The sequence below is a fragment of the Drosophila innubila genome (genome assembly GCF_004354385.1).
Source record: "Drosophila innubila isolate TH190305 chromosome 2R unlocalized genomic scaffold, UK_Dinn_1.0 1_C_2R, whole genome shotgun sequence".
In the NCBI taxonomy this organism is placed as follows: Eukaryota; Metazoa; Arthropoda; class Insecta; order Diptera; family Drosophilidae; genus Drosophila; species Drosophila innubila.
Genome location: NW_022995374.1, coordinates 480,837 through 619,282, shown reverse-complemented (window position 1 = coordinate 619,282; position 138,446 = coordinate 480,837). Strand labels below are relative to the sequence as shown.

Sequence of the window (138,446 nt, the reverse complement as noted above, 5' to 3'; positions counted from 1 at the left end):
AACGCAACATAAATAAACTAAAGCGATGATGAATTGGCCTGGCCAGCTGGCGTGAGAACAGTGGTCTAAATACACATTTTTTCTCCTATAGATCTGCATGTCGATTTTCATGCTAAGGGTCCCCCCTTTGATATTTTGAAAATTAAAATTTGAATTCAATCAATTTTAATCAACTTGATAAGATTATTAAACTGTGCATAAATGGAGACAGCAGCGAAGCTGACGTCGGAAATGTGCGTTAATCCAATTAAATGCGCAATTTGCATGTGCAACAACAACAACAATGAAAAATGTTATTAATTAAAATTGGAAGCGCGGATGGTAATTAACAATTAACATTAATTTAATCAAATAATAATTAGAGCCCAGGCATTGCACTTGGAAATGCGATTGTTAATTGCCAATTGGTGGCCATTAGGCAGCTGCAAGTGCAACTTGCCACATGCCACATGCCACTCGCATTTGTTTAGCCCAAAACTCTCGTGTTGCCGCCTCGCGAATTTGGGGCAATGTCCTGCGAGAGTCAGCGAAGTTTGTTTTGGCTATTTGGCTGCCTGTTTATTCTGTTGTTTGTTTGTTTAGTTGTTTTGTTTGTCTGTTTAGACTGTTGTTTAGGTTGTTCAACCCGCTCTGCGTTCTCTTGTAGGTAGTTGCCACTGTGGCACAGTCTTCCTGCTGTCCTCGGGCCACGACGTCCAGCAGCCATTTAAAAGCCATTTAAGCCGTTTTTCTCCTGTCAAACAGAACTGTAGAAATCAAAGCCAACTGCGTTTTCAGTGGCGCCACGTGCCGACCGATGATAACATGCGAAATCCTTCCGAAATAAAGTGCAGTGTAATGTGCCCATTCAACATGCTCACTCTGCACTGAGAGAAAATTTATTCCTCTTACATATTCAATATTCACTCTTAAATTGGTTACATAAAAAAAGATGATCCTCGATAGTTATTATTTATAGCCAGCAAAATTTGTGGAAAGTATGAAGCAGACACAAGGAGGAGTGACAGGACCTTGACAGGACCTTACAAAGTAAATATATTCTTCAATAGCATTAATATACGCTTTGATCGTTTATCCTAATGAATAAATAACTTGAAATTATTTCCGAAATAATCTTGCATTACTCGACTCAGGCTATTTATCTTACTTGGCTGTAATAAATTTCTCTCTGTGTATGCACACATGCTCGTAAAACACACAGCAGTGTCTCAGTTCCCCGGGGAGCGATTTCGAACAGCAACAAGGTCCAAAACATAACATGAGCCATCATTTGGGCTCTCTAACAGGCAAGGGGAGGGGATGAGAGAAAAACAGAGTAAGAGACAGATAGAGAGGAAGAGAGAGAGATAGATATCATTTAAAAATTTTTAGCTTGCTCAATTTGCATGAAGCCGCAAGTAAAAGTAAAAACGATACTTTTGGCTCAAACAACAACAGCTTTGGCCATAAAGCAGCAGCAACAACAACAAACAAACAAACAGACAAAACACATGCCACAAGCGGTGGCAACAACGACAAAATGAGAAGAAGGAGACGGAGCAGGAGAAGAAGAAGAGCAACAACAATGCGAATAAAGGAATAATAAGCACGCGTCCTTTGTCCTGTATACGACACATATTCGGGGAAATGTTGTGTTTGTTGTTGTAGTTGTTGTCTAAGCTGGCAACAATGCTAACAGACACGGACACGTGCAACACCCACCCCAATGTGGCAAGTTGGAAGCGGCAAGAAGGGGGGATGTGTTTGCATGTGTTAATGATGGATTGTTTACAAGAATTTGAATCCTTTGCAAACGGTTTCTAATAGCCACTGAATGTCCAACTACCTCTCTCCATCTCTCTTTCTCTTTCTCTCTCTATTCTCTTTCCATGGAGGGAGTATTTTTTTTCTCTTTTTCTCACTTTCTGCCATGTTGCAAGGCTTCTTTCAGTGGCAACACTCTTTGCAGCTGCAAACAGTGTTGACAAAATTTTAAGGGCTAAAAAAAAGAGCTAAAAAGTTAAGTTGAAAGACCTACAATCTAAGAGATTCGAAAATAACATTGAAAAGTTGTTATTTTTCATCAGAAACGACATTTTAAATCAGAAGCATTTTTTAATTTGTCAGATTCTATATTAATTTTGTATAATTCTTAGCTTTATTCCTATATATATATGTTTCTTGACTGAGTTACAGGTCGAATATTCCAAAGAGTCGCCTTATTCAAATCAAATTGTCTCAACTACGCTGTTTAAAATTTTCAGCTTTCTACGTCCTACGGTTTGGTTATCACAATGAGTCAGTGGGTCAGTCAGTGAGTCAGGACAAAAAGTTTTTTATATATAGATATTATAAATTAAATTGGCATATAAATGCCTCAAGTGAGTTGCTAATCTAGCTATCTTAAAGCTAAAATGACAGCACTAACTGCTAAATTTGCATAAACAAGTAGCCGTGTACCGAGTGTATTCATTTTTCGTACTCGTATTCGCACTCGCACTCGCACTCGATAACTCTGTCCCCATTCACACTCATACTCACACTCACACTCAAATTCACATTTACCTTCAGTTCGAATATGGCCATTTCCGCCATTTAACCAGATATTGTCGGCTGTGGCTTTTGGGGTCGTTTTGGCCACGTGATTTCATTGCGACAATTAATTTTGTGCAGCTCATTAAACAAATTTTCAAAAAGTTGGAAAAGGGGAGAAAAAGGCAAAGGATGGCTGTCAAAAAGGGAGGTTACTTTAAGGATATTTCTGATACGCAATACGAGTATTCTAAAATATCCATTTTGCCATTTTATGTGGCAACAAATTGAAGTTAATGGTTTGGGTATTCAATGGCTTTTTGGGCCCGCCTCAGTTGGGCTTTATAAAAGTTAATGGTCTCGCCAGATAGCTAATATGCATGTAGGTATAGGCCATGGCCCAAAACCCTCTGCACGGTTGGGGTTAAAACGCTTTAGGCCAGGTTCAGCACTTAACTACGCAGATATTCAAAATTTCAGCAAATGCTGTTTACAGTGTACTTAAAATATGTTTTGTTATAAGCAGGTGAGTTGATTACAAACTATAAACAAAACTAACTCGTATTTGGTAGATCCTAACCCAAGATATTACCTAGAGCAAATGCCTGAGGGCATTTGTCAAACTATAATACTGTTTCTCGGATTGTTTTAATAGGTGTCTGAAACTATTTCGTTATCTTTATTTACCCATTCAACCTTTTTAACTTATTTTCTCAATAGTTTTAGTTTAACTTAATATTGTATTTAAATCCTCAGCCAATTCTTTATTCATTATTTTTGTTATGTTTTCTGTGATATTTATTCTTCTTTTATAGAACGCAAAAAAATTAAATAATATAAAGGACACATTTTTATAATACTCTCAGACTTATTTGGCATTTTAAATTTTTAAAACTTTTAGTTTTAATTCTAACAAATATAGAATTTTTTATATTGTTAATAAAAAAAATCTTTTCTCAACTTGACTTTAATTTTTGAAAAAATTCGACTTAGTTTAGAAAAACAGACTGTAGAAAAACTGAAATAACTTTTTACTTTAGTTTCGAAGAGTTTTCTTTTCCGCTTTGCAACACTGGTCAACTGTCAAACAAATCGAAATGTAACACTGTTATTATCAAAAAAGTTTCCATTCCAAAAGAATTTTCTAGAGCGTGAATCTGATTGTGTTTCTAAAAAAGAGAGAAAGTAGAAATGGAAGTGGATCAGATAAAGGAGGATGTTGAGATTGAGAAACCTGACAATGAGGTGGAGGCAGTTTCATCCTCGTCCAACGAGGACAGCGACGAGGACGCAGATGCCGATGCGGACATGGAGGAGAGTCCTCGGGGACGCAAGAGTGTTAGCTCTATAATCGCTGAGATGGCCATAAAGAACGAACAGGAGATGGCCACCAGCAACAGCAAGGCCAAGACTCAAAAGGAGGACGAACAGAAGAGATTGGGTAAATTAATCAAAGTCAATTTCAAAAGTAACAAGAAAAGTATAAAATACTTATACCAGGAATTGATTAGGAAATACAAATTAGTAACCAAAATACAACAAGAATTACTCTTTATTTTTGCAAATTTCCAGAAATATTCAAAAAAAAAAAATGTATAAAAATTTAAAGCAAATTTTTCTTTTATATAATGAAAATGTTATCATTTTTTTCATTCATCTTTCTTTTACAGAACTCAGTTGTCTTTCTCCTGGAGCTATGGCTGTCTATATAAGAGAACTGGAATCGGAACTCTACGAGTTGAGTCAACGTGAGGCAAGAGAATTATCGCGCAGCAAACACTTGAGAATCTTTGGCAACAATCGACGACGTTCCAGCAAATAAAAGGGAGAAAGGGAGGAAAAAAGAGAGAGAGAGATGACATGTAAATCTGCTTAGTTTGTGTCCATTGATGGCTTGAATGATATCAAATAAATGACCATCAATGAAAGTGAATACGAGTATAAAAACTCCAAAGAGTCTAAGTAGCAAATCCGCTTAGAGGGCTTAATTTCCTGGCTTGGACATTTGTCTATTTGGCCAAACGGACATTACACATCCGCCTACAATAACAACAACAACAACTACAACTCGGAGTCGAGTCTTATTTAATGGTTAAGAGTCATGTGTCGGCATTTGGTAAGTCCATTTGGCCAAAAGGGAGACGCATTGTCCCCATTGCACTATGGCGCATTTCGGGAAATTAAAGGGCATAAATCAGTTACTTTTGTACCCGGTATCCGAAATTTGAAAAGCTCCACACGCCACATAAACTTTGCTAAAAAAATATACTCTTTTCATTAATTACTAGAAACAATTCTTGATCAAACCACATTAAAATTATTTTGTTTTTTTGCCACGAATTTTTGAAAAGTGAGCCATAGTACGTTGCATGCTTTGACTTATTTGCTGTGTGCTTTGTCTTTGTCTTCCCGTTTTGTTCATTCCAATCCCTATTCCAAACTATCTATCCCAAGCATTCCATTCCATTAGTAACTCAATTCAACGCAAATACTAGCAGCAACTTTATGACATGGATTTGTGCTAATTTTCTATTTCCTGATAACGCATTTTTCTCCCTTTTCCCCCTCCTGCTTCTCTGAAGTCACAGGGGAGTTGCGATGTGTTGTTAAGTTGATTAAATTTCACGCGATTTGATTCGATTTTCAACGATGTGAAACCACAACTCTAAATGCATTAGCTCCATTATTCTAAATAAATAAATACGTATTTTTCACTTTTCCGTATCATTTATCAGTTCCCCAAAAAATAAAGGGAGTACTCTAGAATGAACTAGATTTGGGGTTGTCCTGTTTGTCTGTCTGTCTGTCTGACTGTCTGCTTTCTTCCTAACCCTTTATTTGACTGAATGCAGATTTAGGAGTGGTTGTCAACTCCTCTCTAAAATAAGCAAGAATGCGGCCAGTGATGGTGATCGACCTTTAGATGCCCAGTACTCAAACAATGGAAGCCTTTCGATAATGACCCTAAAAGAAATGCAAGTTATATATACTCGTACTAAAAGAACAAACAAAACTAAGTATAACATTTGTTGTTGTTGGAAATAAAGAAAATGTAATGAATAATAAAAAGTGAAGGAAATAATTAAAATATTATCAGCAAATTTGGTTGCTCTAGCTCCTATAGTATCTGAAATCTAATTTTTTTTCTTTCCCATATTTATTTTCTGATTTTTGTGTTCCAATAACAGAACTCCTTATATTGGATTCCGTATATTATATTCATATCTTCGTATTCTGAGAAATATTTTTTCATATTGGTATAAAGAATTCTGAAATCTAGGTATAAGTACCAAAATAACAAACACTCTTTGTTCCCCTTTTAGATGCTGGGCTAAAAAGGTGGGTGGTTGTCATCTTCAAAAGGATTCCTCATCATCCTCATTCCTCATCTCATCTCATCGCCATCGTCATCGTCATCAGTTTTGGTTATTTGGGGTTTGTCAAAACATGGCATTACCCCGACTCCATCAACTGTCTGTCTGTCTCGCTGTCTGACTGTTTTTGAATGCAACATGTGTCCAGGATTTGCGTTTCGTTAATTTTCACAACGCAATGTCAACCCTCGAGAAAAAAGACGTCTAAGGGTAAGTTGGCCACGTTAAGTTAAGGGTAACTTTATGTTACCTAATATGTAGAATATGCTCATTATGCGAGATCCCAGAGCTGCCCCACAACTTGAGTGTGTTTCAATGTTCGAGTGCATAACTCAAACTAAATGATTATAAATGAATTCATAATCTAAACATTGTATATGACGCCAACAAAAAATATTCAAATCAGAGTCGTGCAAAGGATTTAATTTACTTAAGTGCTCGCTTTTTCCTTCCCCTTTTTTTTCTCCTTCCCGTTCCAGTTCCGGATTTGTGTCTTCAGCTGCGGTCACCAAAAATAAACTTTTAGCTTGACTTGGAATGAGATTTCAACGTGAAGTTGGAGTTCTGAATATACGCAGTTTTTTGCGCCCAGCGATTGTATTGTACTTAGATACATGACTTATTTTAAAACATTATTGGTTTACAACTAGTTTCTTCCATTTTAAACCCGTGAGAAGCCTTTGAGGAAAGCTTTAGATAGACTATGGAATAACCGAAACTCCAATTAGTTATTAGTTTCTGAAGAAAATCTTTTTTAAAGGTTATTAAAAAAAAGTATTTTAATTAAAAGGTATGGAGTCTTTTTTTAAAATAAAGCATGCTTCCGGAAATAAAAACTTATTACAATTCATTAATTAATTATTACAATTCATCAATTCATTAATTCATTAATTTTTGGAAAAATATTGGTTGCTTTCGATATCTGTGGAACCCTTAAAAGGCTTAAAAAAAAAAAACCAGAGAATATAAGACTTTGCCATTATTATAAAGTTTTGTTAGCATGATTAAAGTGGCCTTACTAATTGTCTTTTGATGACGCTGGATTTTCCCCCTATAAGGCAAAAATATTTATACTTGGAGCCTTATTATATATGAGAATGTGTGTGTGTGTCAGAGTGTGTGTGTGTAATTAATTTGTGTAGTTTATTTTGTAGACTCTGCATGGGAGTTAGTTTTGGCAGCTGCTTCAGGTGCACTTTTCATCAGCATTTAATTACCAGGCAAAGACAGAGGGAAAGAGGCAAAGAGAAAGAAAGATAAAGAGAAAGAGAGAGCAGATGCCAGAAGATACCTAATTATAGTCAATTCAAACTGCCGCACATTGTATGTTAATTTATTTATGTGCAATTTATGCAAATTTTGACATAACGAATAGGAATTTTCACTTGCAACTTGCAACTAATTGCCACTTGCAACACTCGCTATCTTATGTTGTTGCACATTCATACATTTAATGATGAAACTGTTAAGGTTGATTTTGTTTAATGTGCCACATAAATGGCAAGTTCATTGCCTGAATGTTGCGTTCTTTAAGAGCTGCGGACATCGCGTTGATTCAAACGGATTGCAAACATTGTGCCCCATTGTCTGCCACAAAACAGGGCAGACACAAAGAACAAGCCAAGCGTCTGGGTCTTCGACTCCAACAGCGAATGTGACACCGACTCCGACTCCGACAACGACTCCGACCGAAGTTCGGGTTCGCTAAACTCCAAAAACTAAACCAAGTTGTTGGCAAACGAGCAACAATAGCAACAAAAACAATAAGGACAACAAAGACAACAACACTGGAGACAAGACACCCACGCACAGTGTCCAAATTGGCCATTTTTAATGACTTTATTTTATTCAATTGCAGAAATAATTTTTTTTAATGTGATTTTCCAATACAAACCTCTTTACGAGGTAAAAGTCTAGTGATGAAACTCTTGTCATGCCCAAAAACTTCTGATATTGAATTTTGTGACGAACAATACTAAATTTAGTACATACCTAAAAAAAAACAAAAAAAAATGCTTGCAACAACACATGTTTTGAAATTGAAAACTTGTAATTTTTATGTATGATTGGAAAATTATCCCACTGTGTCACGCTGCAGGATAAAGTCTTTTGCATCCTTTCATCTGTTTATCATAAGCTCTTCCTCTCTCTCCCTCTTTGTCTCTCTATCCGTTGAGTTATTCTGACAAAGGTGTAAGCAAGTTCAGGATTGTTAATGTTGTTGTTTTTGTTGTTGTTGACATTTTATTATGGTCCTTTAGTTATTTCAAGTTGCGATTAAACGGCACACTTGGGCGCGATTAAGGGACACCTTAACGCACATTGCGCATACGCCAAGTAAGCCCAATTTTTGAGTGGGCGTCGAATTGTTTTGCAGGTTAAAAAACTCATTAGTATTTTCTCCACGCAGAGCGGAAATTAAACGAAATCCTATTAGACGCTCTATTTGCTGCACAGTTTCCACTTTCCACACTTAATTTATGGGTGCGCATTTTCTATGCCGAGTCAAAATCCGTGGAGAGTCGCGTCAGCACATTTGTTCAGCCCAAAAATGAATTCTAATTATGATAGATAGTCGTGTGGCAAGTCATGTGGCATGCCACAGACTGTGGCAGAGTCGACATGCAGGTGCATTCCGTCACTTGGCCGGCTGTCGACTCCGAAATCGCTTAATAAAGCAGTCGACACACAAAAATAGCCTCAAACTAGTGGAAAAGACTGCAGACGAGCCAACTCGACTGTGAGAGACCCTGCTGGTATTTTGTAGCAAAGAAAATAGTGGTAAAAATCAAACAAAAGCAAGTATGCATAGGAATAGATACAGGATTTCAGTCCATCTAGCTCTTATAGAGAACTCAACTGCTAGAGACCTAAGACCCTATTGTGTATAAAAGTAAATTATATAAAAAATGTAATAGTGTAAAGTATAAAAATGAATTCATATAATATTTTGGTACATCTAGTTCTTATGGAGCTGCAGTTAAGCGTACATGACTGTGAGAGACTCTGCACTTATTGTGTAAACAAGAAAGTTATGGTTAATCCAAAAAATGCAATTCATTGGAATTCAAATAGTATTCCAATGTCTCTAGTTCATATAGAACATTTTGGAATGTTTATCGTTTGGCTTACACTTCTGGTACAACCCTGAGAATATACTATTACTTATTTCTTAAGTTATTACGTATAATATATATAATGTCAGGATAACATATGAACGGATATATTATTCTCGAGTTTCTTAGAACCGTTCCAGAAACAGAACGGTAGAACAAAAACAGACCAGCACCGGACCACCGGCTTTTGTGAAACTTAATATACCCTTTGAAGTTTTTTATGGTACAGGGTCTCAGCAATAATCTTCTAGTTTCTAGTTCTGTCTCTGTGAGGGCGGCAGTTGATCTTTTAGCACATTTGCTGATCAAAAGGAGACGAGAAAGCTTTGATTTAGCCACATTTTGTTTTGGCTTAGCTGGCAGACCAAGTTTACTTCCGTGTTGGGGCATCAACACTTGCCACACTTCCTGTCGCACTGCTGGAGAAAAGATTTTTGGCAAACAAATACAACTACAAATACAAATACAACTGTGAGTAGGAGTTTGAGTATTGAAATTTCAGCAGTGCCAACAATTTGGTAAATGTTAACTTTGCTAATTTGCATAAACCGCAACAACCGCCGTGGCTGAAAGTTAAGCGGCCCAAACCATTAAAATCCTCTCAAAAAAACGTTAGAAAATTGCTGGCAAATGCAACTTTCAAATATAAGATGAGACAAAGGGGGAAAGCAACACGCAAAAGGTTCCACGTGAAAAATACCCTTACTCAAAGTGAAAAAAATAGACAGTTAAAAAATTTAGTTTTCCAGTTTTGATGCAGAATTAAAAAAGGGGTCAAATAATGATAAAATTTATATGCCGCAAGAAAATCGGTTATGACAGTTTGAAATTGGTGAAAGTGACAAGGAAAGAGTATGGAGAAAATGGACAGTGATCGAAAGTATGGAATAATTGACAGTGAAGGATGAAAAAATGAGTTTTCCAATTTTGATGCAGAATGAAAATAGGGACCAAATAATGATAAAATTGATATTCCGCAAGAAAATCGGTTTATATTTGACAAAGTTATGAAAGTTTGAAGTTGGTGAAAAGTGTCAAGGAGTAAGTATGGAGAAAATGGACAGTGATCGAAAATATGGAAAAATTGACAGTGAAGGATGAAAAAATGAGTTTTCCAATTTTGATGCAGAATGAAAATAGGGACCAAATAATGATAAAATTGATATTCCGCAAGAAAATCGGTTTATATTTGACAAAGTTATGAAAGTTTGAAGTTGGTGAAAAGTGTCAAGGAGTAAGTATGGAGAAAATGGACAGTGATCGAAAATATGGAAAAATTTACAGTGAAGGATGAAAAAATGAGTTTTCCAATTTTGATGCAGAATGAAAATAGGGACCAAATAATGATAAAATTGATATTCCGCAAGAAAATCGGTTTATATTTGACAAAGTTATGAAAGTTTGAAGTTGGTGAAAAGTGTCAAGGAGTAAGTATGGAGAAAATGGACAGTGATCGAAAATATGGAAAAATTGACAGTGAAGGATGAAAAAATGAGTTTTCCAATTTTGATGCAGAATGAAAATAGGGACCAAATAATGATAAAATTGATATTCCGCAAGAAAATCGGTTTATATTTGAAAAAGTTATGAAAGTTTGAAGTTGGTGAAAAGTGTCAAGGAAAGAGTATGGAGATTATGGACAGTGATCGAAAATATGCAAAAAATTGACAATCAAGGAAGAAAAATTGACTTTTCCAATTTTGATGCAGAATGAAAATAGGGACCAAATAATGATAAAATTGATATTCCGCAAGAAAATCGGTTTATATTTGACAAAGTTATGAAAGTTTGAAGTTGGTGAAAGTGTCAAGGAAAGAGTATGGAGAAAATGGACAGTGATCGAAAATATGGAATAATTGACAGTGAAGGATGAAAAAATGAGTTTTCCAATTTTGATGCAGAATGAAAATAGGGACCAAATAATGATAAAATTGATATTCCGCAAGAAAATCGGTTTATATTTGACAAAGTTATGAAAGTTTGAAGTTGGTGAAAAGTGTCAAGGAGTAAGTATGGAGAAAATGGACAGTGATCGAAAATATGGAAAAATTGACAGTGAAGGATGAAAAAATGAGTTTTCCAATTTTGATGCAGAATAAATATTGGGACCAAATAATGATAAAATTGATATTCCGCAAGAAAATCGGTTTATATTTGACAAAGTTATGAAAGTTTGAAGTTGGTGAAAAGTGTCAAGGAGTAAGTATGGAGAAAATGGACAGTGATCGAAAATATGGAAAAATTGACAGTGAAGGATGAAAAAATGAGTTTTCCAATTTTGATGCAGAATGAAAATAGGGACCAAATAATGATAAAATTGATATTCCGCAAGAAAATCGGTTTATATTTGAAAAAGTTATGAAAGTTTGAAGTTGGTGAAAAGTGTCAAGGAAAGAGTATGGAGATTATGGACAGTGATCGAAAATATGCAAAAAATTGACAATCAAGGAAGAAAAATTGAATTTTCCAATTTTGATGCAGAATGAAAATAGGACCAAATAATGATAAAATTGATATTCCGCAAGAAAATCATTTATATTTGACAAAGTTATGAAAGTTTGAAGTTGGTGAAAAGTGTCAAGGAAAGAGTATGGAGAATATGGACAGTGCTCGAAAATATGGAAAAAATTGACAATGAAGGAAGAAAAATTGAATTTTCCAATTTTGATGCAGAATGAAAATAGGGACCAAATAATGATAAAATTGATATTCCGCAAGAAAATCGGCTTATATTTGACAAAGTTATGAAAGTTTGAAGTTGGTGAAAAGTGTCAAGGAAAGAGTATGGAGAATATGGACAGTGATCGAAAATATGGAAAAAATTGACAATGAAGGAAGAAAAATTTAATTTTCCAATTTGAATGCAGAATGAAAATAGGGACCAAATAATGATAAAATTGATATTCCGCAAGAAAATCGGTTTATATTTGACAAAGTTATGGAAGTTTGAAGTTGGTGAAAAGTGTCAAGGGAAGAGTATGGAGAATATGGACAGTGATCGAAAATATGGAAAAAATTGACAATGAAGGAAGAAAAATTGAATTTTTCAATTTTAATGCAGAATGAAAATAGGGACCAAATAATGATAAAATTGATATTCCGCAAGAAAATCGGCTTATATTTGACAAAGTTATAAACGTTTAAAATTGGTGATAAGTGTCAAGGGAAGAGTATGGAGAATATGGACAGTGATCGAAAATATGGAAAAAATTGACAATGAAGGAAGAAAAATTGAATTTTCCAATTTTAATGCAGAATGAAAATAGGGACCAAATAATGATAAAATTGATATTCCACAAGGAAATCGGCTTAGATTTGACAAAGTTATGAAAGTTTGAAGTGAAAAGGAGCTATAAGTCGACAGATCAGCGACTATACTTTATCTATATATATATTTTTAAGCCGCAAGAAACAGATACTATTGTAGCTTTCAATCTGTATGACCGGACTACTTTACAAATAGTTGATATATCCTGTCTTGTATTTAATGCCGGGTATCAAACCCACGACGACCAACTGACTGAGTCAGAATACCCGTCTGCCAGTCAAGCGGACGGACAGCACAGTTTATGCGGTATATATTCTTACGCTTCTACGCTCACTCACTTTCAGTTTCGCAGCGTGGCGTCCATTTTCCTTCGTCCTTCGTCCTTTGGCCAACTGTTCTAGCTGTTCTAGCCAGTTGGTAACTTGGTAAGTTAGTAATCCCCAACAAACGCCGTCAGACACGTGCGCCACGTAGCAATTTGTGTGTCCTTGTGTGAGTCCACTGTGCAGACAGGGGCAGAGTACACTGAGAAGTAGAGGTTGGAGGGGAGACAGCAGCCACAAATTGTAATGCAATGTTGGCACTCCCTCGCTACATTATTTCTCTCTTCCCTGTTCCTTGTTCCTTGTTGCTGCGTTTCCTGCGCCGGAAGTCTATGCGATAATGATGGATTGTTTACAACAATGCAAAGGTTTTTTTTTGCAGTGCAGCAAGACCATAAAAACTTGGCCCAGGTCACATGGGATGAAAATCAGACTTTTTTAAATAAACTCTTAATATGTAATTGTGATTTGAAGGTAAATTAAATATTAAGTTTGTATGTATTAAAATATATTATATTATTCATGGCTAATGGATTGAATATTGAATTTAAAAAGTAGGTACTTTGACTCCAGACAATCTATTGATTTTTGCAAAAATATATCTAATTTATTTATTTATTTAAATATCAACTTATATTATTGACCTAGAGTTTTCTTTTAAATTTAAATTAAAATGATGAAAAATAGCTTTTTGTTAAAAATAAAACTAAAGAGATTAAAAAATGAACATATTAACTTATAAATAAAAAATTGGTTTATAACAAGAGAATTGTTTCTTAAAATTTAAATATACCCTAAACACAAGCTCATGTTTGTGGTCTTAAAAAGAACATATGAAGAATTAAAAACTAAAATGAAAATAAAATAAATTTTAAACTAGGAAAGCAAGTAATCAACAGAGACTTAGTATTAATTGCCATTGACTGCGTTACTTATACGCACACAAATAAAGCAGCAACAACACTAACTAAGCGCGACTCTCATTCCGTCTTATACGCACGGCAATGACTCTCATACGACCCACCACCACTGCAAATGCAGCAGCAGCTGCTGTAAAAAAGCCGGCAACAACAAACAACTCACAGCTGTTTAGCTATGCGGCGAATTGAACACAGACGAAACGCTGTTAACTGCGTATAAGAGTTGCTTGGTTAGCAGTGCGCGCGCATATAAGAGCTGCTGTTAACATGCGTCTGTTAACAGTCGCAGCATAAGCGGTGTTAACAGTTCGCATTATGCAGTGCATTTAGTTTCTGTTGAGAGTTCGCCGCGTGCGGTTCTGTTTGTTCTGCTCCCTCGTCTTTTATACGCTGTTGTCTACGCATCAAGTTGACGCTCGCGAGTGTGTGTGTGTGTGTGCCTAAGTGAGTGTGTGTGCGTGTATGCACCAGTTAATTTGCTGCAGTTGCAACTCTGCCGCTGCATTACAATTATGCGATAATTTCGCTGCTTTACGCTTAAAACTGCAGTCGTCTTCGTTGCAGTCGCAGCTGACGTCGCCGCCGCAGTCGCCGCTCGCGTTGTGTTGACAGCTGCCGCCTCAACAGCTTTTTTTTGCCGTCGTCTTCTTTCACTTCTTCTTCTTCTTGGCTGCTGTGAACGTTGCACAAAAGCCACAGACAAATAAACAACATAAACAAAGACAAAAGACAAAAACAACACAGCAAACAACAACAAACAACACAGCAAACACACCTGCTGCCGTCTGTCTGTGTGTGTGTGTCTCTTTCTTTGTGTGAGTGTGTGTGTTTTTGCACTCATTCTGTTTTTTTTTTGCCGGTTTCGCGAACATATTCAATAATTACAGAGAGGAAAAAAAGTGTGAGACTTCAATTCAACTAAACAGCGAGTAAAGAAAACACTTAAAACGTAAGTTCAGAGGTCAACAGCACAATGGAAATTATTTAATTATTAGTTATTAAATTATTTAAAATAAGAGTATTTATTTATTGTCAGTATAAATAAATATACATTTTAGCAAAAACTCAGTTAAAAAAAGTTTGGTGGTCAACAATACAGTGGGAAATATTTATTTATTAGTCAATAAATTATTTAAAATTTGAATACTTATTTATTGTCAGCATAAATTTAAAACCAAGTGAATTAAATACAAATTTCAATTTAAACTAAGTTTAAACATTTTCAGAGGTCAACAACGCAGTGGGAATTGGTTATTTCTGGGACCAAAACTAATTTTTCAATTTTGGTAAATCGGAATGCCAATATTTCGAAATTGAAACATGAAAGAACGGAAACTGAAAACAACAGCGATAAACACAGATTTTTCGTAACCGAAAAGCAATATGCGAAGATAACCGAAACCGTAACCAAAACCGATTCGATTTGAGACCCTGACTTTAATACATTTTTAATAAGGGATAGAAGAGATCATAGTAAAATTTCGACAATAATGTAGCAAGTTCATTGACTTGGGGCATCAGACCGAAAAAACTAATGGGTTGTAGCCACCTGATAACCTGATAAGAAAGACAGCCAGGCGACAAAAGCGCCCATTTACATCTAATTATCTGGTCGCTTTGACTTTTAATATGTTAATTTGACAACATTATCAGTCAACGGCAGCTGCCACATTATAATGTGTGTTACTGTATGTGTGTGTGTGTGTGTGTAAGTGTTGTGTGCGTATCTTCAACAAATTCCAATTTGACTGCAGGGTGTCCAAGGCGTTTGTTGGACAGTCTCAGTCTTATAGAGAGTTCGCAGTTCCCAAATGAACTTGTCAATTGCTCAATGATTGCTGTCGCTTTGCTTTGCTGATGATGATTATGTTGTTATTGTTGCTCAGATACCCTGTAAAATTATTTGTAAAGGGTATATAAATGCAACTTTAAACAAATAAACAAAAAAAAAAACGTTGATTGATATTTAAATGTTAGTAAATGCAATTTAAATTACAAACTGAAATATAATATTTATTTTAAGCAATATGAGATTTAATTGAATGAAAACCCTTTGACTTGAGGGACTGACTGAGCATTGTACAGGCCAAATTGTTGGACGTGCGACCTTGAAATTTTGACACAATATAGCTAATATAAATTAATTGTGAGATACCAACTCGTTTTGGAAAATTCGATCTGCAACAATTTAAATTTGAAAACTAAACTTCAATTGATAAAATTCAATTATATTCACATTCAAATAGTTTGTCTTAAGCAAATTTAATTGCATTTATAGGGCATTCCCATAGTTGAGCAGCAATTTTCCATTTGTTGTTGTTATTTTTGGACGCAAGGCGGCGCCTGTGTGTGGAGTGAGTGCTTGGCGACTGTTATGAGTGTCGCGTCGCGTCGTCATCGCTATCAGGGCTTCTTATCAGCGCAATCGACATCGACGTAGTTGCTTCCGATACCAATTGCTGATAATGTTTAAGCAATGGCAACAGTTGAACCTTTTCCCTTCCTCCTTATAATGCCACCACCAGGTGCAGGCTTTTGTTGCACATCGAGTTAAGAACAACAAAATAATTGGACAAATTCACTGGACACTCATAGTTCAAATATTAAAGCACTCAAACAGAAAGTACAGTGAAATGAAAGCGGAAATAGATAAAGATAGTAAATGATTTAAAATGGGATAATAAATAAAAGCAACTACTTGATAATGCACTGCAAAAATATATTATAAAATCTGTTTGTAAAACATGTAGCTATTTTTTTTTTAAATAACTCATTAAAATTATTAAATAACATTTTGAAAAATATTTTGTCAGTTTCTTTAAAATAATTTCACTTCTAATTCAAGTGTACACAAAATTTCTAATTGACTAATTTCTTAATGGTCTATTTAATTATGAAAAATATTTAAGTATCTATATAAACTCATTTTATATCGAGTTATTTTTAAAGTGTACTCAAACTTTTATTGTCGCGTCGCTATTAATAATTGTTTTGGGCTTGTTGTATATTGCGGAATGCCTCAATTTGTTTGCTTTCCCCTCGAAGCTTGCACAATTTCCCTTAGGGGTCGTCCACTCGTCGTATGGATAATAATATTGCGCATACGCCACATGGCGCCGTGCTGATAACTCGATTTTGGAATAGGTTTCTTTGTTTTTGTGTGTTGTACTTTATTTTGTCATTGATTCAATTAATAACACATGCACACAATGCAATGGCTCTTCGACTGCCGCTTTCATACCCATTCTCCAGTCCCATTCTCCATTATCCGTTTCCCATTCCCCATTTCTTATTCCGATTTCCCCATTTGGCATTTCGCAATTCCAGCGTCATGAGTAATGGTAATTGAAATGGTTCAGAGGCCCAGGGTCCAAGCGCATTTCTGATAAGATTATACGTTCATTAGATTTACTAGAAATTATTAATGAATTCTGTGCAATCATGAAAAAAATGTTACGTATTTGATGGTTCATTTCATTTCCCGCATAAATGAAATTTCGATTGGAGGTCGTCAAATTTACTAAGAAATACGTAAATTCCTTGCAAGTTTTTGATAAGCGACTCTGACAAACAATTCTCAATATATCAAAATTTGGAAACAAAATAAATCAGAGGAACACAAAACAAAGAAACATGTTATTTTAAAACTCAATTAGGGGTCCAAGATTAAGAACAATTTTATCAAAAATACTTTTGACTTCGAGTTTATGTACACTTTTTTCTACAACTGTTTAATATTTTGAAAGCCAACAAAAAACTAATTTTTGTAAGAGTATTTTCTTTTTTGTTACACTCTGAATATTTTTAAAAATTGAGTTTCCTAATTTATTTGTCCCAATTTTTCATCCTTATATTTTATTCTAATTGTCCTAACTGTAATTCCAATTAATATCTTCAGAGTTCTCTTGTGTTTTCTGTACTGGGAATTCTTTAGGTATTCAGCCTCTTTATGGCTTTTCCTTAGCTTAATAACTCTCTTTATTGTTTGTTGCCTTGGCACTTACACTTTCCATCATTACAGTCATGCCAAACATAATGTCACGGCTATCGGGTGTCGCTGTCGTATACGTAATTATGCAATCTTCGCCTCGATTTCCACCAGTGAAATAAAAAACTCAAACAACGACGACATAGAACACCGTCTACTTCGACTGTAATTTCCAGCATTTTGGCGTTTAATTATGGTTGCCACAACAATCACAATGGTTCCCCTTTCCCCCTTTATAAATAGGGAATATAAAGGAAAGAGGGGAGAGAGGGAGGGCGACAGACTTTGACGCACGTGCTGCGACACGGCTGGAAAATATGAACATTAGCAATGAAAATGCCAAATGCGTCTAGAATACGAATGTAAACAAATAACAGAGCTAAATTAATAAGAGTCTGCACAACTTAAATATACCCATACCTTACCAGAAGCAAAATTAATTCAGAAAATATTTTATTTACTTATTTTTACAGAAAGGAATTTCATATAGAAAATGTTTTTTTTAAATCTACACAAATTTTAAATCTCACAGATATTTAGCTAAAAAATATATCAAAAATGTAAGATTTAAATCTTATTGCACGACTGTAATATACTTAAACTTTATTTAATTATGAAAAGTTTTATGAATAGCAAAAATATTTTAGATTTCTTGTAATATTAAAGTTTTGCCAAATATTCCCGCTTAACTAGCTGGTTAGGGTATATAAACAACAAAACGTTGTTACAATTGACAAAACAAAAAGTGACCGGAAGAAAGGTGCGCCTCGCTGAGCGTCGACAGCGACGCCGACGGTGACAGCGACTGCGACAGCGACGTCAACGTTGACTGCGTGCGTGCGACACAAAGTGAACATTAAAATGTTGCTACATATGAAATTTGTATGAAATTTGCATAATAAATAATGCTGTAAACACAAAAACCTAATTAAAAGGCAGCCAAAATCAAATTAAACGCCGGACATTGTGGGAACTTTTAAGCCAATTAACGGCTTGCCAAGAACTTGCAACCAAAAACGAGGCAAAAGTTTTCATGACTCTCAACAGCAGCAGCAACAAACACAATCTGTCTTAACTACAGTCGGATCTGGGGAACAACAACTGACGAACTATTTCAACTCAAATATAGATGTAGAGAGGTCAGAGAGTAAAGGAAGAGTGGGTGGGGGAGGGGAGGGGGAACTTGTAATCAGGGCACAAAAACTTCTCGTGTCGCTGGCAAATAAATAAATTCACAGCTAGGTCTGTTCCACATAACAACAATCAAGTTCATATTCACATTGACATACACCCGTATACATACACTCAAAAAAATATTAATAATCTCATTTTGGAAATAATCCCATTAAGAAGAAATACCCAATCGTCTGAAATATTTAGCTTGATTTTCTAATAAATTGAAAAACTCATTCACTTCTAGTTGCTATAGAAGACCGAGATATATGCCAAATTTATGTATGCAATATTATTATATTTTCTTATTAAAAAAAAATATAATCATTTAGTTTATTTAAAAATAATTTTCAGAAAGATATTTATATTTGTTTTTTTTTTTGAGTGTAACATCTCGTATTTGCATAGGCCCAAAACACAGAACGAGGCTCCATTCTATGATTATCCCAGTCTTATGAATGTCTAAGTGAATGTCTTCTTGCGAGTGTGAGTGTGTGTGTGTGTGTTGCGTGTGAGTGTGTGTTTGTGTTTTAGTTGACAATATAAACACATCAGCCATAACCATATCTCATAGGGCTGCTCGTAAATTCTGTAGACCTCCCCTTAACTCCATAAAGAGCTCAACTCTCTTCCCGCTCCCCCTCTCTCTCTCTCTCTCTCTCTCTTTCTCTCCTCTGTTGTTGTTTGTCTGTCTGTTTGTCCGTCTGTCTGTTTGTCTGTCTGTCTTTTGGCCCAAACCCATTTAGAGGCACGCACTAATTTTGATATTCAAAGCCACAAAGTCAGTGTGCGAGTTTTTGGTTAGTTGGCCAACAGTTTTTGGCTTTTGTTCTTGTTGTTGTTGTTGTTGTCAGCGAGCACGTTTCGCATTTTATGGTAATTTCTTTACATTTTATTCATTTAAATTTAAGCATAGCGCCAGCGTCACAAGGTTACTTTGACACCTTTTTTTATAGAGCAAACTAGAGATATTCAAACCCAAACCCAAGTCGGGGGTCTTGACTTCGTAATTTGCCGCCTATTTTACGGCTCACAATTGAAATCAACACTTCTTTGTTGGCAGGCAGCAAACTCACAGGCTAACTATATCTATTTATCTATATACGCATACACTGCTAGAAAATGCACTGGGATTTGAATATTTACACTTTGGTTTTGAATTAATGTGGTTAAGCTGTGGTATTTTTGGTTAAGCTGTTCAACTTAATACATTTTCTAATTAAATCTAACATAAAATATGAGATACAGTTGTCTGTTCTTTTTTTCTATCAGTGTATGTATCTATACGTAGGTGTTGTTGTGCGTAATTTAAGCAAATAAATAAACAACAAACAACTTGCTGAACTGGTTTTCAAAATAAAACGCCAAATACTCGTATCATAAATACAAGAAACACCAACAACATCATCATCAACATCTCCAACATCATCATGATGATAATTCAGCATGTTTTTCAGCTGTTAATTTTGAATTTTTGTTGTGTATGAAATGATTTTTGCCAAGAACATTTGTCGCCTTCAGTTTCAGTTTTGGCCCAAAAGCTGCTCGACTGCTTAACTGATTTGGCCATTGATATATGTGTTAAGACTTCTCTTTTTGGCCAGCTTGTCTATCACTGTGTGTGTGTGTGAGTGTGTAGTGCCATTCAATGGCGTTTTCTTGTCAATTTCGGCATCTCGGATCACTTTTTGGACAGACACTTCCGCCTGTAATTCGATGCGGGTATCAATATGGCCTATAGGACTAAGACTAAGAGGTATCTTATTGCTGTCAGAATGTACACATTTATCTGTTTGTCGCTTTGGCTATTTAATTAGCACACATTAGACACATGTTATGGAGTAATATGATTATTATATTAATATAGCTTAAGAAACCTTTATAAGTTGCCTTTAAATAACTTACTTTAAGCCTGTATTGCATAAGTATTTCTTCCATACATTTTTAACAATGTATTTTTGTAATCCACATTTTTGTTTCCTAAATCTACTTAGTACATTTTTAATATTATTTAATTAAACTTGTAAAAATGTTGTAAAAGATTAAACCAAAATCTCGAATCTAAATGAGAAAATGAGAAAATGAAAAGACTTTAGCTTAAGTTTTATCCCAAGTTCATGCCATTGACCCAACATTCGCATTATTCGCATTTTTCCCATTTTCCAAATCCCTTTCAATTAGCTGGGGATATTGCAAAGAAATCCGATTTAAATTGTCGACTAGTCTGCAACTGATTTAATTACAATTAATTCGCAGTCTTTGTTCAGTGCAGTTCAGTTTAGCAGACACTGTAAAACCTCGTGCAGATGTCGAGCAAATCAAACGGGAAAAATGAAAAACGAGCCAAGAAAATGCGACGCACAAATGTGAGAAATACGAAAATTCATAACGTGAAATTAGCGCAAATAACTTGAATGCAAATGCAATTTAGGCACGTCGAAGCAGCAGCCAGATACGAGTATATATACTTAAATATATACACATATGTATACAGTGGCTACCAAGGTATTTGTGCCACTGATTTTTTAAATTACTTAGTAAAAATGCATTTATTTTGTGAAGATTTTAATAAAAGATAAGCGCAAATGTTTTTAATAATGTTGGAACTTCAGCAAAATAAAATAATTATATGCTTTCTCAGCTATGTTGTGTAAAAATTTCAGCCTTCTAGGTCTTATGGTTTGGGCTGTGCAGGAATCAATGAGTCATTGAGTCTGAAAAGTATGAAAGTTATTATTATAATTTAACCACAGATTTGTTATTTAATGCTAAAACTTAAGCAAATTAATTTAATTTAAGGTTTTTTTCTGTACATATAATCTGCAAAAAATACTTTATTATTTAGTGGGTCTAATAAGCTGTGAGACACTCTATTTGTGTATTTGTATCTGATGAATAGGGCTGGCCATAAATGAAGCAGCTGCTTGCTTTTGGTTTCGGCAGTTTGAACTCAGACCGAGAATATCAGAAAAAAGTATCTGAGAATATATGAAAAGTATCTGGGGGCCAATGTAGCGCCCGCTTGTCTCAGACGTCTTCTTTTGCTCGCTACTCGAGTTTATAATTAAATATAAACGCACTCACGCACTCATTTATGATTTTTGCCAATAAGAAGAGACGAATGCGAGTGCGGGTACTCATAGTATTCACCACACATTCACTGCAGTTATTAAAAGTTCCAGCTGCCGATGCAGTTTAAATGCTGCTGACAGCATATTTTAAATGCGAATACAAATACGATTGTGAGTGTGAGTGTGAGTGCACTCACACACTCAACTGCTGTGAATGTGTCGCCAAGACGCGCGTCGTCTAGTAAACAAACCGCTGCCCGATGTTGCATGCCCCTTTTGCTCATTTCAATCTGCAAAAGTCAACAAGTTAGAAAGCTGTGGTGAGTCAACTCGACTTGAAAATACCCGCTTCTAATGCTTAAATCTTAATAAATGCGATTTAATCTTTCTTTTGTGACTTATACTCCGTTGTGGTTAACATGACTCAGAACTTTAACAAATAATACAAAAATTGGTATTTGAATAACAGAGAAAGAAATAAATTGTAGTTTAAGTTGTGACAACTTTTAAGCATACATTTTTTATATTTTGTCGACCCTTTCATTTAGAATCATATAAAATCATTCCCTCACAATGAAATAAAAATTAAAAAAAATATTAAGCGGCATTAAAAAAATCATTTCTGAATTTTCTAAGTATTGATTTCTTTAAATTAACAGTTTACTTTATCGCTAACTATTACAGTAAATTTTCATGTGATATTATTGTGTATACCCTATACTTTCTATCTTCGCCGGGTATGCAAGCGAATGCAGCGAATATTGAAAATGAGAACGCAAAATAAACAAATCATAAATCTGGGAAATATGCGCGTTCTTCTGACGACCACCCAAAAGATCTTTTCAGTCCCGATTGCATCATTGATCTTAGTGTGTGTGTGTGTGTGTGTGTGTGTGTACTGCACTCTTATGTGTTCATTTTTTTCATTTTTTATTTTTTTTTTGTCAGTTGTCGGGCCATCAAAAAACCGCAAAAGTTGTCAGCGCTTTATTTGAAGTGCCATTTAGTTTAATTTTGTCGCAAGATGCTCAGGCAAAAGTCGGAGATTTAATGTACATGTTTATGATGTGTCCAATTAGAGAACTGGGCAGGTGTGTCCCAATACACACACCTCAAAAGTTGTGTTGTGTTTGCTTTAGACTTTAGCTCTTAATCGAGTGTTCAACTTTCATATTTCCATATGGGATATGAAAAACTTTGGCTGCAACTGCAATCAAATTACCATTCAACCCGAAAATAACAAGGAAACTTTTGCGCCAGAAAGAACAGCCAATAAAATGGCGTGTTAAACTATAAACTAAAACTCAATTTAAACTTTATGATGTCAAGTTTCAATCGAACTGAAAATCCACTCGAGAAAACGACAGGTGAATGGAGCAGGTACACTGATAAATAAATGTTTAAAAAATCAAGAAGTTTGGTTCAAAAATTGCGCCGATAATATACAATTTATATATTTTATTTCAAATGAGAACAAGTTCCTAATAAAAAGATCCAAAATTTATATTTTTCAAGATTAAAAATATAAGTACACGAGTAAATGTTCTTAAATACTCAAGACAATAAATTCAAAATAATAATTAGCCAAGTATAAGATTTATAATATGTTTATTGTACTTTGATATATATTTCATATCTTTCGGGCTAGGTATTTTTAAAAATGTGCCTTTAATACCTTTTTTATTTTAAGAACAAACTATGCAAGATAAATTTTCTTGAAATACATTTTCTTGAGGCTGGTTTTTTTATCAGTGTAGCAGCTGGCAAGGTGTTTTCAGCCTCTGTATCAATGACATGAGTCTATTTACTCCGCAGGGAATTTAATTGTTTGTCCCTAATCCTGCTCTGATTGTTGTTTGCCGAAGGCAAATTTGTTGACTGTGACATCGTAAGTGGCATATTAGCAAATTCAGCTTGCAACTTGCCACACACACACACACTACACTCCCTCCAAAAAAAAAAGAGAGAGCATTATTCTTATTGCTATAAATCAGTCTAGTCTTATCTTAAAGTAAATGGTTTTTTACATTTGTCGATAAAATGCGTCAGTCAAGTCGAAAGAGAAAGAAACTATGCCAATGCAAAGAGACTTTGAGATACCACAATCTACCCATGAAGATTGCCAGATAACGAGTCACAAAACAGAGCCCGGGAGCCAAATGCTTTTGGCCAATTGGATTAGCATTGAAATCCGTATTCCACTTTATTTGCGAGCCATAAAATTTCGATGCTAACGCTAATGTGGATGATGTTTTTGTCCCACAGTTTGTTAAAGTAATTAGCGTGAATAAGGGACCATAAACTGGCTCAGACTGAGACTCTGAACCAGAACCAGACTCAGACTCTATTTAAATAAAATAGCTATAAAACTGAAGATGGAATAGTAAATTATGAGCTTAGATAAAGAGGCAAATATTCTCATAGAGAATTGTATCTAAGAGATGCCGCTTTTGATTATAAAACTTAAGCTTCAGCATTCGATAATAAAATTGCAACATTTATTTTAAAAAGTAGAAGTATGTTAGATTGATGAATAGAAAATTAATTAATAGTTTCTATGAAAATTAAAAAGATCTAGAATGACAAACTAGATGCTCAAATAGATAAAGTATCTGAGAGATACATTTTTTTGGATATATACCTAAATAGACAATTGCTAAACTAAGTAAATTTGGTACCTTTTATGTATTTTGAATTTCTCAGTTGAATAAAATAACCTGGTGTAATCTTAAGCAGTTTATTGCAAAATTGAATAAAATTTAAAAAATAAATTGAAGAATATTTCTGCAGAATCAGATATGATGAATGAATGGGAGTTAAGTAATCAAAGTATTAAATTCTCAGCAATTCATGCTTCTATTGTGCTCATTGTGTGTGGGATGAAGTTAAGATTGTCAGTCCGTCTGTCTGACTGTCTGTCATACACACAGAAGTAATATCAACAAATCCAGTTGTGAATTTCATTTGCCATTTTGCTATTTGAGTGTATTGTGCTCTAATCTTGCAACTTGCCACGTTGCACAATTGACGCCTTTATAGCTGCGTTGTTTTCTTATTCAATTGTCCGCTGGGTGGGCGTCAAAATGGGGCAACTTACAACTTGCAACTTGCAAGTCTGGCACTTGTTAGCCCCCCAAAAAAAAGGAATAGAAAAGATACTTGACGAGAATTTACGTCAAGAGAACATTTGTATCTTTCGCTTGGCCGAAGTTATTGTACTTAATATATTTTTTTGTTCTGAATATTTTGTTTTTGTTCATATTTTAAAATAATATGCCACTATTTTTGGCCGTGCCACTTGAATTTCACTTTGTCAGACTTATGAGCTGCATCCCTCTTTCTCCATTCTCCATTCTCCATCCCCGCATCTGAACTTCTCAATTCCTCTCACATTTCTATGCTGTATTATTTTGCGGTGGTAATTGCACGCGCACTGAGGCATATCGTATGTTGCAGGTTTCCGTTGGAAAAGCGGGAGAAACGACCTAAAATAGCGGCACAACCAAATGCGGAACATGAACCATAACACGATGGTAAAAGCAAGGGGTAAATGCCGCAGCAGAAAGATGGGGGAACTTACACAGAGAGAAATGGGTCATACTAAAATTAATTACAAAGGATTTCGATTTGATTAGTTGAGATTCTTACAACTCAAAATTGATATTAATATCAAGTACGCAAAATAAGCATACAAATTTCATTAATCAAGTACAACAACATTTATGTATAAGACAAAAAAAATATCAATAGAATAAAAAATCTAAAACAAATTTAGAATATTTCTGTGAGAATTCCATAATGAAAAACTTAGGGGTTATACTCAAATGACTTTTGTAAGAAATACAAAATGAAAAGTTAGGGATTATATTAAAATAGTGTGAAATACGGTTTGGAAAAAAATTTTTGGTAACTTTTTTTGTTAATTTACATTTTCTAAAACAATATTTCAGGATTGCAAAATGTAGAATTCAAATTACATTCATTTAAGTGTTATTTTTCTAATTGTTGGCTCAGTATTTTTAGTATTATTTTTTAACAATTCATATTGGAAATTATCAAAATAGGCTTAGCATACAAAATACTTGTTTTTTTTGCACAGTGTGTAGGCTTCGTCAATATTGCCAGCGACAGCTTTTTGTATGCACGAATTGTACGTGTTGCAATCTACAATTCTAGATACAACAACAACAACAGCAACGAGAACAGATACAAATGTTGCAACAACGTGTGCGTGAGTTTTGTGCGTTTAATGTTGCTGCTGCTTCTTCTTCCTCTGCTTCTTCTTGTTCACGCTGGCTGCACCGACTCGGACTCCAACTCGGATTCGGATTGTGAATCCAGAACTGATTCTCTCATGTAAAAACATGTTCTTTGTCATGCTTGGCATGCCACTCTTGTATCTGTAACTCTCAATGGGTATCTGTATCTCAATATAGCTGTATTTGTAGCTGTTGCTTTTGCCGCAAATGTATCTGTATTTGTGCATGTATCTGTATCTGTATCTGTATCTGTGCATGTAAATGTATCTGTATCTGAGCCAAGTGCATGCCCTTTGGCCCATTTCAGCCAACGAAATGCGTCATTAGGGCGCACCGTGCATAATTACAAATGTATCTGTATCTATAGTCGGTGCTGTATTTGTATCTGAGTGCTGCGCCCCTTTTTTCTTGTTTTTTTTTTTTTTGGTTACTTTCGTCTCTAATTACACGCGCTTTGATTGATGTTCTTTTTTTGTTGCTTTGTGTCTTTTGTAGAGTTTCCCAATTCCGCTGTGGCATGTGGCAAGCTGCATGTGACATCCTCTCTCGCTGTTGCACCTTTCACAATGCATTCCTTAACATTGAATGCCACAAGCAGCTGCATCGACAAAAATTCGCTTACTTTACTTACATCACATTTAAAGCTCATAAATCTTGCTGCATTTTTCACACACACACACACACATGCACATACACACAACCACTTGCCACTTGCCACAAGCATGCAGCGAATTGTCGACACATTTTAATTTGTCACTCGACACGTCAATTATATAAATCGCTTATTTGCTGCATGACACGTAAGAACCAACGAAAAGATGCTTATTATAGACAAGCCGACAGCTCAATACGCTAACCAATGCACAATCATCCAATTAACAAAAATGACAGCAGATAAAATAAAAAATGAGATGAAACTCAGAACAAAAATTAGCTAATATTAAATAAAGTGTTTTTAAAAGAATATATTATATGGTAGTCCGATGTTAACAATTGGTCAGGGTGTAACAGATAGCGCCAAATACACAATCTGTAAGTTTGGATAAGATGTCTTAAGAAACTAAAAAATTTTCATACTAAAGGTTAGATTGAACCCGATTGCTCCTATGACAGCTATATGATATAGTTATCTGATCTTAAACATATTTAGTCAGCGTGTCACAAAGGGTAATAAAGACACAATCTGTAAGTTCGGTTGAGATAGTTCAAAAAGAACAAACTTTTTTATGCTTTGCAATTCAATGAAAGTGTTAACTTTGACCCCAAATTACACCGACTTGCAGGTCAAGTTTTTCAAAATGCCGCTTTTTGTTATTTTTAAACTAGATAAAAATTTAAACTTTAAAATTTATGCAAATTCAAAGACCAATATTTGTAACTTTTAGGTTAATAAGATCTAAGGCGTTACATACTGCTTGCTTTTTTTGTATAAGCTTTTTGTTTGTTAGATTATTGGATGATATTTATTATACAAGCAGCATATTTTGTTTAGTCTTCCCCTTTTAACAATAAAATGATGCACATCAAATAAATTTGTAAATAATGTGTGAATTTCTCTTTGCCTCATTTCAGTGTCATCAACAACAACAACAACAAAATAACAACAAAGTGAAAGAAGACAAATTGTCAACGGGGCAAGTGAATGTATCTTCTCCATCCAAAGAAAAGTATTCGTGTGAGAAATATGAAATAAATAAAAAAGACCGAAAAGAGCCAGCTGAGCAGTGAAAAATTGGGAATGAGGCAGATTATTGATTTCGTCAACTGGATAAATATATATAAAATAGTCTGGTGATTGCACAATTTGGAAAAAGCGTTAGAAAAGCATACAAAAAACAAACATGAAACTCAACTTGCCACTGGATACCGTTATAATTGCTGTTATTGTTGTTGCAGCTACTTTGGTTAATTGATTTCAGTTGCTGCTTTTCTCGCGTTTCTTGCCTTTCTTACTTTGGCTTTGTCTTGGGCCAATGCCAATGCAATGAGGCCTAAAAAAGCTGCCAATAACAATAACAACAACAGCAACAACCGTAACAACAATTTACCAATACCAAGTAACAACTGCAAACAGCAGCAAAAACAACAACATTCGGCGACAATTGCGTGCGCGTTTCGGCCGCGTTTTTTTCCTGCTGTTTGAATCGCACGCGCGTTTTTTAATTAATTTTAAGAGTTTTTCTTGTTGTTGCTTTGCACTTTTTTCGTGACTGTGCGTGTGTGCGTGTGTGCGTGTGTACGTGTGTGTGTCCAGCCGGAAATCAGCAATTTAATTTACAACAAGACGATTTAAAGGAACCCCCAAAAAAGTGGAGCAAAACACATAAAAAAAGAGAGAAACAAAAACAGATCCAGAAATTAAGCAGGCAATAAGGAATAACGAACGCATCGAGAATCGAGGAACAGTCAAAATGTTCGCGGGCATAAGAAAGCGACTGGCACGCAAGTGAGTAAAGTCTTTCCTTCCTTTCAGACCCCAATCTCTTAAGATTACGTTATCCAGTCTTTTGTTAACCATTTGACCCGTTGCTGCGTTTTATTTTTATCAATGATGTCCCTCGTTTGATACCCTTTCTAAACCTCCATTTTGACGAGAGTCTTCGATTTCTCGTGCTTGACTCAAATTTCATATTTTTCGACCACCAAGTTATCTATAACCCAATTTTCCATACATTTCCATAACTTTAATCTCTCATAACTTGGCTAAAACTTAACCGATTTTAAACCGGAATGTCATTTTGATCATGATTTTTCCTGTTCATTCGTTCTGCATTTAAAATTTGTATATTTAGAAAAATTTATTTTATTCGAATATAGCCATGGTTTGATGGTAAGGGTCCCCCCTTTGATATTTTGAAAATTTTAAATTTAAAATCTCAAGTTTTCAATTTTAATCAACTCCTTATATTGTAATTAGTAAAAAACAAGACTTTAAATTTGATTCTGAGAACTTTCATTTTCTTGTAAAAAATCATGTGAAATCTGTATAAAATTTGACTTTTAAAGTGACTAGATCAAAAGTGTGATTAACTTCGAACTGTCATAACTTAATTAAAACTCAACCGATTTTCAAGCGGAATGCCATTTTGATCATGATTTGGCCATCAAATTCATTCTACATCTAAATTTCATTCATTTGCACAGTTCAAAAATGTTCGATAAAATCCATATCTCCCCAATTTTTGAAGGTGCGAATTAGCTTAGAGTATTCCAGCTTCGTTAACAAAATATTCTTATACTTTATTTCCTGTTGTCCCTTCGCTTTCATGGCCCAATTCCGTCTTTAATGACCCTCGCGATAAGGTTCAGTTGGGAGCCAAAATGCTGGGCGCTTTTCAATTTACGAAATGTCCCAAATCGCGGACAATGTTCCCGAAAAATTGCTGCTCTGAGCTGCTTCTATTTCTATTTATCTAATTAATTTTGTAGCACAGCTTGAACTGAGACAAAGTTGGGAACTGGGGAGAATCAGCTCATTTGCAAAGCTAAAAATAAATGAGGAGACACCTTCGTCTCCATTAATGACAGTCAGCATCATTTGACATTGGAGCTCATGAATTTGCTGATTTGTTAAAATGCTACACGTTTCGACAGCGATCATTATTCATCGTCTTCATCGACATCGTCATCGTCATCATCATAATTGCAAAGTCTGCTCGTAATGATTTTTTTAGTTTTTTATTATTATTATTTTTGAATTGCTAAATGAGCCAATTAGTTTAAAATCTTTATTATTAGCCTATTGCTGACCGCATAAACCGGTTTTTTTTGTTTTCTGTTTTGTTTATCCATAAACATAAATTGAATTATACCACAAATTGACTCTTAACTGCTTCGCGGACGCGTGTTTTAGCCCGCAGCCCCAAAAATCAAAATCTACAAGTGATTTCTAGCCTCTTTGGAGAGCCGAAATTAACTCCTCGCAATCAAAACATCATCTGCCAAATAATATTCGTCATTATGCCTATCCAGCTATCGAGTGCTATTCGTGGGAAACTCGTGAAAGACGAAAGACAAGAGATGAATGACTTGGAAAGCATTTCGACTAGAGAATAGGCCTCTAATTGCATTGAAGCGTGTAGAAAACTGAAATATCATTATATAGACTCACATATCTTATTCGAATTAAGGTGCTTTCCTCTCCAAAATTTCATAAGAGTCTTTAGAATTGCCTCCAAGGTCTTATGGTTTGCGCTGTACAATGATCAGTCAGTCAGTGAGTGAAACAGGACAAAGTTTTGTGAAAATGATTTAAATTAATCTAATCAAACAGATTTCAAATCTAGTTTAAAATTGTAATGCAATACTAATATTTTAAAGATGTTATTTCCATGTCTCTAACATTTTTAACGAACTGACATAAAATATAATATCGCATCTTTTACCTGTTTTATTTTTTTTTTGTTTCTGCTCTACTCTACAAAAGACCATCACATGCTCCAATATTGTCTCTTGTCTTCTACATAATTTACACCCACTCAGAAAGCTAAAAGCCTTGGATATATGACAAACAAGAGTGTCGAGAGAAGGGAAGAGAGAGGGTAGACTGAGTTTTATTAGTAGCCGCTGTTTACAAGTCATGATGTGCTAATTATTACAGAAAAGTGCAGGCAAATGCCTTTTAGCACTTAACGTTGACAGTCCCCGGGGAAAAACTAAACTGTACTAAACAAATGCCCCCGAAACACAACAACAACATCAACAACATACTCTGAGGCCAGGTGCTAAAAGAACACCTGTGCAAATAGAAATCGAAACTCGTACCCAAAACTCAACCCAGAGCCAAACTGAGGCCTAACACAGTTTGTAGGTGGCGTTCTCATCTGCATAGTGTGGCAAGTTGTATGTTGCATGCATACACTTGGAAAAAATGCAGTCATATTTGAAAGCTTATTAAAATTAAATACAATAATTTAAAAATTAATTAAATTAAATATGTTGCAACTTTGTATTTAAAATAAAATGTACTAAAATTATGTTAATTCATATTTACCATACATTGTACATAGTATTTTTTACATCATATTTAAAATATAATCGCATTTTTCTCAGAGTGTATAAGATGCACAATGCTGAACCATGTAGACAGCATGTTGTGGCTTAAAATCTTAAAGGCCCACACACAAATTTCGTTGGAATTAAACGCTTAGAAACGCCTGCGATGCTGCTTCATTCCCCCTCTCCTCTCCCCCCTTCTCACTTCACTCGTCGGTGGGGGCACGGCACGTAAAATGTGGCAATCAAGCGCGACTAAAGCTAAAAATAATTACACGAAAGACATAACACACTTTATTAAACATTAAACATTTTATGTGGGCACAAGCATTAAAACTCCCCAATCTTAAACTGAAGTCAAAGTTTGCCACAATTTGTGAGATCCATCGTAGCACAATAAACACTCTGAAAACCTTCCGAAACTCAGAAAAACAGTCAAAATATGATAAATTCTCACGCATATCAAAACAAGTGCTTAGTATGATCATTTAAAAAGACGGGAAACTGAGAAGAAATAAAGCTCAAACCGGTCAGAAAATGATGCTCTGACTTTGTGCATCCATAAGATACAATTATTTTCATTCAAGTATCTTAAGAACTTGCATTTACTGTGCGTCTAATTATGATTGATACGGGAGAAATAATGATGCTTAGCCAAGTGGAATAACTGACTTTGAGATACCCTATTGATGATTTAACACATTTTAAACAAAAATTTTGTGATTTAAATATTGTTGAATTTTTTCGCAAATAAATAAATTTCAAACTAAAATAAACAAGTAATTTAATAATTTATTTTTAAAATTTTACTTTACATAAATAGTGAAAATAAAAGAGAGATACTTCATAAATAAAGTTCGCCACTGAAGCATACCCTGTAAATAAGTAATTTTGTTGTTGTTTGCTGCAAGTTCTGTTACTTCGTGTTGCCTTTTGTATACCCTACCAAAATACCCTACGGTTACGGATATGGGAACAGCAACTACAACAACAAAGAGAACGTCAGTTTAGCGCCATTGTTGTTTGTTTTGCTTTGGCTTTTTGGTTCTAGTTTTAGTTTTAGTTTAGCCCCCATGGCGTTTTCCTTTTTGTGCTCATTTCGCCTTGGTCTCATTGTTCTTACCTCATTGTGGACTTATCAAATGTATCTTCTGTTCTTTATATTTTGTGTTCAACTGACAACTTGTGACGCTGCGCATGTGCCACTTACATACGAGGTACACTGAGAAAAAGAACGAACTTCTAAAATTAAGAACATATTTTGTTCTTTAAAAAAGACAATTTTTAGACCAAATTATTAATATTAAGAGTATAAGTATATAAACAAAAATCTTAAATTGTTAGGAAAATATAACAATTTTATATTTTCATGGCAATAAATGGTATTAACCGTGGCGCTCTGGTTAGAGTCAAGAAAAAACATATTAAAGAGAAATATTTATAAAAATATTATAAAGTTCACTTGTTTTTTAATTTGCTGTGTTAAGTATTTAAGAACTTTTTATAATTATTTTATTTGTGGTCTTTGAATAAAAGACATTTTATTCTTATTAATAAGAACTTGAACTTATTTGAAATGTTCTTAAAAACAAGATTTGTTTACTAACTTTGAGAATTTTTAAGTTGTTAGTTCTTATTACGAAATTTTTTTTTCTTCAGTGTACGAGGTATGAGATACGAATTGCCTTATGGGTTAAAAGGAAGTGGGATGCAACAAAGCGTGAGGCGGTGGGAAAAAACTCTTCGCAGTTACTGTTACACGACACTCAGTGTACTACTTAAGCGTATGTAATAGGCGTGTATCTGTATTCGTATCTTGCAGTTGTATCTGTATCTGTATACTTGTATTTGTCGTTGTAGTTGTAGTTGATAGCCTCGCGCTAATTTCGAGCTTAGATTACAATACCCTTAGGAAACTGGGGCTGCTTGCTGCAATTACCGGATATGCGCAGTTGTTGATTAACTTATCGAGTATTTGACAATTAACAATTACAACAGAAGTATATACATGTTTTTGGTTCATTTTTTTTGGTTTAATTACTTCGTTAATGGGTCGTAAAGCAAACGATAAGACTGAGTCTTTAATTTTTTATTTATTTTGATTATAGGTAAACATTCCTATATCTAAGGCACTATTCACTTACGTAATTATTTATATTATCATCAGGTCACTTCAAAAAAAGAATTGACCTATTCTAAAATTTATACTTAACTTATTTTGTTGGGAGCATTTCTTATTTAATTTAATTTTTAATCATACGTTGATCTAATGAACTTTTGTTTACTTCACTCAATTATTTTATGCTGAAGCTTCTACTGAAGTTCCAATCGAAAATGTGTCGTTTAAATCGGGCTTAAATTACTTGAAAGCTGATTCTACATATGTTTTCATTGCCATGATTGTGTCGCATTTAAGTCTGTCTTTAGTTTAATGTAATTCTAAACAAATACTTCGTTTGTTCGTGTTTATAGGGCGTGTGCCAGCCCTGGCACTTGATCGATAGATATGTAGATAGAGCACACACTCCATCATATGCACAGAGACCCCAGGAGCTGCTTCTTCTTCTGTTTCTTTCTTCTTTCTTCTCTCTTAGTTTTTTGTTCGACACCCTCTTGTATTCATTGCCAGACTGTCTGACTGTCATAAATGCGCCATTAGAGCTAACAACACATTTTCAACTTCACTTCCACCCACAATAGTACTCCCCTCTGTACCCACTACCCCCCTTACCACCCAGCTCTTCAATCCCCTTTCCATTCACGCTTCGACGCATAAAAGAAATGCCATTTTATGCATTTCAAGTGCGTCGTCTGTGCACTATCTCACATCTATGTCTCTGTATCTGTATCTGAGTGTGAATTTGTATTTGTGTTTGTATATTTTTATTTGTATCTGTGAATGTATCTGTATCTGTGTCCATCCCGCGCATCGCCTGTCACAGCAACTGAAGTGTCAATTCCATCATATGCCAAAGTGGCGCACATATCGCATAACGTTGCACACAAAAGGGGAGACACAAAGACAGACAGACAGAGAGACAGGCCGAATCAAAAGAAAATTATTGAACAATTTCTCAAAAAGAAAACGAAACTACAACTCTAAGTTAAACGCATCAAGACGAATTTCAAATGCACTTACAGATTGACAAAGCTAACAGTTTAAAAAACTCTTCTTGTTTTTAATAATTATTTAATAAAAATATCCGTTAGACCATACTATTTTTAAATATATTCAAACTTCAAAAAATTAATTTAATATAGGTTAAGTGCCGCAAAAAAGTGTATTCGAAATAAGTACAATGAAAGGAAAGAAGTAGGCGTCTGTCTTCTCAGTCTTTTGACAGCAAACACACTGCAAAGAGAGTCTTCTACAGCAACAGCTTCAATTCCAAAGATGCAGATACAAAGATACAACGGACACAAATACAGATTCAATTTGGGTGTGACAATTGCAGTCACATCGCATCCCAAGTCACTATATGTTATACATAATGATGAATACCTTTTTAATGAGCAGCTGACATATGAATATGTACGCCTATAGCGCAAATGTCAGCCAAGCGATTTATTATCGCTGTCTGAGCCGGAGGACGCCAAATAAGGCGGGTTTTTGTTAGGGACCACAAGTTTCAATCATAAATTTCCAGCTTTAATGCGTGGAATGACCCTAACCTACCCAAATAGTTAGTTGCTCAGTTTTGTTATGTTTATTGAAGTCAAACATGCAAAGTATATTTTTTTTTTCTTTTTCAAAGGCAATGAACGCGTGTTTCATCTAACATACTCATGTCCATATTTATACAAAAATATTTCTCTCTTTTTTTATATGTATGTAGTATATAGAATTTCTTCCTTTTTTTTGCAGCAGTTTGTACTTGTTTTCTAATTAAAAGTTTGCCCTTAACGTTTGCTTTAAACGCAAACCTGTTTCTAAATAAATGCAGGGGAGGTTGACTACACATCAGTGTTGCCAAAACAGCAGTTTTTATGCCAAAACTGACCTTTTTAAAAATCTATTTGTTAGATGAAAACAAAAATGTCGGGAATTCTGATTTGTTTTAAATTAATTCTTGATAAAACTTGATAAATTAATAATATTGATTTAAATGTCAAAGAGTTTACAACTTTTCCACTATAAAACTATTTGAAATTTTAGTAAATTGATCACATTTGGCATTTATAAAAATAAAACTCTTTATCCTGACTGACTGACTGAGTGATTGATCATTGTACAGGCCAAACCGTTATTTTTAAATATTTATAGCTTTCTTTCAACCTTTTTCCCGCTAAAAACAGCTTCTTTGCTTTCCATACATCTAAAACACGCCCAGTTTCCGACATCGACCCACTGAGAGACCCCACAATACCACAATTTTGGGGCGTCGACGCGTTTTACAACCGCTCAGAGGCAGCTCCAACTATTGTTGTTGTTTGTTTGATAAATAAAATAGATATACGTGTATGTATACATTTGTTTATGACTGTGTGTGTCACAGGTGGATGACAGACAACAATGGGGAGAGTGCGTTATCTATTCCATAACTGCGGAAATGGCATATTGAGCTTGTGTTTATAGGTCATTAGGGTGCTGGCCAGGTTAACTTAGCCACAAAAACACATTTGCAGTCCCAGTCCCCAAATAATTAGCATGCCATTGTCCTTGAAGGCAGCTGATAAATGATAGCTGATAACTGGTAACTAAAAATGTTGCCAATGTGGAAATCAGCATTCAAGTCTCGACGGCGCAATGTGGCATGCAAATAACTTTCTAAACTGATGGCTGCACCTTGACGGCTTCCTTTATGTTCAGAAATGCGCACAAGCTTCAGATTCAAACTCGTGTGTACATACACTGAGCAAAAAAACTTTTAAACTTTATTTCTTCTCAAAGTTTTAATTATCTTACTTACTTACCGATTACTTAAATAATAATCAGTAATAATACCAAGTATTGTCTCAGCTAAGTTGTGAGCAAATTTCTGACTTCTAGGGTTATGGCTTGGACTTTAAATTATCAGTGAGTCAGGACAAAGAGTCTTATATATATAGATGAATTACAAGATTATGCAAATATTTAATTCGAGGGCATACAGCTTTTTTGTCTCTGTGTACAGATACTCTCTATATTTGTTTAGCGATGAGAACCAGGAGGAGGGTGGGGGCTAAAGACTTGGCTTCGAACGTCAATCAGTTGACATTTGAAGTGTTTGACCAGGTAAACACAAAGTGTCCACTTGACTTCCGTTTTGCGATTGCTTCGCTCGATTCCCGGAATCGCAGCTCGCAAACACAAAGCGTGACATGTTGGCAATAGTTTCTCTCTCTATTTCTATTTTTCTGTGGTTTAATTCGTTGCATTTGCATAGGCATTTTCATTCCCTGTTCCCCTTTCTTCCCTGTTGTAGTGGTATTTACATTTCTTTGTTTGTATTTGCATAAATATTTACAAATGTGAACAGCAATCGGGCCATTTGAAGTTGGCGCCCTATTTGAGTGTCAATTGATCGGATTCAGTTGCCAGACAGTTTGCCACCCCATTAAAGTTCAAATGACATTTGCAATGATTTATCGGTATCGATAATATGTACAATAAACCACTTTTTTCTTGAACTTGTCACATTCGAAAGTCTGTCCAACTTCAGCCTGTCATAACTCTGGAAAAACTTAACCGATTTTCAAGCGGAATGTCATTTTGATCATGATTTGGCCTCTTAATTCATTCTGCATTTACATTTTTTTCATCTAGATAATTTGATATTTTTCGACTACCAAACCATTTTTTATACAATTTTCCATACATACCCCTTGACGTTTTTTCGAAAACTTTGATCTCTCATAACTTCATCAAAAATGATCAGATTTTCAAGCGGATTGTCATTTTGATCATCATTTGGCCTCTTAATTAATTCTGCATTTAAATTTTGATGATCTATATAATTTGATATTTTTTCGATCCTAAGCCATCTATCATCCAATTTTCCATACATACCCCTTGACATTTTTTTAAAAACTTTGATCTCTCATAACTTCTTCAAAAATTATCCGATTTTCAAGCGGAATGTCATTTTGATCATGATTAGGCCTCTTAATTCATTCTGCATTTAAATTTGTATCATCCAGAAAATTTGATATTTTTTCGATTCTAAGCCATCTATCATCCAATTTTCCATACATACCCCTTGACATTTTTTTAAAAACTTTGATCTCTCATAACTTCTTCAAAAATTATCCGATTTTCAAGCGGAATGTCATTTTGATCATGATTAGGCCTCTTAATTCATTCTGCATTTAAATTTGTATCATCCAGAAAATTTGATATTTTTTCGATTCTAAGCCATCTATCATCCAATTTTCCATACATACCCCTTGACGTTTTTTCGAAAACTTTGATCTCTCATAACTTCATTAAAAATGATCAGATTTTCAAGCGGATTGTCATTTTGATCATGATTTGGCCTCTTAATTCATTCTGCATTTAAATTTGTATCATCTAGAAAATTTGATATTTTTTCGATTCTAAGCCATCTATCATCCAATTTTCCATACATACCCCTTGACGTTTTTTCGAAAATTTTTATCTCTCATAACTTTGCTAAAACTTAACCCTTTTTCAAGCAGAATGTCACTTTGATCATGATTTAGCCTCTCAAATGATTATGCATTTAAATTTTGTTGACCTAGAAAATATGATATTTGTTCGAACATCATCATCCACTTGATTCTGAATTTAAACTTTGTAAAATTCGTTTAAGAAATTTTATTTGTATAGATCTCTGTTGTAATATTAATTAAATTTAATCAGTGATTGGTACAACAAAAATCAAACCACAGTGCAGCAAACTTTAAGTTTTCATACCTTGTTTTCTTGATTGTAGTTTCTTTCCGTCTTTGTTTTGTTTTATACTTGGTTGCCACAATTACATTTGTGGCAGAGATCTTATTACAACGATGCGATCACTCAATTATTTTGATGTAGAGTTGTATGTAGATGATTTCCTGCTTTCAGTCAATCGCCACAAAACCGCAGCACAATTATATGATGGTTATCGCATCAGTTTTTTACCCGTATACCGTGTGTACCAATAATAAATCTTACACAGATACTTTTTTCTTCGTGTCATGTCGTCAAATTATGCAAATTTCAAGTGTGGGCTTAAAATCAGTTAAACTCGCAAGCGGAAGGGCGCCCAAAGAGATGCCCAAAAAACAAAGATTTGGGTCATTGATACACTCTTCAAAACATATGTGTGTGTGCGTGTGTGTGTGTGTGTGTGTGTATGTGTGTTCGACAAGATTGTCAACAGTCAACACATTGTCAGCGAGTACAAGGAGTGTTGAAATGAGATGCATGCACCATGCACCACCTAATGGCAAAAACAACAACTCAAATTTCACATTACATTAATCACACCCACTCACAGTGGGCGAAGTCGCTCATCTAGCGCAAGACAATTTGTTTATTTTAGAAATAATAATTAGACTCGAATCACAGAAGTTTCACTTGAGCACAGTCTAATATTTCTTACACTTCTTAAGAGTCCTAAAAAATCTAAGGACGACATAAATTTCAAGCAAAAACTAAATAAATAAATATTTGATTTAATCTAAATTTATTTAAGAAAACTGATTGTCCTGAACGACTCTCTGATCACTGTGTAGTCCAAACCGTAAGACCTAGGAAGCTGTAATTTTCAGACAACATAGCTGATTCAAATGAGTCGAGCAATAAGACGGTTGTTGTTTTTTTTAAATATGTCAACAATTTCTCCCACTGTGCCACAGACTTATGGAGGCTGAGGCACAAACAATGCGAAAGAGGAGTGTGTGGAAGGGGGGGGGAATGGGTTGCATCTTCTAATCTAACTGCAACGTAAATGCATCCTTTTTGGCTGACACGCTGTTTGCCACTTTGTTCGCTTGTTTGACTTTGCTTCACACTTTTTGCACTTTTGCAATGCACACGAAGAATGAAATGAGAAGAGAAGAAAGAAGAGAAGAGAGAAGAAGACCCCATTTGAATTGTAAACAGACTTGGACACGCCTATTTGGGTTATGCTGCTGCTGCATGGATGGATGGTTGAGTACCCGTCATGAGTACGAGTACGAGTACGAATACTCGTATACTATATGTGAATGTATTTGGGTTTTGTTTCACATTTCTGCAAAATGGGTTACAACTGAAACTTCAACTAAAACAGAACTGAACTGAATTGGCGGCCCTTTAGAATGTGCAACGAAGCGTGCAACACGAGGATTTACGAGTATAACGGAAGCTTAGCCCGTTTCAGTTGGCTCATGAATAAATTAACAATTGCCTCGGATTTGCATACACTTCATACTAAATACACTCGCATCTACAGTTGCTCAATTAATTGTTTTGACAAAAAAAAACTTACATAGCTTACATATATTAAATAAAAATAAAAAATTTTCGGTTTTCCTTTTTATTTTTTTATTTATTTATAGAAACTTATGGTACTTAGAGGTTAACTTAACTAATTTTAAATATAGAAACCAACCGAAACATTGTTTTTATTTATAAACAAAACATATATAGAGATTTTTTTTACTTTGTCCACATAATTACATGGCTTACTGTAAGTGTATGTGTATATGTGTGTGTGTGTGTGGTGTGTTTGGGGCATTGTTCAGCGCGCTTTTGTCAATTACCATAAAAGGCCAATACGCCACCACCATTAATCGATCTTTAGTCGCATAAATTATGCAATTTACAAATCAAAATTCCTCTGGCGGCAGACAGTAGCCCCAACTCAACTCCGGCTGCATTTTCTTGGAAAACTGTTGTGCCCCGAGGATGCTGGCTTTAAATCTCTTTCTCTCCAATGTGGCGTGTCTCAGACGGAATATACACTGATAAAAAACTTGGTAAAATTATTGGATCTAAGAGTTTTGGTCAAAAAAAAGAGATCTAAAATCATATTATTTTTAAAGTTAGAACACACAAAATGATTTTAAGAAAAATTGTTAAGAGAACCAAGTTTTTTGTAATAAGATCAAGAATTCTTTAATTTTTAAGAGCAAATATGATCTCAAATACTCAAGATAACTAAGTTAGGGCTTAATTTCTTAATATTTTTGTTGCAGTTTTAATACATATACATGTTTTTGGCTTGGAATTTTTATAAATACTCTTTTAATAAGTGTGTTCATCCTTGGCAAGATCGGGACTCGAACCCCAACATTATTGGTTTTACTTGAAATATATGAAAAAATTTTAAAAGCTGCGATTTTTTAGAAAGAGGAACAGTAATTTGATGATTTGATATGTAATATGCATGTTCTTGATTTTAGAAGGTAACCTTTTCTTTAAGTGTATGTCTCTGTATCTGTCTCCATCTGCATCTGCATCTGCATTTGCGTGTGGTCAGTGACCATTGGGCGGCGCCCACGCCCCAATAAAGCGACTTGGGCACCCACAACCACGAGACACAACCACAAGAAACCACTAGACAGAACCACAAGCAAAGCAAACAGAGAGCTGCATACTAGACTTAACTTGACAGTTGGACAGTTGGGCGTTATTTTCAGATTTCAGTTTTCAGAGTTTTCAACTTCGACTTCGATTTTCAATGCGACGAGCGGGGGCGGTGGCAGCTTTCGAATTGTAAATTGTGAATTGCAGTCAAAAATTATTGCAGAACTGTAAATTATTTGCACTGTCGACCTCGTTGTCAGCGCTTTAAAACTTAAACACACACATCTACACACATTTACAGTCGCTTGTAGCATTTTTGACTCAATATTCATTCATATTTTTAATTTAAATTTCATTTTTATGAATTGTTTCTATGGCAGCTATATGATATAGCCTCCCGACTTAGACCAAACTTGGTCAAGATGTAAAATATACTAAAACATCTACAATCTAAAAGTAAAATAAAAAATAATGTTTTTCATACTAAGCAATTTTTATAATGTGTATAAATCGTCTTAGCTATGTTGTTTGCAAATTTCAGCCCCCTACGTCTTGTGGTTTGGGATGTGCAATGTTCAGTAAGTCAGTGAGTGAGTGAATTAGGACAAAAAGTTTTATTTATATAGAATTATAACATTTATTCTTAATCGAAATAATATTTGTAAGGAATATTTAAGCACATCAACTCAATGAATTATAATTTTATTATTATTATTATTTAAAGCATATCATGGTCAAATATGTGGTGTGTTAAAATAGCTGAACGCGACTGTAGATACACACACTCACACAAACAAATAGTTGTCAGATATATTTGGGCGCTTTGGGATTTTCGTGTCTGTCGAATTAATTCAACGCGTTTTATGCAAATTTCGCATTTTGTATTGGAACAGTAGGTGTAAACGCTCTATAATAGCCAGTAATTATATGACTGTGTGTGTTTGTGATGGTACTTAACTCAAATTGTGTATGAATGCCAGTCAAGAGGTTGCTTTTAATTAATTTTTAGCTGCAATCAAGTTGTAAATGCAAATTCGGTAATTAGTCAAGAATTTAGTTAAATCAAAAATATACAAAATTTCAACAGTTGATTTTCCCACTTAAAAGTCTCTTAGTATTTATTTATCTTTTAATTCGCAAAAATGAAGAGGCTATAATTAAACAGAGTACAATCTAGAGCACATTCAGAGCTTATCTGCTCAGTGGTCAACCCTCAATTACAGCACATCAAATAAGAACCAAAAAGTTACATACGAAACATAATTACTTTCCATAAATCGCTCTTAAGTGTCGGATCCGTTCAGTTTCAGGGATCGAAATGGGGACTCCTTATTGGGGACTTTCGTTGTGGCTGCTATACAACAAAAATAAAGAAGGAAATTGCCAGATTCTACTTATTTTTTTATGCGCAATATTTATGTATGCCAACTGCAACTGCCCATTGATAAGCACTGAGTGTTCAGGAAAGAGGGGGTAGAGGGAAAGGAGAGGGGTGGGGGAGGGGGTAGGCGGAACAGGGGAAAAAGGGCGGAGTTGGCGAAACGACAGCGGAAATTTATGGTCGTCACATAAAACGCATAATCAGTAAACGAATGCGGCACAAAGAGTGAGGGATTAACCGAATGACCAAATGAACGGACGGACAGTCGGATGGACTGCTCTTGCTCCATCTCTCTCCCTCTCTCTCTCTTCCTCACTGCCACTGCCACTCACACTCTTCTCTCCTTCCGCTGTTGACGAATGTGCAACATTCACGTTGTACGCGTTATCACAGGAAAATATATAAATATATTTTTTCATGTGGCACCTTTACCATGTTGACTTTTTGTGGCATATTAGTTAAGCTTATGCCCATGTTATGTAAGAACTAAACTTTAAGAAATAAGTAAGTTCTATTATATATATTTACATATAAATTTTGAGCCATTTAAGCTCTTAATATTTTAACTGTTTATAGTTAACTCTAAAGTAAATACGGGTATGTAGTAATCAGGCATTTATATTTATCCATAAATAAATGTTCGAAGAGTATTAATATAACAAATTTTTGTATTAACAAACAAATCAATCGATTGAATAAGCATCTACACAAATAACTCTTAACTAAGAAAGGGTATTTAAAAGTCAGGGTAAAAACAACAAATCGAATTGTTGCCCATTCATAACATTGTATTTAATAACTACTACTCAACTTCTTAGCTAAGTACGGGTATTTTGTAGTCAGTTATTGCATTTTTTTCTATTCAAATGTAAGTTTAACTTACGTATATTACATTTAAAACATATATTTATACTCGATGAATATATTAGTTTCTTTACTATAAATTAAATTATTTACTCGGTACTTTGTAATCAGGTATTGTATGTTTTCTATAGAAATGTTTAAACTTACATATATTATATTCATTATATATTTGTATAATCGATGAATATATTAGTTTCTTAAGTATACATTAAATTCTTTACCAAGTTCGGGTATTTGCTAGTCGTGTATATTCTTTAAAGCTTCTGTTGTGTATGCAGTCCATGCATATTTGCATTCTTTATGGTTTATGTGCCAACGGAAGCCAGAAGTTGATGGGGGCATGCAAATGTTGTGGCTGTTGCAAGTGGCAAGTTGCATTGCCTGTCTGATTGTCACTGGGCTTGGCGTGGTGTCCACCTTAAAAGGAACGCTTTGGGGGAATGAGAATGAGAATGAGTCACTCATCGTGCCCGGTGCTAAATTAGATTCCCAAAGTGCAATGTCTGCACTTTGCACCTTGCAGCACGATGCATGCATTATTTCACTGTCAATTGATTGAATAGAGCAGTGAAGGGAGCAGTGAAATCAGCGGTGAAAGAACAGTGAAAACGCAGGGAATTGCAAAATGGAGAGAATGACAATGACAATGAGAGAATGTTGGCTGTTAATTAAGGCTCTGTAATGTCATTAGTTGGTCTTTTGACTTGCCATCGATGCCTCGCTAATTAAGGTTGCATCTAATCGAATGGAGGCATGACTCACGTGCAACACGCAACACAGAAAGAGCGGGCAAGAGGGGAAGGGATAGAGACGGAGAGTCTTTAGTACGCACAACCAGTTGCCATTTGGCGAGCTTGATAACAGTTAAATTGATTTTGATTGCTTTATTTGATGATCATAAATCAAAGGCGCATAGAAATTCTACTAAAGCACGTGGGCCGCATTGAAAAGCAAAGTGAAATAGTACGAACACGACAGACCACAGAGAACCCGACTATGAGAGACCCTGTATTTAATTTCAAACAACTTAGAATGCTGCTCTCGAGGCTCTCAAGGCTATAACTTCAAAATCTCTCTTGTTATTTGATATATTGAATCTATTATAGTTATTGATGCAGATCAAGAATTTATATACTTTTTGCAGTCTTCAACAAATTTCAACAAACTTAATAACCCTTTTGAATTTATTAGGTACAGGGTCTAAAAACTTGCCACAAATGTCTGCAGATGCAAACGCATGAAATCCGAATCTGTCTTTGACTCTGAGTATTCAGAGTTAACGTTTTGGCCACTGCCCACTTGGCTGGTGTCAACGTCAACTCCAACTCCAAGCTGCAACTGCAACCGCAACAAGAGGGAAAAAAAGAGAGTAGCGGGAGAAGAGAGGAGAGAAGAGGGAGACTACGACTGAGACAACATCAAACATGAAACGAAACATTTTGTGCGATTAGCTTGTTAGATTGTTTTTCAGCTTTGTCCGTCCATTTATTTGAGTCTAGTTAGGAGAGCGAGTTGACTGAGTTGACCAAACTGAAACTGGATTGTCAGTTGGCTGAATGGACTGGACGACTGGCATTTTGGCCAGTGTTTGCAGTTGTAGCTGACGTCTTGGCTCTTTGGTGTTTGCCCACTCGAATGCCTCCAAGTGCCAATTTTATCAAATTATTTGCACTTAACTCGCAAATTCAATTTGAAAAAATAACGAGTAAATTGTTGAAGTTGTTGTAGCTGTTGTTGTTAGCAATCGGGTTATGGTCGACATGTGTGCACGCTATCCGTTCACATTCAATATGACATGCAAACTAGAGAGTCCAATGATTCCCATCCTCACCTTGTCTTAACTCCGCCTGCTCCTGTTTCTACAATTATTCATACTTCTCTTCGAATACAGGTGCAATAATCGATATGCTTCCCAGCCATATTGGGTCAATTCAATAATAGCGTATCAATTGTCACAGAACATTTTTTGACATTTTTTAATAAACTTTGATCTCTTATAAGTTTGCTAAAACCTAACCGATTTTCAATCGGAATGTCATTTTGATCATTATTTGTCGTCTAAATTCATTCTGCATTTAAATTTGGTTTATTTTGAAAATTTTATATTTTTTGATTATAGCCATGGTTTGGTGGTAAGGGTCCCCCCTTTGATATTTTGAAAATTAAAAATTTGAAATCTCAAGTTTTCACAACACATTAAACTTGATTCTGAGACCTTTCATTTTTCTGTAAAAATTCATGTGAAATCGGACAAAAATTTTGACTTGTAAAGTAGCTGGATTAAAAGTGTAACCAACTTAAAACTGACATAACTTTATCAAAACTGAACCGATTTGCATGCAGAATGTCATTTTATTCATGGCTTACGCTCTTATAACATTCTGCATTGAAATTTTATTAAATTCGTTAAAAAAAAATTTCCCCTTTTTAATCTGGCTGTTGATTTTGATGCTAAGAGTCGCCCGCTCGGTTTTACACAATAGTTTTATTTTATTACAAATACATTTTTAATATTTTCGAAATATTTATATTCATCTTTTTGATCTGACATTTTGTTGAGTAGATTTTTTTTATAAATTGCGCTATACTCTTTGTTCTGAACTTCTTTAAAATTCTGCTATAGGATTAGGTATTTATTTTTATCAATTGTTATTCGATTTCCTATTTTACCTATTGCCTATTTTTACCATATCAAATCAGTGTGTAGTGGATTTTGATTGCATTACTAAAGGCAGTGTAGTGTGTAGTGGTGTGTGTGTGTGTGTGTGTGTGTGTGCTCATTGAGGCACTTGGAGATTTGTGTGTTGCAACATTCGAGTTCCAGATTATCGGCCAGCTGCCTGGGCCAACACAATAATTTTGACACTTCTTAGGGGTGCGAGGCCCCGATTATGGGCCGGATTGGGAAACATTTCAGCTATGCAGCAATGTGCGATACGATCTCCGTTTTCACTCGACTCCACAAGACCGTACCGAACGCCCACTGTCGTACAGTGGTGAAGTGTGATATGAAACTGGTCGAGCAAGTTTTCGCCACAGACTTGGCGGCTGCAGTGTTAAGAAATATATATCCAATGTTGAAGGCTGTCAGTTTGTATTAATCTTGTGCTCTATTTTCTCTCTCCCTCTCTATTACTCGCAGGCAAAACGAGAAAGATTGCGATGAAGATGACAAGGACGATGTGCATGATATAATGCCACCTCCCAACTACATACAAATTTCGCAGGGAAAGATTCAGTTGGTGCATCAACCGAGATCTCTGGAACACGAGGAACACCGAGTCTCTGGTCAGCGAAGTCCCGCAGCATTGACCTTGGAACGTGGCGATAAGGTGAGTCTTTGTAATTAACTGAACACCTTCCCTTGGTGCTGGTCGCTTTGGGTTAATAGTAAAAAATGGTAAATGGTTGATGTAGTGCTTTGGTAGCAAACCCCATCAATTATAAACAATTTAAACCAGTCCCACACTCAGAAAAATAGTTTACTCTCATTTTAGAAGTTTGTCTTTGTTTCTAAATCGGCAAATTTTATCAAAATCTGGTATTGTTCTTTTTTTTTTGTTTTTAAATTATGAGTGAAGCTAAAAATTCTTTTAATTATCATCATACCATCATACTTTCTATTAATGAGAATTTAAATATTAATAATAATAATTTATTAAAAATAAAGTTCTAAAAATAGGAAAAAAAAATTTGAAAAAATATTTTTCCTTATAACAAAAATTTGCAGCAAAGAAATTAAATATTAAATAAAAAAAACTAGATACTAATGCTTAAAAAAAACTTATAATTTCTTTAAAAAAAAAAACATGTTGTCCTAAAAGACAAAACCAAGGCAAATTTTTGTTTATTTTGGGATACAATTATTCTGAGTGCAGCTCCGTTTAATGGTACATATCCTTCATCATTTTCATTGTGAAAAACCCATGAAAAGAACTCGTAAAACAAATGCAACTAACTCACCAGCAAATCATCAATCTACACATCCTAATGTGCATGTGGGCTCTTGTTAACCCACTTTCCCGGGGTCTCCTTATTGAAGTGGAGTGGAAACAGAGAAGAGGAAAAATGGAAAGAAAGAAAAGTGGAAAAGCGCATGGCGCATACAAATTAAGCGGAGTTGTTTTCGTGTAGCGTGCGGAAAAAACTTGGCAGGCAAATGCCTGTGAAACAAACACCTTTGAACCCGAAGGAAGAGTGGGATAAGAGGGGGAGTGGGATGTGGGATGAGAGGTCACTTGAACTCGTTAATGTGCCATTTAAGACACATCACATCACGCCAGCAGCACAGAGATTGATGAACTTACCCTCCAAATCTCCAATCCTTCCAATTGAAATGAGAAATTCGCATTTGACATGCAGATTCCTCCTTTCTAACTTCATGGCGGAGTATTTTCGACTGAAGATCTTAGCTGTGAGTAATATTCATGTGCTGTACTACTTAATTACAGTCTGAGAATATTATTTGCCCTTATTGTTATATCCGTAAGAAGACTTGAAATTGTCTCAGCTATGTTGTGTAAAAATTTCAACTTCCTATGTCATATGGTTGGGCTGTGCGATGATCAGTGAGTTCAGCGAGTCAGGACAAAAGGTATTTAATATATTATTTATGATAAGTATTATTTCCTGGTATCTGTTTCTAATTTATAAGATGGTTCCCAAAACAATGTAATTACTACCTCAAGGGTTTCGCTGATGCTCTGTAAATTCTTTTATAAAATATTAAAATTAAAAATCTTTTCACCATCCTTTACTCTAGATTTCCTTCTCTGAAAGGTTTTTAAATGATATTTTAGTTCCTTTTAGAATCTCCGCTTTGCAATTTAATTGAACAACAGCTGCAAGAATTAGTTTAGTTTAAATTTTTCTGTCTAAGGCATATTTAAGTTAGGTGTTCGCATTACTTTGAAGACGTTAAGACTTTAAGGCCATGGCGTTAATACGATTATGCTGTCGTTCTGCTGCCGTTCGCTATTCGCTATTCACCGCTGTTCACCGATCGCTGTTCACCGATCACGTTCGGACTTCCGTGACGCTTTAATAGCGCTAAGTATGGCGCATGCCTGGACTGTGGATGGAGCACTTGATTTATGGCTAACCACAACACAACACAGCACAACACAACAAAACAACAACACAACAAACCTAGAAAGACGTTCACTCTGTCATGGCCATGGCCCATAAGCAGCTGCAAATGAACTGAGCCAAGTCGAGAGGAGTGAAGCTGAAGTTAAACGGAGCTGAGCTGAGCTTGGCAAACCTTCTATGTAAATGCTTGGCAACGATGCTGTAATTTTTCCCAGAACTCTTTTCATCTCTGTGCCAAAGGATGGGGATGGGGATCGGGATGGAATTGGGAATGGGAATGGGAATGGGGCAGCTGCACTGATGCCTAATTGAAGCTCTAACCTCTAAGCCAAGTGCACAGCTGTTGGCCAAGACACGACGCGACGCGACACGAGTTGAAAGCACTGCACAGTGGAAAAAACAACTAAACAACAACTAGAAAAATATTACTCAAAATACGAAAATTTGTAAATGAAAATTGGGTAAACAAAACTAGGATGCATTTAGTGTGGAAATTTAAATTAGTAAACCAACATTAAAAATTCTACTGTTATAAACAAAAACTAGAAAAAAATACTAGAAATTAAAAATTGGGAATCAAAAATTTGGGAAGACATAAATGAGGCAAAGTCGAAATCATAAATATTTTATTAAAAATCGTGTAGTTTTTCAATTCAATAAAATCTTCGGTTTTGTTCGTCGTAATACTTAATTCCTAATTTTGAATTTTCCAAATTTTTGAATTCTGAATATTTTTTTAGGTAAAATTCCTAATTTTTGATTCTCTTATTTTCCCCCTATCTTGTTTATTCTTTAGGGTTTTTTTTTTAAATTTTTTGTAATTCCTTAAATAATATTCGGCATTCGCATGAGGTACCATATTAATTAATATAGGTTAATCTAGCCTTTTTGCCCACTGTGCACCGCGTGTATCGATTACCAAGCAATTTAATCGCTTCAGACTGTTCCCAGGACAGCAGAGATGATGCATGCCACACACATGTTGCACGGAAACAAAGAGACACCCACTCGTCGCATCGAATCGAATCGACTCGAATCGCGTTGCAGTTGCAGTTGCAGCTCGTCAAGCTGCAAATTTGCTAAATGGCATCTTGATTATTGTTGAGGCAAGTCAACTGACAATTGTTGCATCCACAGCTCAGCTTGGCTCAGCTCAGTCAGCTGTGGCATCCAGAACCTAGTCACGTTTGTGTCCACATCCACATTGCGTGGATGCCGCCGATGCAGTTGCAGAGCTGCCACTGTTGCAGTTGCAACTTGTGCAGTTGCCGCTGTGCGACGTGTGATTGAAAAAGTTCATTGAACGCAGTTGCAATTTATGTGCAACGTTTGTTCCTCTCTCCTCTTTTTGTTGTTATTTATTTATTTATTTCTCAGCCTGTTGAGTATCGGTTTGGTTCGGTTTCAGTTTCAGCTCTGGGTTCACAGACGCTCAGCTGTTGTTGTTGCTGTTGTTGTTGTTGCTGTTGCACATGCGCACACAGTTGCCACATAGAAAAGTCAACGACTGCGTGCATATCTGTGAATGGCATTAAAGCGAGAGATTTATTAGTACTATATGCAGCTAGCTTTTTCTTAATACCCTGCAGTCTGTCAGTCAGTCAGTCGTAGGGGAGCTGTCACTTTGTAGAAACGTATGTAACAAACAAAAATAGTTAAGGTAAAAATCAATTCAACCTTGAATTCTAAGAATATTTCACCAGGAAACTGTGGGTCTAAAATCAACATACACCCTAAAATGCCTTTAATCGCCTTTATATACCCCTTATAACTCTTTAAATGTCCTCTATATTTTCTATATACACCTATCGGAAGCCTCTACTCGATCCTATAAGTAAATTAATGTATTTTTGATCGTGATGTAGGGTATACGTGAGTCGAGCATACCCGAAAAGATAAATTTGCTACTCCGCTTTGTTTACCAAATGGATAAATTTGTATATGGGAGACAAAAGAGAACTCAAATATATAAACATATATACAGCTTTGTTTGATTTGTTTTTTTTTTATAGTTCGGGTATTTTACAGTCGATCAATGAAACAGTTTAGGCACAAGCTGCAAATAGGTTAGGGCGTCATTAGTATTTATCACCAGCAATATTTATAACAAAACGATCTCATTGTTTATGTGCATGTGAGTAATGTACTCGTATGTCTGTATGTATGTCTGTATGTATTTCTGTATGCATGTTTGTAAGCCTGTGAATCCATTGAATATACTGCACTTTACCCACTCGGCGTCTGCGTAATTTCCTGCCACAAATCAAGCCCATTCATAGTTAGTTTTAGCCAGGTTCAGGCTCAGGTTTATTGTGGGCGCACTCCTTTATCGGAACATACACACTTGTGGCTAGAGTTGGGCAGAAATACACTAAAAAAAATCATTCCCTAATTCAAGATGGAAGTTTAAGATTTTAGCGTGTACTTGTGAAGTATTTTGGATAATTTTAAAAGAAGCTAAATAAATATCTGGATTAAATGGTAATAACTTAACCATAAAAGTAAAAAGAAAAGCCTTAAATATAAAAAATTTCACAGAACCCTGAAAATCAAAATATTGCCTAGACAAATCGTGATTAAATCGAGTTTTTGGTACTTGGTCTAAAAAAATCTAGAATTTCCATACTTCTGACAACGCATTCGATTGATTTTATGCAGAAATACCGAATATTTTCTTTCTGTGTACAGACATGCAGCAATATATATATATACTCTCTGTTGCTTGTGGCACTTGTAAATTTAATGTAACACCAAAAGGGGCAGCAACAAAAACAGTGAAAAACGAATTTGTCTATTGAAAAGAAATGTAAATTTTTATTATATTTTTGGAGTTTTTTTTTTTAAAGCAATAACCATAATTTTTACAACTTCCACAACTAATTTTTAGTGTTTAAGAAAATTGTTTTACGAGCCGCATTCGCAATCGCCTTGTCTCCAGTTGTGTCTCTCTTGGTTTTTTTTTTTAAGTTTTCAGCATTTGTTTTTACGATGCCACTTAAATATATTTTTTAGACGTTTTTTTTTTAATGTTTTGTTGGCCGCAACTTTGTCAAAGGCCTTAGACTACGGGCTGGTCTGGGGCTAATAAGCCTCCTGTCTTCTGTCTGCTGTCTTCAGTTTTCAGTCCCGTCTGGCGACAACTGCCCGTAAAATAGCTACAACTCCAATTATGAAACTGTCATTGGCACTTCCTGCTTACCGCACAACGCCCACACGCGAGTTGCAACTGCCTTCCAAAGCGGATCAATTGTAAAGTCAATTCATAGATAGATAGTAATACAATACGAATAGGAGTACGATTATGAGTATGAGTATAAGTACTCGTATCAGTTAGACTCGTACTTGCACGGCAAGTGATTTCTTTCGTGCCACAGTTTGTTGCATGCTGCCACACTTGGTGAATTATTGGACGTGCACACCTGCAATCCAGTTAGCCCAGTACTCAAAAAGAGTACACAGGCTATTGGGTTTCTGGCAAGTCTTTCCTTCCGCATAAATACATTATGTCAGAGATTATTAGACATAGAGCAACCAAACTTTAAGGAACTATTAAAATTTTCATAGAAGTTGAAAAAAATAGCATTTTCAGAGTTTCGAATGCCGCTGGAGTCAGTAATATATTTTTTATATTTTCAATTTGTTCCTTTTAATATTTGTATTGCTCACACCATTTTATTTCTTCAATAACTGCGCAAATTAAAAATAAACAATTACAAAAATTTTCAAATTACTATGAATTTGAATTCAGCAAGGGTCTTTAAATAATTCTTTTAAAATTTGTTCTACCCATACTAAGACTGGGCATCTAACAGTCGAGTCCCTCGCCTGCAGTTTGCCGTTGCCCAGACCTTTTCGAAAATCGCGTGAGGCTTAAAAAACTTTATTCATGCGCCACATGCCACACAATGGGGCGGCACATAAAGGCATGCGAAAAAAAGCAGCTCAACGATTTGGCTTAAAGCGTTTGAAGCGAAGTCAATGACAAGCTCGTAAATTCATTTAAAATCTTTTGAAACAGTGGTTCTATTGACCTGTCCAAGTTCTTGGTTCTTGGAGATAATTTGAATGCAACCAACTGGGGCAAATAATAAAGTTAAATGTTGATAAAAGTGTGGATATGACACTGTGAAATATTTATACACATTTGTAATTCTTCGCAATCGGTTGTAGTAATCACAAAGAAATAATTTTAGTGTTTGATCTGATGATAAAAATAAATTCCCGCTAAATTATGAATTGTTTACATTGAATATTTGTACTTATATATATAAACTACTCTCGCATTTGGTTGTTGTTAACATTTGCTTATCTTGCACAAACACACACACACCCAAACACACACCCAAACACACACAACAACACACTCTCAGACACTCACATGCATTAATTTATACACAAATATCACGCATACGCCGCTTTGGTTCATTTAGAGACACACATTTGCACCGCTATTACATATATATGTATATATAGTACTTATAGCTTTTGGGATCTGTGCGATATCTGTTATGGCATTAGTTCTTCAGTTTGCGTTTCTTTCTTTTCTTTTTTTTTGCTGTTTTGCAGGATTTGTTGGAAAAGCGCATGATTGAAGTTGAAGGCGCGCTGCTGCGATTGCAGGAGCAGTTCCACAAAGTGAGTATATTCGATCCATGTAACGCCACGCGTACGTTCCCCGGATATTACCAAACCAAACCATCTTAACACACAACTCCCCACTAAAAAACCCAAACGATTTTAATTTCCTGTGTGTGTGGTCACGGGTTGACAACTTGGTTGAGAGTATTATGTTCAACTTGGTTCACATGGAAATGGCCTTCCTCCTTCTCCTCCTCTTCCTCCTCCTTTTATCTTTAGACGTTGACCATTTGGCCAGGCCTTAACCAGTCCGTAGGCGTTGCCGGTAGGGTCATTAATCGTGTTGTTGCCATTTTGCTTACAGCCGTTTGCGCTCTGTGGTTTATGTGGTCAAAGCTACACAAGCCAACCAGAATTTGAGATCACAGAACAACTTTGCATGGTTACAACAATACACTCGCATAAAAAGTGCCCTATATTCTGAAAAACTGTTCCTGTTTCAAAATGGAAACTTTTTTGTTTTTAATTAAAAAAAAAAAAAAACACAGAATAAAAGTTTTTTCCATACCTGAAAATAATTTTAGAATGATGTTTTTTAATGTTACATTAAAGGCAATTTTTAAAGGTTAGATAAATATATATTTTTTTTGTTTTAGTAAAAACAATTTTTTTATGTAATTCTTATTTCTTTTTTTAATTAAGATATAAATATTTGTGGAAATTATGCATTTGAAATCAACCAAAAATTTTTTTAAAATGTGGTACTATTTTTTTCTAAGTGTAGCAGAAGGTCAACTCAAATTGCTTCGGTCTAAGGTCTGCAATTAAAAGTTACAAGCTTTAATTACACGAATCCAAAATGAAATTATCAAAGTTGGGTCTACTACTATTTCTATTTCTACTTGTAACTGTGTCACAGTTGAGTTGTTGTTTTTTGCTGCTGCCTTCATGTTGTCAACGACTTCCTTAACACCTTGAAAAGCTCATCATCTTGAAAATCACAATCTAAACTGCCCATCTTTGAGGCATGGGGCTGAAACAGTTGCAGTTAACCCAAATTTTATGGCCGGAGACTCGGCGTACGCATTTCCGGCTTTAGGTAATTGAATTTGATAACAGCCAAAATACTGAGCTATGGTCCTGCTCCTTCCCTTTTCTCCCATTCCTTCCTTTTCTCCCATCCAGCAACGAGTTAAACGCACAGAGTTTATGGTGTGAAAAGGCACAGCGTGCCTTCCACAAGAAAATGGAGAAAATGCTGAAAATGTTCCAAAATACCGTCGCCATCTCCGGTCGGTGATTTCACCAAAGAAATTGCTGACGCCCGGCCACAGGAAGCGACGGAGACAAAAACATTGAGCCCAAAAATACATTTTTCTGCGAGTGGCTTTTTTTTTTTTTTTTTTGCCCAGCTTGATTTTCTATTCTATTTTCTGGGCCAGGCAAAAGCGCAAATTTACGAGCCTGGCAATGGCAATGGCCATGGAAATAGCCCACCCGCCAGTTAGCTTCCTTCCTTCAGCTGCAACTCCGTCTCTGACTCCGACTCCGATTCCACCTCCATGCCCATCTCGTTATCACTACTCCACTCACTTCGCCTCCTCCTCCGCTTCTTGGCGAAGCTCATGCATGGGAATCCGATTACTTTGGCCGTATGCGCATTTTCCTCCTTTTTGCACTCAGCGGCCCAAGTACTGTAGGAGTTTCATAATTTTGTGGCCTTGTATGTGACAGGCAAAGTAAAATAAAACTCGGACCCTATAACGCATATATTAATTTGATCTTCATTAGAATCAGATTCAAAAAATATATGTAAAGAATTCCAATCATTAAATTTAGAAAAATTCCGAATCCCTAATAATCAAGAAATGTAGCATTAAATTTTCGAAATTTACTTGTACTGCACTAATTCTTTTTGCTAGTGTGATTCATTTTAAATTAATTTCAACTCATTTTAAATGAAACCTTCGACAAAATGTCATAAATTGGTGTCGTTTCCTTTTTTAAGTTATATTTTTAAGAATACCACAATTTATCCTTTAACTAAAAACTTTTTCTGAAACATATCAGGATATATATGAGAAAATAACACCTACAAATTTGTCAAGACATTTTTTAAAATAATTTTATATAATAATAATTGAACTTTGTTGCCTGGTGTTATTATTAATATGTAATAGGAAATCTCGCAATTATTACATAGTGGAAGAGAACTTAATATTTTTCATTTTGAATAATCCTAGCTTTTTTCTGTACTCCTCTTAATTTATTCTACATTTCAAATAAAAGGCTGCCTGGAATCTCACAGGCGAGCACACTCGAGTGTAGCCTTGCAGTTGTATTTTTCTTACTTTTGCTTCGACATTTGGTGGTCGCATGAGATACATGAGATACATGAGCTACCGTTTCCTCCTTCGTCTGCTGCTCGACAATATTTCTGCACTTTATCTGTCTGTAAATAACGATTAACTATGTTGCTGCCAGCTCCCAACTCTCCCAACTCGAACGTTGCCACTGTCCTTTGGTTTGCACTTAGACAAAGTTGGCGTCGGCGTCTGCCACATGCCTACTTGCCTCCTTTCCTCGTGTGGCACGCCCGCTGGGTGTGTGCTTTATTGTTATTGGCATATCAGTGGCTGTGGATGATAGAATAAAAGACAAGCAGAGAGAGGTGGAAAGGGAGAAGCAATGACAAGTCAGCCCAAAAGTGTGAATGTTGCAAAATGTTGTGGCAAGCGCAAGCAAAGATATAGAGAAAGAGATAGAGATAGTGAAAGAGAAAGAGGCCATGTGGCATGCAATAAATGGCACGATTCAATGAATATCCATCTTAAGATTCGCCATGCTCTTATCATCATCATTATCATCATCATCTGTTTCTAATTTGGGCAACTTGCTCTGAGTAGAACATCATGCCATAGAGGGAGAAACAAGTACTCGGATTACTTCGAAATTCAATTGATTCGCATCTGATTACGGTCGGTTGTAATCAATGCAAGTTGCCTTATACCCTCATATACTCTACCATTAAATGTACTTTATCATTTGTAAGACCACAATGTCAATTTTTTCAATACAAAAGACGATTTATTGTGAGAGTTGACTGGCTTATCTAATTGGTATAGAAATTATTTACTACAGAATCAGCATATTTTATTATGGAAAATTGTCTCTGCGATAAATACCAAATTCTTAAAGGGTAATTCTGATCTGGATTGAAATCAAGAAAGTTTTTCTTTAAAATCTATTTCTAAAATATTATTCATTGAAAATAAACTTCTCTATATATATTAAACTCTTTGTCCTGACTCACTGATCATTGCACAGCCCAAACCATAAGACGTAGGTGGCTGAAATTTTCACACAACATAGCTGAGACAATTTTATCGTGCAGTAAGTCGTAAATGTGAATTGCAAGGTGATATATGAAGAAACTTTTCACTTAACATTTCAGTTCTGAAATATTTAATCATCTATATGAAACTTATCATATATTCAAAAGAGATTTACCTCAGGAAAATAAATGCATATACATTTGAGCAAAGACATTTTATTCTAAAAGTTTTGATAAAGAATCACGTAACCCACTTAATATATTTATTTAAGATATATTTTATGTTTTTTAACAAGTAATATTTTGAAAATCTCCACAAATTATTAATTTTTCTACCCATCGAAGTGGAACTTTAAAAGATGTAGAAGATTTTCTTATGCGAAATACCAGAGCTTAACCCGCAGCAGTTTCAAGTGATTTGTGCATTTTGATCTCCTCCATTGTTCCTAGAGAGACAGAGAGAGAAAGGGAGAGAGAGGGAGAAACCTGGTATTACTTTCCATAGACAGCTTGAAGTTTGCAACTCCATTCTTAGGAGTCTGATTGCCACTTGATGGGGCAAGCTCTTAACCCAACTCAAATTGCTGACAGCTGTTGTTGTATTTTGTATTTCGTTGGCTATTTTGTAACAACAACTGAGATGAAGATAGAGAGAGAGACAGAGACAGACAGAGATGAAGCTCAAGTGCTTCATGTGACATTTAATCCCTTTGCAACAGAATCCCAATGGGCATGAGAATTCGCTCCCTTCTTCTCTCTCTCAGCGGTATGGAAATCATTCAAATATTTAACCATGGAATTAGAAATGCTTGGACAGCACAAAAAAAACACATATAGATTTAAAAACAAATGAGTAAACATTGCAACGAGTGTCAAAAAACAACTGGGATTTGTGTTTGTATTTGTGTTTTTGCTTTTCTCTGTGTGCTTTTCATCAGTGATAAATCAACAAGCCGAACAGGCGTAAAATGCAAACTGCGCATATTCCTCCTACCCCTTTTTCTGTGCCATTTTCATGGGTTTGCCCATTTGCTAATGAAGTCGAAAAAAGGCGAGTGAAAATTGTGAGAAAAAGACGTTCGAAGTATGTTTGAAAAATGCTGTGAGCCAATTTATTAGATGGAACTCTGCTCCTGCAGCTTCCTCCTAATGTTGCATTTGCCTTGAGTCCAAACTTTGGATTAAAAACTCATGCAACAGCACGCGTACAAGTTTGACAGTTTGATTAGAGATGGGAGCGTGTCTAGAAACAATGCAGAAATTAAAAAAACTAAGGACTAAAATGTTTATAATAAAAATGATATAGCGAACATTATTGATTATTATCAGTAACGATTAAAATGTTTCTAATAAAAATGTAATAAATAATAATAATTTGTAATAATAATGTAATAGTTAAAAAACTAAGAAAATCTAAACTAACAATAGTTCCAAGCCGGAATACTCCATCTAGAAATACTAACTCAGCGATATTCGAACTCAAGCAGATACCTTTTCAGGGCTTGATCTTTTTTGCAAGTAAGAGTCGTGATATTTCGTGTCACGAGTTTAACACAGCTCCAGTACGGATTGTGGCAACACCCAGGGGCAACAATAGCCAAGTTTCGACACCAGCACGTGCTCAATTTTTAATTTAAATGCTCGCCGCGGTCTCCAACTCCAGCTGGAATTGAAAATCTGCGCCCTAATAAGCTCAGTTGCATTCAGACACAAAAGGGAGAGGGAGAGGAAGAAGGCGACAGATAGAGAGAGTGAGAGAAAGAGTGACAAACAGAGCATAAAATGCAAAGAAAAGAATTGCAAAGAATATCAAACTGTCACTGTCAAGGCGACGCCCCGACTACCACTGTCCATCCATGCCACATGCCCCATGCCACATGCCCCTTGCCACAAGCCCCACTTGGTGGACTCCATGGAGGCTGTCGACGTCGAGTGGCACTTGGTTCGCTTACAAGAGCTTTGACTGTAGCGTGGAAGTCGCAACATGAGCACTTTTTATTATCAGCAGCTTCATCATCATCATCATAATCATCATTATTATGCTTGGAGGTTGTACGTCCAAAGTCCACCGTCCAACATTGAATTGCTAATAATTTTTGTCACAAACGTTTGATGGTTCACTCACTCGGAAATGAAGGCGCCGTCAGCGACCACATCCATCCACATTCAGTATCTATGTATCTTTGTATCTGTATCTGTATATCTTTGTATCTTTGTTTCTCAAGGGCAGACGCCCCGTGGAGTGCGCCACTTGATGGCGGACCAAGTCGGGAGTGCGTCCCTTGCCCAATTAAACATTTTTTTCACTCCCTCTCACAAAATGCACTTAAAAGGCAATTAGTTAAAGACTAAATGTATCGTATAATTCAATTTCAACTAAACTGTTCCATTAGCAATATCAACTAAACTGAATGGTTGGCATAGCTGGGTCTTTTAAAAAGAGTTCTCTGCAGCGAAATTAATTGTTGACTTATTTTAAATTCACTTACACTGAATACATTCTTTACTAAAAGATAATCCCAAGTCGATCGACCTCGCCAAGTATGTTTAGTCATACTAAAACTTAACTGATAGCAAATCAGTGCTGAGTCTTAAAAAGGAAATTCCTAGGATTTTAAAGAATAAAATTAATTCATTTTTTTTTTCAACTTTATCTTTCTTCCTGTTTTATGTTTTATAATCAAAAAAATTTTAAAATATAATACAATATAATAATAACCTTAGTATTAATAGTTCGCTAACACTTTTTGCTTGAGTAAGGATAATTTTGTAAACTTTCATTACTATTCTTTTATTGTTTAGGGTAGGTCGGACTGAAAGTCATAGATCGATAGATAACGCTGTTGCACATTCGTTAAAGTCTGTTTAGCATTTTGAAATCCACCCTATATACGTATTATACATACGTATATTTGTATGTACTTACTCGTACCTTTCATATTTGACCCTCAAGACCTTTTCGGCTTTTTTAACTGCTGAATTGATGATTCATACGCCCACTCAAACCATCCCAAATATGAATGCGAAAACTACCACCACTATATATGCATATATATATTCTCTAGACTCTAGACTATAAATACTTACATAGGACTTATGTATGCTGAGCCCTAAAAAAATAAATAAAAAGCCCCTTGACAAAAAAGTGCAATGCAATTAATTTTACGCTTATGTGAAATGAAATTTCGCGAATTGAAGTTTGAGTTGCTGTTGAAGTGACGTTTAATGTGTGCAGAGTACTTTGAGGCAGTCAGGAAGGACATCGGGTAGTGATAGATCAACCCTAGGAGCAGGACAACAGGACAATGTCGTCAACCCTGTGGCACATCTGCGAAATGTTTGCTTTTTTGTTTACCAAACAGAAAACGAGAGAAAAAAAAGAACTAAGAATTTTGATGTTAAAAAGATTTTTATTCTTATGCTAAGAACTTCGATTTTTAAGATAAATATTCCTAATAATAATAATTTAGTACTGTTATTGTCCTATTTTAAAAACAAAATATGTCAAATGAATGTTCTTGATTTTAGAAGTTTGTCTATTTTTTTTTTCAGTGTACTCCTTTTTGATGTAGCGCCCGTTGCGGTTCATTAAATTAAAAACAGCCAATTTCGTTGCCAAAGTAATACATCAAAAAGCGAGCTGTTTAAGGAATGGAATGGGAATGGGAATGCGGAATATGTGGAATGGGATGAGCTCAGCTGATGCCGATCCGAAGAGTGAGAGAGAGGAAGATGTAAAGTGCTTGACATTTCGCTTCGCTCTCTCTTTGTCTCTCTCTGTCGCTGCCTGCGGCGAATTCGTAAGCTGTTGCTCTCCATTCTCAGCCGTACACAAAAGGGAGAGCGAGGGTTGTTTTTCCGTTTCCCGTTCACCCGTTCTCAGTGTTCCGCCGGCTGTTGTTGGCAGCGTCTGCTCCACAGATTCTATCGGTCGCGTCGTCTGCTACGTTTTTCCCATTTTCTTCCTACTAATTTTTCTTTTTTTTTTTGGGCAATGGAAATTATAACTCTACCTCTAATTTAAGATACGCTTTTGGGGTTTTTTATGACGCTTGGGGACAGACCCCGAGGCGGTTTTCGTTTGTTTGTCTCCCCTCGCCACTCGCCCGTCGGTCTACGATTTCGCCGTCGCCTTTGTGTCGTTCTCTGTATCCGACAGACCCACAAATATATATACAAATTTTGCAGCTACCGGTTGCTGTTGTTGTTGTTGTTGTTGTGCCTTTTGACCGCTTGTTATTTTTACGGTTCGGCTTTTGTGGTCTGAAAGCCAAGAACTGTGTTCAAAGTACACACCAGAAAGATAAACAACAATAAAACACATTCATTGATATTGCAATGGTAAGATTTCAATATAAATTGGATAAGTTTTAGTCGAATTTATGCCCTAAAAAGTATTTATGTCTGGCAGTTAGAAGGTTGTCCAGGAGTAATTCACTTTTTGTTAGTCTTTCTTAGGGAATTGTAATAATGTTAAGTCAAAAAAACCCTTTTTCTATGATTTCTAAGAACACAAATTGGAATTTTAAGAGTATTTCTGTCTATTATAATGGAGCCTTTATAAAAGTTAAAGAAAAATAACAATTATATGAGTTTCATAAATTATTCAATACTCTACCTTCTATAGTAACTTTTTATAGTGCTCTAAAGCAGGTTATAACACCGGACCCGATACCGGAACCGTTAACCGAAACTAACCGTTTCAATTTTAGTATCGGAACTGAAGCCGTTACCGAATGAAAACTCTCCGTCAAGAACCGAATTCCGAAACTGTCATAACTTGATTAAAACTGTCTAGATTTTCAAACGGAATGGTTTGGCCTCTAAATTCATTCTGTATTCAATTTTTGTTCATTTAGAAAAATTAATTGTTTTCGACCAAGATTCGATTTTGTTGGTAGAGGTCCCCCCTTTGAAATTTTGAAAATTCAAAAATTTAAGTCTCAAGTTTTCACTTTTATTTAACTCCTTATATCGTAATTAGTATAAAACAACACTTTAAACTTGATTCTGAGACCTTTCTTTTTTTTTGTAAAAAATCATGAAGAATTGAACAAAAAGTTTGATTTGTAAAGTGGTTAAATCCGAAGTTTGACACTGTCATATTGATGTCATATTAATTACAAAAAGTGTTTTAATCATTCATACTTACTATATTTCTAGACTTTGAGCTTATCCATAAATAAATCGCATATTTACTTATTTATTAGCAAGTTCACATTTACTATGCCAATTTAGAATGACAATTGACGGGCTCTGTTCAAAGTTCTCCCCAATTATTGCCTAGGGTTGCCACCCGCTGCTCAATCTGCATGTTAATTAATAATAAGCATGTTCATATTTTGAATGGAATTCCACACTCCCATTCCCATCTTCCCTCTCCCTTGCACATTCTAAGACTGTCAGGTCAGATCGTCAATCAGCCAAGAAGGTTAAAGGCTGAGCACTCGTTCCCCTTTAATAAACTTCCCCATTTAAGGGGGAATTTCAATGGTTATGGCTAGGCTTGGGGTTGCTTCTTATCCAGGGGATTACAGTTGGTTGCGGGTGCAAATTGTCCTGTGATCAACGCGTGCTGCAACCCTCTATCCAGTTTTTTTATGCCGCCCCCCTCCCCCTCCACTCTCCCTGAGGTTGAGTGCAACATGTTGCCGGGATTTGTTTTGTTAATTTCTTGTTGTGCACCCTTAAATCATATTTGGCAGCCTTGACAACGAACAATGGTCATTTTAGCTTGCATTTATTAATAATTTTATTAGAAAAATATTTATTGTTTACTTTCCTTAAATTTAAGCACATAAATTATATATTTTGTTTATTATTAAGTTTAAATTGTTAAAATCAAAGAATTGAAATTTGTTCAACCTATTAAAATCTTAAACTATTAAATAAAAGCGATAAATCATATGTTAACCCTTAAGCTAATTTAATATTAATCCAAACGAGTTCAAAAAGCAGTTAAGAAAAATTTAAGATGTTGGCTATCGATAAAAAATTGGTAAATTGATAAATTAATATTGCTCGTCTTCAAAAATTGTAAAACCAGAGTTAAGTTGACCACTGTATATTGTGCTAAGTGAAATTTATGGAAATTGGTGGACTTTACTTTAAGCCAGGCCAACACTGTGTACATTAGCTTTTGGCCTTTATTAATTAATGCCAGAAAAGCGCTCGTTCGATTTTATAACTTAATCAATGGGCCAGGCCAACTGCCAACTCCAGCCTAGTCTTCTCCCTCCCTCAACTTGACTCGACTCGTTTTATGGCCAAAATTCACAATGAATATTTATGCGCGTTTTGGTTGCATGTGAATGTGGCCCAAGACTTTCCAGTAGCCAAAAGTCGACAGACGACAGTCACCAGTCGACAGTCAACCGTCAACAGCTGTCGACAGACGCACCAGTTGCCCAAAATAGCATTTGTCATGGCTGAGAAGGGGAATTGAGGGGGGAGTGAAGGGGAGTGGGGAGTGAGGAAGGAGAAGGGGTATCAGAGGGGATGTTCATTCCAAGAGCACCCACTGCTTGTTGTGTTGCCTCTAATTTTATTAACACGTTCATCATTCTATGCCACAGTCAGTGGCACAAGTGGCGCCTAACCAGCCCAACCGCACAGTGGGAAAAATTACTCGATTATCTAGCATATATTAAAATTTTTGACAAGGCAAAAATATAGTCTGGCTCTTCACTTTTTTAGTTAATGAAAATATTTCATCTTTAATTAATTATTCTTTAAAGTGCGTACAATTTAATGGAGGTAAATTGTTGAAATAGTAAATATTTTAAATTCAGATCATTTTTCTATCAATGCAGTTTTTTTTAGTAAGCTTTTTATATTTTTGAGCTTTTTTCTATATATATTAATTTATTTTGTTTTTAGTAACTTATAAAAAAATTGAATCTGTTGGTATAAAAATATTCATTTTAATTAAATACATTTTATGATTTTATCCACTGTGCCTGCCACTGCCACTGCCAGTGCCACAGTCTGTGGCAACATTGGCCGGCAATCAGTCTGCCACATCAGCAACAATATTTAGGCCTTTTTAGTCGTCATTTGCCGCCAACTTTGACAACGGCTGTTGCCATACTTTTTTTTTTCTTTTCTCTTTCGGTGGCGGCATTTTAATATTGTAGCATGTTTGGCTTTTATGCCGTGCGAATTAATAAAAATTATTGCATATATTTGTAATTCTGAATAAGTCTCGGAGCGAGGAGGAAGGAGGAAGACAGTTGGGGGCAGACATCACTTTTCATCCATTCCCATGCCCCAAAAAATTTTGGACTGTTGCAGGCACTTTGACAGCGCGTGCCACAAGCTTTTATTGTCGTTGTATACCCTACTGACAGTTCAGGCTATAGGGTATATAGTCGCATAAAAATCTCTTAAGATTCAAGATATTGTTGAAAACTGTAATATAATTCTTGATACAAACTTTAAGCACTTTATAAGAAAATTTTAAAACAAATTCTATTATTGCCTTAGAGAAAATAAACAAGTCAATTTAATAAATTAAATAAATATTTTGGTATAACAATTAAGTCTAAATTTTTAGTCCTGTAAAGAATACATTAAGGGATAACTTTTAGTCGACTCCGGTTTTGTTTTAGTCGTACTCCAATTTAATGCAATATCTGCAGATGAAAGTGTATTAGAAATATTTCAATATTGGAATTCATAGCTCTCTCGCTCTTGAGAACAATGAGAATAATAGAGCAGAAGAAGAAGAAGTAGGAGAGAAAATTGTGGAATTTATTGTACATTCTTATGTAAACACAAAATAAATGTATAAATTGTATTGTAAATTGTATTGAAAGCAGCAAGTTGGAGTGATTTACAGAAAAGTCGTTTTGTTGACATTGTCTGGACATCCGTTAAGATGTTTATACAGTGGTGATTACCGGTATTACGTACTGCAAAAGTATCTGAATAAGATACTCAGTTTCATTTACACTTTACATTTGATGTCATTCATTATATTTGCACTAAACTAAGCGATTTATTACAAATGCTACTCGGGGAATACTTGAGCTCAATCCGCACAAAGATACTGTATCTGTGGCTGTAAATGTATCTGTATCTGTGTCAGTGTCTGTCCATGTATCTTCGTTTGAGCTGTCGTCACGTCACACAGATGAAATCGCCGTGATGTAACTTTTTATCGATTACATTTCACGCCAAAACAGCAGCTGAGAGGGAGGGAAGAAAAGGGGAATGGGGTATGGGGAATGAGGAATGGGGCAGGTTGTTGACTCTGGTGATTTATTGTGTTGCATGCAACACAGAGACAGCAGAGAGTTGTCGTCGCAGTTCCGCATTCTCTTTCCCATATTCGAGTTATTTCTCTCTCACTCCCTCCTCTAATCAATTTCACTTAATTCTCCCCTCCCTTTTTCCAGCTCACTTTCGTCAGTTTTCCATCAGCTGCATCCCATGTTAAAAATGCAACTGATTGCCACACTTTGATACGAGTAGCTGGCAATTAAATTGTCATTCTTAATCATCGTCAAAATGCATTAATTTATTGTGTTTAATTCTTTTCGCATTTCATTTAATCTGTTTTCTTTTTTTGTTTTTTTCCACTCTATCTGTACTTTTTTAATGCACTTTTTTCAGAGTCAATGCGGGTCGCCAACATTCGAGAAGGAATTGCGCGAGCAAATTGAGAAGTAAGTGACAAATCAAATATATTTTTACAATCTACACACTAATGTGTGTGTGTGTGTGTGTGTGTGTGACAAATTAAAGCATGTTATACCATTTATTTTTATTTAATTACACTTAAACATGGCTAATTCTATTAAAACCTCATTCTGACTTACAAATTAAGAATAGATTCTCAATTTTCACACTATTAGTTTATCAGGTTTTAAATAGGCTTGAGAGATTCAACAGTGACTATAATTCTTATTGTTTTTAGGCATATTACACATTTCAAATAATTTTTATTTTATTAAAAAAAAAGTTATTGAAGATTAGATTTGCTTAACATCTGCTTAATTTTGATTATTTTTAAATTAAGACATTAAAAATTCAGTTTCCGATTCTTTCATAGTACAAATATCAAAAAAGACAATGTGAAAAGTAAGCAAAAGTAAAAGATACGCAACATCTTTGAGTTGCGCTTAAAAGATACACAATTTCGCTTAAGTATCTTTTACTTTTGCACATTTATGATTGCAAAACACAAGTGCTTATAGCCATATACTAAATAAGCGTAGAATTATGCAAATGATATGGTGGCAAGATTTAAATATTTACGAGCTCTCGAACAGCCTTATGTTTTATGCATTCCATTAGGAAAACTGCACTGCATGGAACATTGATAGAGAAAGGCATAAAAATAAATTGTTTTGGTTTGATTTTTGTTGGTGTAACGAGTATGCCACATAATTATGCAATTGTAAAAAAGAGTTTTTTGCGCTGCTTTTGGCAAAAGCTACGTAAATATTTCATAGTAACTCGTGACTGAGAACGCCTTCAACTTGCTCAGTCCTCAGTTCTCAGTCAACGCCATTACGCACTCCGCAAAAGCACACAGAACAGCGACTGACTTGGCCCAGAGACTTGGCCAAGTTAACGGCATTGAATGCAATTTTCCAAATTACCGTGCAGCGTCAGAAGAATTGGCCAGGCCAAAAGCCAAAGCCAAAGCAACTCAAGACAGAGTTAAAGCAACAACAGGAAGCATTTATTTTGCAGTCCTTTGCAAGGGCCATTTTCCATTTTCCATTTTCCATTTTCCATTTGACCATTAGAATCATGCTCCGCGAAAAGCCATCAATCAGTGCCGCTCCAGAATAAATATAAATAGTATACGACTCTCTGCACTCGAATATCTAATTACGGCTATTCCAATTTGCGCATAGTTTTGACCAAAATGTTGCTAGCCACACGCACATTTACACTGTTAAAAAAAAATAAAATCTTTTAATTCCATTAATAAAATTTTTTTCTGGAAAGAGGGATCTGGGATTCGAACCCGCGCTTCTTTTCAAACTTCCAAAATTAGTTTCTGATAACAATATAACATTTTACTTTTTTTCTAAAAAATTAAGATTTGTATTCTCAAAGTAAAAGCTGAGAATTTTTAGATTAATTGTCTTAACATTTCTTAGCAGTGTACCCTTTTTCCACACACACACACTTACACACACAGCAAAAAAAAAAATGATAGCAACTTTCATTTCATTTATACATTTATTTTTATTATTATTTTTGCTTTTTCTTCAGCATGAATCGCATTATGAAATCCAAAGAACGCAAACAACTGCAGACATGTCGGGATCACAAGGCACTCCAGGTATGTATCTTCATTCCTCTTGCTAATATGCTGCTTGGCCGCGGGGGTCACACTGGCAGCGAGGGCAGCATCACCAGTTCACATGTATTAAATGCTGCACATTTTTCTTAGAAAATAAATAATATTTGTGCTTAAATAGGAATTGAACGATAAAATTGTCTCAGCTATGTGAAGTCTACTCAGTCTTATGGTTTGGGCTATGCAAAATTTTAACAAAACGATATTTTAAATTTGACTTTACTTTCTATGCATTTTTCGTCAAAATATCTTTAAAATTGTCTTCCGCATTAGTTAATCCTACATGAAACACTTAAATTTAAAAAAAACTTGAATCTATGAATTTGACATTAAAACTACTAACATTATCAACAATTTCAGTCAGTTGTAAAGCAAGCAACTCATTGAACTGCCCTCGCAGTGCACAGCATGTGAATAAACAATTTGCACTGTAGCGCCGGCAAAGAGTTTTCAGTTGGAGTTTTTCCTCCCGCTTAGTCTGTGACTTGAAAATGCAAAAGGGAAATGGAAATGGAAGTTTTAGTCACTGTCGAAGACGAAGAAGAAGACGAAGATGAAAACGAAGAAGTCTCAGCGAAGTCATAAATAAACGCATAAATTCATTTTTAAAAACATTGTCTCCCCTCGCTCGCATTCTGCGCATACAAATTGTCGCTTATCTGGGCCGACTTCAAATTGCTGTTGTTCTTTAAGACTTTTTCTTTTTTTTCTTTTTTTTTCTGTGAAATTGATTGAGCGTTCGCATTAGAGACGCTTCGCTGAACAGCTTTTGATACAGAAGGAGCAAGGAGTGTTTACTGTACTTGCCACACACACGCAAAGACTTCCCAATTGAATGGGCTTTAAGTCAAGCTAACTGAATTTTCGTAAAGCGGCTCTAATGAATCCCAATCCCAAGGTTCAATTCCACACATTGTTTGCTGTCGATAGTTGCATTGACCTTCGGGCCAAGTTAACAAGTTGCCTGTCAGTTGTTTACTTGTTCAATTCATATGTTTTTCATTGGGTTAAGATGAAGTAAGGGCAGTTGTAGATGGAAACATGTTACTACTCACTTAGCACTTCAATTCATTTCAAAGTGAAACAAATTCAGTGATAAATGAGCCAGTGGCGACCCTCGTCAATGCAACTGTCGGACTGCAGTCACCTGAAGGTTCTCCAACGAAAAATATATACTTAATATACTTCGAACCACATTTGAAAAGAAAAACTACATTTTCGATCATTTTGAATTTATTATTTGCATTAAAATCTTTTAAATAATTGAAATTATGCAACTTTGCCAAAACTGAACAAATTTTCAAGCGGAATATCATTTGGATCATGGTTTGACCTCTTAATTTATTCTGCATTTAAATTTTGTTTATTTAGAAAATTGTATTTTGTTTTCACTAAAAATCAACTCCTTATATCGTAATTAGTATAAAACAACACTTTAAACTGGATTCTGAGACCATTTATTTTCCTGTCAAAAATCATGTCAAAATAAGGAATGATTTTGACTTGTACAGTTGCTATGTAAGAAACTTGACCAATTTCGAACTGTTATAACTTTGGCAAAACTGAACCGATTTTCAAGCGGAATGTCGTTTTGATCATGGTTTGGTCTCTATTATTCTAAATTATTCTGCATTTAAATTTTTATTATCTAGAAAATTTGATATTTTTTCGATTCTAAGCCATCTACATCCAATTTTTCTTGACATTTTTTCAAAAACTTTAATCTCTCATAACTTCATCAAAAATTTACCGATTTTCAAGCGGAATGTCGTTTTGATCATGGTTTGGTCTCTAAAATTATTCTGCATTTAAATTTTTATTATCTAGAAAATTTGATATTTTTTCGATTCTAAGCCATCTAACATTCAATTTTCCATACCCTTGACATTTTACAAAACTTTAATCTCTTATAACTTCATCAAAAATTAACCGATTTTCAAGCGGAATGTCGTTTTGATCATGGTTCGGTCTCTTAAATTATTCTGCATTTAAATTTGTATTATCTAGAAAATTTGATATTTCTTCGATTCTAAGCCATCTAACATTCAATTTTCCATACCTACCCCTTGACATTTTTTCCAAAACTTTAATCTCTCATAACTTCATCAAAAATTTACCGATTTTCAAGCGGAATGTCGATTTGATCATGGTTTGGTCTCTAAAATCATTCTGCATTTAAATTTTTATTATCTAGAAAATTTGATATTTTTTCGATTCTAAGCCATCTAACATCCAATTTTCCATACCTACCCCTTGACATTTTTTCAAAAACTTTAATCTCTTATAACTTCATCAAAATTAACCGATTTTCAAGCGGAATGTCGTTTTGATCATGGTTCGGTCTCTAAAATTATTCTGCATTTAAATTTGTATTATCTAGAAAATTTGATATTTTTTCGATTCTAAGCCATCTAGCATTCAATTTTCCATACCTACCCCTTGACATTTTTTCAAAAACTTTAATCTCTCATAACTTCATCAAAAATTTACCGATTTTCAAGCGGAATGTCGTTTTGATCATGGTTTGGTCTCTAAAATTATTCTGCATTTAAATTTTTATTATCTAGAAAATTTAATATTTTTTCGATTCTAAGCCATCTAACATCCAATTTTCCATACCCTTGACATTTTTACAAAAACTTTAATCTCTTATAACTTCATCAAAAATTAACCGATTTTCAAGCGGAATGTCGTTTTGATCATGGTTCGGTCTCTTAAATTATTCTGCATTTAAATTTGTATTATCTAGAAAATTTGATATTTCTTCGATTCTAAGCCATCTAACATTCAATTTTCCATACCTACCCCTTGACATTTTTTCAAAAACTTTAATCTCTCATAACTTCATCAAAAATTTACCGATTTTCAAGCGGAATGTCGATTTGATCATGGTTTGGTCTCTAAAATCATTCTGCATTTAAATTTTTATTATCTAGAAAATTTGATATTTTTTCGATTCTAAGCCATCTAACATCCAATTTTCCATACCTACCCCTTGACATTTTTTCAAAAACTTTAATCTCTTATAACTTCATCAAAAATTAACCGATTTTCAAGCGGAATGTCGTTTTGATCATGGTTCGGTCTCTAAAATTATTCTGCATTTAAATTTGTATTATCTAGAAAATTTGATATTTTTTCGATTCTAAGCCATCTAGCATTCAATTTTCCATACCTACCCCTTGACATTTTTTCAAAAACTTTAATCTCTCATAACTTCATCAAAAATTTACCGATTTTCAAGCGGAATGTCGTTTTGATCATGGTTTGGTCTCTAAAATTATTCTGCATTTAAATTTTTATTATCTAGAAAATTTAATATTTTTTCGATTCTAAGCCATCTAACATCCAATTTTCCATACCTACCCCTTGACATTTTTTCAAAAACTTTAATCTCTTATAACTTCATCAAAAATTAACCGATTTTCAAGCGGAATGTCGTTTTGATCATGGTTCGGTCTCTAAAATTATTCTGCATTTAAATTTGTATTATCTAGAAAATTTGATATTTCTTCGATTCTAAGCCATCTAACATTCAATTTTCCATACCTACCCCTTGACATTTTTTCAAAAACTTTAATCTCTCATAACTTCATCAAAAATTTACCGATTTTCAAGCGGAATGTCGTTTTGATCATGGTTTGGTCTCTAAAATTATTCTGCATTTAAATTTTTATTATCTAGAAAATTTAATATTTCTTCGATTCTAAGCCATCTAACATCCAATTTTCCATACCTACCCCTTGACATTTTTTCAAAAACTTTAATCTCTTATAACTTCATCAAAAATTAACCGATTTTCAAGCGGAATGTCGTTTTGATCATGGTTCGGTCTCTAAAATTATTCTGCATTTAAATTTGTATTATCTAGAAAATTTGATATTTCTTCGATTCTAAGCCATCTAACATTCAATTTTCCATACCTACCCCTTGACATTTTTACAAAACTTTAATCTCTCATAACTTCATCAAAATTAACCGATTTTCAAGCGGAATGTCGTTTGATCATGGTTTGGTCTCTAAAATTATTCTGCATTTAAATTTTTATTATCTAGAAAATTTGATATTTCTTCGATTCTAAGCCATCTAACATCCAATTTTCCATACCTACCCCTTGACATTTTTTCAAAAACTTTAATCTCTCATAACTTAATCAAAAATTAACCGATTTTCAAGCGGAATGTCATTTTAATCGTGGTTTGGCCTCTTAATTTATGCTTCAACAAGGAAACTTTTTTTTCGACAAGTTTAAATAATTCTCAAATTGCATCTAAGTTTTGTTCATTGAGTAAATTTGTAGTCTCTTTCTCTGTATTTCCTCTACAGACACGATTTGCGAGACAGGAGAGCCTGTTGCACTCCATGCAGCAAGAGAATCGGGCGCTGTTGACTCGAATCCGACAGTACGAACATTGCCTGGACGATGTGATGAGGAAGGTGGTGGATGCCATTGTGGCGGAGGATAATCTGCGCGAGGAGGTGAGCATGCTGAAGAGTCGAGTGCGGGATTTGGAGGCGCAGAATGCGGCATTGTCGGCGAGTCCGGTGAAGGGGCGGGACGAGGGATACTGCACCATGAGCAGCGGACAGCCGCAGCCATCGAATGGACACCTAGAGGATCTGCCCGAGGAGCCGGAGCAGTGGCTGCTGCCAGCGGAGCCCTGTTCGACGGAAATGGAAGACTGGAGCATGTCGCAGGAGGAGCTAGCTGTGATAACCTTCGACGATGAGCGCGACCATCAGCAACAGTTGCAACAGCAGCAGCAACAGCTGCAACTGCAACTGCAGCGACGCAAGCGGGAACACGACTGGCTTTGGCCATCGAGCGACTTCATCAATTCGACAACCGTTGAGACTGACTCCCTAACCGATGGTATCGCTCAGTTGCTCCAGCAGAAGGTAACTATGTTGTGATATACTTTCAGCTCTCTAGGTCTTACGGCTTGGTCTCCATAATGACTAGTTAGTCAGTGAGTTAGTGAGGCAGGACAAAAAGTTTTATGTTGATATTTATTATATATATTCAAAAGTAAATTTATGAATATTTATAAAGAAAAGTATTCGTATTATAAGCAACGGTAACGATTATAATTTCGATAGAAATGATTTTTTAAATTTAATTTTAAAATTTTTTTGAATTTCAACTAAGAAAAATTCGAAAATGAATCAAGAAAAAAATGAGGATGGAAAAAAATAAAGCATTAATTGGAAAATTGCATTCAAAACAATTTAAAATAAGAGTAAAATTTTAAGCATAAATTTATTTTATACATTTTTATAAATTATTAATATTACCATAAATATTGCCATATTTGTATTATTGCAGATTGTGTACTCGGAGGATGAGGAAGTGGCCTGCACAGACTTTACCAACGATTTTTACAAGTTGGTCAACATACGCTCCAACTCCTCTCGCAGCCTCTTCTCGTATCTCGAGGGCGAGACCGATGACGAGGATGAGGATGAAGATGAGGACGAGGACGAGGAAGATGAGGATGGACAGGATTCTAGCATGTCTGAGAGCCAGACAAAAGCACGCTTGAGTCCCACGCCCAGTGAGGCGGGTCGAGCACAGCTGACCAGTTGCTCCTCCAGCGAAAGTGAGGAGCACTCAGTCACACATCCACCACAACTACAACCACAACATCCGGAGCAGGAGCAGGAGAAGGAGGAAGGGGAAGAGGAGGAGCATGACTATGCTGTAATTGATGAATGCCGACGTCGGGTCAGCGATATTGAAATTGAGGATGTACCTCTCATCCAAGCTGCTTCTGCTCCTATCAATGAGCAACAATGCATTGCACAAATTATCAAAACGGAACTGCGTCGTCCTCCCCATGTGTTGGTCAAGTCAAAGTCGGTGCTGGAGGATCAGGAGCCCAGCTGCATTTTGCGTCACAATCAGCGCCGTGAGCTCGAGTCCAGCGTGGTGCGCAGCGACAGCATCAGTTGCTCTCTGATGGCCAAGATGGCGAAGGAAACGCCGCCAACTCCAGCAGCTGTCTCCAAGCTCAAGGAGCGCCTGTTGCAGCGTCATGCGCCTCCTGCTCCTGCTCCTGCGACCTCCTGGCGCCGAAGCAACGGCTGGAAGCGTGTAACGTCACCGGTGACGGTACCCGTGACGGTACCGGTGACAGTACCGGTAACGGTGCAGGTGACACAGCTTGTTTCACCAAAGAAGGTAAGCTAATACAAGGAAAATACATTACAAATTAAACTAGTCGGAAAGGCTATAGTCGAGATACTTTGGTTTCGAAATTCTGAAAATCTACAGACTTGAATATTTATGTGGGACATTTTATTAATTTGTATAAAACTTCTTGCAGGAAACAAAGCCAAAGTCAAAGTCAACAACGAAGTCGGAGCTGCCAAAGAGCTGTCATAAAGCGCCGCCGACCAGAATTCCAACCTGCATCCACACATCAACTTCATCAACTTCATCATCGTCAGCCTCTTCGTCGTCGTCGCCATCGTCACCGTCGCCGCAGACGCAGACGCCGCAAAAGCTTCCAACACAACGCAAATCCAAAATTCCACCGCCGGTTCCCGTGCGTCGTTCCTATGCCAGTTAAGAGACGCCCTATAATCTCATAGGGAATATAATTAATTTAAAAAAAAACGACAACCGAATACCCTATATAAGTTAAGTAAGCGTAAGAGGAGTTAAGATTCCCTTTCCAAATAGGCATAATTCGGGGGAATACACTCCATAAACATATATTTAAAGATTTCAAAAGACTAAATTGTGATATATTCAAACTAAATGGAGGAGACCGCGATAGAGACAGAGACAGATATTGAAGAGCAAAAATAATTGTGTATCTACGAATACATTATATTTATATTGAGTATTGAAAGTTTTTGAAAATGTTTTTTCCTTTTGTAATTGCCAATTGTTCCAAGTATTCAAAAGCAAAACGCTCGACGTGCTCTATATGATTTTGTAGAGCATCGTCTGAGGTGTTCCAGAAGACATGTGTTCGAAAATTGCATTTCCAACTGTATAGAAATCTCTTTAAAATAACTATATATACGAATATAAACTGCATACATGATAATGATCATTTATTTGGAATAGCCAAAGCTTTGTTCAGCCTCTGAGCAAAAGTGAAACTAAAACTTATTAAAAACTAAAAATATTATTATAAAATTGTAGTCTTCCGCACAAAAGAGCGATTATCATGTTAACAGATTATCAGTTATCAATATAAGATAACAACATCAACAGTTGAAAGAGTGCATTAAACTCAACTACTAATAATAAACACACACCACAGTTGGACACTTCAGTATAAATGGGTGAAATTCTTTAGACATCTTTACAATAACATATAGAATCATATACTATACGATATATAGTACATAGATGCATATATACTATATGGTTTCGATGCGAACAAAAAAACAACACCAATAATTTGTAAATGTAAAAACTATATAGATTGATATATTGGAAATCTCTTCTTCTACTCTAGTTAATCCCTCTTAAGTAGCCACGATGTGAGCCTAAAGATCGTTTAACACATCCTAATTAAAAGTTACATACATAAATACATATATATATATATATATATATAGTATAGTATATAAAGATATACACCCATAGCAAGCGCACTACGCTCGACAAAATGAGAAATTATAAATTTAAGCTCGTATAAACATTATAAATGTATTTTCTTAGCGTAGCAAGTACAAAATAAACAAAACAAAAAGAGTTACGAAAAATAAATTATTAAACCAACCAATATGGTCTATAATATTACTCAGAAATTGATGACTCGAAAGTCCTAGAAAGGATCCTGATGAGGCTAGTGGCAACCAATGAGTTTTAAGGAGAAACATCGATCAAAGTACCCGGTAATCGTCTTTGTACTTCACTTATTATTGAGGATTTTTTGCTTTTTCTTTACTTAAAATTTCGATGATTCTTAGATGTGCGCATCTTTTTTTAATGCCAATCGATACAGTTCGTGCTGGTGAATTAAAGGACACATGTCCTGCCAAAATACGCCAGGATTAAGTCAAGTTAGTGCTGCTTTTATAAGAAGGACCTTTTTTAGTCATAACTCGACCATGTCCTTGCTCTCAACTGAGGGACATACTTTTCAAAGCTCACAGGGAGCAGATTTGTTAATTATATAAATTTATATAAAAACATATACAAAACAATTTATTTAACTTAACTTTACATATAAAAAGTGCTTAATAATTAGAGAAACAGACTGACTTTAAACTTACAAAGGAATAAAATGAATTTACAAAAGATCAATGCGATATAATAATTACAAAAAAATAAACAAAACATTTAAAAACAAATAATTGAACCTTATTAGACATATAAATAGTTCTTATTAATTAGAAAGACATTTTTGCAAAATAAGTTCGAATACTTAAAGTTAAATAGACACATAAATAGTTGTTATTAATTTGATATGCATTAATGCAAAATTAGTTCAAATAAAATGGACAGTTAAAAACAAATAATTAAAGTTATTTGTAAATGTTCTTTGCATTTGAACTAATTTTGGATAATTGCCTTTCCAATTAATAAGAACTATTTATATGTTTAACAATAGCTCTAGTAGTTTTTATTAATTAGATAGGCATTTATGCAAAATAAGTTCAAGGCGTTGTTGCAATTTAAATGAGTTTAAACGCAATTCCGCTTGGCTGATCCAGCAGCTTCTATATAGATCGCTATATGCACTTTCCAGAGATGTGGCCGAAACTGTTGGCTGATTATAAAAATAGTGCGATAATTTTGGTTGTTTGTTTTGCTTTTGTTGTTTAGTTGATCGCTTGTTGACACGTCCATGTGATGTTTCAAAATTAAGTTGACGCCGTGCTTTTTTATACAAATCCAGTTGTGGATTTACTTGGTTTATGTAGCTGCAAATGAGCTCAACGGAGTTGGCACAATAACAACTGCTTAAAGGCGGGTTTTTAGTATAATTGGAGCTAAGTTGCAGCTCTTTAAGGCGTGCATAGTTATCTGGTCTTAGTTGGTGCTTGACCACCTGATAGGCAATGGTCTCATTGCAGGTGAGTGTATAATAAGGCGGACGACGTGACTGCAGCTGCCACATGGTAATTCCCAGGGAATACATGTCCGAGGCGCAACTTAAAGGCGCCGATCTCAAAGCTTCAGGTGACATGTAGCGCAGTGTACCCTTTGTGGTGGTTCCATTAGTATTGCTACTGTCCGAGGATTCATTCAACTTGAGGGAGCAACCAAAGTCACAGAGTTTACAAATATAACTACGATTACTGCAGTTATTTTGGTTGTCCAATGCAATCAATATATTCCCGGGCTTCACATCTAGATGCAATACATGCCGGCCGTGACAATAACGTAAGGCAGCCAGAACATCAAGCACTATGCTGTTAAAGATTAACAGTTTTAATCAATCCGTGAATCAATCAATCTGTAAATAAAGTAAGCAATCACCTACAACAATCGATGCATCAGAGGCAGCGCCAGTGTGTCCACAACACGCTGCAGGCAAAAACCATTCGAACGCTCCATGATGATTAAACCAAACTCCGGTGTCGATTCCAACTTTATAATCCGCACAATGTTCCTGTGATTCCAGTTCAAAGCATGCGCTTCATTGTGCAACGTTAAAATGGCGCGCTTTTTAATGATTTTTAAAGCCACAGCGTGCTCTTAGAATAGTTAAGAGCATGAATAATTTAATTTTAATTAAAGCTTATTTACTAACTTACCGCGAAAAATTGCCTTGAATACGATTCCGTAGGAACCGCGTCCCAAAATGTGACACCTGTTTGACATCAGAGACTCCGACTCTGGGCCATCTTTGAGCAACTTATTGCGCTTTGGTGTAGTCAACACTATGGCATTCTCTTTTATATATGACCTGCATAATAAATTCATTGTTTACAGGTTTACAATTTCCATTATAAAGTTAATTTATTACATTTTTTAATTTTTCCCATTTAACGGTGCTTTCTCTCCAGCGTTGCCAGCCTCTTAAGGAAAAAATAACTGTTTCTGGATGAAAAGCAGCCAAAAAAAGCAGCTTAAATAGCTAAAAACGTATTAGCAGTGCTGCCAACTTGTCTTAATAGTTTGAGCGCCAGAAAAAGACGGCTGGCAGGTTTTTGGTTCGCGCATTGAGCACAGTTTAAAATTGTGATCAATTTCCAAAATGTATCAAACTCTGCAACTTCTATAATTTCAAAGATAGAATTTTAAAAATTTTAATAAAGTTTTTAAAGGAAGAAATAAATATACTACTGTATTCATTTAAAATGAGTTTACTTTATATTTTACACTTATCACGATCCACACTCTTTAGCTTAAAGTAAATTGTCACATTATATAATTTATAGACAAGTTTTAAAAAGACCTTTGATAGGAATTCTCTGCTGTTGAGATAAAAGACGGCGGTTTACGCATATAGGAATTAGGAAAAATGCTAAATACATGATTTATACAGTGATAACAATTTATCGAGGCATCATTTTAGGCTTAATACTATCGAAATAAATAAGCTTTATGTATGTCTTCCATTGAATTGGTTTTCCCAGTCGGTTTTCTGGTCACTGAACACGCTCTTCATGTAATTTTTCAGTTTCTACCCTCAGAGCCTTAAAAAGAAAAAGGAATTGTAAGTAAAAGTAGCAAATATATAATAAAAAAATTAATGCAAGCTTACATAAAAGGCTTCTTGAATTTTGTCTGTGATGAGTTTTCGGGCCACAGGTTCAGGCACTTGTTGATTTTTCAAATCTTGCACGTAATCGTTTAGATCCAAAGGTTCGCCAATGTTGATCGTTACATTCTTGCCGAGCTTAAACATATAGGGCTCCACATTGGGCAACACGGAGTCCATGCCCTCATGCCACATGGGCAGTACAATGGGCATTTTCGGGGATTCATAGATAATCCGACCTACGCCCCATTTGAGTCGTATCTGCTCCTTGGTCATGTTAACCTTGCCCTCGGGAAATACATGTACCCAATGTCCCATGGCGCACTTTTCGATGCACAGATTAATTGCCTCCTGATAAACGCCAATTCCACGCACAACCGGTATGCATTTTCCTAGCACATTAGACATTTAATAAATCTGTAAATATTTCAAATAATTTTCAAACTTTAACTTACCGAACATGAAGAACATCGAATGCAGTTTCTTGGTAAAACAAATATCGTGGGCTGCCATTGACCAACGTATACGGAGAGTATTGCATACATACCGGAATGGCAGCACTCCCCAAATTCCGGGATCATCGAAGCAGGAATGATGATTGGACACGGTAATTAGGGGTACTCCCTTGGGACGCTTTGCCACCGCTGTTGTCAGCCGATCCTTATTATACACTTTCGTTTGACTCAACCCCACTAAAAATAAATACGACAACAATAATATCAATTAAAATATGCTATATATAAACTTCATTTTTAATTTCTAAATCATATTAAATTTTTACTTTTATTTTGGAATTTATTTAAAACTTTATTCAAACTTCAATTTATATTTAGAAAACATTTGGACGGATTAAAAAAAAAATGAATAAAGATTTGCGCCCAAAATAAATGGTACTTGTGTATAAAAATATACATGTATCTACATATTGGTATGGTATGGTATGGCAAATAAATAGGATAACTAACGGTGGTTAAAGAGAAAGAACAGAAGCAGATCAGGAGAACAGGTCAGAGGTCACAAATATTACTTTGAGTACTTACCAAGCAGAATCTTGCTAAAGATGCCAACGAGAGTTACCACAAATTGACTGGCGATATACCATAAAGTGGAGGGACTCCGCAGACGAGGAAATATCCAACTGATATCGTAGGGAACATTCACACTCGATGTCGACATATTCGAGAATGACGGCTTGCGACCCTGCGACTGACTGTCCTGTCTTTTTAGGGCCGTATTATGATCCGTCGATTGTCGATCCGTGTTATGCGAGGAAGACAGTTGATGCAGTTGTAGATTCTCCTGCTGTTGTTGTTGTATCTTCTGCTGCTGCGGATGCTGCTGCATTCCCGTTGAGGATCTACCATCTGGTACTGGATGAGCCTCTGGGGCTTGAACGTAATGCTGCGAGTCAATACAAGTGCATGTGGAACTAGAGTTTAGCATTTCAAAAATCAAAAAACCAAAAAAAAAAATATAAAGAAAAGAAAAGGTGCTATCCATAGGCCAGAGTCAATCTTAACCAACTTACGGAGGATCAAAGACTACTTTGCTTTTATATAACGTAATTGTATTAATTTGCTTCCAAACTCTACACATGTTTCACTTAAATTTGACATTATTGACAGCAATTTCGAATATATTAAACACAGTCAACAGGACAATATAGAGAGATAGAGAAAGAGACGTAGAGATAGAGATAGGAAATGATAAAGAAAATACTTTTTTTTTTCTTTTTGCTTTTGTGAAACAAAGCACAAAGCGTAAAAAAAAAATATACGCAATTCAAATCGAGGAAATTTCTGCGTTCTTCAAACACTCAAAGTTCAATCAAAAGAGATTCATATATTTAATTGACTCGCCTTCAATTAATTCAAAATATTCGTTTCAATTATGTTTCTCTTCTTTATTTGTTTTTGTTTTTGTTGTTGCTGTTCTTGTTTGTTATTATTATTGCCTATTAACGATTTTTAGACACAACCGTGCGATGGGAACTTAAAAGTGTAACTGATTTTAGACTTGAGTCGACAATTTTTCAAGTACAAATTAAGTGCACACTCCTAAGAGGTAAGAGAATAGAACTTTTGCACTTAAGAGAGAGCTTGCACAACAGTCAAGTGGCAACTGGCGCTATCAGTAAATAAATATAAATATTTATCAGTGAAAAGTACGGTTGCAGTGAAAGCACGTTTCTCGCTTTGTTTAACCTTGCATACTATTTACACAGAGAGAAAAGCAAAGCCAACATCCAATCTGATTTCAATTAGCGCGCCAAAGCAAGATCAAATCATCCCTGAGCTGTGGTGGATTTCAATGTGGTCAACAATAAGTTCAACACGATCGATACTGCATTTTCAAAACAATTGCGCCAAATTTCAATAAAATAAAAACAATTGCTCAATTCGGCACAAATAATTATAAATTGGATTTTTATAAAGGTAGCTGTAAATTCGTCTCCATTTAGTTCAACTCATTTTTTCTTTTCCATTATTGTGGCGCCATCTTTTGTCTCTTTGCAAAACTTATTTTCATTCTTTATTATTATTGGTGCGCTATCTTTTGTCTGTTTGCGAAACAAGAAGTGCGCCACCTGTTTTGTTCGGTACGAAATTAGATGCATTTTAAGAATTGATAAAATTAAATTTTAACAATTATTTAAATAGGCAATAAGATCATATATAATAATAAATTGGATTACTTAAGGGTTCGATTTTAAAATATGATCAAAATATGGAAATGAATTAAATTATGTGAACCAAGCCTGCAGCCCTTTTTTATTTTTCCAACACGTATATACGACAGTTAAGCAGTATTTAATATTGATTAGACATTATGTTATTTTTGGGTTTAATATTAAGACTTACCCTCGCCCCTGCAGTCTGAATGCGCTGTCCATAAACACTTCGTTGCAGGTGTCCGAGTCCAAGTCCATGTCCCAGATTCAGATTCAGATCCAAATGCCACAAACAGCGCGTGGTAAATGGATACACGTGATTCGGCCGTAAGCGCCTTAAACTTGTATAAATAGCCATCAACATGATGAGCACTCAATTTGGTTCGATATGTATATATGTAGATGCTTATAAAGTTAATTTTGGGTAATTTTGAGCAACTGCATCCACACACACACACACTTTTACATAAGCGTTATTTATCTCAACGATACACTTGCAAATTTTGGACTTGCGCTGCAGACGGCGACTGCGACGTCAACCTCGACTGCGAAGTTGTGTGATTATAGATAAAGTTTTTTGCAGCTCTTCAACATTCGCGCATTTCGGGCCGTGAAATATGAATTTGTGCCTGCCGCGCACTTTGGCCGCAGCGCGCATCTCTGAATATTTGTTGCAGCAATAAAATTAACTTTAGGCCAAAAAAGTGTAATAAAAAATAATTTATGAATTTTCAATATAAACAAGCTGAAACAGCTGATGGATTTTGTCATTCACAGGTCTCGATACTTTGTGGCACCATCATAAATACGCCATCTATGTTTCAATTGCCAAAGGCGATTAGTCAATAAACTGTTATAGAAGTTATTGGCCTTGTTTTCCGGCCAGAAATAGCTATTTTCCTGCTAAAAGTTAGCAGCACTGGTTGTTAGTGCGAAGAAATCGACGTCAGCTCGCAATTTAAATTTTGTTAATTGAAATCAATGCGCCATGACTAATAAGACAAGTTTGCAACACTAATAACTATTAAAACAAGTTGGCAGCACTAATAACTTTTTACGAAACATTGCATTTAGAATAAAAGAACTTGTGGATTGAACTTCAAGTTTTGTTTGCTGAATCTGAATAAACCATGTCACGCAGTGCACGTCCCCTCACGTCCGCCCGTGTGCTACACAAGATAAAGGAGCTGACGAAGCCGGCAAGTGACGTCAACTGTGTAATCAACCGCAATCCTCGGAATCTGGAGCGATTACGCATTGCATATAAACCCAGCGGTTATCACTTGGAAAAGCCGGGACGTTCCTACTGGCATACGCTGGAAATCAACACCAGCGGTCGCTATGTTAGCGCCGATGTCAAGCACTTTGAAAACGGCACGATTTTAAGTGCCAGCACCTCGGAATGGGCCATCAAACAGCAATTGTACAAAACCAACGACACTGCGGCATTTGTAAACTTGGGACACGTGCTGGCGCAACGTTGCCTCCGTGCTGGCATTACGGAAATGACCTGCAACGTGGAAACAATCGCGGGCAGCAAATTGGAGAAGTTGTTGTTGGCTGTGCAGGCGAACGGCGTCAGTTTCAAGGAGCCAAGCAGACTGACGAATGCCCAGCCCTGGGATGCGTATCGTCACGAGAAGCCCTGGGAAGTCTCTGAGCAATCTGACAACGTTACGAACACCAAATAAACAGCTATAAAAGTGCAAACACAATTGTTTTTCTTTTAGAATAAACGTTGATTCTTTTTTATGCTAATTACAATGAATCATCACTGTTTTTATTTAAAGCTAGCCGCTCGTCTATTCATATTTGCTCTTGATGTCCTTCCATTGTTTCTGCAACAGAGTAAATATTATTTTAAAAAGTGCACTATAAAGTCTTACATAATAAAAACTTACGCCTTTGTTGATGGAGTCGAAAATCATGTTCGAGCTAACATCGATGGCGCGCTCAAAGAAAAATGCAGACGCGATGATGGCCACAGCGTAGGTGGAAGTCCGCTTGAACAGTGTATTGTAGATAACCTTCATTTTGCAAATTGTTAGCTCAAATTTATTTTTTAAGCAAATTCTCCGATTCCTTCTCACGCCAATGAACAGCTGTATCAAACAGTGTGCAACAACGTCAAATTGTGATTTTAAGTGTTGACAAATATGACATTAATAGCGTGGCAGACCGTATTTTGTAAAATCAACAAAATATAAAAAATATGCTGCAAAAATTTCAAAAAATTTTGATTAAAAATTAAGAATAATTGAAGAAAGGAACTATTTTTGTAAGTTACTATTTTCGATATTTGTACCCATGACTAGCCAGATCAGAAAATTTTGCTCGGTGGCAACCTTTGGACAGGGTGGCTATATTTTCCACACTCGACTCGAGTCGTGTTTTGACAACTTCTGAGATAAACTTAAAAGTGTGTGACGACAACAGAGCTGAATTCTCTGTTTGCATTTGCATTTAGTTTTTGACTTAAGGATCGTTAATTTTCCGCAAATTCTACACAATGGTTGATTTAACTGACGCCGGCTCACCGTTTCAGCAGTCTATTCCCAATCTCGCATTTTATGTGCCGGCTGTTGTTGTTTTTGGATTAGCAGGTGAGTCTCATACGAGGGAGGGGGAGGGGGGATGCATCTATTTAATTGCGTAATGCATGAATTAAAACCCAATATACAAAGATATTGTTGCGTACCAATACAAATATGTATGTATAATAAACCACATCAAGTCCCAAGAATTGGAATTTGGGTCAAAAACTTTCACCTCACAACAAGACGGAAATTTATCCGAGCCCCTCCGTCAATTTTGATAACCTCTGTCTCTGTCTCTCTGCCATTGACTCCGTTATCTGTTATCTGAATACTTAGAGTGCATTATCTGTTTTATTTTTTTGTTTTCAATTAAAATAGTTGGTCATTTTGTGCGTAGTGTATACGTGTACTTTAAACATCCTGCTTATCTTTGATTTTTGCCTACGTATTCAACTTTTCTTGTCTAAAAATATTGGCGCTCAAAAAGTTGTTAAATGATAAGTGCAAAGTGATAAGAATCGAACTCGAGCAAACCACATAAAATACACATATTGCACATTGTTTGTTAGCTGTTTACTTTTTTTGTTTCAGTGTACACTGTACACGTGTGTTGACTGTTGTGTGAGTTGTTGCTGTACAGTGTCTCTCAGCTAATTTGACCCACGAGTCTAACATATTACAATTTTGAATTGAGTTAATATAGTAATGAAAACGAAATGTTAACTTTATTTGAGCCTTGTTATTGTAATTAAGGTTAAAACTTGTACAAAATAAATCCATTTTATTTTCATTTTTATATCGTATCGTATTTAGCCAAAAAAAAAAAAAAAACAATACAGGGTCATCATGTAGTGGGTCAAATAAGACAAGACTCACTGTAAAATAGATTTGTATATATTAGCATACATAATTAAGCTTTCGCTGCATGTTGTTCATACTCAGAGTTGGTTCTTAGCTTTCCTATATAGAGACGAGACTTCTCATTTGGTTCGGCTGATAAGAGTATTATTATTATAGAAATCTTATCGCGTTTGTAGTTTGTTCTTATTTATTATTTACTGACTTCCTCGGACTACCTGTAAAATATGCTGACGCCAACAACAAAATAAAAAGCGCAGCACATATCTCACAAATAATAAAATATAAGCTCACTGAGATTACAAATAAGTGTCAATTTATATTTTAGATTTGAATTTAAGCATTCAGTTTGCCAAGACAGCAGTCTAAACAACACGTTAGTAGCTCTCAATAGTAGCAATAAATGTTTATTTATTTTATATCGCGAGTTTATTAAAATTGAAAATGTATTCATTTTTAAAAATGCAGTTTGATATTATTTGATTTAAAAAAAAAAAAGTTAATCGACTCGCAGCCGGTAGGATTCGAACCTACGCTCCCAGAGGGAATCTGATTTCGAGTCAGACGCCTTAACCACTCGGCCACGACTGCTGTTGACTTTGCTGGTCTAAAGTGCTATTTAAGAGAAAGAGAGTGCGTTTCTCTCTGAGAGCGAATGCTTTGCATTCTATCCAACTTTCAGTTTGCCACGTTGAATTTGCAATACAAATTTTAAATAGTTTTCATTTTATATGAATGAAGTGAATTATATTAAATGTAATTCTGCATGCTGAGAATTTGAAGTAAATATTAGTAAAATAATTCTTTGTTTTTGTGAATGTGTTTGCAAACAATTCAAGTACTTTATATTATCTAAAGTAAAATTCGTAAATATTTAGTAATTAAATATATAAAAAGTTATAAATGTTATAACTTTCACCAAATGCATATTCTTTCTGCACCGTTAAGCAAAACTCTCTGCATAAGCCAAAAAAAGCACGCACACAAGTTGGGAATTAGAAATGGCAGAAGATCCAATAAATCAGCGGGCATTCGCCGAGGATGTGGCCGCTGCAGCTGCTGCTGGCGGGGAACAGGGTTTCGCAATGCCACCAGGAGGCGGTGGACCTGGTAGTCCAGATTTTAAAATGCCCAGTGCCGATGAAATCTGGAAATTGGTCGAATCTATGGATGGTATCTCGGATGAAGAACGTGCTGAGCTGCGCGATAGTATTTACAATCCAAAGCCACCATCACCCGATGACTTCTTGAAGCAGTACGGACATCCAGGCCATAGTTCTAGAGAGTATATCATATTCTTTGTGATGATAGCATTAATATTGCTCGTCTTTGGTAAGCAGAGTTCCCGAGAAAAAGCAATTTCCACAAATTCGCAAAAACAACCCTCGCCAAATGTGACACCTAAACATACAGAATAACATACATATAGTGTGCGCTGTTAAATTACTCACATTATTGAGAATATGTTGGTGTTTATAGGTGTTCGATTTTCGATAAGATAGTAAGAAATCCACCACAAAAAATTTGTTAGTCAAGATAAAAGCTTTTACCACGACAGTCCACTGAGCACGTTGTAGACGAAGCTCTATGCCGATCGTAATTGCTTGATTTGAATTTAGTTTATTTTTTTTTTTAATTTTCGAAATTATTCAAATTTCTTAAGTTATGAGTTCTAGTGACGAAGATTCCATCATTGCACAACTGAAGCGTTCGGTTGAGGCCATTGTGGCCAAGACAGGACCCAATAGCAAATTTGCGGAAGATCTGATGCAAAAAATTGGGAAATTGCAGACCAAAATGGAATCGCTCACTGAAAGCGATCGTCATAAATTCATTAGCGAGATGAAGGGATCCTTTCAGGAAGCAATTGCCCGAATCGAGCGTCGTTTGTTGACGCATTCGAATTTGGCCCAAACCTTTTCAACCTCTATATTTGTAGCTGTGATATTTCTCATCGTCTCAGTATTCGGTTAATTCTATTTGCTCTTATTTGACTAGTAATATTCATATTAACGTTTTACAAACTTTCCATTTCAATTACAGCTCTATTTGGCTTTAAGCTCTACAAATCGTTGACGGAAAAGGAGCTGAAGAAGCAGGAGAAACTTAAGAGCAAACAACAAAAAAAATCCAAGAAGTCCAATTAATCAAGTCTATATAGTTTCTAATACTTCCGGATAACTCTCTTGTAATAAAGTCAAGCAGTAGATTCATTAAATTTATATTAAATTGAGAAACTTGCACTTTTCTTAAATGCAAATCATATTATTTTCCTGTAAATGATTAAATTGTACAAGTATATAATTATGCGTATTGCTTAATATACAAATTATATAGATTGAAATTCAAGTGCATGTTTTATTTATGTATTACCATTACAATTACCATTATAAAATACCATTGAAGCCTCATTAAAATGAGAAAAACATGTCGTGACCGTGTTTTAACGGTTGAACTTGTTGCTGACTCTTCCTTATTTTGGCCTTTAGTTTCATTTATGGCCTGTCAGCACCCAATAAATAAACAACAAATCCCACGTCCGTTGCCATGACAAATAAATAAATCGTTTTGTCGAAGCACCTTCCGTCAGTTGTTTTCTAGACTTATCCACAAAAATATACAAATTAAAATGTCCTACTCAAATCGTAAGTTTTATTCGCTGCATATAGGCATTTGTTTGATTTAATTAATATTTTTATGGTAAGGTTATGGCTTTGATTTCCATTTGCCGGACGGCGGATGGTGTAATCCAAAGAACGACATGTATTTCCGGCGTAGTGTCGAATGGGTTCCGGTACGGAGTGCTGGTGTTGGACGTTCGTTTGCCATTTCCAACGGCGTAATTTATCCGCGCGTCATTGGAATGCTGCCACGCTACGGCGGACACGTGCCCGGTGAGATCTTTAATGTGGGTCACTCCTTTGGACGCTCCACAATCGATGCTAAGCGCTGGCTGGCCCTGCATCGCGATTAAATCTAAATCATTTACAATGTTCTTCTCAAAATTGTTGTACTAAGTTTAAGCACCTAATAAATACTGTTATTGCATCTATAAATCAATTTACAAGTTCTGTCAAGTTTTAAATTTTGCGCCAGCAAGTAACTCAACAGTGTCTGCCAGCCCGTTCTCTGTTGCGACATAACTATTAAAACAAGTTGGCAGCACTACTACAACAAAATATTTTACATTTTCCCAGATCGGAAAATTTAGCAGGCAGTCTTCCACATGAGTGCTGTCCAGTTCTTAGATGAGACAATAACTGTTTCTGGCTGGAAAGCATCTAAATTTTATTTTGTCAAATTTTTATCAAAATATTAATAGCAAAACTTATATATTTTGAAAATAGCCAGCTTTCCAGCTAATAGCAATTTTGTAATTATTCTATCAAACGAAATCTGAAAATAGCCAGAACTAGCTATAAAACAGCTAAGTTGGCAACACTGCCAACTTTTTGTTTATCTTCGCCATTTCACCACTGCTTGCATTCTTTCTTACTGTTTAAATAATAAAAACATGAGTCTAACGCGTCACTTTTTAAATTGCAGGCGTAATTTAATAAATATTTACAGCAGTAGCTTTAGTACAAGTGCAATTAATTTACAAGCTGTGCAACAGGCGACTGGAACTAAGCGAATTTGCATTGTGGGCGCTGGTCCCGCCGGTTTCTATGCGGCACAATATTTATTAAAACAGCTGAGCGATTGTGCCGTGGACATTGTTGAGAAACTGCCGGTGCCCTTTGGATTGGTGCGGTAAGCCGAAAAAGAGGAGGGAGGTGACAGGGAGTTTAGCTTAATTGCTTGTGGTGTTGTTATTATTGACACCATTATCAAATCCAAGGATTGGTCCAACCACAGAGCGAAAGATGCCATTAAAGTAATCTGTTCAAGTGCATAAAATGTTAAAAATGCACTAAGTGCGCAAGTGCAGCAACTCAGATGAATTCACTAATAACAAACCTAGAGAGTGCAGAACGTAAAGGAATTGCTTTTCTCTTTCTCTCTCTCTCTAGCGCTTGGCTCTCCGAGAGCGAGAGCTAGTTGAAAAAGGCACCATATAGGACGAGGTCACCCTTTTATAAATTCACCTTATGTTTACTTACCGCCCACTTGCTCTGGACTCCAAATGGGTGTGGGAAAGGGAGCGGCTGCAACAAGTGCCCACAAGCAGGCGACGATCAGTAAAGCGTGCGTCCACATCTTGAGCCAAGTGAAAAATGCATTTAACCACTGATCACTAGCTGCTTATATATACATATATATTTAATTACTGTGTGTCGGTGTCGCGTGTACGCACTCCAAACATTTCGAAAGTAATCAACTAATGACTTCTAACATTAGGCAAATCAACTTAAGTTCCAGGCTGGTGATATAAATCGGTAGGAACATAGTGGAATTAGTACAGGTTACGTATTTTGATACAAGGTGAATTTACGACAAGGTGGTGTATTCCAATCTATTCAGCTGTCAAAATAAAACATGATATTATTATAACATCATTTATTATCAATTATTTCATCAATAATAAAGTACAGTAAAGTACTTAAGAAATAAGTCTTTAAATTTTTGTTAAAATGTTTTTCAAGATATAAATCGAAACCTATTGATATTTTTTTAAATTTTTTCACTAATTGCAGCTTTGGAGTTGCGCCCGATCATCCGGAGGTGAAGAATGTCATCAATACGTTTACAAAGACAGCGGAGAATCCGCGCTTACGTTTTTTCGGCAACGTAACGCTTGGCACTGACGTAACGCTTCAGGAATTGAGAGAACGTTATCACGCCGTCCTGCTCACCTATGGAGCCGATCAGGATCGCGAGCTGCAACTGGAGAATGAGGAACAGGCGCATGTGTTATCGGCCCGTCAGTTTGTCGCCTGGTACAATGGATTACCCGGAGCGGAGCAACTGCAGCCGGATCTGAATGGCAGAGACGTGACAATTGTGGGTCAAGGTAACGTCGCCGTCGACGTGGCTCGAATGCTGCTGACTCCAATTGACAGCCTAAAGGTTCGTAAAAATTTTAATCATTATACATAGATGTTTCGATGTCAGGGATTAAAACCTTCAAGAAAAACTTTAGCCGGTATTAACCGAATCAAATTAGTAACCTTAACTAAACCATAACCGAAAACCAGAATAATTCAAACCGAAATAACCGATTAGTAACCGATTCATTCACGCTCAGTTTCGGTTCAAGCATCAGTTTTATCTCTTATCTGTTTTCTCATTTCTCCCAGCTCACAGATACCACGGACTATGCACTCCAGGCTTTGGCGGAGAGTAAAGTGGAGCGTGTCCACTTGGTAGGACGTCGAGGTCCTTTACAGGCTGCCTTCACCATTAAGGAACTGCGCGAGATGCTGAAATTGCCAAATGTGGAGACTTGCTGGCGACCCCAAGATTTTACGGGTAACTATCATATACCATAGGAGCAACCGGGTTCAAATTAACCTATAGTATGAAAACGTTGTTTTTTAAGATGTCGCAATCAAACTCACAGATTATATCTTTTTTGACAAGTGTTACACCCTATCCAAATTTGGTTGAAATCGGACTACATTATCATATAGCTGCTATAGGAACAAACGGGTTCAAATTAACCTGTAATCAGATTGTGTATTTGAGACTGCCTGTAACACTCCGACCAAATATATCCTATCCCTTTCAGGCATTGAGGCACAGGTTGGCAAGTTACAGAGGCCACGCAAGCGACTCACGGAGCTGATGCTGAAGAGTATTGGGGAACAGAGCAGCCGTAAAGTGGGAATATCGAATAACAAGCAGTTTCTACCCATTTTTCTGCGTGCTCCCAAGTCCATTGGCCAGCGGCAAATGGAATTTTCCATTACAAAACTAAGAGAAAATGCAGCGGTGGTCACTGAGGAAACGGAAAGTCTGCCCTCCGATCTGATCCTGCGTAGCATTGGCTACAAATCGAGTTGTGCCGATGCTGGCATTAATTTTGATACGCAACGCGGACATGTGTGCAATCAGCAGGGGCGTGTCCTGAAGGATAACAAGGCACAGCTGACAGAGCCGGAGCCGGGACTCTATGTGGCTGGCTGGTTGGCAACTGGGCCAACAGGTGTTATTCTGACCACCATGAATGTGGCCTTCTCTGTGGCCAAAACCATTTGCGATGACATGGCGGCCAATGTTATTGACACCACTTCAGTTAAACCTGGACTCGCACCGGACAACAGACGTATTGTCACCTGGGAAGGTTGGCAGCGCATTGACAAACACGAAACGGAAGCGGGAAAACCGATGGGAAAACCCCGTGAGAAAATTGTCAGTATTCCGGAACTGTTGCGAATCGCTGGTGTCTGAATACATTTAGTTTACATATGTTAACGACATTTAGTTTACATATGTTAACCTTTGTACTTGCTTAATATATGTTGATTACATGTAGTTTACATATGTTAACTTTAACATTTGTTTTACATATGTTGATTAATTAACCTTTATATTTGAATCAAGTTAAACTTGGTGCTTAGAATATTTTGTTATGTTAATGATTGTAAATAAGAAAATATGTTTCTATATAAATATTACATTTTTATAAGAAGTTCCAAGACAATGTCAATAAATAAAACTATGAATAAAGTTTAAAGATACCAAAAAATTGTAGAAATAAACGCAAAGTTGAAAAAAAAAAATATTTTTAAAAAATAAATATATTTATTTAGTTTTTTATAATGTTGATATGCTGATTATTTTTTTAATTAAATATTTGTCCAATGTCACCTGAATCTCTAATTTTGGTATTCTTAGGACTAAGTGTCAAAACTTTTATAAGTAATCGTTTCAACATTGTATTTAAATTGTGCTTAGTTAGAAGCTAGTTTTCCAAATTTCTCGTGTTTTTATAAAAGTTGCAAAAATGGATCATACCACAACGCCTGAACCTCATTTGGTACCAGGGTGAGAGTTTTAGGGGGATCAGTTACGATTGTTTGGTTTATTCGTAAGTCCTCTATTGATAGGTATACTGGTCATTGTGCTCAGAATCGTGATCGCGTGGGAAAATCGTATGGCATCCAAACGCACAAACTACTTATCGATCCGTGTATTAACCATGCGCCGGAACTGATCGTAGCGCCCATAGACGCCAAGCCCGATCTCAAGGATTATCCAACACAGAATGAACTAAGGATCCTTCATGATCGCGAGGAGTTTGTCGACTCCGTTTACAAGCATCCAATAATTCCTGGCTATGCGGGCTTCGTTCCCAACATGTTCACCCAGACGGGCAAGCGATACGTCGCCGCTGCTACCGCCGGAGTCGCTCAACACGAGACGTTGATGCAACGCTATCGTTGTGACAATCGCACTCTCCGACACCGCGACCTTCTTGAGAGCGGGAACGGTCTCTTTGAGCACAAGTTGAACGAGCGCCTGGTGAGTTCAAAAAAGTAGATCAAAAGTGGGACTAACTTCAAACTGTCTTAACTTTATCAAAACTGAACTGATTTTCAAACATAATGTCATTTTGATCATGGTTTGGTCTCTTAAATGATTCTGCATTTCAATTTCGTTGTTCTAGAAAATTTGATATTTTTTGATCACCAAGCCATCTATCATCTAATTTTACAATTTTTCGAAAACTTTGATCTCTCATAACTTTGCTAAAACTTAACCGATTGTCAAACGGAATATCATTTTGATCATGGTTTGGCCTCTTAAGTCACCCTGCATATAAGTTTTAATAAATTTGTTAAAATAAAAATTTTCCTCTAGATCTAGATTTCGGAATTTCATGCTAAAAATGTTTTTTCTTGTAATTTTTTTTTTATTTTGAAATCAACTGTAATAACATGTTTTTTTTTTCAGCTACCGAGAACCTCTTACCGTGCTCCACTGATACCGGTGACTGGTCGTTCCAGAGGCATCAGGGAAGAGAAGTGTCCACCGACGTCGGAAAAGTTGACCTATAGTAAGTTTACGACACCACACTTTCTGGATGATGATGATAAGGATAAGTTCATCATCAACGGATATGCCGCACATATTCCGATGGCCGTGACACGTTTTGGAGAGCCCAGCAAGGTGTTGACCCATCACGCCCTCTGCAGTTTTTCCAACTATATGTATAAGAAGAAGCGGGATAAGTGGTGCTGTGGCCAGGATTTATCCACACCCGCCATTCAATGCCCGCCAGTTGGACACTTTGTGATCTATCACAACGACCATGGCATGAATCCCAGCTATGCGGGTCATGTTCCCGGACATCTGTACAAATACGGTCGGACATACGGAAAGACAACATATCATGCGAAACGATGGCTCGAAATTCACAAGGATCTTTTAGTTCTGCCAGAGATTGCGAATTTGGATTATGAGTACTAGCAACAGTTCAAATTCAAACAATTTCTTTATTTGTGTATTTAATCAGTCATTTATTTGCTCTGAAAAATAAAGAACTGTATTCCGGAAATACCTAAAATAAAATGAACCGTATTTTAAATTTTCAAATTAATGTTAGAAATAGATTGATTAATATCGGTACCGATGCCAACAGTGTCTAATCGATCAAAATGTTAAGGTTTATACGCAGCTGTTAAATTAAAATTTATTGCACCTTTATTTTAAAAAAATCGAGAAAATTCCAACAAAAATTCTAGCTTCAATTTTACGAAATTTGCCAAAACTGGGTGGAATTTTGACAATGTTCCCAAAGTGGAAACCGTTGCCAGATCGGTAAATTCTGCAGGGTGGCAGCCCTTGGACAGGGTGGCAGTCTTCCTCACCAGTGCTGGCAAGTTTTTGGGAGAACAATATCTGTTACTGGCTGAAAAGCATATAAATTTGTTATTATGTGCACTTCTGCACAGTTTTACCAAAAATAGTAATAGCAAAGCTAAGCTGAAAATATATTGAAAATAGCCAGATTTCCAGCTGCTAGCAATTTTAAAATCTTTCTAGCAAACGAACTCTGAAAATGGCCAGAACTAGCTATAAAATATCTAAGTGGCCAACAGTGGTTGACACACAAACAACACATCCTCTCTCTATTGCTTCTACGTCGTTGCAGTAGTGGATTAAGGAAAATAAGTTTTCGTCTGTTTGAGGTATTTAAATTACGTGAATCGTTGTCAATGCCGTGATCAATAATTGTTCAGTGCCTCAAGTGCTTGGCGAAAATGGAAAAGCTGTAGTTGTGAACATAAAACGCGTTTAAAAAAAATCCATGAACGCTAAAAGAAAAAAATATCTTCCGAATCGAGCAATTCAAATACATACATAGTGCCGTACTGTTTTAACCGTAGCGCTAACATAGGCGCCGCAGTGAGTGTAAGCGAGTGAGACAGAGTACTGTACGGAGATAACATACATTTGTGTACCTACCTCTCTTCAAGTGGTGAGTTTGAATTGAATGCCGATTATTGCACCCTGCACAAAATTTGTGGCGCGCGGCATATAAGTGCAGCACTTGGGGCTTAAAGTGAAAAATCAACATGTAACTGAGATTTATATCTAAATTAGTTAAATTTGCTTAGAGAAATTGTGTTTAATATTGTTTTGAAGCAATTAAACTGATTGGCTGTAGCAGTTAAGTTCCAGACAAGATATATATAAGTCGGTGCGACCCTACCACAACTTGTTTATTAAAAGCGAACCAACGAATAAAAATAAAAACAAAAAAATACATATGTACATATGTAATTTGTGTGTTGTAGAAGGTGAGATTTACGACTGCATGTTGAGTTTGCTGAGAGCACTCAAGAATGAGAACGTATAGAGAACTGGGAAAAACCGCCAAAATGGGTTGAGTTTTTGTTTATGCATCGATTTTCCACTCACAATTGAAAATATTGCAGGAAATCATAGGAAATGAGTGAAACGGAATGCATGGCGGAGGAGACAACGACACCAAACGAAGATGGCGATAAAGTAAAACGAGAAGTGCAGCAAACAGTGTTATCGGCCAGGGCTATCGAAGCCAAAGAAATCGATACAATGTATACGGATAAGGATAAGAATAAAGAGAAAACAGTAGATATCCATACGTTGACTCCGTCGACGCCATCACAGACGCCTCCACAGCTGCTGGCGGCTGAAGCAACAACTACAACAGCAACCACAACAACAGCAAGCATACCAGAGAATATATTATCGCCACCCAAATCGGAGCCACAAACGGATGAAACAAATACAGCCACATCCACGTCCTGCTCACCGGCATCACAATCCGAAGATCAGCGATCGCCTGTAGGAGGAGGAGGAGGAGGCGAGGGAGGAAGAGAAGAGAAGCCAACAGTTTTAGTTAAAGAACCAACAACTCCAAAGCAACAGATGCAACTGATGGATCTAAATCTGGATACGGAACTGAATCTGGATCTGGATCGGGCAACGACTATCAATGGCAGAATTCCCAAGTCGGGCAAACCAGGTCAGAATACTACTTCTATTTACTACTACTGTTGCTTATGTTACTACTACTGCTACTATTGACTACTACTTTTATTTATCCTATTACTACTTTTAATACTCCTGATGTTATTCTAATTCTTCTAATTCTCTTACTATTTTTGCTTCTTTTACTACTATTTTTTTTTTTACCACCACTATTACCCCCCTACTACTAGTATTTCTAATGTTATTACTACTACCTTTCCTACTACTACTACTACTATTACTTAATCCTCTTAACACCTCTATTTCTCCTGCTACTCCTACTTTTTTTGCTTCTACTACCACTATTTCTTATCTACTCCGACTAGTATTATTTCTCCTCCTAACACTACTTCTACTACTATTTTGAATTCTATATGAACAGGGCTTAACAAGAAGCTAAATAAATCGCCATCGACATCGCCGAGAGCGTCGCGAGCGAGAAAACCGAAGGCGTTGCCGATGTACGAGAGCGAGATAAGTGCCCACAAAGTGGGAATCAAGCTGTGCATCAAAAAGTCGGACACAGTGGCAACGCCGACGTCGACGCCGACAGAGGTTTCAACAATTTCTGCAGCTCCAACGAGAATTAACAAACCGATAGCTCCATCGAAAACAGCTCGAAAACGAGTTCGGAAACCGAAACCACAGGACAGTGACGAAAGTGAATACGAACCGCGCAAGAAGAAAGCCGGAGGGGGAGGAGGCGGTAACAACAACGGGGATCGCCACAGGAAGATATCAACGCAGTCGGCAGAGACTGCGACTGCGGCAGAGCCAGTGGAGCAGAGTTCTTGGGGCCACAAGTTACCCGAAGAAGTGCTCTTCCGGGTAAAACAAATACAAATATGAGGAAAACAATACTAGGAAATCAGTATTAGGAAACTGTAGCTAATATATTCAAATTGGGAAAAGAAAATCGGCAGACAAATATTAGCAAAACACGAAATTAAAACCGCAAAACTAGGAAACTTAATTCCCTAAACTAATGTCGAAAAATATTACTCAGAAAACGAAAATTTGGAAAATAAAAAGAATTAGGAAACCTAAACTAAGAAGCATTTAATAAGAAAAACAAAATTAGAATAGATAGACAAAAATTAGAAAAACGAATAAATTGGGAGAACAAAAATTAGGAAAACTAAGAAATTGGGAAAACAAAAAATTGAAAGGCAAAAAAAATTTGACTTTCTTATTATTTGTTCTTAATTTTTGTACTCTGAAAATGTTTCTTAGTCAAATTTCCTCTATGAGGTACCGGGAAAACTATTAAATTATAAAATAAAAATATAGAAATTTATATTACAAAAAATACACTTGAAAAGGCTGAAGTCAGAAATATCTAATAATTATAATATTTAATAGAATTAGAAATACTGTAATTAGGAAGCCAAATTGAGTGGATTAAATTTAGAACATATAAAAGATCCTTATTTGAATGATATTGTGTTTGACAGATCTTTCAACTGGCTGTCGATAAGGAGGGCTGTCTGCCCACACTGTTCCGCATGGGTCGCGTCTGTTCCCTCTGGCGACAGGTTTCTTTAAGGCCGACATTATGGCGCACTATGGATCTGAGCACCTGGATCAAGGAAAAGTATCGCACGGAACTCAAACTCAAGTGGTTTGTGGATAATCGATGCAGTGCTTGCACTGAATTGAATGTCTGTAAGTAACTAATTAACTAAAATTGGAATTAAGGAATTTATTATAAACAATTTGTATCATAAACAAATTACAGCCAATTGGAAGATAACGGACATTAATTGCTTCCTGGTGAAACTGTCCAATGGCTGTCCAAATCTGACTGGCATTACGTTATCCGGTTGGAAAGGTTTCACATCGGATCACTTGACCTATCTGGTGGAGAATATGCATAAGCTGCAGCGCCTAGACTTGAGCTCTATCAATGTAAGCTTAAGCATAAATTAGGAAAATAAACTAAAAAAAAATTCTTTGTTTATTTCCTCAATTTTGTTCAGTTTTAATTTTAAGTTTTTATTATAATTTTTTAATTTTTAACTTAATTGTATATAGTTGGCATTAAGTTAATAAATAGTTTAAATTAAATTGAATGTATATTTCAGGTCGAGATGAATGCCAGTAAAAGTGCCGTAGGCGTCAACTCACTTTGCAATGCACTGCAAACAATGGGGAGTCGATTGACCCATTTATACTTGGCCCACAATCGTCTGGCGGGTATACCTAATATTGTCAGCATACTTTCGGTGCGTGGTGTAATTGAATTACAATAAAATTGAGTCAACTTAACAGCTTATTTAATTCTAATACACAGACACACTGTCCGAATTTGACGCTCCTGGATCTCTCAAATGTCACCACACAGGCAACATCTCATGGCGTGTTGTATATCGAAAAACTGCAGCATGGTTGCCAAAACCTGAGGGTATTACGTGTCACCAATTCACACATAACACCAAGCACAGCCGGCATGCAGGAGATTGTAAGTATTAAATAAGAAAGTATGAGAAAAATGAACAGTAATTAAAAAAAATTCAATTAAATTCTGATGCAGAAGGATTATAGGAAAATATAGACAGTAAAGGAAAAAAAATTTAGTTTCAAATTTGAAAAGTCAGAATGAAAATGGGGTCAAATAGTAAAAAAGTTGATATTCCGCAAGGAAATCGGCTAAAATTTGACACAGTTATGCATGTTTGAAGTTATTGAAAAAGTGACAAGGGAAGAGTATGAAGAGATGGACAGTGATTGAACTATGGAAAAAATTGACAGTGATTTAAGAAAAATTTAATTTTCCAATTTTGATGCAGAATAAAAAAAGGGACCAAATAATGATAAAATTGATATTCCGCAAGGAAATCGGCTAAGATTTGACAAAGTTATGAAAGTTTGAAATTTGTGAAAAAGTGTTTAGGAGGAGTATGGACAAAATGGACAGTGATCGAACTATGGAAAGAATTGACAGTGAAGAAAGAAAAATTTAATTTTCCAATTTTAATGCAGAATAAAAATAGGGGTCAAATAATAATAAAATTGATATTCCGCAAGGAAATCGGTTAAGATTTGACAAAGTTATGAATGCTGGAAGTTATTGAAAAAAGTGACAAGGAAAGAGTATGAAGAGATGGACAGTGATTGAACTATGGAAAAATTGACAGTGATTTAAGAAAATTGAATTTTCCAATTTTATGCAGAATAAAAAAAGGGACAAATAATGATAAAATTGATATTCCGCAAGGAAGTCAGTTAAGATTTGACAAAGTTATGAAAGTTTGAAATTTTGAAAAAGTGGAGCAGAAAGGACAAAATGGACAATGATCAAACTATGGAAAGAATTGACAGTGAAGAAAGAAAAATTTAATTTTCCAATTTTAATGCAGAATAAAAAATAGGGTCAAATAATAATAAAATTGATATTCCGCAAGGAAATCATTAAGATTTGACAAAGTTATGAATGCTGGAAGTTATTGAAAAGTGACAAGGAAAAGTATGGAGAGTTGGACAGTGATTGAACTATGGAAAAATTGACAGTGATGGAAGAAAATTGAATTTTCCAATTTTAATGGAGAATAAAAATAGGGACCAAATAATGATAAAATTGATATTCCGCAAGGAAATCGGTTAAGATTTGACAAAGTTATGAAAGTTTGAAATTTGTGATAAGTGTTTAGGAGGAGTATGGACAAAATGGACAGTGATCGAACTATGGAAAAAATTGACAGTGAAGAAAGAAAAATTTAATTTTCCAATTTTAATGCAGAATAAAAATAGGGGTCAAATAATAATAAAATTGATATTCCGCAAGGAAATCGGTTAAGATTTGACAAAGTTATGAATGTTGGAAGTTATTGAAAAAGTGACAAGGAAAGAGTATGAAGAGATGGACAGTGATTGAACTATGGAAAAAATTGACAGTGATTTAAGAAAAATTGAATTTTCCAATTTTGATGCAGAATAAAAAAAGGGACCAAATAATGATAAAATTGATATTCCGCAAGGAAATCGGCTAAGATTTGACGAAGTTATGAAAGTTTGAAATTTGTGAAAAAGTGTCATGGAGCAGAAAGGACAAAATGGACAATGATCAAACTATGGAAAGAATTGACAGTGAAGAAAGAAAAATTTAATTTTCCAATTTTAATGCAGAATAAAAATAGGGGTCAAATATTAATAAAATTGATATTCCGCAAGGAAATCGGTTAAGATTTGACAAAGTTATGAATGCTGGAAGTTATTGAAAAAGTGACAAGGAAAGAGTATGGAGAGATTGAACTATGGAAAAAATTGACAGTGATGGAAGAAAAATTGAATTTTCCAATTTTAATGGAGAATAAAAATAGGGACCAAATAATGATAAAATTGATATTCCGCAAGGAAATCGGTTAAGATTTGACAAAGTTATGAATGCTGGAAGTTATTGAAAAAGTGACAAGGAAAGAGTATGGAGAGTTGGACAGTGATTGAACTATGGAAAAAATTGACAGTGATGGAAGAAAAATTGAATTTTCCAATTTTGATGCAGAATAAAAATAGGGAACAAATATTGATAAAATTGATATTCCGCAAGGAAATCGGCTAAGATTTGACAAAGTTATGAAAGTTTGAAATTTGTGAAAAAGTGTTTAGGAGGAGTATGGACAAAATGGACAGTGATCGAACTATGGAAAAAATTGACAGTGAGGGAAGAAAAATTGAATTTTCCAATTTTGATGCAGAATAAAAATAGGGGTCAAATAATAATAAAACTGATATTCCGCAAGGAAATCGGTTAAGATTTGACAATGTTATGAAAGTTTAAAATTTGTGAAAAAGTGATAAGTAAAGAGTATGGAGAGATTGATCGAAAATATGGAAAATTGGCAATGAAAGATGCAAATGAACAAATAATAATAAAATTGATATTCCGCAAAAATCGGTTAAGATTTGACAAAGTTATGAATGTTGAAGTTATTGAAAAAAGGAAAGAGTATGAAGAGATGGACAGTGATTGAACTATGGAAAAAATTGACAGTGATGGAAGAAAAATTGAATTTTCCAATTTTGATGCAGAATAAAAAAAGGACCAAATAATGATAAAATTGATATTCCGCAAGGAAATCAGCTAAGATTTGACGAATTATGAAAGTTTGAAATTTGTGAAAAAGTGTCATGGAGCAGAAAGGACAAAATGGACAATGATCAAACTATGGAAAGAATTGACAGTGATGGAAGAAAATTTAATTTTCCAATTTTAATGCAGAATAAAAATAGGGGTCAAATAATAATAAAATTGATATTCCGCAAGGAAATCGGTTAAGATTTGACAAAGTTATGAATGCTGGAAGTTATTGAAAAAGTGACAAGGAAAGAGTATGGAGAGTTGGACAGTGATTGAACTATGGAAAAAATTGACAGTGATGGAAGAAAAATTGAATTTTCCAATTTTAATGCAGAATAAAAAAAGGGACCAAATAATGATAAAATTGATATTCCGCAAGGAAATCGGTTAAGATTTGACAAAGTTATGAAAGTTTGAAATTTGTGATAAGTGTTTAGGAGGAGTATGGACAAAATGGACAGTGATCGAACTATGGAAAAAATTGACAGTGAAGAAAGAAAAATTTAATTTTCCAATTTTAATGCAGAATAAAAATAGGGGTCAAATAATAATAAAATTGATATTCCGCAAGGAAATCGGTTAAGATTTGACAAAGTTATGAATGTTGGAAGTTATTGAAAAAGTGACAAGGAAAGAGTATGGAGAGATGGACAGTGAACTATGGAAAAAATTGACAGTGATGGAAGAAAAATTGAATTTTCCAATTTTGATGCAGAATAAAAAAAGGGAACAAATATTGATAAAATTGATATTCCGCAAGGAAATCGGCTAAGATTTGACAAAGTTATGAAAGTTTGAAATTTGTGAAAAAGTGTTTAGGAGGAGTATGGACAAAATGGACAGTGATCGAACTATGGAAAAAATTGACAGTGAGGGAAGAAAAATTGAATTTTCCAATTTTGATGCAGAATAAAAAAAGGGACCAAATAATGATAAAATTGATATTCCGCAAGGAAATCAATCGATTTGACGAAGTTATGAAAGTTTGAAATTGTGAAAAAGTGTCATGGAGCAGAAAGGACAAAATGGACAATGATCAAACTATGGAAAGAATTGACAGTGATGGAAGAAAAATTTAATTTTCCAATTTTAATGCAGAATAAAAATAGGGGTCAAATAATAATAAAATTGATATTCCGCAAGGAAATCGGTTAAGATTTGACAAAGTTATGAATGCTGGAAGTTATTGAAAAAGTGACAAGGAAAGAGTATGGAGAGTTGGACAGTGATTGAACTATGGAAAAAATTGACAGTGATGGAAGAAAAATTGAATTTTCCAATTTTGATGCAGAATAAAAAAAGGGACCAAATAATGATAAAATTGATATTCCGCAAGGAAATCGGCTAAGATTTGACGAAGTTATGAAAGTTTGAAATTTGTGAAAAAGTGTCATGGAGCAGAAAGGACAAAATGGACAATGATCAAACTATGGAAAGAATTGACAGTGATGGAAGAAAAATTTAATTTTCCAATTTTAATGCAGAATAAAAATAGGGGTCAAATAATAATAAAATTGATATTCCGCAAGGAAATCGGTTAAGATTTGACAAAGTTATGAATGCTGGAAGTTATTGAAAAGTGACAAGGAAAGAGTATGGAGAGTTGGACAGTGATTGAACTATGGAAAAAATTGACAGTGATGGAAGAAAAATTGAATTTTCCAATTTTAATGCAGAATAAAAAAAGGGAACAAATATTGATAAAATTGATATTCCGCAAGGAAAGATTTGACAAAGTTATGAAAGTTTGAAATTTGAAAAGTGTTTAGGAGGAGTATGGACAAAATGGACAGTGATCGAACTATGGAAAAAATTGACAGTGAGGGAAGAAAAATTGAATTTTCCAATTTTGATGCAGAATAAAGATAGGGGTCAAATAATAATAAAACTGATAATCCGCAAGGAAATCGGTTAAGATTTGACAATGTTATGAAAGTTTAAAATTTGTGAAAAAGTGACAAGTAAAGAGTATGGAGAGATGGACAGTGATCGAAAATATGGAAAAATTGGCAATGAAGGAAGAAAAATTGAGTTGTCCAATTTTGATGCAGAATGAAAATAGGGACCAAATAATGATCAAATTGACATTCGGTAAGGAAATCGGTAAAAATTCGACAAAGTTATGACAGTTTGAAGTTTTCGAAATAGCGTCAAGAGGAAATACAAATTAATAACACTAAATTTTTAAATTAAATATTAATCTTGGCCGTTTTTTATGTAATATAAAATTGTTTGCCGAAAGGGAGGAAATATACAAATTATTAATGTTTCAGATGGACTCACCTGGCTTTCCCAATCTCGAGGAGCTTTCCGTGGCAGCTCTAACCGATGAATCCCGCATTATAAGCGATGATCACTTGCAGCGCATACTGAAAAGCAGTTCAAAGTTGAAGCTACTCGATGTTCGCAATTGCACGCGACTCACGCACGAAAGTCTCATACGTTTGCCCGCCTGGGATATCAAGCATTTATTCCTTTCGGGCTGCTCGGTTACCCGCGATATGGGGTAAGCTATCATCGGGGATGGCAAATAAGAGTTGACGGTTTTAAAACTGCAGTACAAATTCGAAAGTAACTTCAAAAGTAGGAAAAAGTTAAAAAATCAAATATGTTTTATTAAAAATCGTGCGACTTTTAGTAAAATAATTTGGATATTGACTTTTCCTAACTTTTGTCTTCTCAATATTTTTTTTCCTAATTTATATTTTCTAATAATAATTTTGGCCATTGATATTTTAAACTTACAATACAATGCGAGTTAATAAATTGAAATGATCTACATCTGATCTGAATTTATAGTTCGGGTCTGGAACTAATTGCCTCCAAGTGGGCGCACAGTCTGATTGAACTGGATCTGGCCTGGGCAAATGTACAGCAACCGATAGATAATGCACTGCGTGCACTGGCAGAAAAGGGCAGTGAGTCGCCATTGGCGTAAGTAAATGAATTTCATAATTATAATAGTTTCAAGTGTATAAAATTCAATCTCTTATTTTGGTAGTCATTTAAATCTTTGCGGCTCATCCGTTTCGGAGGAGGCTGTGAAGGAAATACTCACGAATTGTGTGCACATGAGCTCAATTAATCTGGCATCCTGTCGAGGATTACCGCGTGGTGTGAAGCGACTAATGCAAGGACCTCAGGAGCTGCACGAACTGCGTGAGGTGCTTGGCGTGCAATTGAGAGTGCAGTAGAGGACAGTTACTGACAGCAGTCACTGTCACTCTAACTCTCAGAGAGAGGAGTAAAGCAACTATAGATTGCCATCGCCTAGCGCCATGGTGAAATACCATATGGTAGTGATGTAAAACAACTCGATATATTGTTATATTGACTTTTGTAGATTCTATATATATGCATATTAGGGTAAATCTAAAAAATGTTTTTGTTTAAAACCCTTGCATGAGAGAAAATTGTGTTTTAAGGACAATTGGTCCCTAGAATCTATATAATTTTGAAAACTCTGGTCCATACAAGAGTCAGAATCGGACTAAAAACGCTAAAGATAAACATTTTTTAGAATTGACCGTAGATTACGAATTTAGGTATATTTTTTGTACAAGAACCGTTTAATTGATGATTTTACCTTACTATGTCATGTACAAAAATGCATATATGTATATATATAAATTTATTACTTGTTTAAAAAATCAATATCGATTTTTTACATCACTATTATACGGTGACGTATTCCGATGCAAGGTGCGTTCAATAATAAGGTGACGTTTTCTGATTTATCGGCGGTACTTTAAATTAAATTTACCAATCAATATATTTCAACTTATTAGTAAATTCACCTTGTTTTAAAAAGAGAGCAGCTTTGGGGAATACGTCACCTTGTTAGTAAATACGCCTTGGAAGGGTATTTAATTTGTTGCATACTTTAATCGGTTTAAGTTGTAATAGTCGAGAATCGAGAATCGCTTCCAATCATGCTTTGAGTTTGTATTTCTATTTCTAGGCCGCACCCTTCCTTCAGTTTTGTAAATGCAATATGTATTCATAAATTAGTTTTTTTTTCCAACTTTTTCGCGAAAATCATTTACTTTATAAAATATCTAAACTCGTAAATATTTACAGTGATGTGTCTGTAGATGATTGATTGATTAAATTATTTTTTGTCATTTATTGTAATAGAATAGTATATAGTAGTTAAGCTTACTGATGACCACTGTATGTTTGTAAAGTATGTATGCATATTTACGATTAAGTTTACAAGTAATTTGTATGTTTTTGCAATACAACAAATTATTAACAATAAAGTAGTCGTCAATTCAATGTCATTAAGACAATTTGTAGGATGTTTTAACCACATAAATTTGTAAATAAGTATTTGGCGCTTAAGAATCATTCTTTATTGAAGTTGAAAATATATACGCAATGATTTTGATTTCATCATACACATTAATAATAAAAACAATTCAATTGTTAAACATTATTAGCATATAAGAGAAGGCAATTAAAGGTACATTTAATTTTAAATAAAACAAATTTGAATATTCTGAATAAGTCTTTTGCATTTCATTGAATATAACTGGGTTGTTTTAAACGGGGGGATTTACGTGTACAATAAGAGTTAAGTTAAAAAAAAATAAATCTGGACTAATTTCAGAAATACCCCTATTATTTTCTGTACTATGCTCCTTATTTTAAATGCACAAAAAATCCACAACAACAAATGAAAATTATTTTCACTAAATAATTTTTTATTTCAATTGTGCACGTATGTATATATTTTGCAAGACATTATGTATGTTTAACTTTATAAAACTATATAGATAATGTACTACAAGAAATTCGCCCTTTGCCTTTATTTACTTCTTGAGCTTGTCAACGTCCTGAATGTAGTCTGTGGCAACTTTGACAATAACAGCACCTGCGCCCAGCCCGGCAACAGTGGCCAGCAGTGAATTATCCTTTGGCAACGCCGACTTAATCAGCGCCCAGGCAAGAACTGATCCCATGCTGAACAGTGTAGCACCAAGTAATGCGTACACTCCGCGCTTGCTGTTCTGAATATCCGCCAAGTGTGGACGGCCGTAAATGTAGAAAGCACTGCCGACAACGGCGGAAATGAGAAACACATTTGTCAGATCCTTTTTGGGCAGCAGCTTGGGTACAATTTGGGGATTCATGACGTTGACGCTCAGCGCTCCGTAGCTAACCAGACCGTGCAGTGGTATATAATAGTTGAAAACGTTGTCTTTGGTAAACGGTTTTAAACCCACTTTCTCACAAATCGTACAGGCATCTTTATTTCGTGTTTCTGCCATTGTTTGTAATCTTATGTATTTATTAATTGGTTGCAACTTGCAATAAATGCAAATAAAAAAAGTGCTGCCTCCTTCTCAGTTATGTAAATGTTCAGTGTTGTCAAATGACTTTGAAAAAAAAATTATGCCGGTTTTCTGGTATCAATCCGATCAACTATAATTACAAAAGAGCTTAATAATCCGAATTTCAAAATAGTTTCAAGTTGTGTTTACTATATCTGATTAAATATGTAACGTGTTTAAAGAAAAAATAAAGATTAATATACTGGCATAAAAACCACCAGATGCCGGCAAAATAAAACGTATGGCAATATTGCCAACAGCTGCTGCCAACAGTGTTCACAGACTAGTTTATTTTAGGCTAGATCTAGCATATAGCATATTCTAGCAGTAAATTTATTCGTTACATTAACACCTGGCAACACTGGCTGGCAATTAACCACTTATATATAATTGTTTAAAGATTAATTTATTTATATTTTCATTTATTAACAATTTAATTGATTACAAAACGTATTAATGAAATTGCTTACTTTTGAATTTGCAGCGTTGCCAGCTGGCGGCAAATGTATTTCAATCAAACATTTCGATATCATTTTATCTGTCAGACCTATCGAAAATATCGAGCCTTGGTCGAAAATCACAAAAAAGTGCTAAATTTTTGCAACTAGGCTAAGAAATAAATGATTGCGCGTATTTAATGTGCAGAAGTAAAAAACTATATCAACGTGAAGTCACCACAGATTACCCGCTACAACGAGAGAGAGTGAGACATGTTGACGCACAAAACTTGCCAGGCACGAAAAAAAATGCAGGTGAGTTGTGAGTTGAGTTGAAAGTACGAATTTTCCAATAAGAAAAACACCGGGTATGGAATGTAGTACGCTATAATACACTCAATTTATCCTCTAAAATAATTATAATTGTTGATAATGATATTGATTTGATTTAGGTTTCCTTTGTGATACGAGACGCAGAGGAAAAGCAGCATAGAAACGGTGTCAATGCTCTGCAATTGGATGCCAACAATGGCAAGTTGTATTCGGCCGGACGGGATGCCATTATACGGGTGTGGAATACACGGACGGAGTCAAATGACAAATACATTCAGTCCATGGAACATCACAACGATTGGGTCAACGATATTGTGCTCTGTTGTAATGGGAGAAATTGTAAGTAAAAAGCAAATAAGTAAATAGTGATAGGGATCGAGGTGTATTCATAATAAGGTGAAGTTTGTCAACGATGTTGCACCAAGTTTGTCAACGATGTTGCACCAAGCTGTCAACGAACAAGTCACCTTATTATAAGTACATCTTGGACGGTAAGATTTTAAGAAGGAAACGTAATTCACCGCAAGGAAGTAAGAGGTGTGTAAAGTCGTAACCTTGTTATAAATTCACCATGCTTTGGAATATACAGTTGCACTCATCTTATTTAATCCATAATTATTACATAAAACGAAATTTAAATTAATTTTTTATTATTTATATCTTTAAATATATTATATCTAAATTAAATTCTAAAATCAAACATTGTTACAAATTTAGTGGGTCAAATAAGCTGTGAGGAATGGTGAATTATAACTAGGTGGCGTATGAGCTCCCCTCTCGCTCTCTTTGGGCTGATGGAGTCGCTCTTATGCGCCCAGTATGGTGAATGACGCTACGTACGTTACTCATCGAGGTGAAGTGTTATTTGAATTTGAAATCGATTGCAGTGATCAGCGCCAGCTGTGATACCACCGTCAAAGTGTGGAACGCCCACAAAGGCTTCTGCATGTCCACACTGCGCACTCACCGGGATTATGTGCAGGCGCTGGCCTATGCCAAGGATCGGGAGCAGGTGGCCAGTGCCGGACTGGACAAGGCCATATTCCTGTGGGACGTGAATACGCTGACGGCGTTAACGGCCAGCAATAACACCGTGACCACCTCTAGTCTGACTGGATCGAAGGACTCGATCTACAGCCTGGCCATGAATCCCTCCGGCACCGTGATTGTGAGTGGCTCCACGGAGAACATTCTCCGGATTTGGGATCCTCGCACCTGCATGCGCAGCATGAAACTTCGTGGACACACGGAGAATGTCCGTTGTTTGGTCGTGTCGCCGGATGGCAATCAGGTCGTATCCGGCAGCTCCGATGGCACCATCAAGGTGTGGAACCTGGGCCAACAGCGTTGCATTCAGACCATCCATGTGCACAAGGAGGGCGTATGGTCACTCCTAATGAGTGAGAATTTCCAATACATCATATCCGGCAGTCGGGATCGTAATATCATAGTGACGGAAATGCGAAATCCGAGCAACAAGATGCTTGTGTGCGAGGAGAAGGCTCCGGTGTTGAGTCTGGGCTACAACATGGACAAGACCGGAGTGTGGGCAACCACCTGGAACTCGGACATTCGCTGCTGGAAGCTGCCCATGTACGATAGATGTACCTTGACCTCCGGCGGAGGCATGGATGCACAGTGGACACAGGGTGGCACGGATCTGGCGTGCATAAAAGGCGGAGCCGCCATCAAGGAGTGCACCGTGCTGAACGACAAGCGATATATTATCACAAAGGACTCACAGGATCAGGTGGTGGTCTATGATGTACTCCGTGTGGTCAAGAAGGATGATCTGGGAACAGTCGACTACGAGGAGGAGATCAAAAAGCGCAATAAACAAGTCTACATTCCAAATTGGTTTACGGTTGATTTAAAAACTGGAGTAGGTTACATTTTATTCCTAATTCTGAATTCATTTTAAATTGCTATTTGAATTTATAATTAATTTGAACTGATTTTGTGCAGATGCCAACGATTGTTTTGGGACAGGAAGAAGTTGATTGCTTCTCCGCTTGGGTTTCCATTGAAGCCGGTCTGCCGGAATGTGACGAACCGACAACGGAGATCAAGGTACGTGTTTCTTTAACCATTTAACCATGACAAAAACCAAATGTTATTTTATTTATTTAGTGTCAACTAACAACAGTTGATTTAAAACTAAAAAAAACACTTCACTAACAAATTTAATTTAATATCAAGATTGAAATGATAAAAACTAAAACAAATTAATATTTTAAAATATTTAAATTTTTAATGTTAGTTAACTTTATATTTTTTTTTAAATTTATTCAAAGTCTTCAGAAAAGAAAAAATATATTAATACTATTATATTATTATATCATTAACTTAAGATATTTGAATTATATGGAACTTAAAATAAAAATTCAATATTTTACATTTTTGTAATAAAAATTTAAAAATACATGCAAAATATTAAAGAGTTTACGATTTGTGGCTCAATACCTTTCATATCATGTATCTCATGTCCTTAAAAGACACAAAAAACCATGATGAAAATTAAAAAAAAAAAAATTTTAAATTCGAATGATAACTTTTATTTTTGATTTTTAAAATGAAAACTAAAAATAAGAGTTGTTCATTATTGATTAATTATTTTAACAATTGATAATAATTTTTTTTTAAAAAATAGTATTAATATTTTTAATAAATATGACTGAATATTGCAGATAAACTATGGCAAACTGCTGCTGGAGGCACTGTTGGAGTATTGGACGCCGCCGCACAGTGTACCACCGAATGACATAGAGCCGGATGTGCGGGGTAACGGTTATTTTCAGGTGCCCAAGCACACACCCGTTATATTTAGGTGAGTTTCGATGAGTTTGCTAAGGATGTCAGGTCAGGATGATGAGTTGGGTTTATCTTCTAGTGAGGTGGGTGGACGCACAGTGTGTCGACTGCTTGTGAGGGATGCAGCGGGCGACAGTGAGAGTACCTTGCTCCACGAGACGGCTCCACAGTGGGTGACGGACGTGGTGATCGAGAGGAATATACCCAAATTCCTTAAAATACCCTTCTTCCTGCAGCCACATCCACAGATGACCAAACCGGAGCGTACTAAAAAGGTAAACCCAAAGCAAACCGTAATCGAAACCGGTATTAACCGATTGAAATTGGTAACCGTTACTGAAACAGGACTTTTTTTTAACTATACCGAAATCGAAAAACCGAAGTTATTCAAACCGCAATAACCAATTATTAACCGATTTATTTAAAACGGTTAGTTTCGGTTCAATCAAAAATTAATTGCAAATATGTTGTCAGGTGTAAACATCGTTTTTCAAACATTTTTTGATTTTCATTCATCTTATTGAATAGATCTTTTTTAAAATCAAAATATTTTCTGTTTACATATATTAACGTTTTTATAACCTTCCTATTTTTTTAATTTTTGAATAACCTTGACTATAACTTAAACCCATATTCGATTCGGTTTGACACCCTAATTATTTTTGATATTGTGATATTTAATTGATTTATTGGCTGTGCAGGATCGATTGGTGGCCAACGAGTTTATACAGTGCCGAAAAGTATGCGAACATGTCCTCGAAAAAGTCCTGAATGCCGAAACAACTCCAAGTGGAGGCAACAATGCAAATAACTCACTACAAAACAGTCAGAGCGATGCCAACTCGGAGGGATCTCAACTTCCGGCGGAGGAGCGCATTGAGTTGTGGTGCAACGATGTGGTGAGTACAGAGTACAATGAAAATGGAAAAATGTCACTTTTAGTTCCTATTTTATTATCGTGGTTGTCGTTGCTTCAGAAATATTTAAAAAAAACATATTAGCACATTATATTATTTTATTTTAGAACATGAAAAATTAATTGGGTTGAACTTTTTTTTAAACATAAAAAATTAAATTTGTAAATTTTTATTATTTTCAAAACACTGACTTGACTTACTGTATATGTTTATTTGCAATAATTAAATATTTGTTTATTTTGCTATAGGTCGTTGATCCGAATATGGATCTGCGGACAGTTCGTCATTTTATATGGAAACAATCGACTGATTTAACATTTCAATATAAAACAAAGCAAAACTTTAACTTTGATGGTAAATAGTATAAAATGCCAACACATACATACACAAACATTCACACACACACACACACACAGTCACACACACACACATGTTACAGTCTAATTGCTAGTTGTATTTATCCATTCAATAGGTTCAATCGGTGATAGTTTGGAGCGCGTCACACGCAAATATTGAAATATTGAGTGCAAGATCCGATCTGCCAGATCTACCAGATTTACCAGATTATTGTGCTTTACCTTATGGCGTTGATATCCCCAGCAAAACGCATGTGATCTTTCGTTAATAACAGAGCTGCAAATAGATCATCCCTTTGTATTTGTATCTATGTTCCGAATATGTATATGTATTTGTGTTTATATATATTTTTTTTCATTTAAGTTCATTAATTTTATTTGCTCAAAACACTTAGTCTAAAATACACGAGCATAATTCACATTTCAAATAATTTAAGTGAGGATCTTTTTTTCAACAGTATATAATAAAATCACACTTATATGCATACCAGATCTATAACGACACATATAAATACATATACACAGAAAAAATTATCAACAACATCGTCTTGAAACAAGTTTTGTAATAATATTAATAATATAAATATATAGCATGTATGTATGTCATATATTATTCAATTGTTTAATTAGATTCATTTACATATAGTAATTCTAAGTTTTCTGTTATATGATAAATTACAAAAAAAAAAACAAAAAACAATGCAATTGTAGAAAACAACAACAAAAAATATATAAAATGCAGCCAATTTGTACAAAAGTAAAAATGATAAATGAATTGAATACATATAAAAATGAAAATCAATCGAAATCTTATTAAATTATTTGGAAATCAAGCTTGGCTTTTCTTTCCGTTAATACAAATAGCACACTTATCATTTGAATATACATTTGTAGAAAATTGCCGATTCTTTCAGCGTTTGTTTATTTCGAATAACATTAATGTCGATAATAATTCGAAACGGTCAAGATATCGCACAATAATATCGATATCTATATATATATTTGATCGAAAAGCACTGCTGCTTTATCGATGCTTCTGGAACAACCCTGCTGCGATATTATCAATGCTGCTGATCGATACTTGTTTACCTTTGAATTCGAACCTGACTGCAATAGGACTCGATAGTAGTTAAAAGTAAATGCAAATGTTGCTTCAATGTTGCTGGTATCATGTAGCCATTGATATATTCCCGTGGTGAGTTGCACGTACGCCACAGCCATTTGACAATCAGCCACAAGCAATTATCCCGGAGTGTACGCATCGGAAAGTGTATTAACACTTGACTGCGCACATCGTACAGCTCCTCCGGACGCTGCGGATCTCGCGGAACGCGTATGCGAACCGGGAAGAATAACCGCTTGGATCGCACATGCATTCGTTCGCCCGTATAATAGTCGCGGAAGAACCATGTGTGCGTATTGTATGTATTTACGCGCACCTCCTCAAACGGTTTCAATGTGTATTGAATGTTTTCCGTTTCGCGCTCCTCACGCACCCAATACAAATCAACAGTGCGACTTGTTGTGTTGACAAACATCACGTACACCTCGACTTCTTCTTGTTGTTGTTCCCTCAAATGGCGGTCGTTGCGTGCCAGCTGTCGATGCATCTCGAACTTGAGCACTGTCTCTTATCAGCAATTGCGAAATAAACTCCTTATTTTTTTGTTATTTCAATTTGCTTAAATCTTTAAAAGCATACAAGTGTGTATACTAACTCTTCTTCTTTTTTCTTATATCATTCACATTGGCTACTCAAGGTTGCCCATCCAGTAAAAAAAAGCCAATCTGGTTCGATTTGCTTACCTAATAAAAGCAGTTGAATTTTCGAAAAAGATATATTGAACATATCTTAAATTTATTTACCTAGAATTTTTTTAATTTTTGCAGAATTTTGTCAAATTATTTTATTTTTAGAATTTAATTTGTAACTCCTACCCCCGATGGGTTTCACTTCCAACATTCCTATAAATATTCATCTTTTTTATTATTTAGTAACGATTTTTTTTAAATTGCTGTCTCGTTAGTTTTTAAAATTCCAGGTTAAAAATGTAGGAAACAAATTAAGCTCATTTTGGAAAAAAAGAAAAAAATATGAAAACTAATCTTTATAAGATTTCTATGTCTGGCAGTATTAATATAAATAGCAACGTTTTTTATTGCCAGCTGGCAACGTTTATTTGATCCTAAAAAAATCTGGCAGCACTGCAAAAAGAATAGGAGCAGAAAAACAAACGATGGCATTTTGTATTGCTGTTATTGGCAAGGATGTAAGTTTAGGATATTTATGCACATTCAGTTAATAACAATGCGCTTACTTCTTTTAGAATGCACCACTGTACTTGGCCACATCGGACTTGGAGCGGGAATTGGACTTGCAGTATCATGTGCACGCAGCCCTGGACGTTGTCGAGGAGAAATGTTTGATTGGCAAAGGTGCAACAGACTCCAAGGAACTCTACTTGGGACTGCTCTACTCCACTGAGATTCACAAAATGTAACCAAATTCCAGTGGCTCAATCAAAATCATATCAATTAAAATGCTACTTCTTTAACTTCAGCTACGGCTTTGTCACCAACTCACGAATCAAGTTCATTGTTGTCATCGATTCAAGCAACGTTGCACTGCGGGAAAACGAAGTGCGGGCGGTAAGTACAAAATATATAATTTATTTATTCGGGTGAGATGGGTATGTGGTGGTATATGTTGGAAGGGCGATCGTTGAGGTGGATAACGTCATCTGTCCCCCTAATCCTTGCCAGCAGTTGTCCGTGAAGGTGTTATGAGTCCAAAGTTTGAGTATTATTCCGATTATACCGATTAAAAATTACAATATATAAATATATTGATGTAAATATCTTTTAGATTTTATTACTTTTAAATTAAATTCAAATTTACAATATAAAAACATGTTAATGTAAATAACTTTCAGATATTTCGCAATTTACACATGCTTTACACTGATGCCGTTTGTAATCCGTTTTACATTCCGGGCGAACAATTGGTCTCCAAGTAAGTGCATTAATTGTATTTAAATAATTATTTAAGTCTCTCTAGCCCAAACTTTTTACTTGCAGGAAATTTGATCGAGCAGTCCAGAAATTAATGAACGGCAGTGCATAATTTAAATATAGCGTTAAGACAATATTATTACATATAAAATGTTAGCAAAAACTTGCTACTCAGTTGTTTTGTTGGTTTTGAGTTGCTAAGTATTCTTAATAAACCTCAAATAAAATTAAAACATTGCTTGATTCTCTGTTGAAATCAACTTAAGAAATAAATTGACAGTTAAATAATCTAAGGTTTACGATCTAGTATATTTTCTAGTATTCTACAATAATGCGGGGAAAAATGAAAATAATAATTGATTTGAATATTGACAGTAAATTTAATATTATATAATTAAATGTACACATTTTTAATTTACTCAGCTGTTTTCGAACAAGCTAAGATATAATTTTAGAGCGATAAATACCACAAATAATTTTGTCAACTTTAAAATTATTAATAAAACCTAAAGCAGCAAATGCATAAAAATTATGACGTCTATGGATGTTTGCTATTTGAAAGATAGTATATGTCTTAGACATCAAGTTCCGCTAATTAAAATTCTGCGAACCTGTTATGTTTATAATCTAAAACATGTTTACTCGAAGAAGAGATTAAGTGATATGCGAAATGCGTTAAAACAGCAAATCAAATCAAAAAAGTATTTAAAAATTCAGTTGTACTCCAAATAATAATAAAAAAAATGCATAATTCATGCTTATCGATGGGTATAAAAGGGTCGCATTCACGCTCTAAAGTCATCAGTAAGTCTTTGGAAGTCTTTCAGTAATCAACATGAAATTCATTGTGAGTTCCCCTCAGTGGCATATACCTAAAGAACAATAATAAAATCCTTTGTAATTTCTTTCACAGATTGCATTCGCTTGCCTTTTGGCTTTGGCTTACGCCAACGAGGATGCAAAGGTTCTAAAGAATGACGCAGAACTTAACGCTGATAGCTTTAAATATGAAGTAGAGCTGGACAATAGCAATAAACAAAGCCAATCTGGACATTTGAATGGTGAAAATTGGGTAGTTGATGGCCAATATGAGTACACTTCACCCGAAGGCGTAAAGGTCTCGCTCCAATATGTAGCTGACGAAAATGGATACCGTCCTGACGAATCCAACCCTCTTCTGCCCACTTCACCTCCAATTCCCGAAGCTATCGTGAAATCCATTCGATACATTGAGGAGCATCCAAGCAAGGAGAACCAACACTAAGTCAAGTTTATAGAAATAAAATGAAATGCATTAAAATTTGAAAAATTAATTGTCACCGTTTATTATTTAAGTTTTTAAATATTCATTTTTAAATGCTTCAACCATTTCAAAAAGTCTCAGCTTAAAAGACTTTAAATAAGGATGCTTATGGTAATTATTTAAATCAATACAACAACATCTACATCAAACGTTAGTTTTGATACAATGTTGTTTACTTTTATGAGCACGCTTAATACTAAATAAAGCATTTTCAGTGTCTTGGTAAGACTTTAAACAAGATAAGCTATATTAGGAATTGAATCCAGTTCCAAATCGAGTCCGGCGATTCTAACAGGAGAGGCACGAGTAGTTTCAAATGTTCGCACAGTGCTTAACACCTATTTGCTCGAATGCTTGTGTGTCTTGGAGGAAAAATGTGCTCACCACCAATTTAAGTCGCTCATTCACTTTAACCGTTTTGGGACTATTGGGATCATGCATTCCACCAAAGTTTACGTAGTACATGTTCGAGGTTAAAGGGAGGATTTTGGGTTCTCTGACATTTGGCAATCTTTCAGAATATGTTTTGTTTTTTCCATAAGTGTCTTGGTTTTTAATAAAATTTTTTATTAAAACATTTTAAACTCCGTTCCGAAAGGGTTAAGAATTTCATAACTCAAAACTCCTCATTTTAAAAATAAAAGATTTCTTATATTTACTGCAACGTAATACGAAATTTAATCTTTTAAAATCGATAAATCTTTTTATAAATTTTTATTTTTTGGGATACCTGTTTTCAATTAAAACTGAATTTTTTTTATAGAATATTCAAGTTATCGCACTGCAAATCTTTAAAAGTAATCGTTGAATTCAATTTAAATACACCCGTAACTTTAAAACTTTGTTCAGCTCAGTTACCTGTTTATTATATAACCGTGCATCTTTATTTTTTTAACATGGGGATTCAATTCAATTAGCCATGCAATTACATATACTCTTCCGTTTTGTTTGATAAAATCGTGGTACAAGTATTAGAAAACAAGTTAATCACCAAATTAATTAGTCGCCATGCAAATGAGGGTCAGTTTGGACACGCACAGCGATAAATATAAATATATTCATATTTATTTCGAGATATAGTCATACAGTAGACTTGAACTTTGTGTCTGCTCTTTTAAATATCTTGGCAGCACTTTTGCTTTCATTTTTTTTTAGTATTCGTAGTATTTTTACTGTCCTTGACCTTGTAATTATACCCTTACTAAAGGTATTTTGAATTTGTCACGAATTATGTAATGCTTAAATGGGATCTAATATATATATTTTTAAAATCATTATATTTTAAATATTATAATATTTTAAGTTATAGAATATAAAATATAAAAGTTAACAAGAGTATCCTCTTTATTATTATTATTATTTATTATTTTTTTTTTTTTAAGGTTAAAAAGTATGCAACATTTATGAAACTTATCAAGTTTTTAATTTGCTTTATATCCTATTTTTTGAAACTAATGTCATTTATTTTTATTCTCTAATCTTACTTAAATTAAAAATAATAAAAATTGACATTTAAAAAAGTAACTTAAGAGCGTTCTACTCTCCCAGTTTGTTAAATACTTTTTATCTAAATTTTTTATCTTTTCATTATTACAATTTTTGTTATTCACTTTAGTTGTTTTAAATTTAACTAAATTTAAAAAAAAATTTTATTTTGCGTGGTATTAGTGGACATAGAAAAAATTAAATAAATAATTTAGGTTCATTCTATACTTTCAGTTTTACTTTTTACTTTAAAAAACACTAAATGCTTTATTTACAACTAAACAATTTTGTGAACAAACATATGTAATTGCAAACTATTTATCATGGAATTTATATTCCTAATCTCGATTGTCAATTAGATGGCCCTTGATATCAATAAATCAATGTAGAGAACGTTTAGCATTTGCTTTAACAAGTAACAAATTGGTGTGGACTTTGGAAAAGTGAATGCCATCATCAATTACCCCATCATGAAAGAGCATAAAAAAGCCTCAACTTTTGAGCAAAGTTTGTAAAAAGTGATCAAGGTAATATCTTCTTCTTCTAGCTGCTTCAAGTTGTCGTAAAATGTCAAACAAATTTTGAATCAGAGTGCTTGTTTTGGTTTTCAAAACCACGTTACAGCTGATCGTATCAAAAAAAGCTAAACATGACATAATTGACAGAGTGTAAGCGAAAACAAATTTTCATCGTCAATTCAGAGATGCTGAGATATTTACCGATTTACCAGGATACCGAGACGTCAAAACGTCAGTCCAGATGTCGACACTATCCATCACAATGTAAACTCAACTATGAAATTCTTGAAGTGAACTTGAGTGTGCGAATATACACACAAATCTCGAAAGGAATTAAAAAATATTGATGCTATAAGAACATAAAGGCATTTGTTGGTATTCATAAAAAGCAAGTTTGGTGGCTCTCGAATGCCAAATTTTTGGTAGAAAGATTATATCAAAATTCAATTTAAATTTATAATTAAATAAAAATAAATTTTATAATATACATTTTAAACGAACCTATTTATGAAATGTAAATAAAATATTTGTATTGATATTGGAATTAACTTTCAAAACTGTATTACTAAAACAAATAATTCACCTACAATTAATTAAAATATTTTTTTTAAGAAATAATATTCAGTACATTCAATGTTCTAATTTCGACCATGTCTAAAATTTAATTGACTCGAGTTTGTTTTGTCGGTGCGCAGCTGTTGACCATAAGTAAAACTGTCTAAGTTATTAGAGCAATATTTTATTTTAGCAAGTGGTCAAATTAAAAGTAAATAAAACAAATAGCCAATATGTCAAAATAACGTCAAAATTATTGTCAGCTTTCTTCTCAGCTGCTTTCAGCTGTGGCGCTTTTAAAATTTGTTTAAGTAAAGCCAACCATATATCTAATCAGTATATGAATGAATGCTAAACAAGATACAGATACAAATACAGATGCCGCTTAAATGTCAAATATAAATCAATTAACACATTTGTATATGTCTTTTATATTGCCTTTGTCATAAAACAAAACAAGTTTTCATAATACTGCCGATTAAAATTTAAATAAGGAAATGTGACACAGTATACAAAAGTTTTCGAACCGTTTATAAAAATGTCTGGCATTTCAAAAAAAAGTGTGGGTTGCTGGGGAGAATTTTTTATGTGTGTGTGTGGGTGTGTGGGAAAATTATTTGAGCCAATTTATTAATTCAAATATTCAAACCTTTAATGAAATTATCATTTTTACATATTAACGATATGTTTTAGGCGCCTTTGATTGATATGCTCAATAAATAAATGTGTGAAGAGGCAATTAAGATTGTAATTGAAATTATATTCGCGCACACTGCAAGAAATTGTGTAGCTGATTGTGTAATTTGTGCTATAGAATATCTATAATATGACTTGGGAAAATTAGAGATTCTAAATAATTTTTATTAAAACTGAATTTTTAAAATATATTTCAAGAGATTAACAATATTTAATCTGTTAAATAATTATACTTTTTAAACAAAGTTTATACTAAAAATAATAATTATTGATTAACTGATTCTGTTTACTGTAGCATCTGCGAAATATTAATTTGAACTAAGAGAAGTAAATATTTTAATGATTAGCTCTAAATAAAAAATATATAATCTTAAAAGTCTTCATAGAAATTCTCCAAAGCGTATAGTTAATACATTTAGCTACTAATTTGTTGATTATTTCCTTCAGTGTATTATATAAATTTAAATATAATCATTGTTCTCCACGTTAAGCTTAGCAAACCACTACAAAAATCAAGTATTTTCGAATATTATTGCTCTTGTTTTTGAAGTAAAGACCTCAAAATTCAAAATGCTCAATGCTTTTACAGTCTTTTTTCAAAATAATACAAATTTAATAGTGTGCGTGTATGTGTGGGCGTGGGTATGAGAGAGTGTATGTGTGTATGTATAAGTGTTGTTTGTTTTTTCTGCTTTTATTTTCGAAATGCTGTTGAAAACCATAAATTAGCTTGTTACTTTTGGAATGCAGCGTTCAGTGATGTGTATGTGTGTGTGCGAGTGTGCTCAGAACATTTGAAGAATTAAGGAACTAATTCAGTCGTTAGCGGTGATCTTTCTGGTGAAGAACGAGAAGCACAAATCTCAAGCATGGAAAACATTGTAAGTGGTAAAAGTCGAGAAATTTAATTGAAGATGATTTCTAGTTTTGTCCTTAATATGATTTTAAGGATGAGGATCTGACCCCTGAGCAGATTGCTGTGCTGCAGAAGGCATTCAACAGCTTTGATCACCAGAAGACTGGCAGCATTCCCACCGAAATGGTTGCCGATATTCTGCGGCTTATGGGTCAACCCTTTGACAAGAAGATCCTCGAGGAGCTCATCGATGAGGTCGACGAAGACAGTAAGTAGTTAAATTATAATCTCTAAATACTATTTGTACTCAATCTGTATATTAAACTTTTCTAAATACAATTTCAAACTTGAGTAAATTTACGCATTTTTTTAGAGACACATTTCTTAAATTTTTTTCGATGAACTTGAATAATTGAATTTTTATCGGAAATTCGGAAATAAAAGTAAGATTTTTCTGAGTCAGTAAATTCCTGAAAAATTTAAGTAAATTAACGCTTACTTTAATAAATATTCGTTCCCAATTTTTAAGAACAATTATTATCAATTATTATGGTGGATTTCAAACTTTTAATCGGAAATTCGTCTGTACAACCCTTCAAAATTTGCGATAAAAACACTTTTTAAATTTAAAGTTTTATATTTTTTTAGTGAAGAAAATGTTTTACGTTTATAAATTTTAAGAAAAAAGTAAAATTGGCTAATTTTAGGTAAATTTCAAAGTAAGATTTTATTGAGTTTGTGATCTTTAACATGATTTATAAATTGCAATTCTAATAAAGAATAATTTATATTTCGCTCAGAGTCTGGCCGCCTGGAATTTGAGGAGTTCGTTCAGCTTGCCGCCAAATTTATTGTGGAGGAAGATGACGAGGCCATGCAGAAGGAATTGCGTGAAGCCTTCCGTCTTTATGATAAGCAAGGAAATGGCTATATTCCCACTTCCTGTCTGCGTGAAATCCTGCGCGAATTGGACGACCAGCTGACCAACGAGGAACTGGACATCATGATTGAGGAAATCGATTCCGATGGCTCTGGCACCGTTGATTTTGATGGTAAGTTCGCCCCATTTCCCCATTTCCCCATTAGTATTTCGACCAATTAGCGCTTGCCGCATCTGCTAAAAGTACTTTGGCCAAAAGCCAACATCAAAGGCGGCCATGGCGACACAAAATAATCTACTCCTTCTCCATTAATCGACCACAAAAAATTTACTCGACCCCTTTTACGCAGAACAATTCAATTCTTTCCACTCGCATCTCTTGTCTATTTTTAGTATCTTTTTTTTTTAATGTATCTGTATCTATTTCTGTGTAACTGTACACTGAAAAAAGATCATCTTTTAAAATCAAGAACATTCATCTGAAATGTATTGTTCTTTAAATAAGATAATTTAAAGACCAAATAACTATTACAAATAATATATTCTTAAAGATCGCGACTCTTAAAAATCCTAAAATGTTAGGAAAGTATAAATAAGTAATATTTTATTTGAATCCAACAGTTGTCTTTTGGCGCTCTGTGTATCTGTATCTATGTCTACATCTTTTTTAAACTCTTTCAATTATTTTACAGAATTCATGGAAATGATGACGGGCGAATAAACAATACGGTTTTGAAGTTACAATATCTACTATCAACTACAAATATACATATTTATTTTTCAAACATGTTTATTTCGTAAGCTTGAATAAACACGAGTTCAATCACCCATTTCATAATAATAAACGTATTTAAAAATCATTACGTCGAATTTAGTTTGCCATAAGGAAATTAATCATTTTTTAAGAGAATATGCTGGGCATATTAAATTTAGAAATAAAATATGGAAATTAAAATTTATTAGCTAAAAAACGAGGAGTCAAACATTTTATCACTAATACATTTTTTTTATAATAATAAGAATTTTTGAAGAATAAATTTATTAAAGGTTTTTTTTTTAAATAAAACTAGTTAAAAAAATGATTATGATCTTTGAGATATAGAAATGGCCTTTTTTGTGGCATTTGTTTTCCAGACTTTTATTTGCTTCTCAAATGTTGGCAACACTGATTCGAATTGTGATTATGTTGATAATATTGCCTAAGCTTCAGTGCTAAAAATAATCCATTGTTATTATCCATAAACAACAACAGTAAAGAACAGGAACTGATTGATCTGTAGGAAAACCCAAAGAGAGAAAAACACACGCAGCATGAGATGCGGCAAACTAAAAACTTGCGACTTGCCTCATTCACTCATTGCATCATTTTGATAGTTGTTGTTGTTGATGTGACTCACGGGTTAATTAATGTCCGTAAGCATCAATTATCGACTCGGATTGAGAATCTATTCGTATGTGCATTGTGCACTTTGCATTTTGCCTATTTATGTGCTAATTTGTGTAAATTTGGCAAGACCAATGCGGCGTATGATTAATGCAGTCAGCATATCACGTATACGCATCGTTCACCTCGTTTATTACATGCGTTCAAATTCCTTGCCACTTGGCTGACCTTCTGGGTCCACAACTGAATTGTTCTCCACTCTCCACACTCCACTCTTCACTCTTTATTCTCCACGCTCCCCTCTTTCTTGTATAAAGCAAGAACAATTGAAATACTCGTTAAAATGATCAATGCATTTGTTTGTTTAGGCGTGAATGAACCCACAACCAGTTGCTGTTTATCAAAAAGAAATGCTCGACTGCAAGTTATGCTGTCTTGGTGGAACTTTGAGGTACACAGTGAACTGATATACCCGTCTCTCAACTGGATTACGTGGAGTACAAAGTTGCATGCCAACAAATGGAAGAAAAAAAACAACTGAAATATGTTGACAACATGTTGCAAATGCTCGTCTTCAATTGTTTATTTTCTGCCGTCAGTTGCCTTTCTAAATCACAATAAAAACAACAACAGCAACAAATACCAACAAAAAAAATAGCAATTCTTCAAAATGTCATGCCCAAGTTATGTGTATGTTGTTGTTGGTTAAACATTTTGCACTTGGCCATAGACAAAAAAGAAGCAATATGACAAAAACTAGAAACTAGACAAAATTCGAGTGCAACTGCCCTTTTTGTTGCAGTTGTTGTTGCCTGAGGTCACTCGGGTGTCGATGTTGATATTAAAGTTAGTTATGACCAGAGAGAGAGAGAGGTAAAAGGTTAAAGGGTCTGGTCAGCACTAGAGTTGACCGGCTTGTTACCAATACATTATTTTACTAAATTTTATATAACGTCATCTATGAGAAAATGATCAAAAGTAAATCCAAATAAAAATTAAATAAAAATAATAATATAAATTTAAATTGAAAACTGACAGGATAAATTGGTGTAAATATTAACAACTCGATTTTGGAAAAAAGGATTTTCAACCTGATTCTAATTTAACCCAATTAGGGCTTTCTAGAAACCAGAGAAACTATGTATATCAATAAATATTTTAAACAATAAATGTCAACAGGTGCTTTTAACTAAACTAAAAATTTTTATAAAAATAATTAGTTGTATATTGTAACCTAAAGACTTAAATCCAAAAATTTTTAATATAAGAAAATATATTAAATAAAAATATTAGAATAATTACCGGATGAATGGGGAAACTTTAGATATACTAGTATTTCATAGGGTATCCTAGAAACCACATAAACTTATGAACAATAAATTTTAACAATTTGTTTTAAAATATTTTCAATTTTTAAAAAAAGTTTAATTAATTATATATTTTTTATTTTTCGTTTTTAATACAAGAAAGAATTAAATAAAAATATTAGAATAATTGCACGCTTCAAAGGGTCAGCGGCAGATTTATTGACATCCGTTTCATAATGAAGCTGTAAAATTCTTTTAACAATTGCACTTGTTGTTGTTGTTTGCTGCAATTGGCAATTGGCAATTTCAATTGCATTGGAAGCGCATACAAATTTGCAATCGAATGTGATGAGATGATGGGATGAGATGAGTTGAGTTGAAATGAGAATCGTTCAGCTTCGATTGGCTTTCAATTTATGAGCGCAAAAACTTAGCAACTGGGAACTTGTTAAGTTGTTAAATTGAAGATGTACTAACTAGGAGAGTGATGATTGTTGAGTGTTTAGTGCTGAGTTGAGATTGGAATGAGAGTGTTAGTTGATCTACCAAAGTCACATTGAGCAAACGCCAACACAATGGATGTGGCCAAGAGATGTTGCTGTCGTGTCTCCCGCTGCAATTGTTTTTTTTTTTTTTTTGCCAGCTGCAGCAACAGCAGCAACTTACACACACACACACACGATTGCAATAAATGCCATAAAGTATCAAAATCTCAGCTCAGTCTCAAATCTCTGCACTTTGGGCACTTTTCCCATTTTTTTTATTGAAATAAATTCCTTTTAAAATTCAAGGTTTGAGTAAGAAAAATTTATTATACATTAGTGCAATTTTTTAATTTAATTGCAAGCAAACTTTAATTAATGTCTGGTGAATTTTGGCATTAAATAATTTCGATTGAATTTTTTTTGTGACAGCTTGATCCTGTATACTATATAGTTGTTCCTAATAAGTTTAGTTCTTATCCCATTGATTGTTTGAATATTATATATTTTATGATAAATATTAAAAGTATTAAAATGAAGTTAAAAAATTTATTAAAATAGCAGTTAATTGGGCCATCTCTGTTGCATTCCATATAAAGGATTATACCTCGTACAACAATGTAAGATATTATAACTATATAATAAATACATATTAAAAGTATTAAGATGAAATTAACAAATTTATTAAAAAAAAGAACTTAATTGGTTTTAGCTTGCAAAAAGATGTAATAAATTATAACTTTTTGATAAATTGGTTCTGAATGTAAAAAAATTAGAACAAAATTTTGATAATTATGCCCATAGTACTTTGGCTTAGTACCGGCCTTTGCCGCTGTCTCTGCCTCAGCTTGGGCAGCGTTTTGGTTCATTCCATTCCATTCGATTGCATCCGATTGCATTCGGCGCCCAAGCGATCTTGGCTTGAAGTGCATCTGTACGAGTATATAAAGCGGGAGAGACTCGGCTGCAATCGGCGCACAAGTTCCGTGACAATAGACGAGGCCACAACTCCCGACACTATAGGAGAACTCAACTCAACTCAACTTCAACTCAAATAAACACAAGCCAAACAATTAACAATTTGCTCAAAGGATTTCCAATTAATGAGAAAACAACTATTCTGTGATTTGTGAATTGTGATCTGTGTGAGTGTGTGTGTGTACGGGGTGTGCGTGAGTGTGTGTGTGTGCCACACTTCAATTTATCCTTCAAACAGACTTTAGACTCTGTCCTTGTTTATTTAAAAAGTGACTAAGCATGGAGCTGCAATTGGTAAGTCCCAAATAAAATATTCATACTATGGAAAATATTATTATTTTTTTGTATGATTCTATAGATATTAATTAATAATGTCGTAAGATGACAGTAAAATTTTCAACCACCCATAAAAATATATTATTAAAATTAGCTAAACATATGTTAAGTACATAAAAGAGTCCATAAACTTGAGTCGTAAATGTTTCTGTATTTTAAGAGATTTACGGACTTAGTCACATTAGTGATATGCTCATTAGACGCTTCTTCTTATCGCTTCTTTCTTTAAGTTGGAGACTGCAGAAGGTAAAGAAGTCTATTGGATATGTCAGCGGCTTTGACATAATAAATTTTAGTATGATCTTTTTTGAATATTTATTAGTTTTCTGAAAAGTATGACAAACTTGAAAACAATTCGGAAATTTGATTTTAATTTAAGAATTAAGCATAAATATTCTATCATTTTTAATTAAAAGCTAAAGAATGCTGAAAAGTTTTTCCACATTTCTTGAATCATTGCAAGTCTATATTTTTCATAGGATTCAAAGAATATGTCTCAATTATAGTCTTCTAGATAGGACACAGTGTAATAGATACCTCCTATTTCTATCTTTAAATTGAAATAATTATTATCTTAATACAGAAATCTCTTTATTTACTATCTAGGGTTATTAGTATGTTCCAAGTAATGTATCCGAGCAATTAAAGATATCTCATGGTTTTTTAATATTCATAGATATTTTTCTAGTACATACAATTTAGAAACAGTTTTGATCTGGTTTTAATAATAATTTAAACATTTATTGTAAATTAAGTTCTAGTTAAAATTAATAAAACATTTCTCGCATTGTGAATTGTGATTATGAAATCTTCTTGAATACGAATAATATATACGAGTATTTCCCAATTGAGATCAAATACCAAAAATATGTTTATTGTTTCCGTTCTTTGCGGCACACGCAATGCGGCAGAAACACAAAAGCCTCAATGTTGCAGCAACATGTTGGCATGCACGCCAGCAACAACAGAAACAACTGCAATGTTGCGAAAATGATTTATTCAAAACGCATAAATTAAAAGGCCATTAAAAACATCAGGCAAATCAAATGCTGCGACTTCATTGATGAAAAATCTGCAGCACGCAAAGTTGCCACATTTTGTGGCATCGTGCACGCCCCCGCCCCTTAAAAAAAGAGAAGATCAACTTGGTTTAAGGTAAAAAATAAAAATAAATGAATGCAGCGACGACCCAATTGTCAGCCCATTTGAAATTGCATCAATTATATTTGTGGCAAACAAAATTAACAATCAACAAGCAGCAGCAGCAACAACAACAACAATCGAAGGGGACTTTTTGTTGGGAGTCGATTACCTCGAACAGCAGCAGTTGGCAACAAACAAGAGAGTTGGCAACAAACAAGACATCCCAATCCCAAGATCTGGTCACGAATTGTCGGCCAGCTGAATTGAGTTGACTTTAGTTGAGGCGTTGCATGCAACACACACATGCAACACTGCCACACTATGAGAGGGGGATGACTCAAGACAACTATGTTTTTTTTTTGGTTCTTAAATGTCAAATATTTCATTATTGGCAGCTGCCTCTTAGCCAAAAGATGCTAGTATCTCAACTGTCTATGAGTTGAGATGATTGAAGCTGTCTATAAAGCTGTTGTTTCAATGGCCAATTAACTAAACGCTTTAAACTTCAACTTGACACTCGCCAGTTTGCTTACTTGTCGCAGTAGCTTGCCACTTGTCAGTTGCCTCTTGCCACAGGCGCACAGTGGGGAAAACCGACTAAGAAGGCGCCTAGTTTTATTATTATTTCATACTAATTATAAAATATATTATACAATCTATGAGTTTGGTTAGAATATCTTAAGAAACCAAAAAGTTTTTTTTTTAAGGTTTACTTGCATCCGATTGTTCCAAAAATGATGAATATAGTAAAAACTTTACAATTTTCTAGTATTTCAAACTAAGCAAGTCATTTGAAGTGTGATCTTCCACCTCAAACTTGACCGATTTGCAGGTCAAATTTTCAAAAAGCCGCCTTATTGCATAATCTAATTGTCTCAGCTACGTTTTGTAAAAGTTTCAGCTTTCTAAGTCCAACGGCTTGGTCTCCACAATGCTCAGTCTGTCAGATAGTCAGGACAATGAGTTTTATAAAGGTAGATGTTATATTTATTTTATTTATATCGCCCAATGTAGAATTTACCTATTATGGAAATAGTCGCTCTTCTTTTATAATATTCTTTTTTGTTCTTTTGAAGTATTTAATAAAAATTATGTAATTTAAAAAATGTCTAAGTATAATGTTCTCGTTGCATATGCATTGAACTAATGGCTCAAAACTTTGAATAAATACAACCTTATTTAGTCTTTTCCACTGTGCAACGCTCACTTAACCTTCCAGGGGCTGTGCAACCAAAGGCAACAAGTTGTGGCATCTGCCAATGGCTTCTCAATTGTTCACACGCTGTTGTTGTTGTTGTTGCAACTGCTGCAACTGCCTGTTGCATCCACAAATACCAGAGTTCGTTGCAATGATGCTGATGATAGTCTAATAGTTGTCTTTAGCTGCATTTAACAACAATAATAACAATAAGAGCGCTAATAATCCAAATGAAAAACGTGATCGCATTGTAAAAATGCCAACGTTTTTCCAAGTTTTCAACACACACACACACACAAGTATAGGGTATTACCCAGCTAAGTATTTCATTCATAAAGCGACAGCAGCTACCTCAGCTGTCTGTCTGTCGTGTGACATGTTTTACATGTGCCTCACCTGCACCTCACCTCACCTGTCTGCAAATGAATCAATGATTCATGATTTATTGCCCCAATAAACGAATCGCCTTAATCTTTTGATGTTTACCGCAGTAGTAGAAGTAGAAGAAGACACTGGATAAGAAAAGTGGTAAAAACTTGTCTTTGCTTTGCACCACATTTTAAGACTAAAATGTCACAATAGATGCTGCTGATTGTGAATTGTTTTATCAAAAGAACATCAAACTTCCATAAATATCTAAACTCAACCTATTTTTAAGAATGTCACTTTCATCATGGTATATCCAAATTGAAAGAAAATTTTGACTTGTAAAGTTGCTAGGTCCAAGGTCTGTCCAACTTTTTAATGTCATAACTTTACTAGAAATAAACCGATCTATCATCCAATTTTCCATACCCCTTGAAATTTTTCGAAAACTTTGATCTCTCATAACTTTGTCAAAACTCAACCGAATTTCAAGCGGATTGTCATTTTGATCATGATTTTGCCTCTTAATTGATTCTGCATTTAAATTTTGTTGTTCTAGAAATTTTAATATTTTTCGACCACTAAGCCATCTATCATCCAATTTTCCATACATACCCCTTGAAATTTTTTAGAAAACTTTGATCTCTCATAACTTTGCTAAAACTTAACCGATTTTTAATCGGAATGTCATTTTGATCATTATTTGGTGTCTAAAATGATTCTAGATTTAAATTTTGTTGTTCTAGAAAAGTTGATATTTTTCGACCACCAAGCTATCTATCATCCAATTTTCCATACATACCCCTTGACATTTATTAGAAAACTTTGATCTCACATAACTTTGCTAAAACTTAACCGATTTTTAATCGGAATGTCATTTTGATCATTATTTGGTGTCTAAAATGATTCTAGATTTAAATTTTGTTGTTCTAGAAAATTTAATATTTTTCGACCACCAACCCATCTATCATCCAATTTTCCATACATACCCCTTGACATTTATTAGAAAACTTTGATCTCTCATAACTTTGCTAAAATTTAACCGATTTTTAATCGGAATGTCATTTTGATCATTATTTGGTGTCTTAAATGATTCTATATTTAAATTTTGTTGTTCTAGGAAATTATATATTTTCGACCACCAAGCCATCTATCATCCAATTTTCCATACATACCCCTTGACATTTATAAGAAAACTTTGATCTCTCATAACTCTGCTAAAACTTAACCGATTTTCAATCGGAATGTCATTTTGATCATTATTTGGCCGCAAAAATGATTCTGCATTTAAATTTTGTTGTTCTAGAAAATTTAATATTTTTCGACCACCAAGCCATCTATCATCCAATTTTCCATACATACCCCTTGAAATTTTTTCGAAAACTTTGATCTCTCATAACTTTGCTAAAACTTAACCGATTTTTAATCGGAATGTCATTTTGATCATTATTTGGTGTCTAAAATGATTCTAGGTTTAAATTTTGTTGTTCTAGAAAAGTTGATATTTTTCGACCACCACGCCATCTATCATCCAATTTTTCATCCCTTGACATTTATTCGAAAATGAATACCACCTTTTCCGGATGGTATTGACGAAAGCAACATAAAGGGTTAAAAAAATAATATATTATATATGTATATATTGAGAAAATTGTTACCACATTCGAATCTGGATATTGACTGATCATTTTTGTATAGTGTGTTTACCATTTCAAAATTACATTACATCAAAAGGCTGACTAACTTCAAACTGTCATAACTTAATCAAAACTAAACCGATTTTAAGCGAAATGTAATTTTGTGCATGGCTTTAATTTGTTCTGCAATTAAGTTACGTTTATATACGATACTTAAAATGTTTCGACCAGTTCGGATAAATTCCATAAAAAAACTTCTAGCTCTCATACAGTTTTCCGCCGATTTTCGTAATTTATACTTTCTTTGGGAAACTTAATTTTCTTTCTATAATATTTCATTTTGGCGGGTTCATTCAGGTTGTTGGCTTGTGAGCCGCCCGAGGAAAAACGTGCATCATGATGGCATACAGACTCGATTCTCGTATTTTTGTTATCTCGTTTTGGGGGAGTGCTGTGCAGTGTGCAGAGGCCCCACTGAATCTTTGCCATGCACTGCTGACCCACTGACGGCACCACATTGTCTGCCCGCATCACTGAGTCCAGCAATGTTTAGCATAAATTAACAGTGCCCAGGGAACGAGAGAAACAGAACCGGTATTAAAATTTCACCGTTTACGAAAACTAAATACTACAGTAACATGCATTACACAAAAATGTCTATTTTAGTCAAATTTCGAGGAATTTTAGTTTTGTCACATTTTATTTCACGGGACAAGCCCCTATTATTAACCACTTATATTATGCCTGTGGTCCTGCTTTTTACTACATCCAATAAACTTATATAGGAGTCGAAGACATAATATTTAAAAGATTAATTGTAGCTTTGCTGTTCTAAAAAAACTGAGAGTGCAGTGAGTGTCTGCGTGTGATGTCTCTCAAGAGTCTTGGTTCAAGCCTAATCACCTCCATTGACACAGACTCACACATACCAGAGCATGGTGAATAAAGTAATTGATGGTCTCGTCGGCAGCCGAAGCATTAAGCTAAGGGAATAATTTTGCCGACGAGACCCTCATATACTTATATCATCATACACCAGAGCTACTTGATAACAGCCTCTGCTGTAATTTCACTCTAGCAGATTGTCCAACACTAGTTAGTTTCACAATATAAGTAACCATCAAACATAGTTGCCACCTTACAAAACAAATATGAAACAAAAAAATGTTTAAAAAAAAAGCCAAATTCACTTAATTACAAAAGTATATAAAACTGTTTGTCCTGACTGACTGACTGATCTTCGTGCAGAAGATCACAACACAGTTCAGAAAATTTTATTATTATATATATTTTTATTTAGTAATTAACTGAAACAATTTACCTCATTAATTATTTAGTATTATTATCATTATTTAATTATTTTTAACTAATTATAATTATTATGTGCAGGCTCTGGTGGCGATCCTCTGTACGCTGTCGCAGGCAGCGAGACTGGATAACAAATATCTGCCCCCGCCAGCGAATGCAGCAAGTGCGGGTGGCGGAGTTGGAGGAGGACTACAAGGTCCAGGAGGCGGTGGTGGTGGTGGTGGCGCGTTTGGAGGCGGCAACAATGGCCTGGGCGGCATCAATAATGGACTGGGTGGCTTCTCGGGTGGAGGTGGACCAAGCAGACCCAGTGCACCCTCGGCCCCACGTCCAACTTCCGGGCCATCCGCACCAGCAGCACCACCTGGACCGCAAATCCCAATCTTGTCCTTTGTCAATGAGAACGATGGCGATGGCAATTATCGGTTCAGTTACGAGACGGGCAACGGCATCAAGGCCCAGGAGGAGGGCACGGTGAAGAACAAGGGATCCGAGAACGAGATTCCATCGGTAATGGGATCGTACACGTACACCAATCCTGAGGGTGAACTCGTCGAGATCTCCTACACCGCCGATGAAAATGGGTTCGTGCCTTCCGGTGCTGCTCTTCCCACTCCACCACCCATCCCGGAAGCCATCGCCAAGTCCCTGGCCGCCCAAGGCATTTCTGTCCTTCCGGGAGGTGGGTACAGTGGTGGCCCTGGTGCTCCTGGTGGTCCAGGTGAGTCTATTCGTCAAATATTAATAAACGTGTGGATCTAACTTTCTTTTCTCAGGTGGTGCTGGAGCTGGTGCCGGCGGATATGGAGGTGGTGGGGGCGCCGCTGGTGCTCCTGGAAGTGGTGGATTCGGTGGTGGCGCAGGAGGTGCCGGAGGCTATGGAGGTGGTGCTGGTAGAGGAGGTGCTGCAGGAGGAGGCGGTGCTCCAGGCGGAGGTGGTGCTGGAGGATTCGGTGGAGGTGCAGGTGGTGGAGGAGGTTATGGAGGTGGTGCTGGTAGAGGAGGTGCTCCAGGAGGCGGCGGTGCTCCAGGTGGAGGTGGTGCTGGAGGTTACGGTGGTGGAGCAGGTGGCGCTGGAGGATTTGGAGGTGGTGCCGGTCGCGGAGGAGGCGCTGGAGCAGGTGGCGGTGCAGGTGGCGCTGAGATTCAGTGGATGCTAGGTAGAGAGCTCAGGATGAGGTAGCCCGAGATTGGAGAGCCAGTAGGATGCAGGAACAGAGTGCAGGCAGAGTGTGCTGGAGAGATTTAGTGTAGTGCTGGCAGAGAGGCCCAGGAGGCAGTGCTCCAGTGGAAGTGGTGCAGGTGGATTCAGTGGATGGATGAGAGCTATGAGTGGTCCCAACAGAGAGAGGAGAGCTCCGAGAGTGCGCAGGCAGATATAGCAGTAGCGCTAGTGTGCTGGAGATTTGGAGAGTGAGTCCAGTCGAGAGTTACCAGGAGCTCAAGTCTGGTCCAGAGGAGATGGAGCAGAGTGGCAGTGCAAGTAGCGCTGGAGATTCAGTGGAGGTCCCAGTGGATCTCAAGATGCGGAGATTTGGAGGTGAGTGCCAGTGGTGGAGAGTGCAGGCAGGTGGCAGTGCAGAGTGGTGCTGGAGAGTGAGTAGTGCTGAGTGCAGGAGGCCAGTGCTTCAGGGAGGTGTTGCAGGATCAGTGGAGTGCTGTGGTGCAGGAGGATTTGGAGGTGGTGCCGGTCGCGGTGGAGGCGCAGGAGCAGGTGGAGGTGCAGGTGGCGCTGGAGGATTCGGTGGAGGTGCTGGTAGAGGAGGTGCCCCAGGAGGAGGTGGTGCTGGAGGATTTGGCGGTGGTGCCGGTCGCGGAGGAGGCGCGGGAGCAGGTGGCGGTGCGGGTGGCGCTGGAGGATTCGGTGGTGGTGCTGGCCGGGGCGGCGCCCCAGGCGGAGGTGCTGGCGGTCCTGGCTCACAATACATTCCTCCACCAGCTGGGGGAGGACGTGGTAACGGCGAATTTGATCCACAGTCGGGCTATATCTACTAGATACTTTAAGTTGGATAGATAACATCTCAATAGAACACACTCTGCCGGAAAATACTCTTAGATCAAGTAGAACTTAAGAGATCCCAGATATTCGATGTAATACCTTAAATACTTTTTAAGCTACCCAGATCCCAGATATTCGATGTAATACTTTAAATACTTTTTAAGCTTCCCAGACGTTAAGTGAAAATTTGTGGGCTGTTCTCAAAATTATGATCTACTCGTATGTATAAGAAGAAGGTAAAGAAAAAGATTTCAGGTTTTCGAATTAACAATAAATGTTTCTAGTGGCATCTAAAAATGGCTATTCTGTTTTCTTAATTGTTTGTCAAATTATTACTTAAAGAACTATATTGTGGTCAGGAAAAATAATGTGGCATACTTTTGCGCAGCTATTATTAGTTTGCTTGCATACTTTTAACCAGGTCATTAATAATAAGTAGTTCGTAATTCTTACAAAAGAGGGCGAGTGCTATTGGAAAATACATGTCTCATTATAGTGCATACTTTTAAGAGACCAGTTTAAAATGCGTAGTTCGTTATTCGTACAATAGCTGGCGTGTTCATAAACTGTATTTTTTGTGAAGTCGTGAGCTTAAGTATTTGTAATTGAATTGATTAAATGCTTTTGCGCTTATATTGGAAAATACTTTATTCATTATACTGCATAGTTTTCAGCGTAGTTTTCAGCATTGAAAAATTTAATTTAAAAAAAAATAAAAAATTATATCAAAAAAACAAGAAAATTCTAAAAAAAATTATGCAAAAATGAGTCTATGATAATATAATATATAACATAATGTATGATAAATAGACAATAAAACAAAAAGTTGTGTTAGTTTTTCATGGGCATGTATTTCATGCATTTGAATGCGACTAAATCGACTAATTCTAATTCGCCATTAATTCGATTTGGAATTATTTAAAACAAACAACACAAATATTAGATTAAGTGGTTTTCGGAAAGTTCTCAGATGACTTCTTAAAGCGTCTGTTGTACTGATTATATCCAAAGGGATCCACCAGCTGATTTGGTCTGCCTCTCAACTGCTGAGTGATTAATGCCTGTTGCTGTTGTTGTTGTTCATTGCGCTGATCCTTCTGCTGTTGTTGTTGTTGTTGGTTAAGATTCTGTTGTTGGTTAGGATTCTGTTGTTGGTTCAGATTCTGTTGCTGTTGTTGTGGTGTTAAATTGCTGCCAAGCTGTTGACCAAACTGACCAGCATATTGGCCTGGCAAATTACCCGAATTCAATGTATTAAAAGGTTGCTCCGGTTGATATTGTCCGGAATTCTGAAAGCTGCGTTGTTGTTGTTGTTGTTGTTGCTGCTGTTGGAGTGGCGTCAATTGTTGACCAGGAGCAGGACGAAATGCCGATGTTGCCGCTGGCAGCTGCCGATATGGCGTCTGATAGGGATTCAAATTGGGATTCAGCACACCCTGTTGATAGGGCTGTGCGCCCGCAAAGTATTGGGGCGTGGTCGGTATGCCAGTACCCTCCGCTCTAAAACCGTTCTCATCCGCAATATACCGCACGGTAATTGGCGTTCCCTCAGGCGAGGTGTACGAATATGAACCCTGAATGACCTGGAAATAGTTTAATAAATCAGCTAAAAATGTACAAGTATCTATAAAAATCTTATGTTCATTTTGAATATATTGATCCGCTCAGAGCGCGCATCTCTGATTGGCAAGAACTTGCATAGGGCATTGAGCGTTTGTGGAACTTGTGGATCCTATGTGAGTGTGAATGTGTGCGCTCGACATTTTCTATTGCCACCTGCTGTGCATTTCGCCTGGTAGATTTCTTCTTATTTTCGATTTTTCTGGTCTTTCGCAAAGTCAAGCCCCTTCATCAAATAATACAACTACGATTATTGGCTACGCCCATTCTGATTTATTAATTTGTTTTGATTCTTGATTCGTTGTTAATTTTCAACAGTTTTGCCTTGGAGTTTTTTGTTTATAATTTAAAAATGTTAGCACTTTTAATAATTATTAATAATTAATAATAAGTTATTAAAATTAGAGCTGAGTTGTGTTAAGAAGCTCGATTGATCTTGCAAAAAAATACTCGAGTTAAAGAAGTTGATAATCGCTATAGCGAATATCGAGTTGTCGGTTTTTCGATGCGTTTTCGCATCACTAAAATATTAGAATTATACAAGGATTCAAGTCAACTCACCTGCGCCTCGACTCCTTCGCCATAGCCCAGGTTCTTGACATAGCCCTGAGCCTGAGCCGTGGTGCCATCGGCAGTTGCGTATCCGTAGGAGAAGCTTCCGTCCAGGTTGAGTTCGTTTTGATAGGCCGTTATGGGGACGTAGTTCTGCTGCTGACTGTACTGATTATATCGATAGGGATTCTGTACGGCAGCCCCAAGTGGAGTGATGCCTGGCGTCAGTGGATTGAGAGGGTTGAGTGGATTGAGGGGATTTAACGGAGTACCCTGAGCCGGAAAGATGCCTTGTCCCGGCGCCTGTTGTCGCTGCCGTTGAAAGGACGACTGCTGTTGCAGCTGCAATCCTTGTTGTCGCTGCTGCTGGAACGGAGCCTGCTGGAAGGGCTGCTGGAAGGAAGCACTGGGCAGCTGTGCTCGCCCAGCGGCGATCAGCGCCAGCCACAATACAGGATACACTATGCACTGGCAGAAATAATAGTAAGTAAGGGTAAGAAATGGAAATAAGGAGAGCGCAAATTGAGAAATTCAACATTCAGAATACAGCGAATAATTAGAAAATATTTACTTTATAAATATTAGGAAGGTAGATTTGACTTCTTAAAATCTTCAACTAATTTCTTATTCGAATGGATAATTTTGCAACCATGTTAAAAAAAAATATATAAAATAGCATTTGAATGACGGAAATAAAGAAAGCGCAAATTATGAAATTTAAAGTCAGTCGTACAAATCTGAAATTTTGAGATATTATAACTTAGACAAATTCGAACTGCAATATTTCATAAATATTTAAAATAATACCTTTGACTTTTTTAAGTCTTACTTTAAATTTCTTTCGAATTGTTATATACATTTAAATTTTATTTAATAAAATATTTTTGATTTTCTAATTTTGTTTCTTAGTTCTGATTTTCTATTTGTTGCAATTATTATAGGAAATCGTTTAGATTTGGGACTGATTTGTTGTTGTTTACCCGCATCTGCCGCACACTGCACTTGGATGGCATTTAATCTGTCGTTGTTGTTGTCGTTGTCACTTTCGACGTTGTCATAAATCTCACAAAACGTTTAACAAATTACACGCTCGATAAATCTGACGTTTCACTTTCGCACTGAGTTTTGACTGTGTCTGTGACTGTGATGGGAAGGAATGGAATGGAAGATGATGTTGCTGCTGCCACTAGAACTAGCCGATTGACGTGCAACGACTGCAACTGCCTCGGATCTCGGGAGCTCTATTTATACGAGCTCTGTCTATTCCGAGAGCTGAGCAGACAAGCTCACAAATTCAATAGCCCAAGCTCAAGCCCTAAAGCGCAGCTCGATCATAAGAATCTACGGCAACAACGGCAGCTACGGCGCCCAGCGGCATCGGCGGCACTTCCTGTGCACTTGCCACATGCCACTTGCCACATGCCACTTGCCTCTTGCCACTTGCCCATATCTGAGCATCTGCACGGCAACTGTTGGCGATCTTGATTTTGATCTTGTTGTTGGACTTTAGAAGATGGCTTGTAATTTATCTACGACTCGCGAATACGAATCGTGTTAACAGCATACTTGCCACGTTGCACAGTGGCAAAAATTACCAAATTAGCTAAAATTAATTACAATTTTTGTGCCATAAATATGATAATTTTTTTTAAATTTAAAAATGGATACTTTCAAAGCAACATATATTTCTGCTGCCTCAAAGAACTAACAAAGGTTCGTTTTATTTTTTTATTTTATTAAATTGAATGTACTATGGAATATTAAAATTTTATTCGATTAAAATTAGATTTTGTGGCTTAAATTAGCTTGTGTAATGAAATTGTAAAACTTTAACAAAAAATTATATTTTCTATAAATCTTTATAATTATTACTTATGTTTAATTTTAAGGTGCAAATTTAAAAAATAAAAACAAGTTTCTCCCAAATATAGTTGCAAAAGACAAGCTTTATGGTGTGTATCTTTTGATATCCAACGCTGATCAGTTTTCTTCTTCTTTCTGTTGCAAATAAATTTTTAATTAATACAAAAAATCTAAAAGATCTTTATGACTTACATAAAATACATACAAAATGCACATACTATATAAATGTTAGGAAATTTAACTCTTTTTCCCACTGTACTGATGCCGGTAGCTGGTTGGCAGCTTTATTGGTTTTTTATTGGCCATTGACAGAAGGACAAACAAATTTGTTAGAGAACTTGATAGTTTCAAGCTGGCATTGCCATGCTTGAGTTTTTCCGTCGTTTTCCCGAGTAGCTATAAGTATATTTATGATGTTGCATGCAACAGATACATGCCACTAGATACAGATACATTATCATCGTATGCAAATGCCAAATACTTTTTTGTGCGTCTTTTGTTCTTAAGGTGTTTATGTGAGTTATGGCACCAGTAGATTTTTAGATTTTTGGGCTACTGGGGCGTATACGCAACTCGCAACTTTTCCCCATAGTCAAGGTTAGACCCATACAGAAGAAAACTAAATTTAGTTCACTATAAGAGATTGCATGTTCTTCACTCATTTATTAATTACGAGAATTATCTATAAGAAGTCAGATTCAGATTCAGATACCAGACAACTGAAGGGTTGAACATAATGCATTGTTGTCTCCATTGTTAGTCGATTTGTCAGTTCATCATTTGTCATTCGTCATACTTCGAGGCGTTGGCCTGCACTGTTCTGTTCTGTTCTCTTATGATTGCAATAAGTCATTTTTTTAACTACTGCCTTGCCTTCTCTGACTCGACTCGATTTTCACATTTGTCATGCGTTCTGGTTTGCATTTATAACCTGAACATACCTATTTTTATGTACTCTCCGTTGCCTAATTGAATGTGTTAATTTTTATGAGGTTTTTCATTTCAACAAGTTCATAACTACTGTTGCTCATGGCCATGTCCAAAAAGTTCCATGCGCATTTCACATGCAGCTAAAATTAATAACAATTTAAAATTTACATTAACAGTTCTGTTATTTTAGGTGTGTTAGCTACAGCCACTGATTTAATTTGATATGTTTAAGTATGAATTTTAAATTCAGACTAGAACTATGCCTTAATATTTGTGGAAATTTTAAGTTAAGCACAAAAGTATGCCATATAAAATTTAATTTATTTTTGAATTCATTTAGGCAACATCAACATTTGAATGCGCTTCGCTCAATCAACACTTGACTATGTTTATTCAAGATTTTTTAAATCTAAGCAAATTTCTCTATGATATATTAAGAGAAGTCAAATTCATTACAATTAACATAGACAAGGGAAAGATTATAAAACAGAAATGTTTAAACACTTTGGCATTTTTTGCAATATGCGATATTTATGCAAATTTTAACAAGATAAAGGTAAATTTAAATGTATATTAATATTATAAATATAACATAAAAATTAATATTTTAATATCTGTTCGTATTTAGTAACTGTCCAGTATAAAATTCAAATGCAAAACCTCACTATTTAAATGCTGCTTAAATAAATCATCCAATGACCCTCAATATTTATGTTATTAATTATTGTAAATATTGAGCATATATTTTGACACAACTAATGGAAAAATATAAATTAAATAATGAATGAATTTATGTCTTGCACTTTGCAAGTGCATCTTCATTAAATATACGCAGTGTAAGATACGCATTAAATAATGTATAGCAGTTTGGAATTATACTCTATCTGCATTGCATAAGGTTATTCGGTTGTTACATCAAATTGAGATAAAGGAGATAAAGGTGTAGTTAAAAATGCTGTTTAAATGAATGTACAAATGCAAATGAACACAACAATGAGAAATTGTTCAAGCTGTTTGATAAATTAATTGCATTGGAAGCCGAGATGGACACACCTCCCACAGTCACAATCACAGTAACAATCACAGTCACAATCACAGTCACAGTCACAGTGGGTACGCGTATTATTAATCGTTATGGGCATTATAATTGAAATGGAGGCATTTGACATTTGGTCGACTCAGTTGCAAATGTGGTTCCATTAGGCCAAGACTTATGATGTTTCTTAAATGATGTCTGCAAATGTTGCTAATTGATTCAGTTCAAGAAAATGATTTGATCTGTGCGTATTCCACTGCTGTTCCGGTTTCTTAAAGTCTCCGTATCAGTCCGAGATTCATTCTCACTTCTCTAAAGGTTAATGTGTCGCATCTAAATTATACACTCGTTGGCATTGCAATTGAATCTTTAATGAGTTTCTATTACAACTTTAACTGCACTGTATTTCTGTAGTGCAATCCGGCTACAACATTGAAAACATCTGCAAGCTTTACTCGAATTTGAATCAATTTATTAATAAGTATGTTTTCCAGCTTTGTTTTTGGGCCAGAGCTGAGCTCAACTTTACAGGGCGTGTCATGCTCTGATCAACGCCTTTAGTGCAACGCCAAGGCAAATGCCAACTTGAAGCTCCAACTCCAACTCCAGAGTGAGTTCCAACAGGCAGCATTGACTATGAGATGCCCTCTAATAAAATATGAATTAAAAAAAAAATAATATTCATTAAATTCTAATACTATATGTAATCATAAATAATACTCCTATAACTAACATTTCCGATAAAATATGAAGTAATAATAATACATATTTAATTTAAGCTGTTCTTATATTTTGGAATGAATATGAAATACTCCATTAATTTATGTTGAAATTGTTAAGGGTGTTAATATGTCTCAATATAGAATAAAATTTTACTTTCAATTCTATTTTCTACTGTCATTGCTTAAGCAAGATATATATATTACAGGGATAGTAAATAATGACTGTTTGGTTATTTTCAAATGAAAAAATCATTCACTTCTAGCAACTGTATATAAACGTGAAATATACCAAAATACCATGATCTTAAGATTTATGATTTTTATTATTTTACTACGTAAGTGTTTTTTAAATACTGTTTTCGTGCACAATTTTGTATTTATTATTTTGGCACTTATGTGCAGAAAATTTTAGTTTTTTAGTAGTTGTTAAACTCAACTGTTAATAAAAATAAGTACATGCTTAAGAACACTCATTTCTAACTTTTGGGCTACTAAATTAAAAACACTGACTAGTAATTATCTCTTTCAAACAATGCATTGAACACTTACTCATTACTTGTTTGTACAAAAATGTTATTCTTAGTTGTTACTGCTCAGACACTTGAAAGTTATGAATTAAAAATTGAAAATCTATTATGTTGATTTAAATGTTCAATATTTTATCGGGGATGCCACAGAAGCCGAAACCAACCGAAAAATCTCCCAAAAATGTATGGAGATTTGGGAGATTTTCAGTTGGTTTCGTTAACTGTGACTCCCCTGTATACGCCCTTTTGATGATTCGTTTTAGAGGGTATAGGCAGCGGGTGTACGACCTGCCACTGCTGAAGTTACAGAGTCAGAGTCGTAAGGTTGCGAAATTGCTAAAATTATTATTAAATTCTTGTGGCATAAATGTTAGTCGCTTCTCAGTGCCCACCCACTGTAACAGACGACGGCAATCTGGCAACCTGGCAACCTGGCAACTGGCAAACAGGCAACTGGCAACCTGGCAACCTGGCAACAAATTCAAATGTGGCCAAAAGCGGACGGAAAGTGAAACACACTGAATGGCAATGGATTGCAATTGGAGTTGGAATTTGCATGGAAGTCAAGTGGAAAACGTTTACAAGTCTGCAAATTGCAACTACATATTTTGTCAGCCACTCAGCCGTTACCTTTTCTGCACCTTTCGCTTCTAAATAGGGGCGTGTTCCGCCCACCAAGCGACATGTTTGTACAAGCAATTTGACAAATTTCATTAGCAACTGCACCTATCTGTATCTATGTATCTGCGAGTAGAGTGCCTCACACTCCTCCACAAAATGTATACGCACTATTACTTAACTGACAGTTCTTGTCGATGCTGTAACTTGGCTAACACAGAGACATACAATGGCCAATTAGTTACATAAGCAGCACAGACATGCTGCCCAATTTTTGGCCATTTAAATTGCAAATCGAAACAGTTCAACAAACTGAATCTGATTATTTCTCGTATCTCAACTCTCGACTCGTCTCGCAACTTTCTATTGACCCAGCAGAATTAGAGAAATTATGTGACTGCGATTGTTCGAGTAGTATATAAGGCTAAGAACTCTTTTGTCCGTCGATCAGTATTAGCATAAATCCACCAGAACCTCCGTTAAATATGTTCACATTGGTAAGCAACAAACGGAGATAGAGATAAAGCCAGAAACAGCGATCAAAAATAAGTTATGAGCCAAAGAAATTAAAATCTCTATTATTTAAACTAAAATATAATGGTGTTTTTTTAAGCCTGAAGTTATGAGTTTACATAAAAATCTAAATCTTAGAAATAATATCTTGGCAATAGTATGAATATTTGGTTTTCAATTTTTATGAACCAAATTTATTTTAACTT

General features: G+C 35.4%; 19 protein-coding genes and 1 non-coding gene across 31 annotated transcripts; 12 read left to right on the top strand and 8 right to left on the bottom strand.

The window, feature by feature from the left end:
* Positions 1–3,652: 3,652 nt before the first annotated feature.
* Positions 3,653–4,444, top strand: LOC117784439. The gene is made up of 2 exons (XM_034622179.1): positions 3,653–3,952; positions 4,182–4,444. Exons 1-2 carry the CDS (start codon positions 3,703–3,705, stop codon positions 4,331–4,333), a joined length of 402 nt encoding a protein of 133 aa, XP_034478070.1. The 5' UTR covers positions 3,653–3,702; the 3' UTR covers positions 4,334–4,444.
* Positions 4,445–25,271: 20,827 nt separating this feature from the next.
* LOC117785965 (histone-lysine N-methyltransferase SETD1B) lies at positions 25,272–73,408 on the top strand. Of its 2 annotated transcripts, XM_034624259.1 has the most exons (9): positions 25,272–25,290; positions 27,576–28,449; positions 45,822–46,011; positions 52,337–52,405; positions 64,299–64,351; positions 65,916–65,985; positions 70,330–70,902; positions 71,330–72,184; positions 72,330–73,408. In XM_034624259.1, exons 2-9 carry the CDS (start codon positions 28,415–28,417, stop codon positions 72,573–72,575), a joined length of 2,091 nt encoding a protein of 696 aa, XP_034480150.1. In that variant the 5' UTR covers positions 25,272–25,290; positions 27,576–28,414; the 3' UTR covers positions 72,576–73,408. The 2 variants fall into 2 exon arrangements, with proteins under 2 accessions (XP_034480150.1, XP_034480152.1); XM_034624261.1 differs by lacking the exons at positions 25,272–25,290; positions 27,576–28,449; positions 45,822–46,011; positions 52,337–52,405 and adding an exon at positions 59,955–60,023.
* Positions 73,409–74,382: 974 nt separating this feature from the next.
* On the bottom strand, positions 74,383–76,009 carry LOC117785967 (proto-oncogene serine/threonine-protein kinase mos). Of its 5 annotated transcripts, XM_034624266.1 has the most exons (4): positions 75,942–76,009; positions 75,730–75,881; positions 75,456–75,669; positions 74,383–75,384 (listed from the first exon to the last, which is right to left on the bottom strand). In XM_034624266.1, coding segments are annotated over exons 1-4 (1,158 nt in total). In that variant the 5' UTR covers positions 75,944–76,009; the 3' UTR covers positions 74,383–74,594. The 5 variants fall into 5 exon arrangements, with proteins under 5 accessions (XP_034480157.1, XP_034480156.1, XP_034480158.1 ...); XM_034624265.1 differs by having other exon boundaries at positions 75,730–75,989; XM_034624267.1 differs by having other exon boundaries at positions 75,456–75,609; positions 75,730–75,989.
* A 256-nt stretch (positions 76,010–76,265) lies between these two features.
* Positions 76,266–80,093, bottom strand: LOC117785966 (tafazzin homolog). 3 transcript variants are annotated; one of them, XM_034624262.1, is made up of 5 exons: positions 79,541–80,093; positions 77,720–78,080; positions 77,135–77,371; positions 76,683–77,071; positions 76,266–76,614 (listed from the first exon to the last, which is right to left on the bottom strand). In XM_034624262.1, the coding sequence occupies exons 1-5, from the start codon at positions 79,712–79,714 to the stop codon at positions 76,567–76,569; spliced, it is 1,209 nt and encodes a 402-aa protein (XP_034480153.1). In that variant the 5' UTR covers positions 79,715–80,093; the 3' UTR covers positions 76,266–76,566. The 3 variants fall into 3 exon arrangements, with proteins under 3 accessions (XP_034480153.1, XP_034480155.1, XP_034480154.1); XM_034624264.1 differs by lacking the exon at positions 79,541–80,093 and adding an exon at positions 78,539–78,703; XM_034624263.1 differs by lacking the exon at positions 79,541–80,093 and adding an exon at positions 78,208–78,290 and having other exon boundaries at positions 77,720–78,108.
* A 317-nt stretch (positions 80,094–80,410) lies between these two features.
* LOC117784559 (39S ribosomal protein L18, mitochondrial) lies at positions 80,411–81,114 on the top strand. Its single transcript, XM_034622317.1, has one exon. It carries the CDS (start codon positions 80,481–80,483, stop codon positions 81,039–81,041), a length of 561 nt encoding a protein of 186 aa, XP_034478208.1. The 5' UTR covers positions 80,411–80,480; the 3' UTR covers positions 81,042–81,114.
* On the bottom strand, positions 81,069–81,475 carry LOC117784560 (cytochrome b-c1 complex subunit 9). The gene is made up of 2 exons (XM_034622318.1): positions 81,252–81,475; positions 81,069–81,188 (listed from the first exon to the last, which is right to left on the bottom strand). Exons 1-2 carry the CDS (start codon positions 81,381–81,383, stop codon positions 81,153–81,155), a joined length of 168 nt encoding a protein of 55 aa, XP_034478209.1. The 5' UTR covers positions 81,384–81,475; the 3' UTR covers positions 81,069–81,152.
* A 240-nt stretch (positions 81,476–81,715) lies between these two features.
* On the top strand, positions 81,716–85,089 carry LOC117784521. 3 transcript variants are annotated; one of them, XM_034622274.1, is made up of 4 exons: positions 83,087–83,121; positions 83,372–83,376; positions 83,681–84,077; positions 84,789–85,052. In XM_034622274.1, the coding sequence occupies exons 3-4, from the start codon at positions 83,747–83,749 to the stop codon at positions 84,890–84,892; spliced, it is 435 nt and encodes a 144-aa protein (XP_034478165.1). In that variant the 5' UTR covers positions 83,087–83,121; positions 83,372–83,376; positions 83,681–83,746; the 3' UTR covers positions 84,893–85,052. The 3 variants fall into 3 exon arrangements, with proteins under 3 accessions (XP_034478167.1, XP_034478165.1, XP_034478166.1); XM_034622276.1 differs by lacking the exons at positions 83,087–83,121; positions 83,372–83,376; positions 83,681–84,077 and adding an exon at positions 81,716–81,953; XM_034622275.1 differs by lacking the exons at positions 83,087–83,121; positions 83,372–83,376; positions 83,681–84,077 and adding an exon at positions 84,311–84,714 and having other exon boundaries at positions 84,789–85,089.
* On the bottom strand, positions 83,255–83,336 carry Trnas-cga. Its single transcript has one exon. It is a non-coding gene; the product is annotated as a tRNA-Ser (tRNA).
* A 270-nt stretch (positions 85,090–85,359) lies between the features above and the next one.
* LOC117784522 (UPF0605 protein GA14893) lies at positions 85,360–85,805 on the top strand. The gene is made up of 2 exons (XM_034622277.1): positions 85,360–85,390; positions 85,451–85,805. Exons 1-2 carry the CDS (start codon positions 85,375–85,377, stop codon positions 85,717–85,719), a joined length of 285 nt encoding a protein of 94 aa, XP_034478168.1. The 5' UTR covers positions 85,360–85,374; the 3' UTR covers positions 85,720–85,805.
* A 396-nt stretch (positions 85,806–86,201) lies between these two features.
* On the top strand, positions 86,202–89,126 carry LOC117785063 (NADPH:adrenodoxin oxidoreductase, mitochondrial). The gene is made up of 4 exons (XM_034622951.1): positions 86,202–86,498; positions 87,383–87,755; positions 87,986–88,157; positions 88,417–89,126. Exons 1-4 carry the CDS (start codon positions 86,260–86,262, stop codon positions 89,076–89,078), a joined length of 1,446 nt encoding a protein of 481 aa, XP_034478842.1. The 5' UTR covers positions 86,202–86,259; the 3' UTR covers positions 89,079–89,126.
* LOC117785064 lies at positions 86,274–86,973 on the bottom strand. The gene is made up of 2 exons (XM_034622952.1): positions 86,849–86,973; positions 86,274–86,627 (listed from the first exon to the last, which is right to left on the bottom strand). Exons 1-2 carry the CDS (start codon positions 86,943–86,945, stop codon positions 86,539–86,541), a joined length of 186 nt encoding a protein of 61 aa, XP_034478843.1. The 5' UTR covers positions 86,946–86,973; the 3' UTR covers positions 86,274–86,538.
* Positions 89,127–89,584: 458 nt separating the features above from the next.
* LOC117784168 (UPF0605 protein GA14893) lies at positions 89,585–91,202 on the top strand. Its single transcript, XM_034621828.1, has 3 exons — positions 89,585–89,675; positions 89,738–90,152; positions 90,585–91,202. Exons 1-3 carry the CDS (start codon positions 89,635–89,637, stop codon positions 91,098–91,100), a joined length of 972 nt encoding a protein of 323 aa, XP_034477719.1. The 5' UTR covers positions 89,585–89,634; the 3' UTR covers positions 91,101–91,202.
* A 523-nt stretch (positions 91,203–91,725) lies between these two features.
* LOC117785598 (F-box/LRR-repeat protein 6) lies at positions 91,726–101,608 on the top strand. The gene is made up of 10 exons (XM_034623695.1): positions 91,726–92,112; positions 92,573–93,144; positions 93,532–93,977; positions 94,604–94,814; positions 94,888–95,057; positions 95,234–95,374; positions 95,443–95,610; positions 100,500–100,732; positions 101,026–101,160; positions 101,228–101,608. The coding sequence occupies exons 2-10, from the start codon at positions 92,586–92,588 to the stop codon at positions 101,418–101,420; spliced, it is 2,256 nt and encodes a 751-aa protein (XP_034479586.1). The 5' UTR covers positions 91,726–92,112; positions 92,573–92,585; the 3' UTR covers positions 101,421–101,608.
* Positions 101,609–102,914: 1,306 nt separating this feature from the next.
* LOC117785604 lies at positions 102,915–103,582 on the bottom strand. The gene has a single exon (XM_034623701.1). The coding sequence runs from the start codon at positions 103,497–103,499 to the stop codon at positions 103,041–103,043; it is 459 nt and encodes a 152-aa protein (XP_034479592.1). The 5' UTR covers positions 103,500–103,582; the 3' UTR covers positions 102,915–103,040.
* Positions 103,583–104,091: 509 nt separating this feature from the next.
* Positions 104,092–109,106, top strand: LOC117785600 (WD repeat-containing protein 48 homolog). The gene is made up of 9 exons (XM_034623696.1): positions 104,092–104,314; positions 104,452–104,671; positions 105,220–106,214; positions 106,298–106,402; positions 107,020–107,159; positions 107,223–107,418; positions 107,845–108,042; positions 108,309–108,414; positions 108,533–109,106. Exons 1-9 carry the CDS (start codon positions 104,273–104,275, stop codon positions 108,574–108,576), a joined length of 2,046 nt encoding a protein of 681 aa, XP_034479587.1. The 5' UTR covers positions 104,092–104,272; the 3' UTR covers positions 108,577–109,106.
* A 102-nt stretch (positions 109,107–109,208) lies between these two features.
* On the bottom strand, positions 109,209–110,183 carry LOC117785601 (protein Vhl). Its single transcript, XM_034623697.1, has one exon. The coding sequence runs from the start codon at positions 110,024–110,026 to the stop codon at positions 109,502–109,504; it is 525 nt and encodes a 174-aa protein (XP_034479588.1). The 5' UTR covers positions 110,027–110,183; the 3' UTR covers positions 109,209–109,501.
* Positions 110,184–110,582: 399 nt separating this feature from the next.
* LOC117785602 (trafficking protein particle complex subunit 2-like protein) lies at positions 110,583–111,666 on the top strand. The gene is made up of 5 exons (XM_034623698.1): positions 110,583–110,686; positions 110,744–110,913; positions 110,978–111,065; positions 111,350–111,429; positions 111,495–111,666. Exons 1-5 carry the CDS (start codon positions 110,654–110,656, stop codon positions 111,538–111,540), a joined length of 417 nt encoding a protein of 138 aa, XP_034479589.1. The 5' UTR covers positions 110,583–110,653; the 3' UTR covers positions 111,541–111,666.
* A 5,069-nt stretch (positions 111,667–116,735) lies between these two features.
* Positions 116,736–118,562, top strand: LOC117785603 (troponin C). The gene is made up of 4 exons (XM_034623700.1): positions 116,736–116,866; positions 116,935–117,109; positions 117,642–117,893; positions 118,414–118,562. Exons 1-4 carry the CDS (start codon positions 116,855–116,857, stop codon positions 118,440–118,442), a joined length of 468 nt encoding a protein of 155 aa, XP_034479591.1. The 5' UTR covers positions 116,736–116,854; the 3' UTR covers positions 118,443–118,562.
* Positions 118,563–121,872: 3,310 nt separating this feature from the next.
* On the top strand, positions 121,873–130,158 carry LOC117785160 (glycine-rich cell wall structural protein). Of its 3 annotated transcripts, none has more exons than XM_034623069.1 (4): positions 121,873–122,166; positions 127,942–128,581; positions 128,637–128,837; positions 129,533–130,158. In XM_034623069.1, exons 1-4 carry the CDS (start codon positions 122,152–122,154, stop codon positions 129,853–129,855), a joined length of 1,179 nt encoding a protein of 392 aa, XP_034478960.1. In that variant the 5' UTR covers positions 121,873–122,151; the 3' UTR covers positions 129,856–130,158. The 3 variants fall into 3 exon arrangements, with proteins under 3 accessions (XP_034478960.1, XP_034478958.1, XP_034478959.1); XM_034623067.1 differs by having other exon boundaries at positions 128,637–128,987; positions 129,581–130,158; XM_034623068.1 differs by having other exon boundaries at positions 128,637–128,993; positions 129,587–130,158.
* A 532-nt stretch (positions 130,159–130,690) lies between these two features.
* On the bottom strand, positions 130,691–133,205 carry LOC117785161 (mediator of RNA polymerase II transcription subunit 12). The gene is made up of 3 exons (XM_034623070.1): positions 133,012–133,205; positions 132,041–132,499; positions 130,691–131,442 (listed from the first exon to the last, which is right to left on the bottom strand). Exons 1-3 carry the CDS (start codon positions 133,042–133,044, stop codon positions 130,804–130,806), a joined length of 1,131 nt encoding a protein of 376 aa, XP_034478961.1. The 5' UTR covers positions 133,045–133,205; the 3' UTR covers positions 130,691–130,803.
* Between the last annotated feature and the right edge of the window lie 5,241 nt (positions 133,206–138,446).

Excerpts from the sequence above, each read along its gene's own strand:
- LOC117784439 (XM_034622179.1), top strand. The coding sequence starts at position 3,703 with ATGGAAGTGGATCAGATAAAGGAGGATGTTGAGATTGAGAAACCTGAC. Across the intron at positions 3,953-4,181 it reads GGACGAACAGAAGAGATTGG|AACTCAGTTGTCTTTCTCCT; the intron begins GTAAATTAATCA and ends TTTCTTTTACAG.
- LOC117785161 (XM_034623070.1), bottom strand. The coding sequence starts at position 133,044 with ATGCCATCCAAGTGCAGTGTGCGGCAGATGCGG. Across the intron at positions 132,500-133,011 it reads GCAGTGTGCGGCAGATGCGG|TGCATAGTGTATCCTGTATT; the intron begins GTAAACAACAAC and ends TATTTCTGCCAG. Across the intron at positions 131,443-132,040 it reads GCGAAGGAGTCGAGGCGCAG|GTCATTCAGGGTTCATATTC; the intron begins GTGAGTTGACTT and ends AACTATTTCCAG.
- LOC117784559 (XM_034622317.1), top strand. The coding sequence starts at position 80,481 with ATGTCACGCAGTGCACGTCCCCTCACGTCCGCCCGTGTGCTACACAAG.
- LOC117785601 (XM_034623697.1), bottom strand. The coding sequence starts at position 110,026 with ATGCATCGACAGCTGGCACGCAACGACCGCCATTTGAGGGAACAACAA.
- LOC117785600 (XM_034623696.1), top strand. The coding sequence starts at position 104,273 with ATGTTGACGCACAAAACTTGCCAGGCACGAAAAAAAATGCAG. Across the intron at positions 106,403-107,019 it reads AACCGACAACGGAGATCAAG|ATAAACTATGGCAAACTGCT; the intron begins GTACGTGTTTCT and ends TGAATATTGCAG. Across the intron at positions 108,043-108,308 it reads AGTTGTGGTGCAACGATGTG|GTCGTTGATCCGAATATGGA; the intron begins GTGAGTACAGAG and ends ATTTTGCTATAG.
- LOC117785965 (XM_034624259.1), top strand. The coding sequence starts at position 28,415 with ATGTTCGCGGGCATAAGAAAGCGACTGGCACGCAA. Across the intron at positions 28,450-45,821 it reads AGAAAGCGACTGGCACGCAA|GCAAAACGAGAAAGATTGCG; the intron begins GTGAGTAAAGTC and ends TATTACTCGCAG. Across the intron at positions 46,012-52,336 it reads CCTTGGAACGTGGCGATAAG|GATTTGTTGGAAAAGCGCAT; the intron begins GTGAGTCTTTGT and ends GCTGTTTTGCAG.
- LOC117785064 (XM_034622952.1), bottom strand. The coding sequence starts at position 86,945 with ATGTGGACGCACGCTTTACTGATCGTCGCCTGCTTGTGGGCACTTGTT. Across the intron at positions 86,628-86,848 it reads GAGTCCAGAGCAAGTGGGCG|ATTACTTTAATGGCATCTTT; the intron begins GTAAGTAAACAT and ends GCACTTGAACAG.
- LOC117785967 (XM_034624265.1), bottom strand. The coding sequence starts at position 75,898 with ATGAATTTATTATGCAGGTCATATATAAAAGAGAATGCCATAGTGTTG. Across the intron at positions 75,670-75,729 it reads ATTCAAGGCAATTTTTCGCG|AGCACGCTGTGGCTTTAAAA; the intron begins GTAAGTTAGTAA and ends AACTATTCTAAG. Across the intron at positions 75,385-75,455 it reads CCTCTGATGCATCGATTGTT|CATAGTGCTTGATGTTCTGG; the intron begins GTAGGTGATTGC and ends AATCTTTAACAG.
- LOC117785160 (XM_034623067.1), top strand. Across the intron at positions 128,582-128,636 it reads TGGTGCTCCTGGTGGTCCAG|GTGGTGCTGGAGCTGGTGCC; the intron begins GTGAGTCTATTC and ends TTCTTTTCTCAG. Across the intron at positions 128,988-129,580 it reads AGGCGCTGGAGCAGGTGGCG|GTGCAGGTGGCGCTGGAGGA; the intron begins GTGCAGGTGGCG and ends GAGCAGGTGGAG.
- LOC117785603 (XM_034623700.1), top strand. Across the intron at positions 117,110-117,641 it reads CGATGAGGTCGACGAAGACA|AGTCTGGCCGCCTGGAATTT; the intron begins GTAAGTAGTTAA and ends TATTTCGCTCAG. Across the intron at positions 117,894-118,413 it reads TGGCACCGTTGATTTTGATG|AATTCATGGAAATGATGACG; the intron begins GTAAGTTCGCCC and ends ATTATTTTACAG.
- LOC117784521 (XM_034622274.1), top strand. The coding sequence starts at position 83,747 with ATGGCAGAAGATCCAATAAATCAGCGGGCATTCGCCGAGGATGTGGCC. Across the intron at positions 84,078-84,788 it reads ATTAATATTGCTCGTCTTTG|CTCTATTTGGCTTTAAGCTC; the intron begins GTAAGCAGAGTT and ends TTTCAATTACAG.
- LOC117785598 (XM_034623695.1), top strand. The coding sequence starts at position 92,586 with ATGAGTGAAACGGAATGCATGGCGGAGGAGACAACGACACCAAACGAA. Across the intron at positions 93,145-93,531 it reads TCCCAAGTCGGGCAAACCAG|GGCTTAACAAGAAGCTAAAT; the intron begins GTCAGAATACTA and ends CTATATGAACAG. Across the intron at positions 101,161-101,227 it reads GGCAGTGAGTCGCCATTGGC|TCATTTAAATCTTTGCGGCT; the intron begins GTAAGTAAATGA and ends TTATTTTGGTAG.
- LOC117785602 (XM_034623698.1), top strand. The coding sequence starts at position 110,654 with ATGGCATTTTGTATTGCTGTTATTGGCAAGGAT. Across the intron at positions 110,687-110,743 it reads TTGCTGTTATTGGCAAGGAT|AATGCACCACTGTACTTGGC; the intron begins GTAAGTTTAGGA and ends TACTTCTTTTAG. Across the intron at positions 111,430-111,494 it reads GGCGAACAATTGGTCTCCAA|GAAATTTGATCGAGCAGTCC; the intron begins GTAAGTGCATTA and ends TTTTACTTGCAG.
- LOC117785063 (XM_034622951.1), top strand. The coding sequence starts at position 86,260 with ATGAGTCTAACGCGTCACTTTTTAAATTGCAGGCGTAATTTAATAAAT. Across the intron at positions 87,756-87,985 it reads CTCCAATTGACAGCCTAAAG|CTCACAGATACCACGGACTA; the intron begins GTTCGTAAAAAT and ends CATTTCTCCCAG. Across the intron at positions 88,158-88,416 it reads GCGACCCCAAGATTTTACGG|GCATTGAGGCACAGGTTGGC; the intron begins GTAACTATCATA and ends TATCCCTTTCAG.
- LOC117784560 (XM_034622318.1), bottom strand. The coding sequence starts at position 81,383 with ATGAAGGTTATCTACAATACACTGTTCAAGCGGACTTCCACCTACGCT. Across the intron at positions 81,189-81,251 it reads TCGACTCCATCAACAAAGGC|AAACAATGGAAGGACATCAA; the intron begins GTAAGTTTTTAT and ends ACTCTGTTGCAG.
- LOC117785966 (XM_034624262.1), bottom strand. The coding sequence starts at position 79,714 with ATGTTGATGGCTATTTATACAAGTTTAAGGCGCTTACGGCCGAATCAC. Across the intron at positions 78,081-79,540 it reads TTCAGACTGCAGGGGCGAGG|CATTACGTTCAAGCCCCAGA; the intron begins GTAAGTCTTAAT and ends ATTGACTCGCAG. Across the intron at positions 77,372-77,719 it reads CTTTAGCAAGATTCTGCTTG|TGGGGTTGAGTCAAACGAAA; the intron begins GTAAGTACTCAA and ends ATTTATTTTTAG.
- LOC117785604 (XM_034623701.1), bottom strand. The coding sequence starts at position 103,499 with ATGGCAGAAACACGAAATAAAGATGCCTGTACGATTTGTGAGAAAGTG.
- LOC117784168 (XM_034621828.1), top strand. The coding sequence starts at position 89,635 with ATGGATCATACCACAACGCCTGAACCTCATTTGGTACCAGG. Across the intron at positions 89,676-89,737 it reads GAACCTCATTTGGTACCAGG|GTATACTGGTCATTGTGCTC; the intron begins GTGAGAGTTTTA and ends CTCTATTGATAG. Across the intron at positions 90,153-90,584 it reads ACAAGTTGAACGAGCGCCTG|CTACCGAGAACCTCTTACCG; the intron begins GTGAGTTCAAAA and ends TTTTTTTTTCAG.